The sequence below is a fragment of the Phalacrocorax aristotelis genome, chromosome 8 (genome assembly GCF_949628215.1).
Source record: "Phalacrocorax aristotelis chromosome 8, bGulAri2.1, whole genome shotgun sequence".
In the NCBI taxonomy this organism is placed as follows: Eukaryota; Metazoa; Chordata; class Aves; order Suliformes; family Phalacrocoracidae; genus Phalacrocorax; species Phalacrocorax aristotelis.
The window spans coordinates 42028268-42155756 of NC_134283.1; the positions used below are offsets into that span (position 1 = coordinate 42028268).

General features: G+C 42.1%; 1 protein-coding gene and 1 long non-coding RNA gene across 2 annotated transcripts; one reads left to right on the forward strand and one right to left on the reverse strand.

The window, feature by feature from the left end:
- Positions 1-5938: 5938 nt before the first annotated feature.
- On the forward strand, positions 5939-79506 carry TRPC7 (transient receptor potential cation channel subfamily C member 7). Its single transcript, XM_075102868.1, has 11 exons — positions 5939-6640; positions 29030-29212; positions 45520-45684; positions 51787-52003; positions 57021-57254; positions 59173-59437; positions 66094-66289; positions 69130-69378; positions 72274-72303; positions 76786-76861; positions 77722-79506. Exons 1-11 carry the CDS (start codon positions 5954-5956, stop codon positions 77862-77864), a joined length of 2445 nt encoding a protein of 814 aa, XP_074958969.1. The 5' UTR covers positions 5939-5953; the 3' UTR covers positions 77865-79506.
- A 23919-nt stretch (positions 79507-103425) lies between these two features.
- LOC142061576 (uncharacterized) lies at positions 103426-115538 on the reverse strand. The gene is made up of 3 exons (XR_012662152.1): positions 115145-115538; positions 113334-113836; positions 103426-104492 (listed from the first exon to the last, which is right to left on the reverse strand). It is a non-coding gene; the product is annotated as an uncharacterized LOC142061576 (long non-coding RNA).
- Between the last annotated feature and the right edge of the window lie 11951 nt (positions 115539-127489).

Here is a 127489-nt window from a genome sequence, read left to right on the forward strand (position 1 = left end):
TTGTAGAACCACTTTGCAAGTGGTAGAATATCTGCCTGAATAGAGCCAAAAAAAAATCTAATCATTGTTCTTGGATACGTATGCAACTTTTCATGTAGGAGAAGGACTGTGTTGCTAACACTACTGAATTAGTGTTTTGGATTAAATAAAATGGTACTTAAGCATTTCAAAGCATAGAAATCTTTGGAAGAAGCTGCCGTTAATCAAAAGCTACCACCCCAAATGATGTTGAGACTGTACACATATGTGAAAATGGATATTCAGCAGTATGTGAAAAGGATACTTAAAACTTTTGTCTTAAAGGATAACAGCTTGGCTTAAGGTAAGATTTAGGTGGCTAGTTAAGATATTGGAGAAAAAGAGGATATCAGAGAGCTCTGGTAATATACGCCTATGCAGGATTTGGAACGCCAGAGTAGCCTATTGCATATAAGATAATAGATGTGTTGTTTGTGTCCAGCCTGTGCTCCTGACCTGAAGTCTGGAGTCAGCTACAAAATATGTTGCAAATTTTTTAACTAAAAGATGCATCATCCTACTATTTTTGCTCTGAACAATTTGACTTACTCTTTTAAATGGACTAATTTCTATATAAATTTGTGTCTACTCGTAGAACTTAATTTCCTTAATTTTTATTCATGTTTATAGCATGTCTTGGATGATCATGTTTTCTTTGTGGAAGGAAGGTTTAATATAGGAAAACGGTCCATTTGATGTATAAGAGCTGTGGCAATTCCAAAGAGGCTTCAGGGAGTCCGCAGCCTCTTTGTGTCCTGATTCTTTTTAGAAATATCAGTGTAAGTAGAAAGAAAAATAAGTAAAGTGTTACACTGACAGTTTCTGAGGCTCTGCAGGAACCAAAGGTAATGCTTTCAAAATGGCTTTCAGAAACTTAAATTTCCTTTTCAACAAGACAGAGTCAATGTCTCATCAAAGCCTACTCTGATGGTTGCTTTACCCAACGTGGGGCATGGTAATGGTTACTTATCTGAAGTTTCTTCAATAGTTTCTGGACAAAGAGGGTCATTGAAAGGGCAGAGGGAGACTCCTGCCAACTTCTTTCCACTGAGTGAAAGCAAACCCAAAATGTAGTCAGAGATCATAAGTTCCTAAAGCTGCTTTGTCAATGCCCTCCTCAACTTTTGGGCTTTAAGACAAGTAACGGTTTATACTACCTGAGAATTCCAAACCTGCTGCAGTACTCAGCACCCATTGATTTCAATACCTATTCAGACTGCAGATGTTTTAGAAACTTAATGCTATTCAGTCTGTCCTACATGCTTTTAAAGTTCTGGTTCAAAGCTGTATGTAAAAACTTCAGTTTAGCCTCTTAAGGCATTTAGGCCTTTGAACATTTCCTCCAAGCCTTAGCTCTGCCCTCCATAGGCTCTTGTGTGGGACTAAAGGCAGCAGAAGGTCCTGCGTGGCATAGTCTGGAGCACTGTGGAAAGGAGGATCCAGGAGAAAGGACATCTGCTGGTGTAGGTTCAATATAAAGCAGTCCAGTTTCCTTCCTACATCTCCCTTGTCCTCCATGCCTGGCATTCAGCCCAGTTTAGAGAGTGTGGCTGCAAAAAAAGGAGTTTTTCAGCTTCAATAGTGTTTTCAGTGACACCACGTTAAGAACAAATATCATGTTATGCTATGTTCCCTTTTCAGATGTTGAGTGTCTCAGCGCCTAGTACCATCGGTGCAAGTTGCAAGGACCTACTCTAAGTCACTTTAATTCGAAGTTGAGATGCTCCCAGAGGATGATTTGTTAAGAGCTAAATCACCTTCACTCACCATAGGAGTGCAGACATCTTATGTTTCCCTCAGCTGTGTAAGGCTGGATGCACTTTGCTGCAAGCAGCACTTAGGCCCTGAAACTTTTTGTTTTCTTTTCCCAGAACATTTTCTCTCTAACAACACTGCATACCCTGGCATTCTTGCCTAGAAAAACACAATATTTAATTGCAGTGCCTGATGAGTTTGATCACTAGCTGTCTCAATAAAATATGCAAATACAGAGTCATTTCAATGCAAAGCACATTTTTTTAAAAAAATGGTAAAATAAATGCAATCAATTTACAATTACTTTTTTTTTAAAAGGGCACATTACACAAACTCAGGCAACGTGATTACTTCTAAACCTGCTTGCACATCACTGAAAAGCAGAACAGAAAAAGGTGCCAAGTACAGTCATGACATTACAGTAGAGTTCATTTTCCAAGATCTTCAGCTACTGCATATATTACTCTTTGCACGACCATTTCTCTATCACGATTCAGTGCTCGGGTCAAATATAATTGTAAGTTTCTTTTCAGAACAGGGGTTGATAGCTGAGCGTTTCTCATTAAATTATTCAAAGTTAAAAGTGTATTTTTTTTATTCATCTCTTGTTCTCTATAAGGATGATGAAGTGCAGTAGCTGAGATATTGATCTTCCCTGCTCAGGAGCCAGACTGGGGGCCATAATTCATCTGAGGTGAAGCCCTCTGAATTACGGTGCTCTTGCCCTTACCTGCAGGCAGTGGAGATCAATTCAGTGCTGCAGGGACAGCCCTGCAGAACATTTATTCTAAGATAGATGTTGTATAGTAATTATCTTTTTGGAGGCCAGGTATGCTTTCCTGTTTTCTCTTTTTCTGATGCGATTGCTGTTGCTAGAAAATGGTGTACGAAACCAGTGTTCTCTCTGAATTAAAGAAAGTGAAATGAAGGTCCTTTTTTTTGGCATGTTATTACATATACAACAAACTGGTGTGAATTAGCTCTAGGCCAAACTCTAACCTCCTTTCTCAGGCAAAAATCTTAGAACTGGGCCAATGGTAAGAGTTTACGTAGTTTTATGTTTATTTGGGGTACAATTGTAAGGTAATCTGTCCCACCTATCTGGGTTCTCATTTAGAGGTAACAACATATCAGGAGAGAAAATCTTTCTAAGAAAAAAGGACAAAGTAACATGAATTGTACTTGGACATCAGGCAGAATACCTAATAGATTCCTCGCTGCTGGAAATGCTCCATATTTCTGAGCTGCTTCCAGTACTGACCATTAAACATTACAAACATAAGGTTGCCAAGTACGTTACCCTACAACAGTCTTAGAACATAAAAATGCATGGGTTTTTGAACATCAGAAAAGCCCAGTGGTGTTCCTCCAGCTTGAGGCAGCTATTGCAATTAACTGCCCTATAATATTTAGGCATGTGCAATCCTGCCACACTCATGGGTCATCACTGAGCTGCTACCGAAGGCGGATCATTTTCCACCTGATCTCAGCAACAGCGGCTTAAGCCACCCCTAGCACATCCTTTTGAGTTGCTTAGAATTTTAAGAGGTTTAATTCAACATCCAGGAAATCCCAAGACTGCAAATGTGTGAAATGCTTTCTGGTACTCGAAGTCCCCACTTACCAAAGTCACAGTTCAGAAGTGTTTATTTGTATGTTTAGTCCTTACTTGAACTCAGTAAGACTTCAGTGCAAGCTTAAAACTTAAATGCTGTCCTGAATAGCTATGGCCATGGGCTCTGGTTTAGATAAGCACTTTTGCATATTGTTAAATATTTCAGCTGAAGCACAGGTTAGTCCTTTTGGCCTCACTGGGGATGATTCTGAGATGAAAGACAATTGCTGGGGACATCGTGTGTGCATGCATGCATATGTGTTTGCAAAATTTAGACTCCCCTGAATTCAATGGAACTTGTACTGTCAACTTCAAAGGGGCTCCAATTTTACCCCGGGCATTTTGCTGCCTTAGAGGCCTCTGTCTCCCGTCAGTGTTAGATATGCTAATGGTATTTTTTTTATTAGCTGTTATCATTTTCCCTTGTAGAAAACGATGCAATCTTAGGAATTAATTTATTTAACCATACCTCCTTCATTATTATGTCCCTTATCTCTGTGTTCTTCAACTTTCAACCACATTGTGGAAGGGATTAGATTTAAGATTCATACAGTGCTTTGTCTGTCAGTGGAGCATGGGATAATATGTTCAGTTTCTTCCAGCTCTTATTAAGTTGTTGTACTGGTTCATTAAAGCTTAGGGGGAGAGGCTCTTAATTATGAAACTCGCTTTCAACTTTGTATGGTCACAAAATTGCTTTCTTAGGATCTGTTTAAATTTTGAAGTAACCACTAAAATTGTTGTAAAATTTGTTTGAAATTCTTCAGTGCTAGTTTTCTGTTCTACACCAGTAAAAAAAGTGATGAATTCAAATTATAGATGCGTAAGTATATGTTAGCTCCATGACAACAGCTACCTTGAGAATTTCTGTGTCCTGGCACTTTAGGTATTTGGGGTGTTTCTGATACCCTCTGTTTTCCTGGGTTCTTGCTTGGTTGCCTTACCCTTTTCTTCTCCCAAGAGCACGCTGTTGAAGGCAATGGATCTACCCCACTTTGTCTCCTGGCACCTTTCCCTCTCAATGTTCACAACAGCATTTCCAGACTCCAGTAGTATTTTTTCAGAGCAACACATGAACTTTTCATTGACTGAAGGTCAAAACTGACTTGGAGAACAGATGGAGCTTGAAAAGGTGAACCTTTGCCACCCACTGACCATTAACACCTGCTTATTTGTTACATCTGTCCACTGCAGCTTAGAGGCTCCTGAAAATTCTACCCAAGTGATTTAGGACTTGCTATTGGACTGAGTACAAATGCCTTTTGTGAAAGAGGTGTTGGGTTAACTTTCTTACTCAGGCTGCATATTCCATGGGCTTGGGATGGCAATTAACTCCACGTGGTCAGACGCTAAAAGAGGGACTATGATTTTGTTGAGATGCTACTGCAATAAGATGAAAGAAGAGCAGCAACATCGAGGCGGTACTGAATGTAAAGCGTGAATGTTTCACAAAGACAGATAGACTTAAGATTTCAGTTAATTTCATACAAGAGGGTGTTTATTCCCCCTTGAGCCCAGTTGCACATCACATAGCTTTCTTTGGGAGTTCCAGAGAAGGTAGAATAAGAAGAGGTTTTCTTCATCCCGCCAATGCCAAGTGAAGGCGTTTCAGCTACATAATCAGTGGGGAAAATAATTACCCTTTCTGATCTGCCTTCTGTTTGTGGTCAGACACCTGTGTTCTTGTTTTCTGCACTAGCTGTGTGAAAGACGCTCCTGGGGAGTGATGTGACACTAAATCAGGAGTTATCCTTGTGTTTTACAAGACTAGGCCCTAGCTTTGGGTACTTGTATTTAGAGTGACTGCCAACTGTATTTCAGTGAGAAAATTAGACAGTCATTCGTTAAACTGCTCTAGATCAGGAAACAGAAAAATGGTATTATGTGGCATGAAAAAAGTAGTGAACAAATAGGTGGTTTGCTTGTACCTGCTGAATCTTAACAGAACATGCAATATATTTATCCTTGTTATTGTGTGTTTAAAATTAGAAGCATGCTTCTTAACTTTATGGAACATAGTTTATTGGCCTGATCCAAGGTCTATTGGCATGGGGAGTCCTGTTAACTTTCTTTAGCTTGCCTTGTGCCCTCAAGGCTAAAACTCAGGAAAAGTAAATAGGACAACCATTATGGTGTGGGTGTCATTCCTAAATACTGTGTAATGAAGTTATAAACAATAAAAATTGGAAAAACGTCGTCACACTTTTTTTTTTTTATTTCTCAGGTTAAGAATGTTCTGCCTATCCTTGTTGAAATCCAGAAGGGTGTACAAGTCAGAAGAGAACTTATCTGTTGTTCAGAAAACTAATCTTTATTCCACATGTATCCTAAATGATTTTAAACAACTGGCCCAAATCATAAAAAAAAAATTAGCAAGACCTGATCATAACGAGACATTTCTAGCCTTATTTCAGGTTATTTGGGGTTACGACTCTCTGAGAGTATAACCAACCTTCCTTTCTGGTTTTCTGCAGGTTGGGAAACAGCAATTATAAAAACATGCATCGAAGGCACACAACCCTTCGGGAGAAGGGCCGGAGGCAGGCCATCCGGGGCCCAGCCTACATGTTCAATGAGAAAGGCACCAGCCTGACTGCAGAAGAGGAACGCTTTCTGGATTCTGCAGAGTATGGCAACATTCCCGTTGTGCGAAAAATGCTGGAGGAATCCAAAACCTTGAACTTTAATTGCGTCGATTATATGGGACAAAATGCCCTACAGTTAGCTGTAGGGAATGAACATCTGGAAGTGACGGAGCTCCTCCTCAAAAAGGAGAATCTCGCGCGAGTGGGAGATGCACTTTTGTTGGCCATCAGTAAAGGATACGTGCGCATTGTAGAAGCAATATTGAACCATCCAGCCTTTGCACAAGGACAGCGTCTCACACTGAGCCCCCTTGAGCAGGAACTGAGAGATGATGATTTTTATGCCTATGATGAAGATGGAACTCGATTCTCCCATGACATTACCCCTATCATACTTGCTGCCCACTGCCAGGAGTATGAAATTGTTCACATCTTACTTCTAAAAGGCGCGCGGATTGAAAGGCCACATGACTATTTTTGCAAGTGCAATGAATGTATTGAGAAGCAGAGGAAAGATTCCTTTAGTCACTCTCGATCGAGAATGAATGCCTACAAAGGATTAGCCAGTGCTGCTTATTTGTCTCTTTCCAGTGAAGACCCTGTCCTTACTGCTTTAGAGCTAAGCAATGAATTGGCCAGACTAGCCAACATTGAAACTGAATTTAAGGTAATTTGCCACTGTGCCTTTTTCCTTGGGCTGAACGTGTTCAGGGTGTTGTATGTTTTACATGTTTGATCAAGTCTTGGTTTGCCATTTGAGGGGGTGGGGAGGAAACAGAAGCTACAGAAACTGCCAGGTGTGTTAACTACACACAGATGCAGATCACTGTGTATTCTCCAGTTAATAAATATTTGGAACTGAATATTGCATATTAGAGCAGAGCCATCCTTACTCAGAGTTTTTATGTTGCACGCTGTGATTGCTTAGTACCTCTAGTTTGCTGCAAGAATAAAAATCAGATTATTACAAAAATGGAGACTAATATTTTTTAAGAAAGGTAAGTCTTTCTAATTGAGCCATGTATTTTAGAGGCAGAACTCTAGAGTTTAATTTAATGGCTAAAGAATCTAGTACATCTAAGTTCTGTTACAATGATAAGAGGCATAAATTAAGCAATTTTGGTTCTCTGTAAAATAATTTAAATTGCATTGCATCTTAATGGTTTGGTAGTGCATCTGTATACGATGAATTTAATGAAAAAGGAGGCAAGAAATGCTCAAGACATTGTTATGAAGTTTATTATCATGCCAAACATAACAGTGGGACTTGCAGAACTCTCTCACAAGTTATTCAAGATTTCCATTATCGTAATGAGTATGTAAATATCCAATGTCATTTGCATTATTTCTCTAAATCATTTACATGACTTAAACAGCATTGTCTCCCTTTCTAAAATAAATTAGTCATGAAAACTGCTCATTTTCAGTGGCTCAGTCATCAACATAAGACTGTGTTCTGACTTATGACTATTGTGCGGCTATGATCGCTATCAGTGACACTGGGCTAATAAAATCTATGCTGTGAGTAAACTGGGGTAGGATGCCTGCCAGAAATCCATTATTTTTAATTTAGAAAACTATTCAAGTGTTAAAGCATCCATTTCAGGATTAGTGGCTACATGTTCTCCAAATAAAAAGTGAGAAGAAAGCACGTTCTCAGGCTATTGCCTTTGAAACGTTGTAGTGTCTCTAACAGGAAAAATATACCCAAACCACTGAGCTCTTTTGGCAATAAAACGAGGGGAAAATCTTGCAAACTCTTTTTACCCATGTGCATCAGAATTGCAAGGACAGGACACCATAACTTAAAAGGGAGTTTTTAATTGCATGGCATTCAGTCCTGGTGAAGCAACCTTATTGCGTTCGGTGAATCTGGCTGCTTGAGTGAGGGCTACTTCAGTGGGAAAGTGCTGGGGCTCACACCCACAGTTAACAGCATTTATATCTTGTTAATGTTCCAGTTTCTTTTCAGCAGAAAAAGATATGTTGTGTGGAGCATAAGCAGCCTCAGTGTTGCATGCCTGTCAGTTCTGATAAAATCTATTTCTACCAGAATCCTTCCTTTTGTTCATGGAGCTGCCAGCATGGTCTAGACTGGCACTGGCGGGTACATGAATCCTCCAGGAGCAAACAAGCAGTTAAATGTTAAATAGTCTCATGGCGGTTATGTCTCCCCAGCATCGGCAAATGGATGCGAGTAAATCAATGCCGGAAAAATCATTAGAAATCCTTTGCTAAATTATTGTATTTCCAGGAAGGCTTTCCAAGTTCATTGATGTATTGGAAGGTTCTATGCCAGACACATCTATGCATGTTGGCAAAGTACCTCAGAAGTACACATACCACTAGTTTACTTCAAAGTTGTCATGGTCCCTTGATATATTAATACTTCCAGAAATAAGAAACATCTCAAGATTATAATGTTTTCTCACTTAGGAAAAAATCAGATGTATGTATTTCTGCAGAAATATTTATTTTTATTAACACAGTCAGTGTTGTGGAATAGGTTATTAATGAAACTAGAGGTTTTTTTCACAGAACATGACATTTTGAGAATTCAGTTCTAAAAAAGAATGCAATTGCTGAAAATGTATTTAAGGAGTCCACAAATAGTGAAAATTTATGAAATTAGACAAGCCCCAGAGGACTTTTTTTTTGTGCCTTAAACTAATACTTTCCCCAACTTTTTACCTTATTGCTAAAGTTCTGTAATTACCATTGGTGCTTAACAGAGTTATAAAATTATCACCTCGGATTATTTCAGAATAGTAATTCATATGAAATCTAGGCAATACAGTTTTCAGGAGGTACAAAAAGTCCTTGAAATGGAAGGACACGAGTAAGATTTTAATAATGTAGGTGGACAAATAGTAATTAAGGGTTAGATAACCTACCTCTGCAGAAACTCCTAGCAAGAGCTAATTAAAATACAAATGCAGTGCCTCTCACCTGCTGCTTGCTGCCCTAAATCTCTTATGCAGTAGTGCTGTTCAGCACATCAGACTGAGGAGCGAGAACATGCACTACCTTGTTAGAGAACATGAAGTTTTTTAGGTGAGCTGCTTCTTTGTACAGATATGAAAGGTGAAACAAAACAATGACGTGAACAACTTTAAAGGAGAGAAGTTGCATTAGCTGTGGTTGGCCACAGCTTGAGAGAGAGTCCAATGAAGACTATTAGGTGAAAATCACTTTTCCCATTCTTTTTTTACAGCAGCAGAAGCTGATTAGATTGTTCTTACCCTAAATTGCTAAGATTCAGTCATACACTGCGGTTCTTCAGAAATGTCTTTGCATAAGCACCGCACATCACAAAGCAGTATGGGAGTGTTATTAAGGTGAAAATGGGAGTCTGGACATATGCTAGATCACACTGCTGGCCTTCAGCAGCCTTTCTGTTGACCAGTCGATAGGTCTTTAACAGCAAGAATAAGTGTTCTGGCTATCAGGCTGGAGTGGATAAATTGCCCTATTGAACTCCTTTCTTGATGCATTGGTTGTGGCTCAAAAGTAAGGTCAAGACAACCAGCTACTATGTGGCTTCCCCCATGCTGAAGAGAATAATAAGAGTGGAGGCTTGGAGCTGGAAGAAAGAGGGGACCTGTCAGAGCCGATCAATGCTGATGGTTTTATTGGAGCAGACAGTCTATTGGGGTAAATCAGTGCTTTTTCACTGAAGTTTAAATGAGGCCACAGAAGATGAGGATTTGTCTCATTATTTAGAACAAATATACAGTTTGGATCAATGTTGCTGTGCCATTATTTCAAGCAAATGTCAGCTTTTGCAGTGCTTATTGGGGGGCAGTGGGGAGGCAGTAGAATAATGTTACAATCATATAGAGATAATTTCATTTCTTTCCCTTAAATTCTCTAGAATCAGTCTTGGAAAAAAAGTTTTCTTATCAATGGAAGAAAACAAATTGCTTTGAAGGATGTAGCCCAGTAGTATAAAAATAAATGATCTAACCCCCAAAATCCCCCTTCCCCCAAATAAGATGAAAAATATTGAACTGGTTGGTTCTACTGAAAATAATGGTGAAGTGATTGCATTAAATGTGCTGGCAACGAGCCTAGAAATGGGATGGCTGGGAAACCCCTCAGAGGTGGACTCTCGAAATCTCAGAAGAGAATTACTTGTCAGACTCACTGTGCGTGGTTGTGGGTCTTTATGCAATGACAACCTTCCATAGCGGAGGAAGCCCGATTTGAAAAAACATCCTTAACTCGGTGCTTTGCCATTTTTTGTATAACCAATTTTGAAAGCTTAAAATTAAGAACCAGTTCATGACTTTCTCATTCTTTTCAGTTTTCACTGTGTTTAAAAAACCAAACCAACATCCACTGGAGCAAGAGCAGTCTGTATCAGGGGCCTGGTTTAGTCCACTGCATTAGGCCCTTGGTCTGTATTGCCCTTGGAAAGAGAGAGAAAGAGCAGGGAGCCTTCCTCCCTTAAGGGACTAGAGGGATCCTAGCTCTGTTAGGCTGAAGTTATTTGTTTTCTCCCTCAAAACAGCTTAATATTTTAATCACTGGCCTAATGGCCGTTTTCTACCCCTCACAGAAAACAAAAAAGCACATTAATTTTGTCCTATATTTCTGTTTTAATTTTAGTTTTTATTTTTAATTGAAATAAGCCCCTTAGTTTCCCACCCGGTTGTGCCTACAGTCTGCAGAAGCAAGGTCACTAATGAAATGCGATCTTGGAATTCAGGCAAATTATAGCTTAATGCCTCCCAATCAGTTTGTATATATGTCATACTGTGTTAAGATATTTTACAGCTTCTAAGTAGAGCTGAGTGTTAAACACAGCTGAATATAAAAGGAGATTTTAAGCATCTGAAGCTACTGGGCCATGCTGTGCTTTTACTCAAATTGAAAAAAATTCTGTGTGCCCTCCCATTTCTTTCAAAGTTGGTGGACACTCGCCCTGAGTTATGAAACACATAATCTTTCTCTTATCAACCAGTATATTCTGCTTGTTTTGCTCAGGCAAGTGAGCTTGACATCACTTCTAGTGTGAATGACAGCCAGGATTTGTCCACGTGAACAGGTCATCACCCATGAGCCAGGCTGATGAGAATTGCTCCTCTCTTTGGTCCAGAGAAATCGATCTTCCTCATGTCACGTTGGTGTGAAACAGTGTGCAGATGTCTTCACCGTTACCAGCTGTCCTCAGCCAGGTGACTCATTTGTAAGACTGGAATATTAAAAGCAGAGTCAACATAATCATTTTTATATGTCCATCGAACCCCTTAAGAGGTTACATTTCTAGCAAAATGCCCTTGCAACTGTCTTTAAGAGCAGCACTAGGCCTCGTATTACAGTACACATCCTGGAAACAATGAGTAAAATGCAGAGTAATAGCTCTGTTTATTCCTTTTTAAAGCTGCAACTGTGCATTCCTGTTTCTGGTGAGATCCCACTCTGCACCCGGGTCTGTTTTACAGCTTTGCATACTCTCACAATAGACTACGTGCTTGTGTATGTCAGGAATTGTCTTTGTGATGAAGACAATCAGCCAATTCATTCCGTTTAGCAATCCAGGCATATTAAATTATAGAATCGCAGAGGAGGCTATGAAAATATCTCACTAACCATAAGTGGTAAATAAGATCTCAGCTCCTGTTGATTAAAATGTTACTGAAGGCATGATCAAAGCCACCACCTGGAAGACATATGGTGCGTGGTCTTTGTTTATCAGTCTACCAACATTGTCTGTTCATTTACTACAGCGTAACATGTTTTGTTTCTAAATTGTATGCCTCTTGCTGTCACATTTCTTTTAACTGTTGTGCTTTCTCTAAAAAATACCCATTGGGATCTAAAAGCAGACCCTAGCTGTGAGCCTGCTCTTGCGTGCAGGTGAGCTTCGTGTCCAGGCTCAGCTGGCTGATGGACGGCAACTGGCTGCTATGCTATTTGTGGGAAGAGACGACTTGTGTGGCAGCAAGTCAAATGTGTCAATGCCTAGAGAGATATGCCTGCTAGGAACTGCTTGTTGTTTTGTTGGGGCTGCAGTAATGTAAAACAGCTGAGGCTCAAATCCTTAAACTCCCATGATGCTGAAATAGTGGCAAAACAGCCCTGGAGACTCAATGATTTCTATCTGTTAGGGATAATCTGGCATTCCTGCAGCACAACTCTTGCTCCAGTAAGTCAGACCCTCCTTTTTGTACCAAAATATAAGTTGTTAACTTCACAGGATGTGCTTGGCCTAAACCTCGTTAGAGAAATGGCCTTGGAAAATTTTCTCAGTATTTCTGGCTTTAGCTCTGCAAATGCAGAACTGGGAGCAGATCCTGCACTCTGAGGATGACACTGTACTGCTGTTCCAAAGCGATAAGCACTGGTACATCTGGGTATATCTTGATGAGAAGCTGCAGCTTTTTAGGGTTTGTGGCTCTGGAGCGTTGAAGGAGACCTCCCAACCTCTTTGTTTCTCAGGCCACCTGCAAATCATGGGCGTTGCTGAGGATAAATACGTCAGAGATCTTAAACTTCTTCCTTTCCCCATATAGATTGCTAAACTTGGTGACATTTGATTTAATGAAATAAGTCTAACTCTTCAAATATAAAATAAATAAGGGGATTTATTTTAAAATCTGTAAGAAAACAAGATATAAAAAGTATGTGAAGGCCTAAGAAACCTTGGGAAGAAGAGCTGACTGCAAAAGTTGAACCCTGTTGTCCCAGCTGGGAAATATTTTAGCATGAAAACTACATGCTGCATGGCATTAAAAATATCATTAGACTATTGCTCTTTGAAATGAGTGATAAAATAATAGGAAGGGGCAGAAAACATTGGGAAGCAAAGTAGTAGGAAGGGGAAATATTTTGTGAGAATAGAGGAAAGCAGTGGAAAGTTGGAAAGAGAAAAATTCTTGAAAGCCCTCAGTCTGTAAACCAGTAAGGCTGCACTGAAGAACTCTGCTTCCTACCCAGCCTGAACAAATTCTTAGCCTTGTTTGCTGTCAGGACTGACTGTTTGGAGGTAGCCTCTGAAACTCATCTCCCACTAAAAAACAAAAAAAGAAAGAGATTGTTGTGGGAACCTCCTTAATTAGCCTCATGAACACTCTGGTAAATCAATCACTTAATTTTTCTGCTGTGACCCATACTTCATTGAGTGATCCTTTTACCCCTTCATAATTTCTTGCCTCAACACACTCTCTGGGAGACACCTTGTTTCTGATATGTCTGGGAACACCTTTTACGAGTCATATTTGTATTTTAGCAAGATGCTTTTTGAGGCTTGAGGCTTTTTATCTGGCCTTACTTCAGGCTTTAAGTTAATTTTCCAGAATTTCTGGTTTTTTCTATTTTTTTCTTCCAGGCAGGGCTTGCACTTTTTAAGAAGACATCTTTTTACTTGTGCAACTTCCTTTTTCTCTGGTGTTTCACTTTGCTAAGTTTTAGGAAGAGAAGACAGAAGGGAATTTCAGAAATCTGGCCTGGTAGGCAGAATATATTCACTCCCTTTTACTACTGGTTTTATTTTCTCCTGCACAAGTATCATCAATCTTACCTAGTTCCTGGTTTGAAAATTAAGCCTCACCATTATAAATACTTTTGAGTATATGAAAGGTCACTATTCCCAAGTGATTTTCTCTCACACCAGGTCCTTGACACAGCTGTGCTATTTCTCCTCCTGTGAGTTTTCTGACAACCACTCCAAAAAGCAGCAGTTTGGGAGTGAAAACCACCTCTTGCCATTGCATCCCTTTCCTCTGCTGCCTCTTGGGACTCTCGTTGCTAAATTTCTAATTGAGAGAGGAGGTCACTGGGCTATTCGGCTTTATCCCAGATTAATGCCTGATGACACTAGGCGTTGATGTGGCTGGGCCAGAACATTCCTTTCAGACCCTTTTTGTGTTGCAATTTATGTTCTAACTAGCTTCTCTGTGTCTCCTGGTTGCTCTGTGTACCTTTGGCTTCTCCAGGGGAAATCCCTGCTCCCTTTGAAGCCATCTTGGTACTTAAAGCCAAAAGGGTGACTCACGTTTTGTGGTTTTAATCTAAATATGTATGATCTCTGAGAAAGGACAAAAATGTATACATCGCTAAATGCATTTCCTCTGCTAGTGCAAAGTCAAAAGAGTTGTACACCTCTGTAGAAATGATGAAAACTGCTATCATAAAAATAGGCTAGTAATCTATAGTATTTTTTTAAAGTTTTTTGGATATGAACTTTTCCAGGTCAGTCTTTAATGAGAACTTTTTTTTTTCTTAGAAATGGGGTCAGTGGTGTGGTTTGGTGTTTTTTTTAGGCTTAAAAAAGAAATGTTTGTTCTTTTCTTTTTAACTCTCACTTAAAAGACAATTTTCTCTACTGCCTTGAAAACATGTGTTTTTAGAAGCTACAATTCTTTTTCTCAATTTGCATTTGTACAAAATAATGCATAAGTAGGTACAACCAATTATCCAACTCATAATACAGAAAAGAATCAAGTCCAATGAAAACAGGAAAAAAAATTCCTATTATTAACATTGTAACTTATTGTTGGAACAAATTAGGTATTAAAATAAGAGAGGAAATTAAAAATGATCATGGAAATAGCTTGGGAGAAGAAGAATATATTTAAGCCTTGTAGCGAAATTTGTGTTGAGCTCACTGAGTGGGACTCACTCTGCACATAAGGAACTCATTCACCATGCTATTCTTTTTTCAGAGGCAAATCCACTAATAATAAATGCAACATTGGATTTGTCTTGAGAGCTTAATTAATTAATTGCAGATATGTTTGCATGAGTGTGTAGCAGAGACTGTGGAAAATGGTTGTAGAGGACCCTCCTGACCTTCAAAAAAAACACCCCAGTTTGTGATTCTTTTATTATTCTCTTTAAATATTTATAAATTAAGAAATATCCTCTATATTTTGAGAGCTGTTATTGCAAGTGCTCTTTCTATGTGTGTTCTGTCATTAAATCATTTTCTGCCTGGCACATTGCCCAAACAAAATGGTTTTAAAACGCTGCATAAGAAGAAAACCTCCAAAGCTTTTCAGAGTGGTTTAGAACTGATGCCAAAGCTGTGGTGCCTGGAGCTGTCTTGAAAAAAAAGTGTGTATCTGCGAATGTGGAGGTATGTTAACATCTGTCTATGTCTATTCACAGCAATGCAGCGCAGTAGATGCTGTGATTCATAGTGAAAAGTATATCTCAGCTATCTACAACTCAGGTCTGCACCTGGATAAAATAAGACCACCATTCATGAATGTTGTAACTCTAGTGACAGCACTAGCCTAGTCACATAAAATTGGCCCCTGGCCACCGCCTACAAGGTCATTTAACCTACTTTATGGATGATTGAGTGACATCGTTGTTAAAATCTCCCAGCTAACGTTGGTCAAAAAAGAAAAACAAATCCTCTTTAAAAGTTGACAAAATACGTTCTGCAGGAAAATGCTCTCTTCGCTTTCCCAGAGAACAAGCCCATGTCTCTCTCTTGAAAGAGTGGAGGGGAAAAAGGATTCTTTTGACGCATCAAATCAGAGACAATGCATCAGCGTAAGAAATCTTAATAGTTTAATTATTGTCTTAGAGGTTTTGCTGCCCTCAAAAGATTGTTTGGAGGAAATCTTGGCATTTGGAGATGGCAAGACAGAAGCGACCCTGGAAATATTTGAATCTCCCAGAGAGTACAGCTGAGATACTTTTGTTTCCCTTGATGCTACTGCAAGTGAGGCTTTTGACAATGCCAGTCTGCACACCGTCAGTGCGATGTTTGTTACCCTTTACAGCTCCTTGGGAAGTAATCTCTAGTCCCACTCGGTTAAGGACAAACAGCATTGCAACTGCAGCACTTACAGCTTACTGTTTCCACTTTGACTGGACGCAGCAGCCCTAATACTAGAGAATGATTCCAGTGTTGGTGAGCAACAGCCATGGTCATAAAAATATAAAAAAACATGGAATCCCCTTATAATCATTAATGGGAGACAACAGGTGGATTCACGAACTGGGTGGGACGAGGAGAGCAATGGAAATGGTTCACATGATGAAGCAGCACAGCAGCTGCCTCACCGCTCTCAAGCATTTCGGAAGCATTTTCACACAGATAAGTTTTAAGCCAAGCAATGTGACATTTTAGCCAGGTGGAGAGATAAGTGCAAAATCTGGAACCAGTTGGAATTGAGCATATTTCGGTTGCTTTAAGGTCATTTTACTCCTGGGACTTCAGTGTTTACAAATAAGCAGCCAATCCTTCATCACGAGTGCATTTCTGCCAAGTTGCAAAATCCCTATTAAGAGACAATTTTTTTAAGGGACCTGAAGGGCAGGAGTTGGTAAGGGTGGTGAGCAGAGTTACCTCCCTTACGCATAAATAATCCTGAGTGGAATCTGTAGCAAAAGAGGGGAAAACCCAGCAACATTAATGTGTTTGCTCCTCCCATGATAGAAACGTCTGATATTAAATTTCTGACTCTGAAGCTTCAACACTTCAGTAAATGGGTTGCACTGGGGCTGTCAGTGTGCTTTTTCTCTCTATAAATGGCTGGTGACTTCTATTCTTCTTTCTCTTGTAGCCTGCTGTAGTGATTATGTTAATTCCAGTTTTCTCATAGAATTCTTAAACCCTGGGTATGACGAGGAATTTAGAAATTAATTTTTTTTATGTAAGGTGTCTTTTATAAATCATTCTGAACTGCCAAGGCCTAGAGGCAAATAATCTTACTGGGCCATGATTTTCAGGAAATACATTGGGGTGTGTGACATCTTACATAGAGTAACTTGGAACATATTGAATATATTTAAAGAAAGGGTTTTGTTTGAGACGAAGTTGAGAGATGTCCTTTTCACCCTTCTTGAACCTGAACTTTTTTATAGTGACTACAAGGGGAGAGTAACTTACTTTTAATACAGAAAATCTCTGAATGTTTTGTGGTCAGGGTGAAGCATAATAAAGCCTGTAACATGTTAATCAGGAATGTAAAGTGTTTTGACTAAGTAGAAGGAAAAAAACCAACTGACATTTTGAGTTAATTTGTTGTATGTGGAAGGGATTTTCATGAAGGTTAAATACAGGGTTATATTAAATTAAAGTTACTGTGATAGAAAAGCAAGTGAAATAAGGTTAAACTAAATTAATATAGTGCCCATGTGTGTTGTGGAGTCATATACACCACGTGTAGCTGAGTAAAGGTCAGTAGTTAGCTGGTGTGAAGGTTTAAGTGGTATTTAATTGGGTTTTGGGAGCTCTTTTAGCAAAAGTGATGCTGTGATACCTGTTCCTCATGCTGTTTCTGCTTCTCAGAGACAAGAGGTTAAGAAAATTGTTTGGTTTTAGAGATGAATGATTTTAGGAATGAAGATGATTTGCCTGCATTGTGTTAGTCTTTTGTGTACAAGCACTACTCCTCTGCAACAGATTTTTGAGAACAGATGCTTAGAAGGATGAATCTAACAGTTATAATGGCTGTCACAAATCCTGCAGACAGGCAACAAATAGTTTAGAAATACTTTCAAAATTTATTTAACCATAAAAAATTCAGCTTACCACAATGTTGTTATTTTATTTTTATTATTTTGGTTTTTATGACAGCTTTAACATGGGACAAAAGCCCCAGTAGCTGGCAAAATCGCAGCTCATTTGACCATCATATCCTCTTGGGATTTGTTGAAACCATGATTTCGTCCTCACCCTTTGAAAGGAATTTGTTAAGTGAAGCTGGTGGACTAACCGGCAGGTCTGATCCGAGGCTGACCACTGCTCATGGTTCCTCTCCTTGTAGAGATGAGAAATAACAGATGCCATCTTGGATTAAGAGATGCATCACAGCAGTTGTGTCAGGGTTATGCTCCACCACAGCTTTTCCCAACAATCTGGGCTATCCCACTGAAATTTAGCTTTGTCTCTCCAGTCTCTGAGCAATCAAGGGGAGACGAGCTCCTCTGTGCCGCCTCTCGCTGTTCCGCTGGCATCCCAGCCCAGGTGCCAGGGGACTGTCTGTTTGTTCAGGCAGATGGAGGCTGCTGTGGCAGATCTGAATCGCCTGGGACTGCGCTCAGCCACGGCCCTCGCTGCCGCTCCGGAGAGGAGCAGCTCGTGTTTCTCTGCCAGGTTTGCTGCCAGCTGCTAGTAGCACTGTGATAAATAGGGGGAACGATTTGGCCAGTTGCCTGTGTTTAGTTAACAGTGACAGAGTGCTTTCCTTTCTTACCCACTGAGCGTGCAAGACAAAATGAGTCCTGGTATTCAGGCTGGTGCACCTTCTCGACGGCAATGCAGCGAGGGCTCCTGCCACCTGCAGCTGGCTGTTTTGAAAGGAAAGCCATGTTGGCCTTTTCCATCCTAGTCACTGGATCCTCTGCAATGAGTACAGAGCTTGTATGACTCTGAACTTGCCCTTACTGGCACGCTCACCATTCATCTTAGAGAGTTTCCTCAGAGCACTTGCTGATATGAAATTACACAGTAATAAAATTACCCTGCCTCCTCCCCTCGGCAATACGTGGTACCAAAAGGGGGTGGAGCCTAGAGAGCCAAAGACGACGACATTTTTCAGAAAGATTAATTCCAACTGCTGGTGAGGAAAACAGACAGCAAATGATGCTATCACTATTGCAGCATCAGTCCAGTATGATACTGGTAAGCTTTGTGTTTAATTAGTAACACGAAATGTCCAAGCATTCAGCTGATACCAGCATTGGGTTTTAGGGAATAGTTAGGAACCGGGCGGTTTATTATGAGCAAGATGACTGGTTTCCAAAGGCTGCTGCTCATTATTCACGTTGGGCAAGGGTACCTACTGGAACTACAAATGAGCATAATTAAGACTATTGCTCTGAATAGAATAATAATACTAGCTCAGCAGATGGGAGAATGGAGTCAGGTAAGTTTATCCAAGGCACTGTAGGGAATTAATATTGTATTAAAGAATGTAAATGAAGTAATGCATTCTGAGGATGTCAAGTCCAACATTAAAGAGGATGCAGATGGAAAGTGATTTAGTTTATCCCTCATTGTGTTGTTAATTGTTGTTATTGTAGATAATTATAATGAACTCATCCTCTCTGTGTCTAGGCAGACTATCCACTGGATTGTGGATAAACAGGAATGGTATACAAACAATTTTACATTGCCACAAAACGGTGCTAGGTACTTTAGTGTCTATGTGGGGTTTTTGCATTTACATGATCAAAAATGGCAGTTTCCTGGAATATGATTTGTTGCAGGGGACTTTACAGCAGTGCTGTGTGGAAATTTCTCATTGCCAAGTGTGTCATTTCATTGTCACTTGCCAAGCCCCAGGATTTGGACTCATTTCAGAAGAGAGAAATGTAATTATACACTTTTTATATTCATATTTCTGCTTAAGAAAGTGCTGCAGCATCACTTCTAAGCCTGCTCATCTTAGAGAGAGGATGATGTCCCTATGGTCAAGAGTGCTCTGTGCCAAATTCCTTCAAAGTGCTTGGTTGCATAGGTGCTCTGGGGGCCAGAATTTCATCCACTCTGATGCTTGTGACTAGTTTTCCAAGGAGCTGTTGTTGCTGGACATTGGAAACTGGGGTGGCTGGCTGTTTGAGACCTGGAAGGCATATGGTTATTTTAGTTATTGATATAAGTTGCATCGTGGCTCTCAGTTAAGTCAGCATTCACTTGCAGGCTGGACTGAGGAGGAGTCTTTCTCCTGATATGCAGGTGCAGTTTGTAGCCAAATTCCCATGAGAGATGGAACTCATAGAGCTGCTAAACATATAAATGTGTTCCTTAAGCAAGCTGGAAGTGCCATATTTAGCTTAGCTTAGGGGATAATCATGGCTGTGTTAAGGAAACAATTGCTTTAAATTTAAATCTATTATTTTCTCCCTGTTTTTCCCATCTGGTTTTCAGGAAACATAGGGGTTTCAAGCAGCTGAGTTGAAACGAGCCACACAGTCGAAGGAGAATATCTAACGCATTTAGCACAAGGAAGCTATCTATTCAGTCTCAAATCGTATAGGAAATGTGGATATTCCCCAGTGGAGCTTGTAACAGACAGATCAGTAATATATTAAACATGGGAAAGTGCCAGAGAGAAAAAGTATGGATGGCCTGTGAAATGAGGAGCTTGGCCCAGAGGTAACTTTTGTGCTTTGGTAATGTATCGCATCAGAGCTGCAGGTTTGCTGTCTGCGGTCTTTGTGTGTAAGTGCTCTGCTGAAAGCAGAATAGGTGACAAACAAAGCAAGTCACCCCCAACACCACACCAGACTCCTGCCCTTGTGAAATGCATCTGGGGGTGAAAGAGGAATCCTTTCTGCATGACAATAAGAGTAAAGTTGAGATAAAGGTTCCTCTAATGCAAGGGGCATTTGTGGTTTTAAAAATAAGAAAATCCATTTTTCAGTGTCATGAACAAGGCACAAGCAGATATTTGAAAATATTGGAGAGGGGTTGGGAGTCTTGCACTGCGTCATCTTGAGCTTGATTTTTGCCACGGATGTTAACAGATTCTAAACTCTTCTTCACCAAGGGAATTAGCAGAGTATTATTTTGAGATGTGTAGTTTGTGTTTAATAAAAAGAAGCTGTTGGCAGGACACAGGGAGGCAGATCCTCTCCACTGAATGTGTGCATTCCCTGCATTTTGCATGCCAAAGCCTCTGTCTTGCCTGTCCTGTTTATGTGACATCCAGGGACTCCACGGTTTATCTCCTGAAAACAGGTGTTTCAGCATAAACATTCAAATAAGCTTGGGAAAATCTGCAAGAAGGTAGAAAAGCACCTTTTATTAAGTTGAGGAATCAAAAGCTTGTGGCTTACTTGTGACGTGCGTTTGAAAACCAGCTGAGATGATATGAAAGACAAATACATCAAAATCAAATGCCATCTTATGCTGAACAGCTGCTATGCCAACCTTCAGATATTAAATACTCTAGTTTCAAAAATTTGTCAACCAACATAATTTCTGTTCTAAATGTATTTAAATATCTTCACAGACTTGGAATAGGGTGTTAGTTCTACGCTGAATAGCACTGATGTGTCTGCACACATGCATGCTACTGAGATGCTCAGTAATGGCACCTGTCAGGAAGAAGGTGACATTGTGGGAAAGGAGTGGAGGAGATGGAGGTGCTCTTATGGCAATTTCTTAGGTGCATATTAGGAAAGAAAGACTGTACTCTGTTCAGGGTGAGAACTTTAAGTCAAGTAATCCACTAATTTCAGTGTAGAGAGAGTTCACATGTACAGGAAACTTATTTTAAATTTAAAATAGAAAAAAATTCAAGATAAGTAATTTAAAAAGTTGAGAGTGGACGGATTCTGAAATTGCTTATACTAGGGAATCTAAAATTATGCTAAAGAGTTAGGAAATGTGTTTAATCTCACTAGCTTTCGCCTTAGCTTTCTCCTAGGATTACGTGAATGGATTCCTGGCTTTATTCTCCAAAATAATTCATCCATTAATTTTAGATTAAAAAAGAAAAAAAACCCATTTTGAATAATTTTGTTCTTAAAAAAAAAAGATTCAAGGGAATATCCAAGTGAAGTATTTTGCATTTTCCCATGTTTTTATTGATGGACAGAACGTAAAAAATTTATTCATTGGTTTTGGTCCCACAGAAGCTGTGTTTATCACAAAAATGAACAATTTCCCAGAAGCAATTATGGGTAAAGTTAGTCAATACACAACAGCTAGAGTGCAAAGGAGTAGAAACAAAACAGGGAGGTGCAATGTTATCCTTTCTGCTGCTTTTGACAGTTCCCACTTCAAAGCTGTTGGAATGTTATTGTTGAAGGTTACACATACACCTGGACCTGTAAAGGATGGGGTAAAAGCACAATAATGAATGTTAAGGGATTTTCTAACCGCACCACAGAAATCACTAACACGGTCTTGGCTAGCTTCTTTAAGGATTTTATTTATCTATCAGTCAATAGGTAAAAGGTGAACTCCAAAGTCATTGGTTTGATTGATTTCTTACTGCTCTATCCCATTCTTGAAGGGATACGCTGTCTCAAAGATCAACTTCCATGGTGCATATGAAGAGATGAATTGCAGCTAGAAAGCCTAATCGATTGAGAAGCAAAAAGACGCACCAAAAAATTTTTCTTGTGATTAATCGGTCAGTGCAACTGCCATTGAAATTCTTGTATAGATGCAAGGGATAGTATTTTCATGGCTCATTGGAAGCCACACAATTTTTGGTCCTCAGTCAAAGCATACTGTTGTTTTCTGTACTTCTTTGGCCAAAAATAATGTCAACACAGATAGCACCGACTGCTTTGTCCTTGGGCTGTTTCATTGGACGCATCTCTTCGTGTCTCCTGACACTCCCTCACAGGATTTAAAAAGCGCCCTTTGCCTGGCGGCACTGCCCCTCTGCTCCACCACGCTGCAGCCTGGCACTCTTCAGAGACCACACGGTTGCCGTGTTTATCCTGGCAACTGTTTAGAAAGGTCCAAATTGCTTGGAAAGCAACAGAGACACATTTTTGAAATGTCAAACTCCTGTATTTGAACAGATTGCTTATTATATTATGCTCGCTGGGGGTGAAGAAGTCAAGGTCTGGATCATTGAAATAATGAACCAGCAGCATCTGTTGCTTCCTCCAGACATACAGCAGCATGCACCTGAGCAGCGAAATGCCTTAAATGAGCACTTGGCTTTATTTTCAGAGGCATGCCCACTGCATATGACACGGTACGCCCAAAGCTCCAAAAAATCACTGGTGTGTTGCCACTTAAGAAGCAAGAGAACATAAACCAACTGGATGTTGTGATTTCTGGAAAATTAACTGTACAGCCTTGGCATAGTCTCTGCATGTAGACATTTTATCCGGAAACACTAGAAGTGCACTCAGCTGTATTCAAACGTGTCAGCAGTATGTGCACAGTCAACAGAGCCCTTAGAAGGGGTGCTCAGTGCAATTCAGATGACAACGTGGTTACATGAGCAGGATCAGTGTGAGGCCCTTTCTTAGCATCTCTTCTCATCGCTTTCCCTCCCACAGGCCTTGTGCTTTTTTTCATTCCTAAACATATGGTCAGTAACAAGCAGTGTAAATACCTAGAATGAAATTTGCCCAACAGCTTCTAACCTGGCTTGTCCATATTTCATGTGAAATCTAATTGGTAAATATTTATAAGCACTTTCAATATTTGACATGATGGTTTCTTTAAAAATCTAATTTTAAATCTAGCATGTAATATTACTGGCTTTTTTGCGCCCACCCCCACCCCGGTTTATCTCACCTTTGTTTTCTTTCTACAAGCATTTTTATTTGGGTGAGTTTTCTGTTCACTTTTACAGAATTATTTGTCTGTTTCTTTTCTTTTCTGTTACTTCTCCTCTAAAATATAATCTAAGGAATGCAGTATTTCTCTTCATGATATAGGTGTATATGTGATGGAGATTAAATGCAAAGAGCCAGGAGCTTCAAGGAAACACAAAGAGAGGCTCTGTGCAGCGTGCCTACAGCTTTCGTTCGCACAGCAATCTAATGCTACCCAGAAATGCCAGGTTTACTGCCGAGTACTGCTGCTCCTGAATTGCTCACAGGGGGAGGTGGGATTCAGCAGATTTGTGCCATGCAGCTAATCCGTGAATGCACTGAGAGCACGCAGAGGCTTTCTGGCGCTACGATAGCCCCAGCCACAGACACTGGACGTTCACGTCCATTGGGTCCGGAAGTGTTGGATTTGTGTGGAAACCCTCAAATTCCAGTGGAGCAGATATCGAAGAGAAAATATACCGTGGGCAGAGCCCTTGAGAAATGGTGGCTTTAATATATAACCGTCATCCTGTGTCTGCTCCCCTTTTCCGTCTTTTAATTGGCAAAGAAATACGTGTATTGATAAGCAACATTAGGCTCAATTTTTTTCTAGAAAAAAGACTGTAAATTAAGTCATTCTGAGACAGATATGTGGTTATATATTCAAAGGGAAACTCTTCTGTGATACTAGCTTTTCTGATCTCAAGTCTGGCCCTGAAGCTTTTGTGCAGGCTAACAGAACAATTAGTTGTATAGAGGATAGCAGCAAAAACTGTGAAACTTGGAATTATGTCTGCTTAGAATATCTACTGATGCGTTGTGTTTCCTGTCCTGCTCTTTACAGATGTTATTTGGAAGCAATTATTAGAGTGAATTTAATTAAATATCCTAAATGGTGGCATATGGAGTGATTTTCATAAATAGTGCACTTGTACAGGTTGTTCTGTATTTGAGTGTTATGCACCATCCTGTGGGTCTGTGGCCCCATTTCCAGTAACAACTGTGCACTGAATAACCTACAACAATTGCAACCAAAATAACTGCAAGCTGATTGACAACCCAACCCACTCTGAAATTTCTGAAGCCTGAAAGATCGCTTCAGTGCACTGAAACACATCCTTGCAAGTATTTCATTGGCATCAGTGGGACTTAAACATGAACCAAAGGGTGTTCCTGACCCTGGGAAGGCAGAAGGCTCAGAAGCAATTCTGAGGGAGCTGGGGGATGTTTGTAACTGCATATAAAGCGCTTTGATCCTCTTAGTTTCAGAACCATTGGCCCCACTTCAGTTTCTGGTGAAAGCTCACCTGCGCTGAGGGGTTCAGCCAGTCTCAGACCTGCTCACTGAGCGTTGCAGCATCGAGGCCAGACCTCTCCGTGTGCCATCCAAAACGCACCTGCAGGGCTGGCATTTCAGAGGTAGGCTCCCACGGATGAAGAAGTTCCTTTTCAATCCTTGAATGTGACTACTTTTGAAATAGTTTTTTTTTTTTTTTATTAACTAGCCAAGACAGGTTGCTGGTCTTCCTTTTTCTCATTTCGTTTAACTTTTTACTCAGACTATATCCCTCTGACCTGAAACAGCTCTTTTCTGAAGAAATCTGGGTGGTTTTGAACAGATGTGGAGACATGACAGAATTCATTTAGAACATAATCAACAGATAATAATAGGGTACTCAGGGAAATTGCAGTGAATGACAAGTACCATCAGCCTTTTCAAAACAGCAAAATTAGACATTTTTATCTCCACTTGCACAACAGTGTTAAAAGAAGCAGGAAATGACTAATTTTGAATACTTTTATTACATTCTAGTTTTTTAAAAATTATATTGTCATATTCTCAAGCATTATCCTGAGCCTTCTCTGCTCGCTGTCTCTGTAGGAAATAAAATACTGTTCCATGTGTTTTCTGAAGCAGCCTGGCTCTCTTGTGTACTTAGCTGTATCCTTCATCTTCCTCCCTGAGGCCTGACAGTGCTCAGCTTGTCAGGATGAGGCCCCAGCATCCCTCACGTGATTTGTGGTTTTCATTACTGTAATGGTCTATCTGCTTCATGAAACTCATACTCCTCAGACTTCTATAATGTGATAGCTAACCAGAGTACTCGGGAAGGTTTGCGTTGTTGTCACTGCCTGCCTCTGGTTTTGCAACGCTGCCAAAAGGACTGAGCTGGATTTTGTGTCTCTGCCTCGCCACGTTTGCAACCAGGGTGGTTCCCCCCAGAAACATATTTAGACCAGGAGGGCGATGAAGTGCCTGGTTTGGGGGTCAGACCCTGCTGGCAGAGGCAATGATGAAGTGGGGACTAGCCCTTTGCACCCCACGACACAGTGGCCGTCTGTGCCTCTGTCTGCCGGCAGAGTCACCAGGAGTCCTCAGGGCTCTGATCTTCAAAAGCCTTGGTGTAACAAAAAATAACTGGAAATGTTTTCTGTTTCTCCTTCATCTCTTCCTTCTGACTCTTCCACCTCTCACTAACCCTTGCCCTGAGACTGCTGCCTTCTGTCCTACACAAAAGTGAGTCCCACCACTGTCACAGCACTCCTTTGTGTGGGGTATGCAGGACCTCAGATGCTTCCAGCTGTGTGAAATACAGGCAATTTATACAGCACTGGCACATACACCATATGGCTTGCAGGCCGCTTGTAAATCTTGTTGGCTTCCCTGAGTTTTTACCGTGCGTCATGATTTGCAATTCAGTATTTTATATGCAGGTAGGACATTTCTGCATGCGTCATCAAAGCTACACCGTGCGAGCCCGGGTCAGGAAAAGCTTGGCTGTCAGTCTCCTGCTAACCTCAGTTTTTAGTAAAGATGCCTTCGATAACCTGTGTGCTTGCAAAGGGAAAGACACTGAGTGGCTGTGTTCTCACCATCAGACTGGACCGGCTTTCCTATGCTGACTGTGAGCATTAGGGAAGCCAGAACAAAGATGACAAATGCTTTAGTAAAAAGGATTGTCAGAAGACACAGCAGGTTCAGTGATCATTGAGGTTTGTCTTAACACATGAGCAATGAATCCTGAGGGCAGTAAGCTGCTCTCTTGCCTTGCTGCAAATTGGCTGGAAGGTACTATTTTATTTTATTTTATTTTATTTTATTTTATTTTATTTTATATTTTATTTTATTTTATTTTATTTTATTTTATTTTATTTTATTTTATTTTATTTTATTTTATTTTGTTTCATTTTGTTTCATTTTATTTCATTCTTTATACAGCCTCTATCTTGGGTAGATTGTGTTGCTGCTTATGTCTACTTAAAAATTGGAGTATATAATTCTGAACAGGAAAACCAGTCATAGTCTCTGCAAATGTACAGAACCAGTAAAAGCATTAGGCTTGGAGATGTGAATAAAGCTGGGTCTTGATGGTGTTTGCCAGCTGGGAGCCTGCCATTCACAGTTGCTTTACAAGCACTTTCCTCGTTGCTAACTAAACTGCTTTCCTTAAAGAAAGCAGAAGAGGAAAATTAATCTGAGCTAATACATACTAGTTGTTCAGATGATGTGGCGATGGTGATGACAATTACCTAAAATGTGCTGGCTAAGAGATAAGCTTGTGAACTCTGCAAACAGTGCATAGAGAATGGTATTAAAGCTTAGCAGAGGCCTCACCCTTGCTTTTTTTTAAACCTGCTGGGCTAATTATGTGTCTCCATTACCTGTGGCAGCTAGGTATTTCACTGCCAGCCAACATCAATTTTCAGATCTATCTATACTTGCAGTCCTTCACAATTCCTGCAGTTATTTCCAGGCTGATATTTTTGTTTGGGCATTCTCTCAATCAACAGACAAGCTTTCTGTTTATTGAAATCCATCTTGGAGTGGTGGAGATTAAAGCGTGGAATTGATTAGAGAGGAGCATTTTGAATCCTTAGAGTACAATATGTCTTTCATTTATATTTCAGACCTTCTTCACCCCATATTTGATAACATTCACTCTACAAACCCTATCTCCACAAAATACGTAGGTACCAGATTTAGATGCAAATGTACAATCATTTTCTGCCTGAACCTTGAGGACATCTTAGTGCACTAAATTGGCGAGTATGTAGAAGTCTCGGTGCCCCGGTTTCTGCAATGGGGCTTGCGCCGGCTCTGCCAGAGATAAACACTTCCTTGTTGTTATATTATATCTCCTTTTAATGAAGATTTGAAGTTCTTGGTGATCTCCATTTATGAACACCCCAATTAGAACACGTGATTACAGCACTCAAGGAGGAAAAGAGAAAAACAGATTTCAACCATTTTGATAGATAAGAGGATGTAAACATACAAGCTCCACCTTGCAGAAGGTCCACCACTAAAATACAGGCTATTCCCCAGCTCTCCTTCTCAGCCCCTTCTCCTAAACACCTATCAGAAATGGCATCTCCCCATTTCTGCAGAAACGCGCTAATCTGAGCCCTGAAGGGCTTTCTGGTTCCCTGTGACTATTGAATTTTTCTGGGCTGAGTGAAAGAGCTCATCATTGCCCTCAGCTTACAGGCATAGAAAACAAAGTTGGGACGGGGAAACACACACACACACACATCAGAAGCAACCTCAAACCTATGACAAAGTCAATAAACCAACTTATTTAAAAATTTTTCATTATCAAAAGCATCTCAGTACTGAAGGGGAAAAACTGCCCAAAGAAATTTAACCACCTCTAATAACACTGTATTTTAGACAGTGCTGTTCTACCTAATTAATGGACATTTGCACAGGGCTTTGAGATCTTTGCCTAACAAGGAAGGCTAATATTTTGTTATGTGTTACTCTTAGAATTAATAATTTAGAAAATACAAGAGTACAAAGCCAGGTTACTCTTACCATTTCACCAAAGCCAGGTTTAACTATCTCCTTTTTTTTTTTCTGCTTGCTTAATTAGATAAGTTGCTGAATATAATTAACTCATCAAATCTAATTTGAAGAGATCTTTCAAGTCAGTAAGAGCTTGTCTTATGCCTATTATTTCTATTTGTTGCATTAAGTCTTTAATATCACCATTTTGTTAAGATATTAATGGTACCCTTAATTGTGTTATAATTTACTGCATTTACTCGCATGGTGGCAGTTTCCTCATTTTTTTAAGTGTCAGCACGTGAAAATCAATCATAATTTAATTTAAGGCAGTGAAATTGCTCTTCTAACCCTCTGTCAAGTCAGCTACATGCTATCTCTTTTCCCATAAGTATAATTTGGGTTTGCAAGGTGAAATTATTTCATAGGAAATCATGTTGAGTTTCTTAAGTCCCATTTCCTGGAGAAGCGTTATGACAAAAATTATCCTCTGGATGCTCTTTTGGGTCTGTCTAACCAAATTGTTAGGTAATAAATTTGAAACTGAAGTTAGTATTACAACTATAGAATTCTATTGAACACATCTGTGTGTGGTGCTACATCTTGTCATACCAGACAGAAACTCCTTGAAAGTTCCTCAAGAAGGAATTACTAGTGAAGAATCTAAACTGTAAAATTTGCTGTAGATTCTAACCCACTAGCAGGACCTTTCTTGGGCCATCTTTTCATATTCCTAGAAGATAATGCCAGACAGAGAGGAGAGGTCAAGCAATTGCTTAAAATCAGAATTCCCCTATAAATTATTTACTCGTAAAGCATGTTCTGTTGTAATGTAAGCTATGTTGCTGATTAAACGTTGCTAATAAATTCTAGGAGTAGTGAATGTATATTTGTGAAAAGCTAGCTATACCCTGGGTGAAATCAAGTGCTTTCTTACTACTCCAGCAAGAGTTTTGCAGTAGTAACCTTGGGGTCTTTTTGCCTTGTTTTCTTGCCTTGTTTGTGTTTGTTTGAGGTGTGCTTTCAAATGCACAATTAAATAACTCTTGTTTCTCTGTTTTCCCTTAGAACGACTATAGGAAGCTATCTATGCAATGCAAGGACTTTGTCGTGGGCGTGCTGGACCTGTGCAGAGACACTGAAGAAGTAGAAGCGATTCTCAACGGTGATGTGAACATACATCTGTGTCCTGAGCACCACCGGCCAAGTCTGAGCAGGATTAAACTTGCTATTAAATATGAGGTCAAAAAGGTAAGCTGCTTCTTTGGGTCCCTGGTGGATACATCTTCACATCTAAATTAAGCTTCCTTGATGTCACCTGGAAAGTAATAAATGAAAGATAGATTTCAGCGGGACCAGGAATTGTAGCATTTTATGGCACAATTTGCATTTTGTCACATACTTTAATGTGGGGAAGGATATTTGCAAGGGACATATTACAGCGGGTATGACATCTATTTTCAGGTGATAGACATGAACGCATACAAGGCACAAGGGATTGCCCACGGTGCACAGTGTTTCTTATGCAGGTCATGACTATGAATCAGTGAAGACTTTGGCAGGGATCAAAAGTTGTTACCATACCAGACTGAGGGTCTCATTTCCTTTGCTGTGATTTACATGAAGGTGAGGGATAAACCGAGCAGATGCTATGGCATTTTTGCTCACAAATTGTAAAAGCAGAGAATTTAATGGAGCTCCTCACCATTCCCCAACCATCTGTCTTCCCTTCAGACTAGATCTTCTGCTTAAACTGAGGAAATATCTGGACTCTGCAGCATGACTGAAGCCAACAAACCAAGCCTCCAGTCTCACCTGTCTCCTCTCAAATTCTCCCTGACCACTCAGCTCTGATTTTCACCTCATTTTATTTTCCAAAGCCACTTGTAACCACCAAAAATGTTACCTTTTCTGTAATGTTACAGAAAGAACATGTACAAAAAGTAACAATTTTGCCATAGTCAAGACCCTTTACTACAGTGATGGAAAGTGGAATTTAGATTTTTGAAAAAGAAGTTTTGTAACTTCTATTCAGAATCAGATCAAAAGCTCAAAAATCAATTTTCAATTAACTTGGAAATTTGATTTTTTGGAAAGCTTGTGAAAGTAGATAAACATTGATAAAAAGGGATAGAGTCCCAGCTTCCATTCTTCCAAAGCTTCAGATCCATATTCTAAGAGTTCAGCTTTCCCCCAAATCTACAAAACAGAAAGCAAATGTATTTTTTAAGGAAAAACATGAAGACTGAGCGACTTTTAGAAGATTTTAAACGAACATTCAGCTTTACGGAAGTATGTTCTGTGAATGGAAAATTTGATTCTGGCAAATCCTAGGCCTGAGTGGTCCCAATTAATTGCTCTTACAATATGCATTGATGGAAACTGGGCTCCTGTTAGGGGACTTGGAGAGCATTCTAAATGTTGAAGCTAATATCTGCTCTCTCTTTCCACTCCCAAACCCACCACCTGCTTCAGTTTGCCTCTTGACTGTGCTGCCTTGCTGGCCAGAGAAGGTCTTTTCCTGTTATGAAAGCCGTTAATTAAAGAGAATCTTAAAACTCTTATTTGAAATGAATTGCTTTCATGCAGGAGCACATGGTATGGCACCAAATATTTCCTCCTAGGATCTTGTGTCTCTGCATCATTCCACCACCAAAACTGAGCATAACTTCTCAGTTCACTCTTAGATGACTTTCAACAAGCTTGGTCAAGTTTCTTTAGTAACAGGGGGCCAAACTTGCTCTGCTGCTCTTTCAGAAGATGAACTCATCTAAAAGACCAAGGATGGTCCCGAGTGACCTATGGTCTTAGAATTATCATGAAGTTGGTCAGAACCTCAAGCCTTTTCAATGTATGAAGGCTTCTGCAGTATTTTACTTGTTTATTCTTCTAAATGTTTGTGTCATCCTTTAGATACCAAGACCGTTAGCCAGAGCTAAACTGCTGTTAGTTATTGTGCTGTTTTGAGCACATTCATCCTAGCTTACACGGTTTCAGGAGAAGTTTTCCTCCATTTCTTACATTGTATATATATGTGCACCTTTTCATCATGCATGAACAGTGACCTAAAGTATCTGTGGTGTAGGTCATATACAGTTGGTCATTTTATATATAAATATCTACCTATGCTCAGGAAAGCTGAGCATCCTTTCTGGACCACAGCAACTTGTTCCTCACTGACAATAACTGTTAAACTAATTACAGAACATAATCACGAGAATTTGTCAACCTCACGCTGGCTCTCAGGTTAGCAATCTTCAGAATATTCTTTTCAGCAGGCAGGATTTGTCTGTGTGTAAGATGAGCATTTAACTGCTAACTCAAAAGTAAGATAGTTCCATTTGTGGAAGGCAGAGACACATTCAGATAAATGGCTTTGGTTATTGGCAGTGACTTATGATAATAGACTGATATTTATCATACTTGCTGAACAAAGAGATTGTGTTATGGTAACGCAGTAATGATTTCCTTAAGAGGCAATACGTTTCAGGTACAAGCTTTTTATCCAGCTGAGAGATATTTAGGCTTATGTATACAAAGTCTGTGCTTTGAAATCTATTTTCATTTTAAGAAAATCCTGTAATAGAGAGGGGTGAGATGGAGGGTGAATTATTATACATTTATTATACATATTTAATAAATCAATTCTTGGACAGATTCTGTAAATTTCAAGTACTTTTTTCAAAGCTAATGCAATGACTCATAGGTGTAAGCAAGATCGCATGTGGCCTTCCAAGTGCGAAAGGCAGTCCGAGGCAGGTGCAGGAAGTGGCTTCCCACCCACAGCTCCCAACCCCTAAGGCCCCATCACTTGGTCTGACAGTGCTGCCTGCCCAGGCCAAGTCCGGGTGCTGAGACGTGGGTGGCTGTAACTGACCTAGAAATGGTCCCAGGGACGTGGAGACATTTTCATTTTTTAAACTGCACTCCCAGAATGAAATGACACAGAAATAGTTCTGTTTGCCATTTTTTTTTCGCCCTGGAGGTTTAGTTGGCTGGGTAGGACTGATGAAGGGACTATGGCTGTGCCTACTACCCCTGCTCCCCGCCTCTACCATTAGCATCAACATTCAGATGGTCAGTTTTGCATTCTCCAGCTCAGCAAGCTTTAGATGAGCCAGAGAAATAAAGATGTTCTTACTTAAATGACTATAGAGCTCCTGAAGTATTTTATATTTATCCTTTCCCATGAACAGCAAGAAGAATCTTAGACAAGACAATTTGAGGAACTTCAAAATCGTCTGAGAAAATAGAATAAAAGAGGTGTTAGTTGTTATGTTGTTATGTTTTTTTTTTTCACTAAGTTAGTATGCAGACTGAATATTTGCATTCACACCTGAAATTTTAAGGAATATTTGATGCTTAAAAAGACCCTATTTCTACCTTTAGTTTCTTAATTCACATTTCTATATTAGTACTCTAAGTGCCTACAGTAGGCTTTCTTTGATGAAAATTTGCAGAGGACAATTTATATTGAAAATTATTATTTAAAATCCATGATTTTACTTTTACAGCTGCTGATGCAGTCTGCATTTTATCACACCTTTATTTCCAGAGTCTGGGAAAGATGTCAAGGGCTTCGATCTTCAGGCAGGAAAGCAATTATTGCATCTATAGAGCTTCATCATCTTCCCTGTTCTTCTAAATTTTTCTGTTACTTCATCATCATCATCATCCAGTGCAGTCACCACAGCCACAGTGTCTTAAGAATGGTGTTTTTCTTTAATAGTAGCAGCTGGTCCACCAGCTTCTCCCACCCCATGCCCAGCTCACAGTCCTTATGGAGTTGTGCTCCCCCTCAAAGGCCAATGGCCACAGAGGCCAGGAGGAGGCAAAGATAACAGAATTTTGAAACTGAGAGCCATCCCATTGTGTTTTATGGATTTAAATTGACTCTGCCGTCTTCTATCTTTTTCTTCCAATGTACTCGTCTACTTATGCATCTCCTACATATACAGTTTAAATTTTAAGTCCTAATTTTGGTTCCAAAAGAGTATCTTCTTGGTCTTGAATCAAGCAAATATGTTCCAAAATAAGTCATACTTGATTGGAGTTAGAGGCTGCACCTCCCTTGTGTGTACGTCACACCTGCACCGCAGGGAGCTCAGCCATAACCTTGTGGTAGCTTTTAGTCCAAAACTCTGTGCTGCTTCTGCCTCTGTTTTTGAAGGGCAAATCCCTGCTTGAAAATCCCCAAGCCTGGGGGCAACCTGCCCTTGAGCTGAAAGTTCACAGACCTGTTCACTGATCACGCTCTATCAGTGCAGGAAAACCTTGTATGCACATCAGGGCTAAAAAGGGCACTGAAGCCTTCTTACCTCCTCTACTCAGTAAACCTGCAGCTGGCACCTACAACAGGTTTTTGTCCAGGCCTTAAAAGATCTTCCGTTGCATTTTTTCCTTTGTGCCTCCCTTTAGAGTCCCCTGTTACCTTGTCCCTTTGCTACTCCAAAAAAGCAGTTCTCCATTCAACAGGAAGGACAGTTTTATTGATCATTCTCTTTTTTTGTCCTAATTTACAAGATTTGAGATTAATCTTGGAAAGTCATTGAAGAAGGCATCAAAAGTTCCATGCTGCACTTTTCTGTCTCTTTTTCCCTTTTTTTCCTGCAAAGTATGCTACTAGCACATATGAGATGCTGACAAGAAAGCAAGTTTAAGGCTCTACTATAATTGAAGGACTTTATATAGAAGGTCTTTGAAGAATTAATACATATTTTGCAGCAAGGAGAAAGCTAAAATTAGAGGAGTTTACAAAGTGGTCTTTAAAAATGCTGTGTTACTCTAATTCCCTACCCTTCCTGAAAGAACTAAATAGTCACTCTGTACCCCAGGATTCTTGGAAAACCACACTCAAATGTCCTCCATTCAAGTTTTCCAGAGTCATTTCTGCCTTCAAATTAGCTGCCTTTATGATTCATGATTCCTCGAAAATTATTACAATGGGAATGGTTTGTCAAGAGCAGAACAAATAATTTGCAAATGTTTGAGCATTTTCTGAGTCCTGGATCCTTTCCAAGAAATGGACTTTGTGCCCACGTTATAGGATTGTTGCAAATATACTACTGTGTTCCCTGATACTATCTGGCTGTGCTTCGCGCTTGCACGCTCCAGTCAAGAACTGATTTCGTTCTCTTCCAGCTGTGCAGGGCCTTGGGCGAAGGGCGGTGGAAGGTTGGGTGCAGGAAGAGCAACAGGGCACCCTGCTGATGCTGTAGCAAGGCCGTTTGGGTGGTTTCTTTGGATATGGTAGGCGAGGGCTGGGGAACCGTCACAGTGTGAGAGCAAACACTGTGGGGGAGTCCAGCAGCTACTCATGGAAATGGCAAAATTAAAAGCCGTGTTAAGGTGAAACAGGAATTATTTAGGTTGGATGTTTCTGGTGGATTATAGCTAAAAGTGGCTTGAGTTGCTATATTGGAGTTCTGGTCCTAAGAAAAGAAAATAAAACTGATCTTGAGCTTCTTGAGCCAAGGATACTCTCAGCTGTTCTTCATGCAGGCTTACAACATCTAAGCGAGAGCTTTATGTTCTTGACTGAAAATTTCAGAATGTTTTTTCTGTTCTTGAAATGATTAAACAATTTTATTTTCAGTCAGGTACTGGAAATATAAAGGTAGCACAGGTCTGCCCTGTGTGTGAACTCATTTCTAATAAAGCCAGGGTGTGATTTCTACCTGTGAGAGGCATAGGTACAGAGGCTGGGACAACTCTGTCCTGGATTCTTTCCTTCGACAGCCAATAGTGAGAAAATGCAGTATTTGATGTACCACGACAAAACCATTTTACTGGTGTCTGTCTGCTTTACAGAGCCCTTCATATTTTCTGCTCTCATTTTTGTCTGTACTGCTATGCTCCTTTCTTGTCATCATTTAATGTTGGCAGGGGGCTTAGATGTCAGCATTTACCTTTGGGTCTAAAGCTGTTGTTTCTCTGTAGGAGGTGACATTCATTCTTCTTTCCCAATATCAGAATTATCATTGCTGTATTCTTTTAATTGCAAATGTTGAATGCCCACCTCTGTTTTCTCAGCAGCTCAATTCAGAGCCATCACAAAGCCAGAGCACCTTTCTCTTTCACGAGTTTTAATTTAATTAACAGTAAGACACACAAACTGGGTTTGAAAAAAAAAATTAATAAGAATTAAACAGAACACCAGATGGCTGTGTAAATCCTATTTAATAGAGAGCTGGAACAGGAACTTTTCTCATAACTGTATTATTAATAATTAACATATGGAGGATGCTCCGAGCAGAATACTCATGGCTGCATTAGATTATAATATTTCACTGCATTGGTCACGCGACTCAGATACTCAAGGGCACGAGAAGTCCCAGGTGCCATCAACTGCTGCAACAACCCATGCTCCTGATTAATTTTCTCAGATGATGCCATTTTACCCTGCACAATGTCTTGGGCATGAAATGCCTTCCAGGGTCCTTCTCACCATGGAATGGGGCCCCACCTGCAGCATATCAACCCCACACGGGAGCTAAAGAAGGTTGGTCCCTGAATGGGCAAAAATCCAGCCCTGCTGCTGAGGAGGCACCTCTGCCCCTCACAGCGTGCAGTATCAGACACTGCCCCAAACACAGGCTGAGGCAGAGCTTAGATAATGCATCCTTAGGAAGGTTAACTGGAAAAGCTTGGTGTTTACAAGGGAAGCATAAGAAAATAAGCTGGAGAGCGGAGGGCAGGAGAAGCCCAGACCTCCCTTTGGAGAACAAGGAGTATATCTGTGCCATGTGCCATGGTGGGTAGCTATGGCTCTGTGAGCATTGTGTGCTCTCAATTCACAGTTATCTTGCAAATACCTGCAATGCCATGCTCCGGCGTGGGACTGCAGCAGGGGAGAGGCAGAGAGGGCACAGCGGGGCTCACCGCCCACTGCCTCACACACAGCCTGTGCATTGGCCTTAATGCAAATGGAAAACTACATTTTCGTAACCTGAACGAAATGTTTCAGCTCCACAGCTTTCAGAGGTGTGTCGGTCACAGAAAATCTCTCTTGTGGCTGTTTGTCCTTCTTTGGAAAAAAATTAACTTGAGGAATTTCCCATAGGACAAACATTGATCTTTCTGTACCCCAATGGTTGTAACATGCACAGATAGGTCTTGAAGCAGGACAGGGATATGTTTTACCATCTAAATGTGAAGCCTCAAGGAGGAGAACTCAAGAAAAAAGGCTTTCAGGATGTTGGCGTTTTGCTTTAGTTTCTCTAATCCCTGGTTAATTTTCTTCCACTCTTTAGTTTCAGGAATATTTAACTGAGGTCTTGTGGAGTCACTGATGGCTTGGACTGTGGTGGTGGGAAGCGTCTCTTGTGTCCATCACCGGAGAACCAGCCGATCCTGTACGAATATAATTTAATATCCGTGTGAACAGTAGAAACACTGTGGTCATTCTCGGCTCTTCAGCTTATCCATGTAATTTTTCTTTTTACATTTTTAATTGCGTATTACAGACGTTTTGTCAGACATTGGAAAGGGAAGGAGTTACTTTCCTTCCTCACAGAAAGTGTTTCTATTTCTCTGAGCATTTCATTAGCAAGGTTCCTTCCTCCCACTAAAGTCTGTGGTTCTGATGATTTCCTTTTGCCCAGATGTTTTAATTTCTTTTCTCTTCCAAGATGATTCTCATTTTGTTATTTCCTGCCCATACATCCATCCTCTCAAGGCTTGAATGAATCATTTCTCTATCCTGAGTGATGTTTGCAATATTCCCAATTTACTGTAATATGCAGACTTAATTATTTTCATTTGCAAAGTGCCACAGGGTCTTAGATGTCCATCAAGACAGTGACAAGAGAGCACAGGAACACATCAAACCCATCACATGGATGTCCATCACAGATGAAAAGACTTTAAATTACCTTTATTAATAATAAAATTCTCTTAGAAAAGAGCAATTAATATGGGCTGCTATAAACGTGACCTTAGTTGCCCCCAATTTTGGCTTCATCTGACTCCCCATAGGCAGTAGACTTGCTAATGTAGACTTGCTAAGTCGGGTGGGGATAAGTACAACCCCTCAAAAAAACCCAAAAGATTCAGTATTTCAATTTACTGAGTTACTGAATTTTCCTAAGTGGTGGTTAAGTCTGGCTGTCTGCATGGGTACTGACCCAGGGTGTGGCTGTCCTCTGTGAGAGTCTTGTCACACGCCTGTAGATATCTACATTTGAGTACGTTTTTGGGATGCTATACCTGACAGCGAAAGGAGTCTCATCCTATGAGTGAGTCTTTCCATCAGCTCTGCTGGGAGTCAAGCCATCTACACTGGAGACATGCAAGTTTGAGCACCAGCCCAGCCTTTCCTCACCACTTAGCCAAGGAAAAATAGTTTACTGACTCTCCTGGGGGAGGAAGAAGCTATAGCATTTTAAATTTCCCATTCTGTGCCCACTAGGGTTATTTTTTTTAGATACCAAAGGGAACTTGTTGTTTGGTAACTTTTTATTGTGGCAGGTTTTCAGGTGAATAATTAAATAACAAAGATTTCCAAGTGATTTTTGATTCTGCATAGATAGGAAAACCCTGGAATGTTAGAGGCTGGGACTTCCAATGCATTTGCTTATTTTCAGATAAATAATTCAGTGATAAGATTTATTCATATATGTAAAAAGAAAAGAAAACAGACATTAGGAATAAATCTGTTCAGAAAACATGCAGCCCGCTGGAATATGAAACTGAAGTTTTCGCAAGAGCCAACCACATTATTCACAACCTATAGAATAATGCTTAACTCAAAAAAGAGCCTTTATCCTTGTCTCAGAGAAGTGAAATCAGAAAGAAACTTTAGGCAAAACAAAGTTTAAACTGGACCAATTAAAGAATGTGCGTAAATTCTACATTTTCTAGTTATACACCTCAAATATATCAGACTTAATTTTATATCACATGACTCAAAATGTAACAGAAAGACAAAAATCCCCCTCCATTCCTTCCAATACTAAGAGGATTATTAAATTTGTGTTTTCACTCAGCACTGGAGACCATTTCTGCCAGTGGGCGAATTGCATTTGAAATGGTCCTCGCAGTTTTATTTACCCTATTATTTTTGTTTTCTATTAGACTGATTTGTTTTTATTGGGTTTTATTCTGTGCCTGTTCACCGTTCTGGTGCCTGGTCAAATCCTGTTTCCATCCACATTGCTCATTCTAATGGGACCACGCCACCTCCTTCACACAGCTGCGCCACACGGGTGCTCGGGGGCAGTTACACAACCATTGGGGTGCTGGGATGACCTTCACTGCCTCGGCTCTGTCTTCTTGTCACCTCTGCAGAGTGAGATCCCAATCCTGTTAATGTAGTCACTGATCTATCACAGAGCAGATCTATCCCAAACAACATGCTTGCTTTATAGAGCAGTCTGAGTCACAGGAAAGAGATATGGTTGTAAACTGTAGCTGTGCTAAGGTTTTAAGTGTTCAAAATCAGAATTTTGGATTAGATAATTCAGGTCAACTAGCAAGCGGATCCAGCTATTGGATTTCCATAAATCTGGGAAATATGTGAGTATCTTGGGATTTGATGCAAGCATTTCCCCACTGCCAAATGGCTCTAGTAAGAAAGATATTTTGGTTCAGAAAGGTGCATGTGAAAGGTTTTACGAAAGGTGTAATTTATTACTAAAGCCATAATAAATACTTCTGGGCTTCTGCCTTAAAAGTAACTCATAGACTGAGGTTGCCCAATTTGTTGTTGGTTTTTTTTTCCCTGATAATTCCACCTCATCTGGGCTCTGCCTACAAATATAAACTGTTTCCCTTTGATACCAGGTTTATAAATGCTGATGTTAGACTCCAGATATCAGGTCTGAATATTCACTAAGACTGTCATAAAGCTCATCTACAGGATGAGCAAGAACCTAATGAATATTTGTGTGATGCCATTAGATAGTCAAATGAACCCCAGGGACAGAGGGAAAGCTGCAGAAATCCTCAGGGCAGGGGCATTTCTTTGCTTCATGTTCTCTGTGTGTGTCTGCAGCAACTGTGATATCTCAGAGGACCTTTTCTCACGTAGTGTTTATTTTTATGCAATGGTCAGATCCCGTTGATATGAGTCCTGATCAGTTGAATTTTTTTGCATCCAAATTACACAGGGTTCCGTGAAATTCTTTTTTACATCTGGATGAAGGAATTTGGACCTGCTGATTTACCCTCCCTTGTAAGGTTATTCTGGTGCAAAATGTTTTAAAAACTGGGCCTGTGGCCATGGGTAGAATTTAACTATAATTAGAGCAGGTCTCTTTTGTGAAAAGGTCAGTCTCACAGCATGGGTATTTGGATTGGAACTTTACTTGTTATATTTAATGCCTAAATAATAGGGCAAGTAGTTTTCTATTTCTTTCTTAAACTTTTTACTTGCAGCTCTTGTCAGGCACAACAGCAAACACCGAGCCAAGTGCCAGCTATATTTACCCTGACAACCTCATTTGTCATAGTTCAATAGCACAAGCACTTGCTAAAGGCAGATATTTTTTTTTCTCCTCACTCTGGATCATGAAATAACTGTATTCTATCCCATCTGCTTCTGCTAAGGTGTCTCAGAATAGTTTTTTCAAAACAAAGGGCTCTTTGTTCACTTGGAGGTTCACAGAACGGAGTACAAGGTTAGGGTAAGAAAAGGCATATGCATATGTTGGCCTTTTCCTGTACTGTGCATTTCCTAGCAAGCTTCAGTAATTTCTACTGAGCTCTGTCATCTCCTGCTCTGCAGCGGGTGAAACGACTCTGCAAGTAGGTGGGTCTTTTACCAAATCAAAAAGCTGTCCTGACACATTTTCTATTTTTTTACTTTTTTTTTTTTTAAAAAAAGTATGTTTCAGTTTAAGAAAAGTATTTTTTCAGTATAAATCCAGACTCTTTATTTAGACTTTGAGTCTTAAAAACGCTTAAAATATCAAAGGAATCTTCAAAAGTGAAAAGTGGTTTCAAAGGAAAGAAATTATGGGGATTTTTTAATAGTTTCATTGCCCTTTTTTTCTGTCATGTGCATGTGGGAATATGTTTACCTGTTAATTCAGCTGATCCTCTTTGGTGAAATGGCAGTATATTTTCTACCCTTCAGGGGAAGGGCAGTAATACCCTGCTTTGACCTTTCCCTGAGTTTATTCCACCCCTGCCAATGTTTGCTGATACTCCCACAGCACCTTCAGCCAACCCCTGAAAAAAGATGATTTCGTATCTCCTTCGATGAAGGTTTTGCTGGGAGAACCACGACGTTGCCTACACAGAAGCAGAGATGGCCCAGCCCAGCTTGCCATCCCTCCCTGCCTCTGGTTTTGCTCAAGCACAGCACCATTGCCGAGCTAACGCTGACTCACCTTCCCGACCAGGACTGGCTTTGGTCCTGCTGGGAACACCAGCGCGGCAAGCCCAGCTCAGGCTGTGTTCCTCTGTGAGGTGTGTCATGAAGTCTTCTTAATAATACTGATGTACTTTGATCTTTTCAGAGCACACAATGTGTGTGGTTCAGATCCCACCTGGTTTTTCCAACATGTGGATCCCTGCTGGGGCGCTGCTCCCGTGCTCCCTCGTGACATCCCCAGCAAAATGGGAAAAGCTGTGTATACACAGAATCACAGAATCACAGGTTGGAAGGGACCTCAGAGATCATCTAGTCCAACAGTCCACTTGACGCTCCCCTCATTTTCCCTCGTAATTCAGAGGCTCGGGGTGACAATTGACTCAAATGAGTCATCAAAACGGTTTCAGCACTTTTGCTAGGATCTCTGGCATTTGAAGCATTACAAACCCAACCAGGGGTTCCTGTGAGCAGGTGCCGCAGCCTAAAACACGTTAATCAACATAGACTTGCAGAATCGATGAGCTACATCAAAGGACAAATGTTTAATAATGAACCCAGAAAGGTTGTTCCAAGGGCGTGAATGCAGCTACATGATGGAATGAAAAATGGCTCATCCCTGCCCCTGCCAGTGTCTCTTGACATTACCGATGTTCTCCTGAAAATCTATTTATGCAGCTCCTTTTCTAGCTCTCACCCACTGATCAAACACACCGCCGCTCACCTGACTTGCAGCTTTTGTTTGCTGAGATTTGCCAGCGTTTGTTATAAGGCTTACAGCGGAGGGGTGAGCTGCAGACGATGTGACAGGAGTATCTCTGTGAAAGCAGGACGTTAAAGTCACAAGTTTGTGTTGCTGGTTCTGACATGTAGCTTTTAAAGTGTTTCACTGCTTCGCTGATGAGTTTTTCCTTTCCACCTCAGCCCCTGGCTATTTAGCGTAGGGTGCATTAGCGAAGCAAGATGATCCTGCCTGAGTGGTTAATTCTTTCACATCGGTGGTAGATTTCTGCACTCATAAGGGGATTAGAATTATTTCAGCAATAAAAAAGGTATGGGTTTTTTTTCTGCACAGTTACTTCCAGTCATCTGAGGCTGACCTCTGCCTTTTACCTGTCACACCGTAGGTTTCCTTATTTCTGCTGACAGCATTTTTCTGACCAAGATAGATATATTTTTCTTTTTTTTTTTTTCTGTTTGATGTGTGTCCATTGTCAAGACATTCTTGTCCACTCTCAAGAATTTCCCAGGTTTCTGTCACCTGGCTCTAGCTTATCTGTTATGTGCCACAGGATAAAACAGATGCCCTTCAGGTAGGGACCACGGTGTGTTTTGGATAGGGGGTTTAACCAGTGCCTAACCACTGACAGCTGAGGCAACCACAGTGCTAATACTGAGCAGCAGCAGTGACCGGGGTCCTCATGACAGACACTTTCTCTGTCCAATATAATAGCAAATAAAAAATGAAGGTGTCTCTATTACGGCTTTTTCTGTCAGAAGTAGCTTCCTATTCAGTTATAGAGATATAAAGTACTTTATTGTCTGTGTAGTGAAACTCATGCATTTTTGAACAAGTATGCTGAGGAAAAAATCTCACTCTGTCATGAGAGCTGGGAAGTGCTTTCCCACAATGCATATACATGATAAGCTACGAGCAAGAGCTGTCATACATCAAATTAGATAGCAATGTGGAAAAGTTATCGTTCAATGCGATATCCACAGTGGTCTCGAAAACATTCTCTTTATTTCCATGTGTAAAACAGTTCCTTTGGGCCCTTTCAATTCCCACCAAAGGCTTTGAGAGATTTTTTCCATATTATAGACAAATATTCATCTCACTTATTTAATCCCTTGCAGCACAGAGCAGTGGCTTTTGGAGGTGCCAATACTTTCCTGTGTTTTTCAGTGGCTTTCAAAAATGCCACCTTGGCAGCTTCATTATTTGAGCTGGCTCTTCAGATTGGTGTGTGATTTTTTTTTTTTTTTTAGGCTTTCTTTACCTTAAAAAAAGTGTAACTGATAGGCTGGAGAGAAGCGTAATTTTCTTCCCAAATCAGAGGCAGGCATGGTATAAGGAAAAACCACCGCCATCTGCTGGGTTCCCTGTGCCATGGGAGCAGAAAAGCTGCCACTGCAGTTTCCGAATGCAGAAGCACTGGAAAACATTCTTCTTGAGCTCCCAGATCTTGACGCGTTACCTTTACCAGCTTGGAGGGGGCTCACTCTGCCCATGAGATAAAGCACTTAATGCTTTTAAATGGCTTTTTCTGGACCCACGCAATCCTGTCCACTGCCAATGCTTCCATTTCAATCAGCAATATCTTGCTCTTCTGCACAGCCCCGGCCACACCAGTCTCGTTGCAACGCTTTCCACCTTTCTCTTATTCTGGCACGCAGCACAGGAGCAGCCACAGTTTGCCCTTAAAAGCCTCCTCGTCTCATTTTGCAGTACTAAAGAAAGGGAAATGGCATTTAATGGGAACTTTTAAAAAACACTGCAGTGTTTAGGACTCTGAAATTCAATATATCACATCACCATTTTTCATTACACTTTGAAGCATTCTGCCTTGAGGCTTTTGTCTCAAAGAGTGTTCTTTTCTGTGCCTACGATGCTAAGCAAAGCATCGGTATAATCTTTAACTTAGTGTCAGAGCCCGTTCCCAGAGAAGAGAGAAAGTTAAATGGCTCTGTATCATCTTTGATGAGATCTAAGATCAATTTTTGAAATTTTGATAGAGGGAAGGTTGACATTGTCCAAGGGTCTCTGTATATTTCATTAATAGCTGGTGGAGTAAACAGTGAGAAACCGTTCTGCTTGCTGTAAGCAAATAGCATATCAAAACTCATTCATGCTCTTATCTTTCTTATCCTGATCTTATTTTTCCCTCATTTTTGTAATAATCAGAGTAAGATGAACACCATCAAGGCTCTATGGTATGCTGCCAATCTTTATTGCCTTGTACAAAATAAATTGTTCCAATGAACTGGATTTTATGGCAATTCCTTCTCAATTTTCCTGTATTTATATTTCTATTGTGGCTGTTCTCAGAGAGAGTGAAACGATGAGCAGATTAAAAAGTCTGATGAATTCTCTGAAATGTCAACCAGCAAGAGTCTTTGACTGTCTCATTGCCAAGGACAACTGCATTTCTTTGTCTGAATCAATTCTCATAATGCGGTGAACAATTACAAGAGCAGGAGGAAGCTTGGCTGTTGCTTTGGCCCTTCCCCTCAGAAGTCTGCACATCTACGAGTGTAATTTTCTTTCCACGAGTTGCTACAACTGCTATTGAATTCATCATATCTGAAAATAAATTTTACAGAGGGAATCAATTCTCTGTCTAGCTTCCTTCCACTTCATCTTTCTGCCCATTTGCCAGAACGATCAAAAGCCCTAGCAGCATTAGCCCAAACATAAACAGCGAGCATCAGGAAATGCCTCCTTGCAATACTGTTATCATCACCTTAACCTTAAACTTTAAATGCTCAGAATGACTAGGAGGGATGATTTATAGATTATCTTTTTTGAAAGCTTTCTTTTTTTTTTGAAAACAACTTAAAAGAAAACATACAAAAAGTGTTATTTCCAAGCTTAAAAGAAAGAATATTAAAATGTTAATGTTTCCAGGAAAAAAATTCTAAAGACAAAAGAGGTTAAAAGTGCCTCTAAAATGTCTTCACTCTGATTGATTTATTCAGTGGAAGGAGTAAAGTCTTATTTCCCATTTTTTCTTTTTAGGAAATGCAGGCCCCCAAGCCTAATTCATCTGAAGAAACACATTTTAAATAGCTGGTAATGTGCTGTTAAAGAAGGACATGCACTATTCCACAGCAATCCTAATTACTGTGCAACGGTATTTGATTCCGCACTAGCAATAAACTGATCATTTAAACTCACAGTAACGGTTTTGTTATTATGCAAACATCTAGAAATGAGTCCATTGAATTCCCAATTTGATCATTATTTCATAGATAGTGAAGACGAAAGCATAGTGAGAATTTTCTCTACTTTTCAGACCTAATAAAATTACAGACTCCAGCTGAAATGCCCCCAGCTGGTTGCAGCTGAAAGGGCTGAAGCGAGGCAAGGGTCCATGTCCACCCGGCCAGGCAGGGGCAACAGCGGCCGTGAAGCCCCCTCGCAGCCTCAGCGTTCTTCCTCTCTTTCTCTCTCTACCCGCTTCGTCCCCCCCCCTTACCCCCAGAAAGTTCTATATTTTGAAATAGTAGAAGGTTTTACATTTCCCTCCTAAGAACATTTATTCACCCACAAAACTCATAAATGAAGCACTCAGTTCTGCTAATGCAATAAACTACATTAGCAACATAATTATTTTTCATCTTTTCTTTCAGTTATTTTGCCTTTTAATTACCTTTCTTTGTGATTAAAGATAGTCACATTCTAAATTCAATCATCCTGAAGAACAATATGAAATAAAGAAGTTTAATCTTTATTATAAAACTCTTCCATGGGATTCAGTGGTGGTGTAATTTTACCATTAAGAAATTGCCCTTTTCAGTTGTCTGCTGCTTGCCTTTTCTTTTTCCTCCCAATAATAAACTGAAGAAGAATCTCACCTACAGGATACAAAACATGTACTTTCTGTACCAGAGCAGCACAGCTTTTCCTTCTGCTTTTAAATTTATCTTTTTGTCCGATCAGTAAAGAATGAGCTGTCATTTTTTGAAAGGTAATCTGAGATAAAGCATTTAAAGTAGCAAAATACCAAACCCTTGCAGTTTACAGGAGAACTGTGCAGAATGGTTCGCTTTGGGTCTGTATGCAGTGAATAGAACAATGTAATATCAGTGCTGTGTTGAAGTACTATTTCAATGGCCTATGTCTCTAGCAAGTTAGCAGAGGTTTACTCCAGCTTGCCATCGAAGTGCCTCACTGTGTCTTTTCCGAATCTCGATGAAGGCTGTCTCAGATGCAAATGCTGACCCCACAGAGGCACTTTGTCAGTGCTGACACTGGCGGGTGTTGGGTTTTGGCCTTGGAGGTCTCCTGTCTAACAAAACTGTTATCTAGAGAAGACAAGAAGCAGAAGTGAAGCACATCCCGCCAGTACCTGGGTGTTTGGGGTGCCTGGTTTGCAGTTCTCTGTTTGTGACACCATGAGCTATGTTGGACAACAAAGAAGTGCTCCATCTTGTTCCACTGGCAAGTTCAACAGGTTATTCACTGAAATCTTATCCTTTTTATACAATGCTACTGACACTTCTGTTTCTGTTTCTTTTACAGTTTGTTGCTCACCCCAACTGCCAGCAACAATTGCTAACCATGTGGTATGAAAACCTCTCAGGCTTACGGCAGCAATCTATAGCTGTGAAGTTCTTGGCTGTCTTTGGGGTCTCCATTGGCCTGCCCTTCCTTGCCATAGCCTACTGGATCGCTCCCTGCAGCAAGGTACAAACTCATTAAGGTGCATGGTTTTTAGGATCATTTCCATCCAGGGCCTGGAATGAAGTCACATATTTTTCTGTAACGCCATTGGGAAGTGATTAATGCTATTCTTTAAGATTGCCCAAGGGGTGAGGGAGCCTGAGGTGTTGTTTGATATACACAAATGGAGCAATTAGGTATGGGTTGAGGTTCATCTTCACAAGTAATAAAGGTGGGATGATGGGGGAAGGAAACATTGAGACAGTGGGTGACAAGAAAAGAATAGGAACAACAAAGCGACAGAAGGTAACAACATGGGAGGGGGGTGAAAAGGAATAGAAGAATGACGAAAATGGGGAATAACTAAAGGGGGAGATCTTTGTTGCTCTTTTAGATAACTCTCATGTTTAAACTCCCATTCCTTTCACGTACTTTATGTTTCAGGTTCCTCCCTTCTTCAGGGCCCCCCTTTTCTCTTTCCTTCTTTCTGATCTTGAATTTTTAGTTAGCAGAGCATTATTACAACACATGTGCCTGAAACCCTGGCAAGCCCCAGGGGACTGCTCAGTACTGCAGAGAAGACTAGATTCAATCATAAAGTCTTTATGGTTTTGAGGGGAAAGCTGCTGAAACTTGGAAAACTGCAGTGTACCTAAATGTGACTGTGCTATGTCTCACAGCATCAGATGTAGCAGGAGATTTTTGCTGAAACCTAGAGGTCAAAGGACCAGAGCCAACCATTACCTTAAGTAAAAGCTTGAGCTGTCTGTAGTATGAAATCTGTAGTGAGGTTTCCATCCTCATAGTGTCTGCTCAAGCAAGTGGAGATAGATAGGTGTGTGGCTGAGTGATATATTGCTTTTTCACTGCTCTTGCCACAGAAGAAAAGGGTGGCAGGGAAGAAGATCATTTCACATTCAGCAATAGCCAGCAACATCATCCATTATAAGGTAGGGGTCTCCAGCAAGAGGCTTATCAGAGGTACCTGAATTTGATAAAATGACCCCTGGCACTGGTAATTTATTTGGTCTTGAAAGCATCTTCTCCCATTTTCTTTAAAAGCCAGTGAGGAATGCTTTCTAAATTTGTCAGGCCCAAGAAATTATAAATCCATGGGTGGGTATTAAGGAAAGAGTATAATTTGAAAAGATTTATGTTGGTGAACTCAGACAAACCTTTTGAAAACACTGTTCCAGAACATCCGAGATAATAAAATGTGTTTAAGGCTTGGTGTCCTCCAAAATATTTCCAAGGAAAGTACTTTCTCTTGGAGTAATTGAGAATGTAACTTCATTTTCTCAAGGTTTGTATCAACACAAAACCCCACAGCTTTTATGAATACTGGCCAGGTCTCCAGAGCTTCACACAGAGGAGTGCATGTGAAAGCTGGGCTGTGTTGCAGGTGGTTTTGGTTAGGTCGTAGAGGGAATTCATGTGTGGAATTATCTCGTTGATTCCGTTATGTCAGACCTCAGTCTAGCAGGGATTTATGAAGCTGTTTAATTTCCTTCACCTCTGTTGAATGTGCTGGGAGTTGGCACACCGGCGAACAGCAACATTTGTGGTATATTCTCAGAATTACAGAGATTGCATTTGAATGTAGCAATAGGTGGGGAGAACAATTAGGCTAGAAGTAAGTGGAGAATTTAAATTAAAAGCATAAAAACTAGGAGAAAAAAACTGAGGCAAAAAAATTTAAAAGAAATCAGGTTTACAGCAGAAATAAGAAATTATTGAGGAAGATATTTGGTTTTAACTCGTTGAGGTAGGTGTGTTAAAATTAAAGAAAATGGAGGGAGGGGAACTTAACTTTCTATCAGCTGTGATTTCATTACATTAAACATTTTGTGCATTCTTAGTTTTCAATGTCCCTTTCTTTTCACCCCACTTCAGACTGTGAAAAACCATACAGAATCTTCTGTCATAATTGAAAGGTCTTTCAGGCAGGAATTGTCTTTTAATGCATGGCTTTGAATTGATCAGAACAATGTAGTCTTGATTTTTGATTGGGGCCTGTGATAGAAATAACTGAATGATGAATGCATTTTTCCTCCATGAATTGGTACCTCACCCAAAATAGTCATTATAAGGTTGAAGGGTTGAGGGTTGATGCATGAGCCTTGTATCACAGTGTTACTGCAGACAATTTTCCAGAGGCAGCATATTCACTCTAAGGATGATGATGTTAACAGAAGATTTGCATGTGATGCTCTGAGCAGCCCAATTTTGTCCTGGTCAATTTTAGAAGCGTTTTGTTTGGTTTTAAGTCATGGAAACAATCTTGATGTTACACAATTGGGTAATGACGTAATTTTTCCATAGTAACAATCAGCCAAGATATTTAACTTAAATCAAATCAGGCATGCCTTAAAAGACACATGGATACCCAGGCATGAGTCAGGGACTAATTTCTGGGATAAGACAGTGAGAAAAAGGAAGGCAATTTCTGTAACGTAGAATGCTGCTTATAGGAGCTGCCCTGACCAATACTACTGTGTATCACATTCTTAAGATGTATTGGTCAGATTCTGCAGTTTCACACAAGGTAATAGAGTAATTCATATCTCAGAATCATGCCTTCACTGATGTATCTTAGCAAGGAATATGTTTTACCTTTACCCTTTACCCCTAAAAGAAAATTTGCTTTAATAAAGCCCCATGGGGTTAGAATACCACCCTTGAAAATTTAGTAAATAGTATTAACTTGAGTTTGCAGCTAAACTCTTAAGTCTTCTTTTGCATTCAGTTGTGCAGAGCTGTCTTTATTAAAACCAGTTTTAGTGTCAGTCATTCGTTCACTTATAGATGCACAAACTGTTGACACAACCCGTGGTGTGTAAGCCTATCCTATCTGGATATATCTGTGTTGACTCAACCATCTCATGGAGTCTGTGACTCTGAAATGAGCTGTTGCTTTATATGTTGGTGTCCAAAACCTGTTTCACTGCTGATCAAAGGAGAAGAAAAGTGAGAGAATGGAAAAATTGCACAGTCTGCTGCTCAAAAACGTAATAACAGGAGTAAGCAGGACTGTTCGGACTGTCTGCAGAAGAATTTCAAGAACTATTTTCTCTCCTGTCTGGTCAGTTGAAGTGCACATTCAAATATTACAACACTAACAGGTCATTTATACATGTCTCTCATTGCCTGGGTGGTTCTCTGGCTTTCATTTAGCCATGCTGGGGATTTATGGACCATAGATCCCACTGGGACAGACTCAGCACCATTAAGCACTGGAACTTTAATGGAACACTCCACCTAAAGCTGTACCTGTACCATTTTACGCTGGGTATTTTCCTCCCCAGATAAGCTACATACAATTTCTACAACAATATTCTTCATGCTCCTGCTAAAAGCATAGTAGTAAAAATAGTAATGGCTTTTTTCTTTCCTGTCTCTTGGAGTAGAGATTAATTTGCATTTGGAAAACTTTGTTTCACTATCACATTTTATATTTTTTCTTTTTGACTTGTCTGAATGCTTCATTATTTTCTCGTAATATGGTTTGGATACTAAGACATGAAATGGGCTGTTCTTAAAAATGAACCTTTGTGTTCACACACCGTCAGTGTCTCTGTCTTTACAGTGACAGCCAGGCACTTCCCTGCAATCCTGATTTGATGAAAGATGATATTTTTATTTTAAAAAGTAATTGAGAAATTGATATATCAAGTAGTTAAACACCTTGAGCTTAACTGTATCATGTTGCTTGAAAAATATATCTTATTGTCATAAAGCATTAGGCTGACTGGAGGAATTGATGTTTCATTAATTTTTTTTATGGAATATTCTAGTCAACAGTTTCACCTCCTTTATCTCTTAGCTAAAAATCAGATTTCTGAGAAGATATGAAAAGCATCAGCTCAAGAAAAAACCTGTAAACTTTCCACAGTAATAAATGGGATAAAATGCTGATGTAACACTGACTAAATGCAGACTTTTGTTAAATCAGAAGAGAGCTAAGTGAAATTACCCACAGAATTCATTTGGTTCTGTAATACACAGGATTATTTCTCTGATAACCAAGGCTGTGTTACTTTAATTTCATCCACCGGTACCCCCAGGTCCTTCTCCGCAGGGCTGCTCTCAATCCCTCCAGCCCCCCCGGCCTGTGTTGATACCGGGGGTTGCCCCAGTCCAGGCGCAGGACCTTGCACTTGGCCTTGTTAAACCTCATGAGGTTCACGTGGACCCACTTCTCAGGTCCTTCTCTCTCAGGCGTGTCAACTGCACCACTCAGCTCGGTGTCATCAGCAAACTTGCTGAGGGTGCGCTCGATACCACTGTCTATGTCACTGATTAAGGTATTAAACAGTACAGGTCCCAACATGCTCTTTCTCTTTTCGTGAATTCAGGGTAGAAATGAGTCTTATACAGACTGCAAATACACTTTCTTAAAACTTTGTTGGTAAGGCCCCATATGCCCATAGTTGTTGTTATACTTTGCTCTTGCTCTTTGAGATCTCTCAGACAGGTCATATGAGGAAACCAGCTCAGATTATTGCTGTTAGGGGCATTGTACAAACGTATTCTATCAACCTGGCAGCTCTGTACTGGAAATATAAACTCTGCTACAAAATGGAAATCTACCCAACACCAGCCATCAAAAAGTGTTGAGAACTAACACTACACCAAGTTTTACAGCAGAGGAGTGAAGCAGCATCACAAGTGTTAGGACTGGTTTTAACACACTTTGTTTACTCCTGCATCTGGCATAATATTCCTAGATAAGATTAAAGAAACTTGGGGTTTGATTCAGTGCAATATCGACCCGCTTAAACACATCCTTATTGACTTCAGAAAGAAACAAGCATGTCAATATGGGCTTGGGGACAGAGCAGATTTTTTTAAGATTTTCTTTATTGGAAAGTCTTTCTGGTATTTAGGAACATGTAAATTTTGCAGTAAGATTTACTATTCTGGCAACTTCATAAAAGATTTATTTGACATTTTAACAATTCAGAGAAGAAAAAGAAATAAGAACCAGAATCATAAGGCTTCCTTTAAATTTCCACTAGACCTAAAGAGCCCTGCTTTTAAAATATTTCCTGTCCTGCAATAACAAGATACCTGGGCTCTTTTGCACAAAGCTGCTATTAGAGATAAGTAAGAAAACAGATAATTTCCCTTTTCAGTCCTTTTTCATAATTCTTATGAAGTTTTATGATCAAGTCAGTAGATATGATGAAAATTTTGAGGATACCTTGTCATCCAGGGAAGTTAACCAGTGAGTAATATACTTTTTAAAAAATCCCATTTGCTTTTACGTGGGTTTGGAAAGGGCACATATGGGATGGCACTTGCATTGCTGTCTATTGTGTCCCACACCACAGGATCGGTCCTTGCGCTGCTAAAAATGCTTCTACTCTAACATTTTTCTGGAGTAATGTTTTCTTAGATCATAGAAAATGTTAAGATGAAAAAAGTATTATTCAAAGTAAATAACAAAAAAAAAACCTTTTCAAGAAGAATGGAACAAATATTGGCTGTAGTGAAGAGATCTGCTCTTCTGATTCTTGGCTTAATTTATTGGAATAAATCTTTGTGTTCTGGGGAGTGAATTTCCAGCTTTTGTAGTAATTATGAGAGAAGACTATCATACCAAAGCATATTAAAAACATTACTAAAGAATCTTTAAACAGAAGGCTATTTCCTACTCATCTTTAATGAACCAAGAATTCACCATTAATAAAAGATTCTAATATATAATAATGACGTAAGGATGAGAAGCGGGCCCATCATTACAATTTATATTGACACACATGAGTACATTCATATAACATATACATACAAACATGTCTCTCATATAAATGTCCTGTCTCGTAATTTTCCACTTACCATATGGCCAGGACAATTAGATATTATATGTGGGTATAAAGGAGTAATATAAGATACTGCCAAGCATAGAAAATTATCCAAAGGGCATAATTTGAACTGCAATGCATAATATCTAGTAATAGCAAAGAACAACTTGAACAAATCTAAACCCTCTTTAGTTCATGACCTAGAATTAATTTCAGAATCCTTTTCACCTTGGGCAAATCGTTCAAACTTCTATAAGAAAATATCTTCCAGGAGGAGGATAAGGGAAAGAAAATCTTGTGTCTTGTGTATGTTTCATTGCAGCTGGGACGGACCCTCCGAAGTCCTTTCATGAAGTTTGTGGCACATGCAGTTTCTTTCACAATCTTCCTTGGACTGTTAGTAGTGAACGCTTCAGATCGGTTTGAAGGAGTAAAAAATCTCCCCAACGAGACCATCACGGATCATCCAAAACAAATATTTAGAGTTAAAACAACTCAGTTCTCATGGACAGAATTGCTGATCATGAAGTGGGTATTGGGTAAGCAAAACCAAAATGTTTACGAGTTCTCCGGGGAAATTGGACACGACTAGGAACAACATGATAGTGACAAGACAAAGGAAAAAAAAAAAAAAAAAAACAAACAAAATGGGTATATTGTTATTTACTTTTTTGTAATGTCTGAGATCTAGTGATGAAAACTGTTAGGTAAATAAGTGTTGTATTTTTATGATATTTGTAGTATGAATTTTTTACTGGTGAGAGGACAGGACAGCACTCAAATCTTTTAAAATAAATTGTTATCCAATGATTATAAAGTAGGGATTCATGTGGATGAAACTTTCAGGGAGTTTTAGGCAAATTCACATGTATTATTTTTCCTATAAGCACAGTTTATTCCTGGCAGGTCACCTACCTTGAGCCACTAATCTAAAAAAGCTTGGAATGATTTATTGGGAAATTGAGCTTATCAACTCTGCAGAACCTTTGCCTGCCTCCTCTGTATCTATTTTTACTCACCACCATGATTTTGATTCTTTTCTTGCAGCAAATAATTCCACTGTTCCATAAGTACTGACGACATCAAACCCCCACTGAAAAATAGGATAGGGCTGCTCCATCTGATGACTTCCTGGCCACCATTTCTTTGTTCCCTGTCCCCACAATAATCAGAACCCCATACAGGATATTAGGCTAGAAAATACTGAATAGATGCCAGACTGGATAGACTAAGTCTGTAAGATATATTTTTAAAATGGTATTAAAGCAGTTGGACAAGATGATTAGATTTTAGACTAGGTATTCTTTTCTTATAGGCAGTAGGTATCTGTCTGCCTGGGTGAGCTCCTCAGAGAAGAAGAAAACATTTCATTTAAAGTGAAGGTTTTCACTTTTCTGGGAGAAGAAAGGTGATTCATTGTACAGACTTCTGAATATAATGAGATTTTCTAATGACTGCCTACATCAGCACTGACAGTTTTCTCTGGCCATTTTACCTGTCTGCCTACATAAAGCTTCAAATAATGTTTCGGCAGTACTAAGGTGAAAGTTTGGTACCTGGGGTGTGCAGAGAGCTGGCATGGAGGTTTGGGCACTTGCTGAGCCCCATATGTGACCCTGAACTTTAAGGACTGTAAAAGCACAATGGGTGGCGGACTGCCCAGATTTTTGACTCAAAAAATCTTACTGGTATTATAAATGTGTATATGTAAGAAGAAATATAATTAAATAAAAGGAAATGCTATAGATAATTATCACAGGTAAAGTTGCCAAGACATGCTTTTCCAAAGAGGCGACTGTAAGTAGAGTAGGTATATGCTGAAGTATAAGAAGTCTTACTCTTGTGTACTAAATATAAATAACTATATTTAATCCTGCTCGGCAACACCTGCAGTTTCTGTCTTCAGACTCAACAGTGTAGGTGTACTACCTACATTACGATTCGTGGTACAATCAAAAAGTGGAATTTTATTTATTCACAGCTTGCAAATCCTTTTCTTCTGTTTCCGTTCTTTCTCTTTCCTCCTTTGTATTGTGGCAGCAATGATGAATGCTGATGACACATTACTTGTTCCAACGATAGCAGACCATTTTTGAGAAATTAGTTTACAGGTCCCTGATCCTGGTTCTTTTTTTGGGGAGAAAATTGGCTGTCTGAGTTATCTGGCTGTCAACCATAAAATTATGACGCATGTTCAGAATAACATTATTTGAGGATAATGTGCTACATTAGCATAGCATAGTGTGGCCGTGAGTGATCACAACCTGTAATAGCACTCCCTGCAATTAATCTTGCTAGAGATATGAAAAGTGACCCACGTGTATATATTTTAAGAGAAAATTACCAGCAGGAGAATTTCAGACTGGAGTTATGCAAAAAAATACCAGTGCCATCTCCTGCTCCCATCTACTTGTAATGCAGGCGAGTAATGGAGTAAACCAAGCAGAGGCTATGAATTTCAGCCAGGCAAGCACTTCATCCTGCTCCAAAAATCTATATCAGAGGCTTTACTTTCCATTAGCCTCCAGCTCTGAAAAGGCTGTAGAGGATGGCTGGATCAGCCTGGTAGCGTTGGTAGCCCATTTAACATCCCCATGAACAGCCAGATAAACAATAGCATTTTAGGTGAGAAAACACCTTTTTGGACTCACTCCTCTTTGTTATGAATGAGCATCCAAGGGCTGCAGATGATAAACCTGTGAGGATGGAGAAATACCGCAATGCTCTGAAAGGAGAACTTGCCCCTTTGTACACGGGGCATGGCACTTTCAGCTCTTGCATCTGTGGCTCATTGTATGCCTTGGCTACCTCTCCCCCTGCGGCTGGGTCTTCCCATCTCTCGCCTTCAAGTGAGGAAGGCTGGGATTTTCCTCGTGAGCAATGTAGACAAAAGCGTGCGCTGGAAGCAGGGAGGTTTCATAGGGACTCAAAATCCCCACTGCAAAAGCAGCCAAGGTAGCAGTTAAGCTCTAGGTAGACACAATCTGAACACAACTCTCTCTCTTAATCCAACACCCTTTGGAGGATCCAGGAAGGCTCAAAGGTGGCTCTCCAACATCAGCTGCTCGTGATTTACATACCAGGCCAGTTGATATAAAAATCTGACAAACCGTTCCTTTTCGTGCACGGGTGGCGAGCAGCGCTTCTGCACACTTCCATTTTTCTTCCAGATGGGCTGTGCCTGTAGCTTGACTTTCCTTCCCCTGCTGAAACCAGAAATGCCTGTCAAGGTAACATTTCAGATTATCCCTGCTGTGGGAGGACAGGCACAAAAGACCTGCAGAGGCTGCTCATATCCCACCTCTCTGTGCATCAAACTCAGGGAAACAACCTCTCCCAGAGCCATTGGGGGCCTCAGAAACACCATCTTGAAATGCAGTCACATCCTGGCAAATTTTTGTCTAGTTGCCTTCCCTTATTTCTGTTCTTACATCCCATCTTACATCCCATTCCCTGAATTATAGCTGTTTTTTCCTCTTCTCAGTATTTTTATTGAAGGAGAAGCTTTGAGTTACTCCCTCACAATGTATATACAATTACCCAGCAGTACTGACCAAATAATTACTGTAACTTTTCTACATGTCCTGAATAGACATTTAACCATATGTATGGATAAAAAATGATTGCCACACCGTTGGCAAAAAGAATGATGTAAATTATAGGCCAATAGTGTGATACTTTCACAGAGTGATTCTAATTTTAGTCAGCCTACTCAGTTTTAGACATTCCTTACTTCATTAATCTGCAATTTAGGTATATTAAGTGACCAAGATTAGAAATAAATTTGGATGGGAGAGTTAATATTTAAACCAGAAAAGACATTTCTGGGTGTCAGTGAACAAGTACTCCAGTCGGCGATGTTACCATGCATGTGATATTTCCTGAAGCGCTTTGGTAGCTTTATATGACAAGCACGTGTAAGGTGTAGAGCTAATGTCTCCTATCTATCACTTCTGGGATACCTTTTTTTTTAAGCTAGAAATGTTTCTTTAATATTTCATCCTCGCTCCAGGACAGTTCCTGAGAAATCAATTCTTCCACCTTCTCCCTTAGACTATTTGTTATTAAAACTTACTCATGGTGAATGACTGCTTGGGATGAAATTCCTGCTTTTACTCTGCCAAGCACCCGCGGACTTGAGGAGAAGAGCTGGGAGGCTCCTCTCCTGCCCTCCTCTGGCTCTGCTCAGCACTCAGCAGACCTCAGACTCTCTCCCAAGACAGATCTATATGGGGCATAACCTGTATAAGGGAACAGCTCCAAGGACCTGCCTGGAGATTCCAGGTCTATGGAGGTCACCGGCTAGCTGTGCCTTGGCCGCCAGCAGTATTGGTAGCTTAGATTTCTTTTTCTCTCAAATCCTTCCCTGTGCATAAGGACTGACAGCGGCAGTTCTTCATTCCTCCAGCCTCCGGCTAGATTCACACTGACTTCTTTCCTCCCCTATAACCCAGCTTTCAACTGCGCCTCTTGGGACACCATGTGCTTCCAGGAGTCTCTGAAGTAGCTGAGCAAATGCATTGACATGCCACACCACGAGAGCTTCCAGCAAAGAGGATGAAGAAGAGTTCACAAAAAGGACAGGGTTGCAGGAGGCCACATGGAAATTGGCAGGCACTGTTCCTGCTTGATTAAACGTGAATTTTGCTGCTGCTATGGAAACAGGATTGGGTAGAGTGTGGGAAATACTTATCAGCAGGTTAAATGTTCCAATATTTTACCTATTCAGAAGCAAGATTTTGGCCCCGGGGCCCTGTTTTGAATGAAAGTTGGGCAAGTTGGTGAATGTGACCTGAGACCTTGGGTCCAATGTGCCCACTGAATTTACCTGTCCTCCCTAGCACTCCCCAGTAGAACAGGGATGTCAAAACTTTTGAATTTTCTGGGTTTGGTGGTCAGATTATTCTGTAAGTCTATTGCCAGAAAGGTCCTAAATTCAGACTAGACTCAGGGTTTTCAAAGTGGTAGATCAGGCTTTAATGTATGGAAATCTTATGTATGATTTTAAAAAAAATATAAAAAGGCAGAACTTCTGTCTTACCTTTTTTCTGATCATACTGTATTTACCCCTGGATCAGATTTTCTCTCCCAAAGGTCTGTCTCTATTCTCAAAATGGACCCACCCACCGTTTTAGGGAAGGAGGAAACATCAGCAGAGCAAATGATACCATTTTCAGTGGCACAGTCTAGCAAGGAGATTTTGGGGACAAGAGAGGAAATCTACATTTTTTCCAAATAGACCAGCAATAGGATTTTCTAATGCCTTCAGTATTTCTTAACCATGCTTTCTCTGACGTCATCAGAAATCTACTTTACCATTGACTCATATAGTGAAATTTTGAAATTTCTACCTCATATGCACAAAAGGATATATAAGCTTAAATTTTTTAGTGTTTTATAAGAAAAGATGACCTGAACCATTCTCAAGAAATTCGATTTAATTGAAGAGTTATTTGTTTTGATCTTAGAAGCTACTGCTAGCCAGGAAACGGGTCTGTCTGAATGCAGAAAGCACTTCTTTGTTTGCTGGTTAAATGTGCTCTGGCCTTTCCGCAGGCATGATATGGTCAGAGTGCAAGGAGATCTGGGAAGAGGGTCCACGTGAATACGTGGTGCACCTCTGGAACCTGCTGGACTTCGGGATGCTGTCCATCTTTGTGGCATCATTCACGGCCAGGTTCATGGCTTTTCTCAAAGCGACGGAAGCACAACAGTACGTAGATCAGTACGTTCAAGATGATGACCTCAATAATGTCACCCTTCCCCCTGAAGTTGCTTACTTTACTTATGGTAAGATGCTTTTTGCTATCTAATGCTTCCTGTTCTTTTAGGCTAATGTGTGGCAGTGCTGAAAGCAGCTTTCTTTTTGTTACATTTATGTAGGTTTTTTTCTAATTGAACTAAATTATTCTTCTCAGATTTACCCATTCCAGCCATCTTCCTAAACAGGCAGAAAGGAATTGAGATCTGAACCTCATTCGGTCTCTGATCTTGTGCTAAGGCTACATTCAGGTCAATCATATCCTGACAAAATAGCTTGAGCAACAAAAAATCAGGAACTGGGAGTGAGCAGAATGTAATTTAAACTACAGATGAATGAACCTGCTTGGTTTTCCAAATGTGAGAGGCGGGACAAGTGTGAACACTCGTAGGATCTGGAGCTGCATTTCTAACCGGTGGTGTGCTCCGCAATTCTGTTATATCCAACGCCTGTATAATGGAAATACACGTACAAATGAGACCCATAAGCTTCTGATGCTCCTCCAAGAGGAAAACCTTTATTTTGGAGAGCCTATATTATGTATAAGTGTTAACATTTGGAAATGCAAGCAGTGGCATAGTCTTGACTATGTTATTTTTTGATGGCTGAAATGGTTTTTCTTTGACAGTCACAAATGAATAGAGCTTTGCACCCCAGTGTGGGGACTGGATTCACTGCACACCTCTGCAAGCTTTAGATGTAACCCTGAGCAAAATCCATGGGGATTTTTGCTCACAGAGGTTCTGCAGGAGCTAGAGAGGTGGGCACAAAGGCACGCCGATTGCTCCCGAGGGTTGTAAGGTAGTTATTCTAGCAGTGTGCGTGGGCTGGAGAGGAAGATCTGGGGCAGCAGACTTCATCCACTGTAGACATGCACCATGTGGTACCAGAAATGCATGCCCTGACCCCGCACCAGTGTCCATGGCCACAGGCTCGCTGATGGGCCCGTGAGCTGGTCACACTGGCTCAGCCTCTTGCTTGGTGTGTCCTCTCTGAAGGTAAGCTTCCCTCTCCCTGCCCAGGCAAGCAAGAGGCCACTGAGATGATGTGGTTTACCTCTCTGGTTTGCTGCTGACCCATTTAAAGTGAATTCATGATACAAAGGTTCAAAGGGTCCAGAACAGAATATCACAACCAGATCCTGTGAATTCCTCCATCTGCTGCTTTTCCTTTGGTTCAGATTACTGAAAATAATGCCTAAGTTTACTGCTGTGTCTTTAAAGATGTCACAGGTTTTAGCCCTGAGTCACAATCTTTTCATCAAGAAGCTCAGTTGATGCAAGGACACTTATAAGCTATATTAATACAAATGTTCAAATATTCAGTAGATTAAATGAATGATGCATATCTGGTATCAACAAGAAGCTTTCTAAAGGAAAAATATTAGAGTGACTAGACTGCAAGAATTGGTTTTAATTTAAAGGTAACATGAAGATGATACACTTGATGGTTATATCAGCTTTATCCAAACAAATGCTAACTTTCTTATCTAATGGTAGGGGGAGAGATCTTAGTCTCCCTCATGCTTCCTTTCCAAATATTGACACAGCGCCATGTATCCAAATCAATAGCCGAACTCCACTGCGTTGTGGTTTTGGGTCTCCAGCTCAAGGGCTTCAGATGGAAAAGGCACAGCGCAGTTGATGTTTGACCAGGAAACAAAATAACTCATTCGTTTAAAGCCATGCTATATATTTGCTATGTGTCTTTGGTAAATCCCAGTGACTTGCTCATTTCTCATCTTTACCATGTGAAAAATACAACTAATTCTTCTCACCCATATTTGTACAGTACGCTGAGGACTTCAGTAACCAGTCATTCCAAACCTTTTATTTCTTTAACTCCTGGCCAAAACCAAGATTCAGTCTTGAAAAGGGGTGATTTATCATCATAACTTTCATCTAACACTTTTTGTTACTAATACCTAGTGTACATGTATTGTTTTAGCCAGGAACAAGTGGCTTCCCTCGGATCCTCAGATCATTTCAGAAGGACTGTATGCCATAGCTGTGGTACTCAGCTTCTCCCGCATTGCTTACATTCTTCCAGCCAACGAAAGCTTCGGTCCCCTGCAGATCTCTTTGGGGAGGACTGTGAAGGATATCTTCAAGTTCATGGTCATCTTCATCATGGTGTTCCTGGCCTTCATGATTGGAATGTTCAACCTTTACTCTTACTACCTTGGTGCAAAATACAACCCTGCGTTTACAACGTGAGTACCTATGGAAAAGTGGCTGCTCTTGCAGGGCTCAATCCATTCGGTCCATTGCTGCTGCAGGATCTGCTCAGATAGTTTCTACTCCAGCCATGTGGGGAAGTCACATCCAGACTTTGCCTGGGAAACTTGTACCACAGCCTCTAGCCCTAGTAGCCAGCTCAAGGCCTAAATGTAGGGAGACGTGTAGTTCAGAAATGGTGATTTCTGGAAATCAGAATAACAGATCAGGAAAATATTTTGTGAGATGTTCAGTTTAATGAGTCCAGAGAAACAGTGGAGAAGAGGTTAAACCTAAGATTATTGTTCTTAAAACTGCAAGCCAAAATTTATGTAAAATAAGGAAGAATTTTGCTTATGTGTGGTTTGTTTTAGGAAACCACCTGATTATTATGTGCACATCTGCTGAGCCAGCTGCTAGTCATGATGCTCAAAGTAGCAAAACAAACCAGGATGCCTAGGCTGTGTTTCTTAAATCCTGGCTGGGTACTTTTCAGCAGAGGTGATGTGAAAGCTGCACGGAGCATCATGCCAGGTTACTGGCACACAGGGCAGTGGGTCTGCCTGGGTCACGATCCCCTGCCAGTGCTCGTTGCGTGGCCGCACAGCCCTGCGAGGTGGGTCTGCCAGAGACCCTGTCTCCACCTTGTCAGGGATGTCAGGAAGGGAAAGAAGCTGGGCAAATGCTTCTAGAATGAGGTTCAGCCTGCAGCTGTAGGGAAAGCCTACAACCCTTCGTAGGTAGCACAAAATGCAACCTTGATTCTCTGGGACGCCAGGAACCCTAGCCCCAACCCTGGGGAGGGAAGACGAGGTCTTGAAGGAGCTTTCAGAGGAGGGGACATCCTGGCGCCCTGCTGTGTCAGAGGGACATGTCCCATGCATCCGCAGGAAAGCCTCCTCCCTTGCACTGCGATGTGGCACCAGCATAGCACTGTGGCAGTCAGCTTTGTGTCTCACAAAACCACTATGACTTGTCTTAGGAACGCGGTGGGAGCTTTCCTTCCCACACACCCGTCTGTGAGGGAAGAGGAAAGCTTGGCATAATGTTTTCCCTTTGCTATGATCTGACTTCCAGGCCATGCTTGTAATGCGTGAGCCCACGGCACGTACCAGATGCAGAGCAGAGAGCAGCTGGCATTTGATGTGTCATTTCTCTAACACGTCACACGGTGAGCTGGGGGCTTAGCTTGTAGCTCCTCTAGGAGAAGTGACCTTTTCAGCATCATTTCTGTCCTGCGAGTGGCTGTTTCCTTCCAAATGCACAGGAGCCGGTTTTACCACACCACCCTCTTGTGTAACATGATGTTTACTTTATCTAATTGAGCCAAATGTGCCTTATAGACCTCTCCTCTAACCCCAGGATACATTTTAATGGAAGGATTTATGAGGCCAGGTGCAATTACATTTATCTGTGCTAGGTGTTAAGGTAGAAGAAAATTGAACATGTGGGATGTGACTTGCTTCTTATTTGAAGAGGAGGAGATGCCCTTGAAGCACAAGACTTAATGAGAAGCTGAGTCGATACCATCCTTGATTGCCTGGTGGCACAGCAACCCTCAGTTACGGTATCCCCCAGGCACATCTCTAGAGCATGTCACTTACAAATTCCAGTCTCTGATGCAACGCCATGCAGTAACTCTTTCATTAACACTCATTACCTAAGTGGATCTTCCAGCAGTTACTATCTTTTGATGGAAATAATAAGCAAACATTGACTAATATGCTGACTGCTCACTGGAGTAAAGGTTGCTTAAATGCCTGAGGGACGTTTGGATTGGGAAGAGTCTTATCAAACAGCAGTGTTCTTCCTCCTTAACTTCAGCCTGGTGACTACTTATCCTGGAGGGACTTCATGTTGTTATGAAGCAAATTTTCTATGGGCATAACTTTTCCTTCGAAGAATTTGGAAGAGATTTAAAATAGACTTACTTTCTTCTGATCATTCAAACACACGGGAGTGTCAAATGAAGATCAGTGGAAATAAGCCCTTTCATCATATGAAACAAAGAGAATAGATTAACATTCTATCCTGAAAATCCTTCTCAGATATCTCACTCAACAAGCTAGAAACCCTGAGGTATACAGTCTCAAACAATTTTAATAAACTAATGGCAAGTTTATACTGGCAGATGGGCAGCTACCAGCTCTAGCAACGTTTCCTTCTCTATTTTTCATGAGCTGCCTGTGGGCCTTGCTGAAGGAGGTGGGCTTCTGCTGCCATTAACTTATTAATGAAAAGAAGGGAGATTTCAGCATTAGAACTGAGTAAGGAACTCAGCTGTTCATTCACTGAGAATTCACTGGTGCAAAGAAGAATAACGCGTACTTTGGTGTCCTCATAACCCTTCTGTGACTTCAGAGACATCGCTGAATGCATTTCCTGGCAGCATGTTTGCAAATTCTAATGAGGATGAGTGAAATTTTACAGAAAGCAAGTTTTATACTCAGAAATGTGACTATTCAACTGTGTGACCTGATTCTCAGAGATCACTTGGCTAGTCATGACAGAAGACCCGTTGGATTTGTGCACTAATTGATTGTAGCCAGTTTCAAAGGGCATTGAATTGACAGCTCGTTGGATAGCCTCAGTGAGAAACCTTAGACGAACAGCTACTCACTGAAATAACCCCAAATTACACATTTAAGAAAACCACAGCTTCCCAGCACAGTACGTAGGCAGAAGAGAGCGTACGTTTGTCCAGATAACACTCAGAGGGAATTGCTTGCTTAGTTCTAATGATAATAATCAGTGAATGTTTGGTTTAACTCAGCTTTCATCCTCTCTTGCTATTGCACTTTTGAAATTGTGTGCTCTGTTTTGCTTGTGTTGCCATCTCCAGAGCAAGCACGTAGCACCCCGGTGGCCTCTGAACCGAATTATCATGCAAAGTTTCTGTCATTTCTTCCATTTTAATGTTCTGGATGCAAAGGAAATAAAGATGCAGTGGACTTTACTTCACACAGATTATTTAACTAACCATGGTATACTTTTAAAATTTATTTTGAGTTCTTCAATGCTGAAAAGTAGACCATTTCCACCACAGTTGCAACCAACCCCAGTTATGTTTATCTGTTTATTGTGTGCTGTGTACAGAACACAGCTCTTGAAACAGCCTGTAATTAAGAACATGCTATGCAAACAAGATCGAAATGGAGGCAAGACTGATTGCATTCATCTTGCTTTCTGCATCACAAATCAGCTGCAGGCTACAATGCAAGGTTTTCTGCTCACCCTCCCCAAAGGGAAATGTGACTCACCGTTCAGTGCCAGTGTTACTTCAAGATTTGAAGGCTTTTTTCTTCTCATTTTTGCTTTGTCAAAATGTGATATTTTTGCAGATTATATTGACTGCATTGCTTTTCTGGCAGTGTTACGTCTCAATCAATCAATTTAAGGAAATAAGTCTGAAAGGATCCCTTAAGCTTTCTTAAAGAGGAGGACACAAGATTGACATGAAATCATAGCCTTGCCATGATCTTTTTTGATTAACAGTACACTGCTGTTTACAAAAGCGAAGAAAATCTGCAGTTAGATGATTGTCTATTGGTCTGTTTTCTTCCTTGATACACAATCTTTGTTTAACTTTTACAGGAGTATGTGTACTGAAACAAAAGAAATCTCTCTGCTCTCTTCTCACTGCAACAGTTGGCTCTACCACAGTAGAGAGAGAGATGGCAGTGTACCCACCTCCGCAAGGAGCATCAGTCAATCTGCCACTGCCAGATCTTCCTGCTGCCAGGAGCTGTCAGTCTGGGCAGGACTCCTGACTTCCTCCATTCCTTCATTTGTCTGCCTTTGAGAAGGATAAAACACCCGCTGACCTTGCAGGAAGGGGGTAAATTGCTTAGCGGGCAAGGATGAGACACATCAGCATCTTGGAATCTTTAAGAACTTGGCTCCAAACATCCTCATCTCATGTTTTAACAAGATGTTCTCAAAAAAACCCCAAAAACCCACAACCAAATCCAACTGATGTTCCCCGTGACCTGTGCCAAATCTCATGCAATTTGGCAGTAATCTAAAAGGGAGGAGGAAAGAGCCATCCAGCCTTTTTGGAGGGTAGGGATGGACTAGTACAAGGTCTCTTTTGAAAGGTTTCCTCTACATGAGGGAGAGCTGCACCTGCCTGGGGCATTGCTAAACAGTTTTGGGGTGTTAAAGGTCAGGTCCACCTCCCACACCACCTTCCCAGTCTCACCACTATGGGCACTGGTCCCTTACGTGACACTAGGAATAAGGACTATGGACATTTGCACTGGACCCCAGCGCCCTGGACCCTGCCTCCCTCATCTGCAGCACTCAGGGTGGTTAAGGCCACTCCCAGTCCTTAATTAACTTTTCAAGGAGAATCTGGCACCTCTCCAGAGCAAAGGTTAGTGCTTCAGCTGCAGAAAAGGAGCAGAGATGACACGTCGTATTAAAATCTGCTGGCAGGGTGCAAAACTAAGAGAACCTTTGCAAATTAAAAAAGGAAGGTTAATAGCAGGGTGCAGCTGGGATCAAGGCTGGGGGTTATGGGTTTTATTAGTTTGATAAGTGGCTTAGGTGGTGGATTTTGAAGCCAGAGATTTTTGGTGTTATATATGTCCTTCAACTGGAAAGTACAACATTTACAGAATAAGCACCAGCCAGGGGCTACCATAACCGCGAAGGGTATCTGACACCTCAATGCCGGTTACCCTGCTGCCAATAAGGGCAGGAGACAAGAGCAGCGTGTTACAAGAGAGGAAATGTCCAGCAAGTGGAAAAGTGGTGGCACTTGTTTGCAGCACAGTCATAGCTCATCCCACAAGTGTATTGTTGCATGGTGTCCCAGCCTCATGCAAAGCAGCGAGGGGGAGTGAACACGGTACCAGCGACTCTGAGTATCATGGAGAGTGAAAACAAAGACACATTTTAAATGAAGTTGTGCAACATGTATTTGAAATACCACTCAAGATTACTCCCCCCAGGTTAATGCAGTTTTACTAGCTGAGAATGATATTAAATATTTACTGCAGTCTTACTGCTACTTGTAAATGGAATATGGAATACCATATGATGGGAGATAAATACCAGTTTGCTTTGGCAGAAAGGAACTGTCCAATGCTCTGCACTAGCTTTTCAAAGGCTTGAAATTAATTCCTCTTGCTTTTATGCATGGTGTAATTGATACTAGAGTTGGTGTACAGCTTATTGTTCCCTTAGGACATGTCGTATCTTGTGTCTATAATCTGTTTTTATAAACAGATTTAGCAGGATTAGGCTGCCACCCTAGTAAAGAACATTTCATAAAAATAATTTGTCAATGGCATTGTTTTCTTAGAAGGTATTTACCTGCTGGTGCGGATGGAGGGGAGAGAAAGAGGAGGTACTTAACTGTTAATGTGCTAAGGACTGTTCTGTGAAGGCAAAATTGCTTCTAAATTGAAAATTAAGCTAACTGCTTCCAAAATGTATCGGCATCCCTCCCTCCCTCCCTCCCTCCCTCCCTCCCTCCCTCCCTCCCTTCCTCCCTCCCTTCCTTCCTTCCTTCCTTCCTTCCTTCCTTCCTTCCTTCCTTCCTTCCTTCCTTCCTTCCTTCCTTCCTTCCTTCCTTCCTTCCTTCCTTCCTTCCTTCCTCCCTTCCTCCCTTCCCCCCTTCCCTCCCTTCCCTCCCTTCCCTCCCTTCCTTCCCTTCCTTCCCTCCCTTCCCTCCCTTCCCTCCCTTCCCTCCCTTCCTTCCCTTCCTTCCCTTCCCTTCCCTTCCTTCCCTTCCCTTCCCTTCCTTCCTTCCCTTCCTTCCTTCCCTTCCTTCCTTTCCTTCCTTTCTTTTTCTCAACTGTGGCTGCTCCCCTTATGCCTGTTATGGCTTTGACTCCTCTGAATCATGCTCCTCTTTTGACCTGTCAGTCCAGCTGCATCTTTTCCAGCCCCACTTCTCTTTGTTGTTGGCTTATTCCCCTCTTTTTTCCTATCTTTCAACCTTTTAATTTTCCTCTGGTTCCTTTCTACTTTCAAGGAAGGGTAATAATTAAATCAAAACGCCTCTCTGTAACACCTTCTACCACTCCTTAATTTCTAATTCTTGCTACAAATGTTTGGGCATTTGGCTTGTTTGCAGTCCCAAAGCAGGATGGGAAGAAAATCAGACTATGGCCTGACTACATTTGCACTGTGTGCTTGTTACAGTAATGCCACTAATCAGAACTTTTCAGTCACTCCTCCTGGGTAAAAAGTAATGCTCCTCTTCTGCCCTGGAAACTGCTTACAAGGAGGTCAAACTAGGTTCCTTCTTCCCTTTCCCAGATAATCTCTGCCTGTCTTTTCTGGACAAGAAAAGGGTGAGTAAGTAGAATTTAAAAACCCTACACAAAATGTTTCAAACTACAAGTTGCCTGTGAAGAAATCCTTAATAGGGACACAAAATCCAAGTACAAAATAATACACCTGAGAAGAACAGAGAGAGCAAAGAAGGGGACGCTGTAACCTTATAGTATCAATCAGAAATCATATTTCTTTATCAAATCAGGAAATGTGTCTTGGCGCATCCCTGGGTAATAGATAATGGCTTACACTGACTGTGCCAAAGCATCATATTCATACTGGTGTATTGCCACTTTTATTATTAGCATTTGGCCTGGCTAACCTGGTGTCAACTCTATGAAGTGATTGTTTGCTTTATTTTTAGGGTAGAAGAAAGTTTTAAAACCTTATTCTGGTCAATATTTGGCTTATCTGAAGTGATATCTGTGGTGCTGAAGTACGATCATAAATTCATTGAGAATATTGGATACGTACTCTATGGAGTATATAATGTGACTATGGTGGTGGTGCTGCTTAATATGCTAATAGCCATGATCAACAACTCCTATCAGGAAATTGAGGTAAGATAAGAAATTAGATTACAAACTCAATGTCCTTAATTATGACTCATAGTGAAAATTTAAAAAAAACAAGGAAGCTGTAAATTATTCCCTATGAATATTAGAGTGAGGCTGAAACACAAATCTTGTGGTCTGTAAGAGTTAAGGCTGGGTCTGTCCTCCTCAAATCAGGACTGAATGAAAAATTAACAATGAATCATTTCTAGAACAAATTCAACTTCCTTGTCCTTAATGACCATCTGTGAGTAAACTCAATTTCCTTTATATGTATTTAATGAAAGCAGTTTGTGATATTTTTTACTATGCTCATTATGATAATTTATCTACATGTGTGTTATCTTAGCTGCATTGTTTACTTATGATAGAGCAAGTAATATTTCACCTGGTTTTTTGCACTGTTCTCTACTGCTTAAAAACCCAAGACCATGTAGGTCTGAAACTCATGTCTGCATATTTAAAAATTTCACATCTTCCAAAATCCAGCTATACAAGCTTAATATAGATTTTTTTGAGGAATGTCTAGGTCTGCAAAATGTAACTGCATGAAAATTCAGAAAAAGCAACTTTCAAAGGATATGAACACACCCTCAAGGAATATGAATAGGTTTCTGTAGAAAGCTGTTTGCAGGGTTTACCCCAACTTGTTCAGTAGTATTGGCATTAGCAGACTGGATTTGCTAAGTGCTTTGGATATAAACAACTCCCAGCTAATGTAAATAAAGGCAGAAAAAAACATGATTTGTATAACGTTAATGCTGAGTCACCACTTTCTTCTGCTTTGTTAAATGCCAAGTTTCCATAGCTGGGTTTGTATTAATTATTTGTTCTAATCTCCCCTCAGAGCCTGACGCTGCAAAAGGCCAGAGCTGAAAATACTTTCTCACTGAAGCGTCTGATTCACCCATGTACTGTCATGCAAATATAACTCTATCTTATGCCTGCTTTAACTAAGTCTAAATGTCAGAGAGACCTTATGTACGTTCTTTGCCCCAGAAGCCTTCCTGCATTCAGAAGGCAGAGTCATTTCCCCAAAGGCTTCTAATCACTTAAGATCAAGCATCTCTGAATCCTCTTCTACGGACACAAGATTTACTTCTGAAAGGGTCTCAGCCTCTTACTGCTTTTTCTAGTTTATTGTAATAGGTAGACATGCTCTTGAAAGTTTCCAAAGAAAAAATCTCTAAAAATACCTGAATAGCTGACCTATATTGACTTTCTAGTCTAAACTTTGTGATGACCATTTTCCTGGAAAAATGCTTTATCATCATTCTTGATTGTGTGGAAATTTTCAAAACTTTGTTAAAGACTCCTTGTAACTATCAGCAAGCAAAACGAGTGTGAGCTGTTTGGCCCAGATCTTCATACTTGAGGACTGGGAAGAACTAGTAAATCTCATCCTAGTTCCTTTCAGTCCTCAGTAGCAGAAAGATTAAAGACAGCGTCATCCTACTGACTGCAGAGGAAGTGCTTTTTGCCTATGTGTTTATCTGATGATAGCACTGTCACTAATGACAAAGGATGGTCATTACTTAGGAATTAAATCCCTTTATGGTCAGTGGGGACATGTTTTACTCTTAGCTGGAGTGACAAGACCACATTCTCATGGTTTCCATTGAACATCTCTCTTCAGCTACTTCTGGTTTTATTCTGCTAATACTTCAAGTATTAGTGCTTCCTGCCAACTTGGCATTTATGGAAAGAAGAAAAGTCCTTTTGCCAACCAGAAACCAGAACTACGTCCATCAGTAGACCTTTAGCTGCTTGTGACCATAAACAGTTCACAAATGATTTCCACTGTAATTCATCTTGAGGCTTCTGTGGGGGGCAACCCCAAGCAATGAGAAGGTCAAGCAGAAGTGAATGCTGCTCCACTGGCGAAGACATATTGCTGTAACTGTGACAGAATTAATGTCAGCTGTGCTATGCCAGTTTTTGACTGGGTTTCAGGGCTACGGGGTAGTCAGCAGAACACAGATGTGCATGAATATGGGGTATTGGCAGACCCACTCTCCTATTGATGCTGCTGGCCTTGACATAAACCACAATGAAAGCAGCTGTATCACATCCTTTCTTTTGCCTGATAAATGGTCCTGATACATTGCCCTGACCATCCTCCTATACAAACGCCAAGCAGACCCATAAAGTATGTGCTAAACCTGGCCCCTGTACTTGGAAGTGATCATGGCCCACCTTGATAGTTCATAAAGAAAATTACAGGCACTGAGTGATGGACTTCTTCTCCACCTTCATCAGTGACAGGAGGTGAACAGTAAGAGAATTAAGGTGTACTGATATAGGGGTACATGATGGTGAATGCAAACAGGATCAATGAGGAAATCAGCTAATAATAGAAGAAATCTGTGACCTAGCCTCTTCTGTGGGGGTTGCGTGGCAAATGCAGTGATAACAGTTAGCTGGCAGTTAGATAACATTGCAGTTGATCAGAGACAGTCTTTGTTCTTGTTGTGCACATAAAAGTTCCTTCTGCTTTCCGTGACTCTGTATATGTTCTGACACAGTCATTTATCGGCATAGCACAAGCACCAAATTGTTACTGAAAGACAGCCCTTTTGATGTACAAGAAAATAAGAAATAGCCTAGTATTGGGAGGACAGATACTCTTTGGTTATCCATTGCTTTGTTCAAATTTTCCTTATTTTGAGATGACCACAGAGAAACCTACAGAGACATGTTGTGTGCAGGGATCTTGGTTTGCAAATGGAAATCTGATTCTAGTTAAACCCTAGCTGTGTGTTTGTCTCTGTCATAGCTAAACTCCTTCCCGTTTGCTAATTATTCATTTGGGTGTTGGGCTTTTCTTTTTCTCTTCCCTTCCCAAGGAGGATGCAGATGTGGAGTGGAAGTTTGCACGTGCCAAGCTCTGGCTATCCTACTTTGACGAAGGAAGGACTTTACCTGCTCCTTTTAACCTAGTGCCAAGCCCTAAATCATTTTATTATCTCATACTGAGAATAAAAATGTGCCTCATAAAACTCTGCAAATCTAAGGCCAAAAACTGTGAAAATGACCTTGAGATGGGGATGCTGAATTCCAAACAACGGGTATGTTGTATCTTCACTTTTCACCTTGTTTGCAGAAAAGATTCATGCCAGGGACCTTCCAGAGGGGGCTGCACGGTACACAGGCAGATCAGGGACAGCACAGCCTCTTACTCAGCCTCTTCACTGCATATTAGTTGTACTACATTGCACCTAGAGGGCCCTCCCAGACTTGTGGCCTCATTTTACTGGACACTGACAGGACACTGGGAAAAGAGCAACTTTTATAAAAACAGGTTCTTTTATGAGGGAGTTTCCCAAGGCCAAATAAGCAAGGGAAAAGACCAAGGGGAGAAGCAGAGGCACAAATAGGATCCCAGTTTGTCTGGCCCCTCATCTACCCAGCAGGCCTTTACGCCTCTTCAAAACATCCACCTTCCTTTAACTGATTTCCAAATTAATTTTACTGATATTACGACATTTTCTGCTGTTCCAGGTCTGGGAACAAGTTTCCAAGCAGGGCTTAATAACAACTCCTAAATACCTAAAGCTATAATTAACAACCTCTCTACTTAATCTGCCTAGTGACGTGTAGCCACTAATGGGTAGATCCTGCCTCAGTCACCGCCCCTTTGGTCATTTGAAATAGAAATTTGCTTTGGAAATCCTGGCTCCACAGCAGCACGCTTTCCTCAGCACTAATGAGAGTCCTCATGACAAAACAAGAGAGATGCAAGAATATGGTCAACATCCAGACCCTTCCCAACAGAATTAGCTTTGCTTCCCCATGGAAAAATGCCAGCAAAATTAGGGAAAATTATGTTGCTCGTGGAAATTATTATCTGCAACACTGTGCAGAGATGAAGCGTTCCCAGCACATAAGAAACACCATCCCGCTCACGGGGCAAGACCACCTGCTTTACATTGGAGAAGAAAACACCCAAAACATCCACAGGAACTCAGCCACAGCTGCTCAGCTGCTTTCATTAAATTCAGTGGATTCAAAGATGCGAGGAGGCAGCTTTGCTTAAAAGTGTCCTGGCCTTTATTTAATTTTCTCATCTTAAGCTGGGTCTGAAACAAGAGAACAACACTGGGATCCCGTTCCTGGGGGAAAAGAAAAGCCCTCTAAAATGTGTTGGCTGTTATTTCTTATAGTCACTGCACGTGAGAGGCTGATGTGGCTCCCCGGCAGGTTTGGCCAGCCATTCTAGGGAGATGAGATGTGGGCAGCCTACCCCCAGTTTTAAAGTGGGAGAAGGGAAGAGGTGTACTAAGAGACACTGAGGAGAAGGAAAAGAAAGTTGTGGGAAGCTTTGCAAAGTTTGTGTTTGTAACATGCAGCCTGCTTTTGGGCTTTGCCTGGCTCTCTTGGCTCTCCTTGACGGAGCAAAGAGCTGAGCAATACAACAACTCAAGGTGAGCTGTCCGGCTCCAGGCAAAGCCCACGGCCTTGGAGGAGATCACGCTCCCATGAGTTTAAGAGAGCTGCTTATGTCTGATGTCCATTCAGTCTCTGCCAGAGCCTAAATTGGAGGGAGAAGTGTATCCATGGAGTCTCCTCCGTGTTAACAATCTACCCAACACGGTGAGCACTGCTGAGATAGACAAGCACTTGGGGGCATTTTACTCTATAAGTTAATTTAACACTACTATTGATTACTGAAAGACTCACTAGAACAGTCAAGTCTTGAAATGGAAGAAACGCTTGTCCTTTAACTCTCTCGACTAATGATTAAAAAAGATAATATTTTTGAAATGCTATTTGAATCTAACCACATAAAGCTCGCTTTGTTTGAAATTTAATTTCTGCTTCAAATTATAAACCAAAGTAACAAAATTTTCTCTAAGCCTCTCCTTCCCTAAGCCACATGAGTGAAAGTGTCTGGCTTGCCCTTTTTCATGGAACTTATGCAAAATTATTAGTTTCCATGGCTTTGACATAAATAATTAAGACTATCAGTCATTTCTTGCTTGCCTGTTGATTTTATTTACAGATCATCTTCAAAACAGTCTCTGTAAGACCATGGCACACCTGATGAGTGAGAAATAAAAAAAAATAAAATTACGTGATTACTTCAGGCTTTTACTCTGATCATTATGAGCATCATGATTAAAAAAAAAAAAAAAAGGAAAAAAAATTACCTATTTCTCAAGACCTCTGGTCCAGTCAGGGGAAAAAAACATTACCCAGTGCCTTCCTTGTACATACACTTACATATAGGTGCAGAGGTCTATGATATGTATTGGCTTCTCTAGGTCTATGACATGAATTAATTCCTTTGAACAAGTGATTTATTTTTCATTAACACTTGGACTAAAAAGTTCAGAGATGGAAAACAGAGACAAAGAAATAGCTTACAAATATTGTGTGTAGTCTTCAAAAAAGTCTCCTTCAAAGCTTCTAGAGGACAAAATTAGTAGCTGTGTTGTCCGCTGATGAAAAATACTGCTCTATCTGAAAAAAAAGTATATATTTGTTGAGATAAAAAAGTAGAAAATGGTACTATTGTTTCAAAAGGACTGATGAAAATCAATTCTGTTTCAGAATTTGTTTTTATAACACATTCATTTGTTCTCTTTAAACACAAGTATTTATTTTTCTTCTTTTCTTAACTTGTATTCTGTATTGGTAATCACCATTCTATTTAACATCTTCTGTGCCTTTTTACACCTTCTTGTCTAAAACTTGTGTGAGAATACCATTTTTGCATAGACAATTTAGAATCCAACTTTTTTTCAGTAATTTGTGGTTTATGACCCTTTTCTGTCTTTCACAAGTTTACTTTTTTAGACCTGAATGTGCTGGCTTTTATTCTACTCATACATTGAACCATTTCCTACTGTTTTTATAAAGCTCTGTCTAGTCTGGGTCTATCTGGGTATGAGAAGCTGTCATTGATTTAATTATATCATGATGTTTTATAATTTCAGAAAGTTCGTTTTCACTCTAGCACTCGAAATACAGAATTTTTTTCTGGGAAGAACGCTTATAACAAGCCCACAAGATACCAGGTAATCACAGCATGAGAGCAGGAGCCAGGGAAAAGATCTGTCAGTGAACAGCTCTTACCTGCAAGGGTCATGTTTTCTAGTCGATGCCATCCTGTGATGTGCCAGGCTGTGGCTTAGCACGGGCACAGGACTGGGCTGGGGCACTTCAGAGACAAACACAGCCTATCACCCATGGAAATACGCTTAAGTGTTAGTGTTTGTCATGCTAATTAATTCCACTCAAGGGTGTTTAATTTAATACAAGAAATATCATTCAAGCTTTAATCCTCCAGTCTTGCACTGACAGCATTTCACCTGTCATGACACAGCATCATCTCTCCAGCCTTTGCATTAACATTTGCATGTGCTTTCTCTGGCAGTGACTTGTCCTACCAAGCTAAACCTGCAATGTGGTACGGTTCAAACATACTGGTGGCTGCAGCGGTGGTACGGGGTACCCCAGCCATCGCAGGATCTAATGCAGCTGCCAGTCTCAGCTGGAGTGTTTGTGCCAGCAGATGTATTATTTCTTGTGCAAACATGTAGTAGGGCAACTTAGTACACAAAATTTGGCCCAGGGGATTTTCTCCTTATTTTTTTAACGTAAAGTGAAAAGGAATCTGACGGCCAATGATACATCTGAAGGAACCGACATTAAAGTAAGTTGAGGAAAACAATAGTTAAATTGGTTAAAATGTGCAGCGGCAATTCTAGAGTTGGTTTGTCTTGTGTTGGTACAGCATCTGGCACGACGGGCACCTAGGCTTTACAGCAGACCACTCAATAAACCAGTAATAAATTTTTACTGGTTTTAAAAGTTTTCCAGGCTTTTGTGCCAGGATAGGAGGCATGTCTAAAAATCTAAGTTAGACACGGAATACATTCACTCTGGCATCTGGAGTTAGTTGGCTTGATACTATCAAAGCCAAAAGGAAGAGATGATTGTATCCCGCTCAAAATAGCCTTTCAGCATTTCTGGCATTTTCCTGTCTATTCAAACCCACGGGTCAGCCCCTGCTGGACTTGTTCTCTTCCTGTAGCTATTACTTCTACATGAGACCACCTAACATTTGTGGTAAAGCACATCCTTATCTCCAAGGCTGAAAAAGCCAAAGACAGCTGTGAAAAATAGGTAGAAAAGGATAACTACCTGCTATTTTGCTTTAATAATGCTCCTACTAGGCTTGCCTTCAAAAGATCTCAGAAAGTTGCAGGAAGAAATTGCCCAAATAATATACGGAGATTGTAATAGTCTTGATTATCTAAATATAAAGAAGAACAACCAGTTTGATAATCTGGCCAGCAAGTTTTCTTCTACAACAGTGAAAACCTTTGATGCAGTAGCTTCTTGCTGAACTGTTTTCCTCAGTGGTACTTTTCAAGTGATGTATCTGCAGTCAGTGTACTTGGACTACATAGACAGTGCTCTTGAGGGATAACAAATATATACAGAATCTAAACATGCAATAATTTGAGAAGTAGGAAGAACAAGTCAACACACAGCTGCCGTGATCTGGAAATAAACTAGACCAGGCAAAATGATACCTTTATCAAACCCTCTTGAGGTCAGACTTTAAGATGGAGCATTGCTAAAATGCTGTGCCAAGCTCACACATTTTTCCCACTTTCAGCACTGCAGTCTGTCATGTTATCAACCACATCACCTGCAAAACTCAGGAGAGGATTTGTCAGGAAAAAAATAGAAGGAATACGCTGTCCCTTTAAAAGCTCAGAGGTCTATTTCTTTGCTGTTTGGAGAGACAAAATAGCAAAGAGATAAGAAATGAGCAAATTCCTTTGCTTGTTTCACTCTTGAGCTCTTTTGCTGCCTAACTGACAACGTGTGCATTTGAGATCAGCAGGTTTGAGATCTGATGCCCCAGTGAGTAGTTGTCCCCTCTGATCACTGCTGACATGCACCTGATTTTGACCAGGGACATGAAGATGCAAAGCATTTCCTCCCATTAGTGCTGCCCTGGGACCTCCCACACTCATGCCAAATGACATCTACAGTGACCACAAACACAACAGCAAGAAGAAACCTGTGAATTAAATAGCAGTATTAAGGTCTGTAACAATGTGATCTTCAATGGTACATATAAGTGAAGTCCAGAATAAAACACTATAAATAGTGAAGTGAGAAGACGTCATGTCCTCCACATTAAAGACAAGGAACAGAGGAGTGAGTGGGACTTACCACACCCAAAAAGCCTATGGTTGAACCAGAAATTGAGCCACAAATCTCATGAGTCCAATTTCATCACCTTGACCACAAATCTGTCCTTTTCTTCGCACTTCCCTCTGTGCTAGATGGTCTAGAAAGTGTTCAGATAGCTGATGGTAAATGCAAAGCTAGAAAGTTGTGCCAATAAATACATAAAAAAGGTTAAATTCAGTGCAGAGTTATGCCTGACCTGTTCCTATTCTTTTAAGACCCTTTTAAGACCAACACCCAGTAGTTAACTGTTGCATAGTATAAAAGATCCGTAAGACCTCAAGAATTTCAATTCTTCAGAATTTCAGAGAATGGGGGAACAGTACTTTATAGAAATCAGATGTCTTTGAATTGTTTCAAGTTTAGCATTCATTATCAAGAGGCTGTCTGTCAGTTTTGTTCAGCATTTCCCTGCAGTATCCAGGATTATTTTGCAAAGGCTATTTCACTCATTGAGGCTAAACAGAGCAGAACTGGGGAGAAGGGGAGAAGCGAGGCTTAGAAGCCACAGTGCAATATTGAGGCAAAAATTAATTACTTTCCTAAAGCTATTGGCAGAAATATTTACTAAGTGGCTGAGTAGACTCTTGATAAAAAGTGGTCACATTTTTAACATTTAGTTTCTGCAGCTGTATCTGACTACAACATGTATTTGATAGACTAGGCAGCCGTAGGTTTGTGACTTTTATCACACATAGTGGATAATATAAGACAACGTTTGAGTAGTGTCCATCAAAAATATAAGCTTTATGGAAACTGGAGAAGATAGATGTTATGTTATCATATTTTTCCAGGTAATAAGAGCATTCGCTGTGTGCTGATTCCTTGTTTTACTCTAAATTTCCTCTGTCGTCTGTTCTGAAAAAAAGAATAATTTATTTTTGGATCCAGGTTTTCCCTACTTTCCCCAAACATTACTTCATTTATGTTTTCTCAGGTGACAACCCTACCTCCCTCTGGATTCTACTACCTTGGCCATCTTCAACACACCGTACGTGCGCTATGCCTCATCTCTGTTGCCTTAATGACTCACACGGTTAGCCAGGTGCCTCTTTGATGCAAGGACAGTCTTAGACATCCCATATTCCATGACTGCATGACACATACAAATGACCGGATCCTTCTCTGATGTTCACATGCCTTTTGCACTGCTATAATCCATATTTGACTACTAAGAAAAAAGAGCAGATGTACTGATTTCTTAATTCATATTTCACACTCTTTGCAGCCTTTTTCAGTGATGTTCAAGGCAGAGATGTGATTGCTCCATGAATAAGTGAGCCCATGCTGGGAGAGGCTTTTCCCTTAACAGTGGCCATCTGGTCAATGAAAGACACTTGTGTATCTGTTCTTGGATGCTCACTGAGCTCTTCTCTGTTTGCAGAGGATGCACCTAAATCATTGTCTCTGATAGATCAATCCTTTTTATGTTTATCATTGTTGAGATCCTTTTTCCCTATTGATGAGCGTCTTCTCTGTAGTGAAGAGCTGGCAAAGATGCAGGCCTTCAGCTGTAACCCAGTGTGTAGCCCAAGACTGCCAAAGTTACTTTCCTTCTAGATAAACATGACATGCATTTTTTGGAACAATATCACATTGCAAGTTCATAACCATAGCCATCTTCTACTATTTCCATATATACTGTTCCTTACTAAAAATCATCTCCCATTTTATAAGTCTACATGGCTCTCTGTTTTCCCCTGTGCACGTCCCTTAAAATCTGCCATTTCCCTAAGAAACTTCTCTCACTTAAGCCAAGTTCTCCGCTTCTGTTCAAACTCTCTTCTCACTGTCATTCACTAAATATATTTTCTCTCCTAAAACCCCAATTGCAAAGCAAACAGAGTCCTTCTGTTAAGCTCAGGTCAGATGTTTAGTTCGTTATCAGGAGTGAATTTGCTAACATCATTAATTAACCACTTATTTCTTCCTGTGAAGTATTTTTTATTAATACTTTAAACAGCAACATGCTAAAGGAAGGCTCTGGATACCATTTCTTAGCTTGCTATTGGATCATCTGTGTTTTCTTTATTCATGTGCATCCCACAGAATACCCCAAAGTGCCTCATATGTGGGCTTATTATGGAATGGCTGTCAATCAACTATTGTAATGCAAAGTTCATAATATAAAGTATAAAATAAATGGGAAATCAATAAAAAATTCTCTTTGCATCCTCTGAAGCCAGGTTTTATCCATAGTGAAATCAAACGTTTGAATTGCTCATAATGAGTCTAGAATTGAGGCAACGTGGATAAGCACATGTTAAGTGTTTCTGTTCTCTTTTCAGAAAATAATGAAACGTCTGATTAAGCGGTATGTACTGAAGGCTCAGGTTGACCGAGAAAATGATGAGGTCAATGAAGGCAAGTGGATTTTTATAATTGACAGAGATTAGAGCATGTAATATTATTGCTGTTGATATGGCCAGTAAGAGGGTTGCGCTTAGTTAACATCCTCTGTAGAGAGAGGGCTTGCTCACGCTCACACTAAGGGGAGCACATTCTCGTGCACCTGGCAGAGCATGGGAAGCTGCAAAGTCCTTGATTTAGTACAAGCACTACTTAGCAACAACTAAACCATCAGTGTGTTATCAACATTATTCTCATCCTAAATCTAAAACACAGCACTGTACCAGCTACTAGGAAGGAAATTAACTCTACCTTAGCCAAAACCAGGACAATATCATAGGGTCTGTCTTTACATAATCCTGCTCTGCCCCATAGTTCCACCTCTCCCTGCTTTACACCACCCGCAATATTGCCAACACCTAACCTTGCCCTGGGGTCTAAGTAAAGCAGTTTCTGACTGTACTGCCCATGTCTGTCCCGAGGACTTCTTCTGAACTGGATAAGGATTTGTATGGCCATGGTGTCATGTAGGATTTATATGCAGATGGAAAAGAACCTCATTCTAACTCCTCTTAGCTGCTACCCTCCTGCAAATGCCCTGTGTAGGTGGAGCTCAATATGTGAGGAGAAAACAGACTTGAGAAAAAAGATGACCTTTCCATACATACTTGCTATCGCTGTCAGAACCACTACTGCAAGTACAGGTTATTTCTTATGTGTCAAATATTAAGCGCATTAAATGCAGGGATACCATATGTAACTGCACACACATTCATGACCAAAGACACTGAAATTTATGCTTTCTCAGGTCTTAAAACCATAGAGATTAATTTTTTGGATCAATATTGCTAACAACAATATTTTCCTCCTTTTAGGAGAACTTAAAGAGATTAAGCAAGATATTTCTAGTCTCCGCTATGAACTCCTAGAGGAAAAGTCACAAGCTACTGGCGAGCTGGCAAGACTAATACAGCAGCTGAGCGACAAATTTGGGAAGAACTTAAATAAGGACATTTGATGGTGAACACAGAAAAAAAGCAACTGGCTTTCTAAACATTATTCAGTCTCAACCAGCATCTTAGGAGGGCAAAAACCACGCAAAAGATGGGTACTGCACACTCAGCTTTTGCTAACTAGCAAGTATTGGTAGGAGCACTTTGCATAACTCCTGTGCTTAGTGAGTTACCAGTTAAAACTTATACGACACAAAAGTGACTTACTGGTAAAAAAATAAGCCCCTTAACATCAGAAATAGATGCATCATGGGGAAGGCACCTCTAGTTAAAGGCAAAAAAGCCAGATCTTCACCCATCTGACTCTAGTGAAGACAGTGCAACTGTGCTCATTCATACCAACTGAGACTGTACGGAACAGAACTGGGTGAAGTCTGAAGAAAAAATATGCCAAGCATACTCCTTGAAAAATTTTAGAAATTCCTATCGTTGGGTGTGTTCTCTCCTTTTATGTTTACACGGGCATCCATGAAGATAACTTTGAACAGCACTGTGGTTAATGAAAAGCAAATGAGAAAACACCTGCTGAAATCACTAAGGTAAAGAAAGTAGGGCAGGTAGAGGTCATCTGCTTTTTAGACTGATGACGGCGTTGGAAAAATGGGCCAAGATTGTTGGGTAAAACGTCCTTTCACCCCTCTGCTACAACCTGATAAAGGGACTCCCAGCCAAAAACTCCGCTCCGCCTTTTCCAGCTGTATTAGCTAGTCCACCAACGGATATGATCTCTTTGTACACACCTAGCCTCTCTCTTATCCTTAGATGATCCCAGCTTGAACAACAGTGTACTGAAATATTCATTATGGTGTGAAACTCCCTTCCCAGGCATACCCAGAAATAACATATATTGTGCTAATGTGTTCAGTTCAAGGAACAACATTAATCCAGTGACAGTGATGCAACTGAGCTCAGCTTTTGGATTCCAGAGGTCAAACAGCAAGCCATAGGTTGGGATAAATCACAAAGAATGTAGCCCAGTAGTTTCAAACCTTTAAATCACTATGAAAAGGCTTCAAATCCACTGAGAACATTCTGACAAGAAAAAAAAAAAAAAAAAAAAAGAAGGAAAAATCATTGCAGAAATTATTGTTTTCTGTGTTTGGCTCTTTCAGAGGACCAGGAAGGAATTAAAACTGTTTTAAAGGCTGCAGTAATTCAAGTACTCAGATTGCACTTTTACAACTGGAAAGCGATGAATCTGTGCAACACAACTGCAAACTTGGATCGCTTGGGTTTTTATGTTTAGCTACATGATTTCGACTACTTAAAGCACACCTAACTACTTGGGAACCACTGAACCGTACCGTTTGTTTACAAGAGACACCTATAAGATGAACATTACATTTAGTATCAGCTAAGAAAAACAAGCAGAACCAGAAGGTGACCTGTGATCAGTTCTTAAGTGCCAGATGAGAACACAGATAGCCTGATAGAATAATAGTTATATTTGTACAAAAAAAAAAAAAGAAAAGAAAACTAAATAAAAAAGTGTACTGTAGGTAGATCCATTTAGAGAAAAAGCAAAATACTGTATTTTTACCTTTAATAAGATTATCTTGTATACTGTAATATTTTTACCTAAAAATGGGAAAAAAATAAAATTACCTCATACTATTTTGTTGTACATTGAGTGAAATATTTGCCTGATCTTTTGACTACCCAATACATGGTGTTTTTTTGCTTTTCTGCAATGTGTGAACAATGAAATCATTATATGAAGCAATTTTGCCATAGGAATTCTGAAGCCCAAAAGAGTCAAAAAGCAAAACGTAAACTAAAATACATTTAAAAGGAATAAAACTAAGAAATTAAAGGTTCTGTGACGGATTATAGTCTGCAAAAATGACTCCTAATTTGGCGTGCTTAATTTGCAATTACTGTATCCTTATTAACGTGTTTGCAAAAGTCATGTTCTAAGAACAGAAATTCATCTCAGGTGGCTTCAGACAAGCAGAGTGCTGCTACTGAGCGTGCAAGCAAAAGTTAAATGAGTAAGATTGGAGTTTACAGGCTTCAGCTGGTGAGACAAGTGAAATGGCATTTGCCCCAGATTACCCCGTCTGGGTAAGCGGTATTTCATAGTGCTCCAGCACTGGGTAGCGGTTCCCTGCTGTTCGCAAATGTTGCTTTTGCATGATAGCTCTTGCAACGTAGTGTTGTGATGAAACACTTCAATGTCAACCTTCAGCCGAGTGCCAAATGCTGGTGTAAGGCAGGCACTGAGGTAATAATACTTGCAAGAATAACTCATCGGTTTGGGCTGTCTTCCGCTACTTAAAACAGAAAATGTTGCTGATTTCGAATGTTCAGTTTTCCCCATAAGGAGCAGCAATATGGTAATACCGCTTCTTTCCCACTCCCCTTTCCAGCCACTGTGTAAAACAGTTTTTCAGTTTTGGAAAACCGGCTCTATTGCCACAGCACCGTCTTAAAAATTTATTTCATTACAGCTCTACGTTTAACTCTTGATCAAAGCATTGCTTTACCCTTCCCTTTCAGTGTTTCAGCATCCCCTAGGAATTCAAGCAGAATTATTCTATGTAAACTTATAATAACCACTACAATTTCCATTTCTTATGGTATTGTATGTCAAGTCACACGGGAAAGTTAAGTGGCAACTCTATGAGACACTTTCATTTTGTATATTGAGATGCAACTCAACCAAAAGCCTGTCCTAAAGTCTAGCAATGCCAACAGCAGTGTTCTCCTACAGCTGAATATTGCAGTCCATGCATGTTCAGGTCAGCATAAATAACACGGTACTGGGAGTAGCTTGTTGAATTCTGTGGGCCCAGGAGGAGGCATAGCTGTGCCCCGTCAGCCACTGCCTGCTGCCCTTATGGCCTCTGTATAAGTGAAGAAGTGCAGTCGTGCCACAGCTATTACCATGCTGCTCTGCAGTCAGGTATTTGCTATGAAAGAGCGTAATATTTTCTAGGACTTCGAAAGGAGACCAAAAGATGTAAAAAAAAAAAAAATACTGTTTAAAAAAGCTGCTTCCTCCCCTTTTGCATTTACATTCCAGGAACTGTCAAGGCACTGAGACTTCTTATATAAATATTCATGACAAGCAAAATCCCACTTCATCAGAGCGCTTTTCTCATCTGGTCCCAGGAACATACACAAGGAAGCTGCACACTACATATTAATGTGCTATCAGCAGAAAATATGTTAAATTCATGATTTATTCTCCAAGCTCTGTTTATAAGAAATTAAAATTAAGAAGCCTTCCTAAAAGATCACTGAGACGACTTAGAGAGCTTGAAGAGGAAAAATCAAAATAGCTGGGACCCAGGTCAGGTTAGACCTGAGACATTCAGGTCCCCGTCCCATCTCCCATCACCAGTGGGACCTCATGGCAGACCAGCGTCACATCAACCCACCTCCAGGGTTAGATTTGATCCAGTCTGCAACAGTTCTTACTTTTGGCTTTGAAATATAGGATTTAATATTCCTTGGACTAATTCAACCTCCAAAGGAACTGAACTTTTCCCAAACTCTTTATAGATACATAATTATGACTTTTTATGGGAGATATGTTACAAAGGGGTCAGGGAGAGATGAAACTAACCTGAAGTCATCTACACAAGGGTGAATATTCTCCAAGAGATCGTCCTAATTCTGCTAATCCCGCAGGTCAATCAAACTAGAGTTTAAGGAGACACCCTGAGGAAAATCAGAACAAAGCCATTAACTAGCCAATATTGATTTATTGACTGCCCGAGCCTTCAGACAATTGTTTCACACATTGCAAAGACCAAACCAGTCAGCTGCTGCTAACAGAAAGGGAGCAAACAGCAGCAAGCATTGAAATTACTTGATATGGGTGAACTGCCAGGTTTTAAACCAAGAACCCCTGCTGACCGGAGGTGCAAATCCTGAAACAAAGGAGCTGCCTGAGGGCATCATGCCACTGCTTTCGGCAGCATGAGATGGGCTTTGCAGCCCACAGGGTGGAGGTGGTCTTTCATACACAGCTTCGCCCTCAGAGCTGGACTAATTCTGCCCCTAGCCTTACTGTCTACTGACTACTGTCCCCAGTTCCCACAAAACACGGTTTAAAAGTAAATAAGAAGCAAGAACGGCGTCATGAATAACAGCTTAGAAGACTGTCTGCTTCCTGACCAGAGCTCACAGTGCATTAAATTGTCAGAGCTAAGCTTTATTTTTAATTAATCTACATGAGAAAAGCATTTCCAGCAGGCCAAAAGAAATTGTCCTAATTAAAAGCTGTAAGAGATTAAGGATCACTCAGCAAGGACAACCTGGGACACAGTCCATCACCGCGAATGCAGGAAACTCAGGCAGCGCGGACAGGGTTTCAAACACATCACCAGCTGCCGGCGGATCTCTGCCTGCCCCAGGGGCCGGGTCTGTGCTGCAGCCCTGGGCTGCGGGTGGGGACGGAGGAGGCAGCATAGCATCAGTCCTGCATCGCGGGCAGCTGTGGTGCCGCAGAACACCTCTGCCTCTTCTCATGTCCCAAGCAGGACCCTGGCAAACAGGTTTTTCATTCCTAATTTGGCTTGCATTTGCCTCCCTCACTAACCAACAGGTAGGGAAATGGAAGCCATGACTTCATAGCAAAGGCTACCAGGACTGTCCTGCAAGATGGCTTTCAGATGGGGAGGAGACGTGTTTCCTCTATCCAGATGTTATAAGTACTCTCTGCATGACCCAGCCTGACCCCTAAAAGCAGCTTTGCCCTTGCTTTGGCCACAAAACTCTCACCACTACAGAGTTAGAGACTCTCATACCAGCAGGTCCCATTGCTCCTTCTTCACCCACGTGGTTCATGCTCATCTTTTTACCTCGCCAGTGACTGGGCTGTAAACCCAGCAGGTGGGAGACCTGATGCTGGACACTAGCCCCTGTGAGCTACTGCCATAAAGAACTTACATTTTTTAGTGAAAAAGGGTAGAGAGGGCACAGGAGAAATAGCCCTTGCTTCTGGTGGGGGAGGGAAGGCACAGAGAAATTCAGGGATTTGCCTTAATAAGCAGGAAGTCAGGGGCCAAAAATGGACCTGTGAGTCTCTGAATCTTACTTAGGGCTATATATACCCATTAGCTTTGCCCTCTCTTGGTCCCTGTCCTGCATCTTTGTAGGACACAGCCTCTGGTGCGAGGGATAAGATCTGCCAATGCCCAGCGCGAGCAGCACAAGACCAACAATATGAAAAAAGAATCATTGCCTCAGTTTTCATATATCATTTTGCAAAGTGATTCCCTCAATCTCTGGGTAGTTTTAATGGCTCCATATCAATAATGAGATAAGCCTTCATTATAGCTGAATTTAAATCAAGCCAAATAGAAAGAGAGATAATTACCAAAGGGGTGAAATAACTAAACTCGTTCTGGAATTTGTAATACCTTTAATAGCAAGGAAAAGGACACTCACTTAAGGTCATTTAAGACAGATATTTAACACAAACCTGCAGTCTGATAAAGGGGCATTGGAAGGGCTTAAAAGGTTAATGAATAGTAATGAGCTTGTTAATGTACAACCAATGTTTACTATAATACAGACTAATATTTAATTCCCTCACTAATGATTAATTATTCTGCTGCAAGGGTTTAATTAGGGCTTACACAGCAGGAGTGCAGGGGGATCTGGTGTTGAGAGGAATTTCCATGCCACAGTCACTGGAGCCCTCAGCACAGGAGGGACATGGACCTGTTGGAGCGGGGCCAGAGGAGGGCACAGAAATGCTCCGAGGGCTGGAGTCCCTCTGCTGCGAGGCCGGGCTGGGAGAGTTGGGGTTTTTCAGCCTGGGGAAGAGAAGGCTGCGGGGAGACCTTATTGCACCTTCCAGTACTTAAAGGGGGCTTGTAAGAAAGATGGGGACAAACATTTTAGCAGGGCCTCTTGCAAAAGGACAAGGAGTAATGGGTTTAAACTAAAAGAGGGTAGATTTAGAGTGGATGTAAGGAAGACATTTTTTACTATAAGGGTGGTAAAACACTGGCGCAGGTTGCCCAGAGAGGTGGTCAATGCCCCATCCCTGGGAACATCCCAGGTCAGGCTGGACGGGGCTCTGAGCAACCTGATCTGGTTGAAGATATCCCTGCTCACTGCAGGGAGTTGGACTAGATGGCCTCTAAAGGTCCTTTCCAACCCAAAGTATTCTATGATGACTCTATGAGTCTATAATTCTGGGCCCTCCTCCAGCAGCTGCCCCTGTGGTGGGCACAGCTTTGGGTGTCACAGCATGCCCCTGTGTCGAGGAAGCAGGAGACTGACAGCTGAGATCTTTCTTAGGATGAAGATTTAAGGATCAAAATTCTCCTGTACATCCAAATGCGTGGTGCACAGACTCCATAGCAAGTTGCTTTTGCAAACAATCAAACAAAACCCCAAAGGAAACCTGTCCCTGTACCCAGGAACTGACAGCATCATGCACTGCAGCCATGCTCTCTCCTTGGAGCAGGTCTCCGAGTCTTGTTATACTGGTACCCAGCATCACTTCTGATTGCAAAGATCGTGGAACAGGGATTGTGGCAACTCACTCCAAGGTTTTCATTTGAAGATGAAAGATGAAAGCTTCCATCAAATTAAAAAGCTGGTTTTATGCAAAAACATTTTCTGCACAATAACATGTTTCAGGCCAAACCTGCACCATGATTCCCAAACACAAATAACAAAAGCGAATTAATCCTATAAAGATGGTCATTGGGCACATGCATTTTGAAACAGCACTGACTGATCTTATCATTCCTGCAGCCAGCCAGGTCAGCTTCAGCAAGCTACTCAGAAGACCACACTTATCTGCCCAGCTCTGCAATTGCAGCCAGCCAAGTGACAGCTTAGTGACTTTGAGTTTTTTGGTCTTTCTTCCCCCAAAGTCCACAGTGACACCATATCCATGCCACAGCTCTCAGGGCCATCAAACCTCAAGCCCGTATAAGTAACACTTAGGCAAGCCTTTGTTCGGGGGGCTTGCACATGCAAGCACACTAAGCACATCCAAGAGCAGTACTCCAGCTTATGGCTTTCTGGTAGTACCTGATTTCTGCAAAGCAATGTTATTGAGATTAAAGTGTAACAGTGAGCAAATAACAGCTACCTCATCAGAAGCAATATTCACTGCAGAGTAAAAAGACACAACTTGAGAGAGACTTTTGTACTTATTAAACACTCACAGCCATGTGTTGTGGACGTAATAACACCTAAGTCAGTCCCTGCTACCGTCCAGCCATTACACCAGGACACATTTTTCATGATACTCCACAGTCACCGTTTCTGCTGCGATGAGCATCACCATGGGAAATCCGGCGCAGGCGTGTGACAGCAGAGGTAACCCATCACAGGCACATGAGCTGCAGAGAGGAATGGAGTCCTGGAGAAAACCAGCTACTGATTCCCTAAAGGGGGGGGGATGGCGGAGATGATTTTACAGACCTGAACCCCAAACCTCCAGCAGGTTTTGCTTTCAGAGCAGAACAGGTGGGAGCAGGCGTCTGCAGGCAGGAGAGCCAGGGGACCGACAGCAGGAGATTTGCACCCACGGCAGCTGAGCTGTAGCGTGGAGCCTGAGGCGTACCTCACCTGGCTGTGCCTGATCACCCTTCTGCATCAATTACAGCCCGTGCACTCTGGGTTTTACTTCTTTTTTTTTTTTTAAACCTTTAGGAAAAGATTTGTGGAGTTCATGTTCTACAGCTTTCCTAAAGTAATAATGATGAGGAGGGAAAGGTGTAAGTAAAAGCGTAATGAAATGAGAGGAAAAAATGTTACAGATGGGTGTCAGCAGGCGTAAATTAAAATAATAGCCCTTTCTTGACTGGACCTACAGCCACACAGCATGACCTGCAGTCTGTGAACACCTTTCCCCCGAGCCATGCAGACATGCTAGCTAGCTCAGAGCTGACTCTGAGGTTAAACATGGCATAGTCATACCTACAGAGTCTGCTAAAGCCAGTCCTGAACCTAAATGCTGGGTACAGCCCAGAGAAAGCATCATAAGGTAAAAGGACTCATTGTGCCTGGTATTATCAATTGATGCCACAGCCTGCAATAGCCCCACAACCCCTAATAGCCCCAAGTAGCCTGGCAGTCTGAGAGGAACTATTTTCCATTCTTTCAGAAGGTTTTTTCCTGGGTTTTATCCGTAAAAGTTCAAACCCCTTGTCCCTTCAGAGAGCTGCAAGTTGTTTCCCTGTATATTCTTGATGCTATGGAGTAAAGGTCATGGGTATCTCATCAGGATTTCACCGGCTGTGTCCATTCCCAAGGGGAAAACCAAGGGGAAAGCATTCCCAAGCTCAAACACAAACTCGTGTGGGTGACAGAGGAGGGAGGAGGACTTGTGCCCATCGCTGCTGGTTGCGGTTGGAGCCGGCAGGCTGTGCTCATGAACAAGTAATCCGCAGCTCTGCCTCTGTGATGCTCTAAAGTAAAACCAAAGCTACAGGAGAAAAGAAAAAACATCCTCTTTCCCCTACAGGAGAAAAGAAAAACGAACAGTTTTTTCTTCAGCTCATTATAGTAACCTGCCTACATGCTTTAACAATGCATAAAGCCACAAGAATCTGGCTCTTATTAAACTGTATTATTAAATGAAAGAAATGTTGAATTGCTGCTTTCTTGTTAGAAGGAAAGACAATATTTCTCCAGCTGACTGATGTACTCGGACGGGTTTTCTCCTTAGTGCTGTCGTACCTTTTTTTGGGTAAGTATCTGCCTTGCTCCCAGGGGACCATGTCTTTCAGTATCTCACTCTCACTCACACCTGCACAAAATACAGATAAAAAGCTCCATAAGCAAAATTTTCCGTTCAGCTGAATTTTGTGTTTAGGACCTACTGTGGCCAAATCACCACCTGCTGCTTCCCCAAATTGGAGATTCAGCTATTTATGCTTATTTAAAAAATATGAAGATTAGGTTCTCCTCCAATCCATACCCACCTAAGCCCAAACCAAACTGCTTTAAACTTGAAAACAAAACCCTGTTGCTGCTATCATCTCACATAATAAGCAGGGTTTTCTTCATCCATCCTTCAAATTTTAGTAGCGTTACTAACAAAATGTGGAAAATTCCTAGATCTGAGGTACCAAGACGCTTGTGACAGCAGAGTGACAGCTCTTTTCAAATTCTGATAGAGAATCCCTCCAGCGTGTGTCCTTCTTGGAGCTGCAGTTTAGCCTTTACTCTTTCTAGGCACAAAGTCTGTCCTTGATGAGAGATAGCACTTCAGTCATAACCTAAAATTCCAGAAGCACAGTAGTTTATTTCTTGCTATTCTTGCAGTGTGTGTCAGAAATCTTTGCATGGTGACAGCTTAAACCAATGAACCTGATGCTCCCAAAGGCAATTAAGAGACAGGCAAAAGCTCAAGAGTCAAGTGCACCTCTCCTGTACCAAGGCCAGTGTAACCTCATTCCTGACATTTAGGTCTCCAGTGGTACCAAGATGCACTGTCAGTAATAAGGGACCCCTCTGAGGGCTGGGTGAAAGACAGGAGCGGTACAGAATTATTGGGATGACTCATCCACCATACTCTTCAGTTTTAATTGGGGTTTCACAGTAAAAGAGCTGAGTTGTCCCAGACAAGGAAGGTCAACTGTTTCTTTAAAAAAAGAATAAAGCAAAGACACATGAAAAGCATGCCGTAACTGAATTAGTGAATATCAGAAAAATCAAAACTAGTCTATAAGAAGCTCTGTGTGTCAGTCCCACTGCTTCACATGCTCCCCACAGCCCTTCTGCTCTCCAGCGCTAGAGTTACAGGGACCTGGAGCCACCCCCACGCCACGGGCACAACCCCATACCAGTGACGTACACAGCATAAACCACAGCCTCATCTTGTTCAGGCAGAGGACTGTGGTTCAGAAACATATTGTTATCATCTAAGTCAACCCTCTAAGCCAACCAATTTCAGCAACTCGCTTTGAAAATACCACCCACGTTCTATAAAAATTCAGATTTGAGATGCAGCCCACAGAGATTAATGAAGGTTTGAATTTATTCCTCAAGAGCTTCTAATGGTTTTATTTTTCACCTATGCCACTATAACCTTCCTATACATAAAGGTTGCTCACATACTTCCAGCTAGGGAAAGGGCTTGATTTCACAGCTAATAAAAATTGCATTCAGGAAAAGTAATAAATAAAGCAATTGTTATTACTCAGGCTGTACCTTAGCATGAAGTTTAGTTATATAAATTGGCACGTAGTGGACAAATTGAATTTCAGGTGATATTTTTCTCAGCTGAAGCTTCTGTGAAGTGCAGGTGGGCCCCGTGCAAGGCACGCAGCAGGGCAGTGCGGATGCACAGCCCTCCTGTCTGTGCTGGAGCTGGGGGGACACGTTGCAGCAGCCTCCATAACCCTGTGCACTACGGGGGGCGTTCCCTGCGGAAAGCTTTTTGCTCGAGGTTTGGGGAGTGAGACAGGAAACATGAAGCACTGGCGGTAGCCAGTAAGACCCTTCCAGCATTCCTCGGCTGGACAGACCTTGTGAGGATGCCTCTCCATGCAGGCAGTGAGTGCTGCCGAAAGTCATCCCACCGAGCGTGCCCATTAAAAGCAATCAAACTCACCTCCCGTGTTTATGAGGCACTTTACTAGAGGCACTGAACAAACATGTTAGTTTGGGCAGAGTGGGCTGGAAAACACCTCTGTGAATTTGTATTTTACTACACTACACTGTGGGCACAGGCAGCCCTGGCAGAGCACCTGGGGTTTGCCTCCCTCCGGTAGTGTTGCTTTTCAGATTTCATTTTTTTCCAAGTTTGAATGGGACATCCAGGGGGAGAGGAGGGGGAAAAAAAAAACAGTATTGCCTGAAAAGCCAAATAACCTCGTTCTTGCAGACTGTAAGATAATCAATCTGCCCTCTCCATCTCCTCTCAAAAAGAAAAGAGAACATTTATCTTCACTTAGCACTGAGTATCTCCTGTTATATTTTTTGATGGATTCCAGTACCTATAAAGCTGCAGAAGAGAAATGACATTCTTCCTCTTTACACATTACATGTTAGACACCCTTAAATAGCTCTCAGGACTGTCCCGTAGATCAGGACCAGAACGTCAGTGTGAACCACTGCTGTCTGACACTTGTGATATTCCTGCTTCTGAGTGTGCATTTGTTTGAGTTGCATTGTGCATAATTCAGCACAACTGAACACATTTCTTGGTTAATGTACTCAAAATAAGCATTACTCAGCTTGATGACTAGGTCTGTGCTTACAGCCATCTGCATGATTTATTTTAGAAAGTGATTTGGAAGAAAAGTGCTTTATTCATAATTATTACGAGGGCTCCACTAGAACATGAGGGCTGCAGGGATCCAGCTCCTGGACGTGCCTTGCCTTTCTCTCACTAGCCTCCAGCTTCAGGTTTCCCACAGCACTTCCCACATTTTTTGAAGAAGGAAGATAACATTTATCATTCACCACAGCATGCTTTCATCACCAGACTTTGAACAGCAACACCATAAAGGCCACCTGGGTCCAGAGATGACTCACCATAAACCCACCAACTGAGAGCCGCGGCTTACCAGCAGCACATGTCAACCTGCGCTGGGCTGCAGCCAGATAACAGAACGACGCTTAACATTAATGCCAAAATATTCAAACGGCTCACCCAGACTGTTTCTGGAAGTGTCACCTTTTGGTTTACCCTTGCTGTGGCTGGAGGCGTGCCTGGCAATGGCAGGAGAAGAAAGGGGAGGGTGCTTATTAGCACTCGAGGGCAGTCTCTGAGACCCTGCACTAGCAGCTCAGGACCTGAGGTGGCTGGAAGACATCACTTGACGTTGAAAATGTTGCTGCTGATGGATGCAATTGAGATATTTCAGCAAAAGCTGGCCCTGATTCAGCTGAGCTCAAAGCCTGTTAGGTGGAGCACTGAGAAGGGTTGTGCTGGTCTGTGTGCTGCCTTACCCCAGCCAGGAAAGGTGATCAGAGAGGGGGCAGGCTCAGGATGCCACCCACATAGGTTTGAGAGGCTCCAGGCTTCCCGCAATGCAAAAAGAGAGGCACTGCAAAATTAGGAGGGATTCTTAAGTATCTCAGCCAAGCCTCACAGCACCTAAATGATTTACTGTACATTTGCTGCATTATTTATTGGGTCCCTTTTGCCTACACATGCAAGGAACATGAGCTAGTGGCTCTGCCACAGATTTCATACATCGTCCTAGATCCAACGCTTTCTTCTAATTTTCCTCCAAAACACAAATTACCATGCTATTTTCAAGGTAAGCATGTTGCCTCTCGTGTGAAGAGATCCCCTTGGGTGAGAAGGTCCCAGTGAACCCCTGCAGAGGCAGGAACATGCCCAGCAGCCACGGCAGAATGAGCTGAAATGACTACAGAAGGTCACTGAAAGTTTTAATTATAAACATGGTTCTGCTCACTGTGAACAAGCAGCTGCCTTGCTAACCACAGGGTATTTACGTGCCCCGGAGGGTGTTGCTGGACCCTCTGCAATGACTTTCTCCTTGGAAGGGCATCGTGACTGTGGAGTCTTTCCTGAACCACTGAAGGCTTCGGGGACCGGCTTTGCTTTCCTGCACTGGCTCCTGCCTTGTGGGGCAAAGCCTCCGTGCTGCTCGTTTCCCCCAAGCCAAGGCTGCCTGTTTAGAAAAAGTTTCCATCTGTAATTACTGCACAATGGGACAGAGCGAGGGTGCTTTGATGAGGTATTCATTATATCTCCCCTGCTTTGAAGATAACTTTGCAGAGTGACAGCATCTGTTTTAATCCCCAGGTGGTGCCAATAAATACAGGAACTGGTAGTTTAATACAATGCTATCTGTGGTCTCATATTCCTTCCATACCTAATAATAGAACAAAACTACAAAATATAGCAATGATCCCACAGCTGCAAACTACCCATTAAACCAACACAAGACATGTAAAGGATGGCTGTTAGCACCCTCAAAGCCAGTGAATCATCTAATGCCCTCCCATCTGCACAAAGGATTGCAGATTTCTTTTAGTCCTCCAATACCTGCCAGAGCAGGAAAAAAAAAAAAGGTGCATTTTAAAAGGGTATCAAAAATCACCACTGTCAGGACCAGGATGGAACCTCTTAAATTGTCACATTTCACAGCAGAGGCTGCATGACACTTCTGCAGGTCTTCCATAACCCTGCCACGTCAGGAAGTTATAGGGCTGCTTGCAATTTGATCTGTAAAGAAATCGCTAGTTGGGAAAAATAAGCAAGGCCACCCATTGTATTTCACAAGCAACAAATCAAAACAAAAATATAACAAGATAGAGGATAGATTTGGCTTGCTGAAGCAGATGGATATTCCCTCAACTGCATTGCAAGCATCAGGAAGACGCACCAATTTCTTTCCCACTGTGGATTTTTAATAAAAGAAACAGAAGCAGGGCTGGTACCATGGGTCTGTAATCTCAAGTGAGGCAATTTTGCCTATAGTGCTCACTGTGCGGTCTCCAGGGTTGTATTCTTAGCTGGCATTCATTGGCATGAAAAATCAACGCAGCCATGTGCATAAGCCGAGGTTGTTGCCTAGGTCTTTCTTTTCTTTCCCCTTCCCTCGCATAGAGGTGTTGTATACTGACAAATTACTTCTTGGGACGATATGTGCTAACTCCACAGTCCCTCCACTAAACTCGTTTTTCTTTAATCCCCTCTGGTGCCGAGGCCTATGAAGGCAGTTGTGATTCCTGGATCTCTGCCTTTGGCTACAACTGTGATTAATACCATTCCCTGAGTCTTGCAGACTTAGGATTTTAAGAATATGGTGGGAGAACACTTGAATTTGTCAGGCCCCAGGAGTCTGCATTATTTTCAGTGCCACATCTTTCCTGTGTGGCATTAGATTATCCTCATTGGTACATTATTTTATCCAGACTTTGCATTTCAAATAACAAGCCTTTAGGGGTTCCTTGTATTCATTTTTTGCTAAACATGGAAAAACACACTCATGCTTTTTCCCTACTCCTTCCCTTGACACTCCATCCCTTTTTGTCTGTACCCTCCTGCTTATTTGTCTATTGTTTAAACCTGACAAGTTTACTTTTCTTTTTTATTTCTACACTTACTTCTTTCTGGTGTTTGCATGCCAGAGAGGGACTTGCATCTGGTGCTGGTGTGAGCATTCCAGAGAGGGCAGGATGGAAGTCACGCACTCCCAGCAGAGCTGTCCCCTCTTGGAGGACCTGCGGGATCGAGTACCATTCCTTGCTCTTTACTGGACGTCACCCTCAAACCTGCAAATATATTCAGAAAACAGCTGGAGGAGTGAGGCTGGTAGGAGATGTGGGCAGAGGAACGCCAAGTCAGCAGGTCCCAGTGGAGCTCAGCCAAGGGCCAGATACCCATCAGCTCACCCTGTCCCAGCCACATGCTCTGCAGCGGGTGTTACACCATCCTCTGGAAACGAGAGGACTGCAGCGAGCACAGGGTTAGAACACTCCTTGCAGAAATTATTTTGCTATCTATATTCTGCAGGACTTTATGTGCTGAGAACTCAGAAGAAAGACAACTTCCAAGAACAAAAAGACATTCAGCAGCAGACATTGGATAAATCTCCTAGAAGGCACTTCACATGGATCCCAGCAAATCTGCAGCATAAATCAGAATTGTGACCACCCTGTATGTGGTTAAGAGGGAGCTACGCCCACCTCTGTCTCCCCTCCCAGTTGCTTCTTCTCCAGTCCCAGCATCAGAGGGATTTGCTTGACCGTAGCAGAAGCAGATAGGAACCTACAGTTCAGACAAACAATACAAACAGGGAAACAATACAATTATTACATGGATTGCACTTACACGGAATGAGAGCAGTAATGGTGGTGTAGCCAGGATGGTGTAACTCCAGAAGCAAGAGTTTGTAAGTGTCCTGAGGAAGGGACTTTCTACACAAAACCTTGTTTTCCCAGAATCATCATCTGGTCTAGTGCAAGGCTCTGCCATTCCCTATGGATTTGGTGTCAGTCGTAGATGACAGTTGATGCCATCTTAAGTGAGTGTCAGTCCTCAATGCTCGCTGTGTGAAGAGGTGTCCTTGTTGGACGCTGCTGCAGGCATGGGGCGGAGGAGGAACACGTCCAGCCGTGGCTCTCTGACATTGCAAAACAAAGGACAAAGCAAATCTGACTTAATGACACTATCCAAAAAGAAAGTGCTCATATCTCTGAGGACTTAAATTATTCTATCAGACATTGCTCCTGGCATGAACTGTTGGCATGGAGACTGATGTGAAATGTAATACAACATAAATAAAATATTAATGGCATAGGAGAAACCAGTAGTGATTTAATGATGTACTGAGCTGCCAACGAAGCTACAGTTTGGAGTTCATCATGCAAACAACAGGGAAAACCATGATTAAAGCTTTAAAGGGCAATGGGGAATGATCCCATTCTGTCAAAGTTTTCTGGCCATCAGAAACACTCAGAAAGGTCTGGTTTGGCAGAGGAATGAGGTGAAGAGCTTCCTAACATCGTTTTCCCTTTTTCCTGAACAGAAATGAAAAGGCGGCTCCTGCATCACGAGCAGCAGGACCAGGCCAGCAGGCTGTGGGACATGGCTTAGAAGTGCACCAGACACATCACAGCACACTCCGAGACCAGAAAAATGCTGTCACAGCTCCTGCCTCACAGCTTTTACATGAAAACCAATACCCAGAGGGGAGGAGACAAGACATTGCTGAGGTGGGGTGCCCACAGCTGGGAAGCATTGCTGATTTTAATAGCATGGGCATAGACTGAGGTTGCAGGATCCGATAAGAAAATTGTTCTAAAAAGTTTAGCTGAGTGAGAAACTAAGCCCAGAATAGCACAGCAATGTTACCGTGTTCACTGGAGGGAGGAAAAGACAGTGTGAAAAATGTGTCCTGGTCTCCCACACCCTGAGCAATCACCTTTCCCAGTAGAAATGTTGCTCCTACAGGTGCACTCCCAGCTTGAGAAAATGCCACTTTTCTTCTGCAAAGCTATTCTGTTAAAAAATACCCAACAATCCCTATTTCTGAATTCTCACACTAAATTTTTTTGGAAGTGAGCGACTTCAAATGCTTGCAGAGATAATGGGCATTTAGTATAACCTAAAGCATGATGGAAAATACTAGGTGAAATCTGATTCTTATATACTGAAACATGAGGTTTTTGCAGGCTCAGATAATTGCAAAGCTGTCAATAAACTATTGGAGAGAGAGTCAGCAGAGGGGCAGGAATTATCAGAACAGTTCCTAAGCTGATGCCAGACCAACCTTATCAAAATACTTGGACTCAGCCAATTTACATCATTGGATGTGGAGGCAGAATTTCGTCCTAAACCAGCACATTTCTTATTTATCAACCTCTAAAAGAACAGGACTTAGGTCTTCTCTACTCACATCCCTTTTCACACCCCTTTCCTCACATCACTGCTCCAGGTCCTGTTACTGGTTCCTCAGTGTATGTAAACAATATTTAAAAATAAATAAATTTTCTGAAGCCTGATAATTTGCCATTTATTTAAAAAATCATAAAAACCTCTCTTGCATGAATTGGAAGAGAAAGACCAAGTAGTTTGGGAATAATATAAGTCTATCTGGACTAAATATCTGAGAGAAAGCTGGAGATGAAAGATTCCCAGACACAATGCAAAGTATTAGTCATAATTTAAAATCCTGTCTCCAGGAGATAAAATTGTCCCAAGTAACTACTATAAATGCTGCATTTCTGATACAGAACTTACAGCACTTCTTATTGAACGTCCCGCGCATCACAGAGCAACATCACAAAGTGCTACTGGAGAAGGACATTATGTTGGGTGACAATGGAAACCGAAGCGTAATCACTGGCAATTTGAGTCCCGTCATTAACTTGCTATTCAAAATGAACGGGAGACAACTGAGAAATACATGTCCTCCAGAGCCACAGGGCAACAAATGCAAGGGCCTTTTCCTGTTTGCAGGTGCAGATAAATCAACTGTGTATTTGTGCTTGTGCAAAATTTGTCACGGTGCCTTTTGCACAATCTTGTATAACTATCTAAAATATTTTAAGAATAATATCTTTGTAGGAAGCTTACAGAGGCAAAGACATTACTAGGATTATTATACTGAGGCAATATTCATGGAACAAAATAAGTTCACATTTCCATCAGTCATTCAGTGAATGAGAGCTAATGTTTGGGCTAGTCCACAGCTGTATCAGTTTATTACTCACTATCTAGAAAGCTGCATGAGGTGCTTATTGACTCAGGGGGATGTGGGGAAATACAGGAGAATGGTGTGGAAGTGCTCATTAAAGTGTTTAGCACATGCACCTATTGTGCTTGTTTTCCTTCTATTGTCTCTTGGGCAAGCCAGGAGGCTGGGCCGTTCTTGGGGAGAGGATGTCGAAAATCAACATCAAAAATATTTTCCTGGGAAGTGGATGCTGTGTTTATAAACAAAAGCACTCTCAGCCAGAGGCCAAGTGTCCTCCTTGCCTGATTAACGTCACCTCCGCACCTTCCACCGTCCCTCTGAATTCATCGTGCAGAGAATAAGACTGCTGCGGGTGGGCATCTGCAAGGGGCTTGGCTTTGCAATAGTGATGCTGAATACCTATTCCTCTATACCTTTGCCATATAACTCCCCTCTATGGACTTTACATTCTAGATTGAAATTGTCTTTATTCAGAAATAACTACTCTGCAATTCTCACGTCATCGTAGAAGAATAAAACAAAGAAAACCAGGATGTCTTATTCAGATCACTGTCACTGTAAGAAAAAAAAAAAAGGATACAGACAACTGGTCCAATGAAAACAAATACTCATTCATGGTTTCTTTCCGACAGTGCCCATGACCCCTAGCCTTATCATCCTTCTAAAAAAGGCATCCTTATCTCCTGGTGCCCTGCATTCTCCTCTTTCTACAGCGTCCCTACAATCTTCCTTCTCCCTGTGCCCCGTGCCTGCTCACACTCCCTAGAGCAGTTCCCTCCACTGTAAGCTCCTGTCTGTCCTAACTACCCACCGGTGGCTGGGATCTCGAGAGGATAATCCCACTCAGGTCAGTCTTTTTGGTGTTGTCATCATGCTATCATGTCGCATTATATTTTCATTAATATAGCTTCAGATGTTACTTTAGTCCCCTTAAGCACTAGCAAAATCATTTGTGAAGGCACTTGCAATTAGGTAAATAATAATAAACACTTTTATAATAATTCAGAATAATGCACAGTATTAGGCTGCTCAGGAAAAGCTCGTTTCCAGGCAGGCAGGTTTCAACAACAACGCCTTCTCACTGCAAAAGGTGAGGGTGATTAGAGATGGATACCTGGGAGGAATGATCCCAGCTGTACTTTCAGTCTGACCCATTTTCTTCCAACACCATTGAACGCTGAAGAGAGCCAGCAGCCCCTCCACTGCTGACCTGGGGGAACTCATACAGCCCCTCGATGTATTTTTTCTGGAGCAGGGCCCCACAGGAGTGTATTTGCCTAGCTACCATCTGCTGTGTTGGGCAGAGCCTCAACAGCATCCATTGGAGGGGTTGTTGATAAAAATCATGTACACGGCAGCACTAAGGCATAATGTTAGCACTAGAAGAGGCAAAACAGCAAATATTCAGTTTTGAACAGCAACAGCAAAGCAAAAGTGTGTGCGAAGTGCAATGAGCAGTCTCAGCGGCATTTCCTATTTTTCTCAACTGCTTTGTAACATCATGCAAAAGTAAGGTCTTTCAGCATCCCTACCAGAAACTATTCCCTAGGCTGCCTGCAGAGCAAACATGAGACACCCACCAGCACCAGGAAACCCACAGGAGTCAGCTGCAGTCTACTTCCCAACCAGCATCACGTACCGCTCTCTCCAGACATTGCAGTAGTGTGCCATTTTTAAACAATGGCTCAAACACCTTTAAAAGCACCCATGTTCCATCAGACTTCCCCACAGGAGACTTGCCTGGAGGAATTTAAGAAGTTATTTGCATCCCCTCCTTCCAGCCCAGCCCTTGGGCTCTTTGCTGTCACCTGGAGATGCAGATGCCACCAGCACGCCTCCCCCACCCTCGGCACTAGCTCAGCTCATGGGGTATCAGTCACTGATTGTACAAATGAAGGTTGTTGAAGTAAGCCAGCTGATTTTGTGCAGAAATAGTAGCCCTTATGTAGTTTTGACAGCTTTGGCTATGACAGCAGTTATTGCCAGCTGCGGAGCTGTAGCAAGCATCAAGTGGAGATGGCTTCTGCAGCTGTTTCAGCAAGATCACAGGAGACCGCCTCGCTACGCCCTTCAGATGCTTCTCCCATTGAACGCTCAGAAGCTGAAGAGCTCAGACACATCCTTTGCCCCTTGTTTCATCACAGCTGCCCCAAAAACATAGATTTGCCTTTGGAATGCCAGATTTTGCAACCATGGCAATATGCAAATGAGTTTCCTTTCCCCCTTCTCAGGGCAACAGACCAAAAAAACAAAACTACGAGAAGAAAAGAGAAGTTTGCATGCTCAGTGAATGGTGGTGAGCAAGCAATATCAGCTGGGAAGGACTTGCCAGAAGTGTCCAAAAGTGCCTAATAAAAATTCTCTGCAAGGGATTGACAGCTTTGAAGATTCATACATGTTAATCTCCTCAGATGAATTGCTATAAGCTTGGATTAGTTTTTAAGACTTGCTACAAGAAACCCTGCCTGATTAGTTTTAGTCATTCCAGCACAACTTTTGGAGTCAGAAGAATTTAGCTTTTCTACTGCAGAAAATGATAGTTCTGCTTTGTAGGAGTAATGCTTGCATGGAAGGAAAAGTCAGAACCTGAGATGAACCTCAGAGTATTTTTACCTCATGCACCCTCTGAGCTACATAGGTTTGTTTTCTTTAATGAGAAAACACTGATACTTTATAGAACAAGCTTTTTCACAGCAGAACAATATGTTCATATCTTTAATTAAATGTGTTTATATAACCTGTGGTTCATTTCAGATGTTCACCTCACGGGGGATTCCCACCTTAGCCTTTTCACATACCATTTTCCTGGGTGATTGCAGCCTATTTTCCAAAGGAAATATAAAAGTCTCCTTGAGACAGGCAGCAAAATTCCTTCAGGTAAATAGGAAAAATCTTTCACAACCGCTTTGTGGCTGCCCTCCAGTGACAGCTGTGCCTTTTCCTTTTGCTGGTCTGTTCGCATTGTGGACAAAAGCACAGAGCAGCTCTTCACTGCAACTGCTCTTGCTTTGCAGCGTTTCACCCTCCCACATCCAGCCTCTCCTAAGCGCGTATTTCCCTGCTATGGATGCAAGGCAGCGGACGTGCAGATACCCGGGAGGGCAGAGCAGCTGCTGCCCTTCATCCCCCAGCCCACTGGAGTGAATGAGCCGCTTGGCTTCAGTCCCACTCCAAGTCGCCCGCAGACTCTGAACCCGACACTTTTGACAGTGAAAGGTAAAGACCACAGCTCTTCATGCGCTGCCTTAGTCATACAGAAGAAATCATTTCCGTCCTCATGTACCTACCGGGAATAGCTACAGGAACATACTGGCAGCATCCTGTTGTTTGTGAAAGAGAACTGCCCCGCAAGAGCATTCCCATATTACCTCACTCCTTTGCTATCCAAAGCGTCTGTCTGTCCATGCTGGCAGGGAGAAGCTTTCTGAACATACAGAAGGGCTCTGGGCTTTCCTGGCGGCAGCAGGACACAGTGCTTAACCACACTTACCTCTGCTCCTCGCAGATCGCCAGGCACATGTCTGGCTTTCAAACCACCTCGTTTTATAGGCGGTGTGTGTGCTTGTTCGAAGAGGGTGCCCAGCTCTTACCTGGGTGAACGTAGGAATTGTGCTCTCCCCTCTCCTGCCTCCCCCACCATCTGTCCCAGTGATAGTAACGTGCTCTCCTGCGGCAACTCCCTTCTCGCTGTGCAACCCCTGAGCTTGCAAAAGCCCACAGACAAATGCAATTCAATGATGAGAAGCTTAAATGCCCTAACACACATATTTACATGCAGAAGCTGCTGTTGCTAATACAAACAGCTTCTCCATTTCTGTAGAAGCAGTTTCCTCGGTAACTGATGCCAACACAAGGCCTCATCCTGCATGGTGCTGACTGCTCTTTGGGAGCAGAGAACTATGTAGGTGGTGCTGAGCATCTTTCCATAAACATTCTATTAAAAATAAGCCGTGTCTGTGATTGTTTCAAAAGCGGATTTTGATTTCCCTATAATGTGAAAGTTATAGGAGGGAGGAAAACATTCCTCAACAACAGGACATTTGAGCAAACGCTCTAATATGAGAACGGTCACTAGTTTGCAGCACACAAGTAATGTCACACCTTTAATCTCACATTTGAATATATCGTGGTGACTCTTTGTTACCGTTGGCCATTAGCTTCAACGTCAAAGAGTAGAAACCCAATGGCAGTTAAACAATATTAAGGAATTTGTCCAAGCATTTATCAAACAGCATGTGGGCCACACAGCTCAGGCTCTCTCTGTGTCCATATTGACCTGGGAATCCCAAAGGATCTCTGAGGGCTATTCTGCAGCAGCAGAAAATTATGGAAACTCATTCAGTTGTGATATGGATGCATTCACAACACAGGATTCCCTGCGTGCAAAGGTCCCAGGGGTTACAGGAACAAGAATGAGCAGATGGAAGTTGGAAGGCGTGAAATATCCTGCCATTTTGGGCGGGCTGTAGGTCCCAAACTCCGATCTGTACCCAGTTATCTCCAGGCACCCAACCACCCGAGCATGCTGAGCTTCACGCTCTCCCAGCACATTTTCTGCCCACCTCCAGGGAGGAGGCAGCTGCCCACACTGCCTCAGCAGGGCAGCCACCACCTGCACCCACCAGGTCTCACCATGCACAGCCCCATGCCTGTCCGATGAACTGGAATATCCTGCTCTGCGTTAGCCCACCTGCCCGGTGGCAGGTGAGGTTCGGGGGGAATCAAGGCTCATGCCCCATCCCTTGAGTGGCCCTCCCAGCCAGCAGCAGGCGCAAAGGTTGCAGCTGTCTGAGACATATCGAGAAGAACACACAAGACATGGAGCATTTGAAGAAGAGAGGGTTCTATTTATTTTTGAAGGCTGATGTTCCTATTCACAAGCACTTGGATGCTGAAAAGCTACTCAAATTTTCCAGTAATAACAGATCTTCTGAAAAAAAGATTTTATCTCTGCCTACAGACCTAGCACTGCCTGACTATGGTATAGTCTTGATGACACTGGACAATATAAAGTCCAAAATTATGATATCAGCACTTAATATGGTTTGAATGGTAGATTGTCCTTTGATTTCTACAGGTGTAGTATCAAGCAATAGGAAAAACTGTGATTTTATTGAGCTGTGCTTTTTTTCTCTCTTTAGAGATAGTGTGAAGAGCTGTTACATTTTCCTCCCTCTGCCCTCAGATCTGCCTGACGCCTCCTATAAAAATGCAGCCACTCTTTATCTTGCTGGGAACTAAACAGAGAGCAGAAACTATGGCTAAATGCAGGCTCATCTCTCCTGCAGCCATGGGAGAAGACACAAGGTCCCTGCAGGACAAACAGCCGCCCTGAAAGCTCATCTGCTTGGCAAGGGAAGCCCCCAAGGGCTGTGGTTCTGGGGTCAGAGCGCTCCCCTGACATTCCCTGCACACAGATGTTTTATGGACAGCTGTTTTACTCTTAACTGTATTCACCGTGGAGGTACTGAGGAGTTTCTCCCAGTTCCCAGAGGACAGATGTGTTTACCTGGTATCTGCTGCCAGACAACTACAGTGGGACAAAAGCAGCACATGCTGCTGCTGGCCCTGGGCCCTGCATGTGTGCTCAGCACGTATGTGCTGTTGGCCAGTTTGCTGGCCAGGCAGAAGTCTCCAAGCCTGTACCTCCGCTGGCTACCTCCTGTGTTGACTTGCAAGAGATCCGGAACGAGATCTTACCTGTAAAGTCTCTACCTTAACGGAGCTAAATCCAGTTGGTGGCCAGTCACGAGCAGGTTCCCCAGGGCTCAGTGTTGGGGTCGGTCTTGTTTAATATCTTCATCAATGATCTGGACGAGGGGATCGAATGTCCCCTCAGTAAGTTTGCAGATGACACCAAGTTGGGCAGGAATGTTGATCTGCTGGAGGGCAGGAAGGCTCTGCAGAGGGACCTGGACAGGCTGGATCGATGGGCCAAGGCCAGCTGTGTGAGGTTTAACAAGGCCCAGTGCCGGGTCCTGCCCCTGGGTCACACCAACCCCAGGCAACGCCCCAGGCCTGGGGCAGAGGGGCTGGGAAGTGCCCGGTGGAGAAGGCCCTGGGGGTGCTGGCTGACAGCCGGCTGGGCATGAGCCAGCAGTGCCCGGGTGGCCAAGGAGGCCTCCAGCCCCCGGGCTTGTGTCAGACTGGTGTGGCCAGCAGGAGCCGGGCAGGGATGGGGCCCCTGTGCTCGGCCCTGGGGAGGCCCCACCTCGAATGCTGGGCTCAGGTTTGGGCCCCTCGGGACAAGAAGGGCCTTGAGGGGCTGGAGCGTGTCCAGAGAAGGGCAATGACTCTATGATTCTACCTGCCGTCCTTCTGGGGTGAAGGCAGAAAGTGGGGACCATGGGACACCTGACCACAGCCAGGGCTGCAGGGTACCTCCAGGGGTCATCTCCCCCATCCCCACCCCAAAAGGCAACGACCACACCAATGTCACTTCTGGCAAATGCTTCTCCAGCCTGCCCTTCGAGATCCCAGTGACAATGTCTCCAGACCCACTTCCTCAGGTTCATATCTATGCTGTTACCCTCACCAGTCACTCAGATGTCTGTTGCCACCCTCCCTCCCAATCAATCATGTTTTGTCTTTGTCATTTTTGTTCAGCTTCTTTTTCTGTTCTATCCCTGCTTGTTCTTTCTCTAATTCCTGACATTGATTTATTTCTCTTCCAGCTTTGAAACTCACCTGAGCTATTCAACACCTTTTGTTTCTCCCCACCCTTCTCTTCCTTTCCCCCTCCCAGATCCTCCTCATGTCAGTCTCAAGCACAGACCAGGCAGTGGAAGGCAATTCGCTCTGAAACCCTTTCTGAACTGTATTTTCTTTCTTGGAAAGAATCCCAAGAACAAATAACAAATGTTTATTTTAATTAGCGAAAGACCACTGGCCTAGTACTAAAATCGCAGGATGCACTTAGCCGACTGCTGATTTGCTCAGTCAACAGGGCTGCTGGATTCTTTCATTAATTCCAGCTGAGAAAAAAAGTCATACAACAGACTTGGCTCTGCACATAAACAGCACCCATAATTATGGCAGCAGATCTGTAGGTAAGGTTAAGCCAGTCTGCTGCTGCTACAACCCATGATTTTCCAGGCGTCTAACCTGGCAAGGGTGGGACCTCCTGAACCAAAACTTCTGCACTTGCTCCTCGGCGAGTATCTCTCATCTGCAACAGCACTCCAGAGAGGCAGGAATGCACTTTTAAGCCAAATGAACTAGTAATTAAGGCAACTTCCCACCCATCGTGTTAGTTTTCCCACCAAAAAACTGCAGCGAAGCAGAGAGCTTGACCCCCCCCAGCCCTGTGTGCAGGCGCATCGTCGGGACTTAGGGAAGCCCTTCCCCAGTCTCCATGGCAGGGTCTGTCTCAGACATCCTCAATGGACAAAAATCAAATATGACCCAGCCTGAACTTTCTCTGACTCCCAGGGGCAGAACTCACTTGTTTCACCTTTGCAAGCATCTTCTCTTAGTACCAGTAATTCCTTGGTTTCCCTGTGAAGGTTTTCAGACTGTTTGGGAGGGGATTTTTACCTTCCCCACGCAGCACACCCATTATTGACCTTCACCATGTCATCTTACCTGTGCCTTTGTGTCCTCCTAGCAGTGGGCAGGCTTCCAGGAGAGGCACTGAGCAAATTCCTGGTGTTCATCAAGTGATATCAATGTCTCTGTCTCTGAGGGGATGGGGGAAACAGTAGTCATTGGCTGCATCTGATCCAAGAGGAGAAACAGCCCTGAGCTTGGGAAAGCAGATAGACTTGCTTTGCTGCAAGGCACCATGTGCTGCAGCTGCCAAAATCCCCCAGGGGAGATGACCCCCAGAGACTTACCTTCAAGCCTGGCATAGCCCAGACCTGGGGAGGTGCTGGGGTGAGCGCTGGTAACAAGGCCACCCCACCCCGGGCAGCAGGGGCTTCTCTGTTCCTTGCAGCCACCTCTGGGATGAACCCAGCAAACGAGCTGGGTTGCTTTGTGATTCGTCACTAAACCTGCACTGTGTTACCCCAGGTAAGTCATCCTGGGCAAAACACCTCCAGATGATACCCCTCAGGACAGTTTTTGCAGACAGTGTTTGCGATACGCCCACTCATAAAGCAGGTGATGCTGGTTTTGGCAGAACTGCTGCAAGCTCTCATTGTGCTCCAGCAAATCCGCTCAAAGGTAGAAAAGTTTCTAACCTCTCTATTAATTTGTTGAAGGTAGACTTAAACAAATGCCTCTTTTTTTCACTCTAAGTTTCTTTTAAATGACAAACTCCTTGTCTTCTCATTCAAGGTTAATATTTCTCCTTGTTTAAGAGAAGCAGCTTGGATCTGAGACATCAGTCAGCCTTTTGCTGGCTGACACATCTCTATGGAGTGAGACAGGCTCACTTGCTAAATTCCTACTGCCACGCAATAGCAGACATTGTTTTGCTTGTGGTTCATTAATTACATCTGTGTAATGAGGCTACAGAAGGAAAGCAAGGGTCTTTAGTAGAATAATTATTTTAAAATATATGCAGGTCTGTCACAATGGGCTGTTCTTAACATCAATATGATGGCACGAAGTGGCAAAATTCTATTAAAAATTAAACCTTTAAAACAAACTGCAATAACGTCCCATCCATTTGCTGGGGAAACCTAACAGCCAGCCAGTGCATCAATAATTGCACATTCAAAAGAAACAGCCACCATTTGTCACTCTCAAGCGTCAAGAGAGAAAAGTTTGTAGCCACTCTGCTACATGTCCCCAGAATAAGAAGGAGGATTTCCGAGGGCTGCGTTTGCAGCTTGCCTTTCTCCCAGCCAGTCACCAGGTAATGTTTTGGAGCCAGCAACCATCAAGCTGAAACCTCTGCTTCTGACAAGCCGCTCGGTGCAGGTCAGCCACTTAGTAATGAAGCCATATACAGCAACGGCACAAAGAGAATACAGATGACAGGCAGTTCTGGGAAACAGCAGTCCCTGTGCTCCACATGCCACAGCATCTGTCAGCAATGGCCCCTATTTTTAATATGCCCCATGTCCCCAGTGAGAAGAATCAGAATAAATCAGGGGGTCAGGATGGGAAGTTGTCTGTCCACGTTTCTTCTGCTCAATACCAGACCCAAACCATATTTGAGGCATTCTGGGAAGAGGTTCAGACTGGAATTCACTCACTTTGTGTGCCAGGGCGAATACCGAGCACGCAGCCTCGTGCGCTGCTAGCGCCACGCTGAGCTGCCACCTTGCCCTGGAAACAGGGACACACAGCCAGGGCTGTCCCCTTCCCTCTCCACGCTGCTGTCTGATTCAGTCAGTTTTTGTCCTTCATTTATCAGGATGAGGGCATCCCTTCCTTTCTTATGAGCCAGAGGAAATCATCTTAGGAGCAAATGCCGTGGTCACAGGTTCCCGAAGGTGCCACACGCTATCCCACAGGGCTGGTGCTGCATGTCACCTTGCAGTGGGTACAGCTGTGGTGGCTGGCCGTGGCTCTGATGGACCCGCGAAGACCTTAGCCGGGTCAGGCATCACTCCACGAATTATCTTTCTCCTGATAAACATATACTCACACACACATATTCACACATATACATACCCACAGTATACAAAAATACAGAAATATTGTATGAAACAAATGACAGTATTGGACCTGAGGATGTGTTACTGATTACCTGGGATAATGAAAGAAGGCAGCAATTTATTTTTTTTCTACAGGAGAAGGGTATTTAACAAAATTACAATTTAAACATTATTTATAGGGTAACCTTGTCTCCAAAACCTCTTACAGTGGAAATAAATTAAGGGTCATCCATCACGAGCAAATGCTGCTGTTCCAGTCTCTTCTGGTGCAGCTTCATACCAGACTAGGCAATTTCCCAGGATTTCACCAAGCACCTGGAGCGGATCCGATCTCGGCTGCCTTCAGCCACGCTCGGCTGCGTGGTTAATGCACCCTGCCTGCACGAGCGGGCCAGATGAAGTCAGCACAACATTAAGGTAATCTGGAGCTGCCTGATTCAGATAATCAAAGTCAGGTCCCCAGGGCTTGTCTCCACTGAGAAATCAACGCAAAACATCCAGGACGTGAATTGTCAGTGCCACAAGCATTCGCATAAAGTCCTCCTGCTCCCCACTGAAATGAATTTCTCCCTGTTCAGCCTAACCCAGTTCCCCAAGAGAACTGAGCTTAGCGACAACGGAGGTAATTTCGGAAAGGAGTGAAGGTGTCATGGTGGAAATTAGTGCAAAAAGCTGCAACTCAGCAGTATCGTCTCTGCCTGCTCTTTCAGACATTCCAGATGGGTCTTTGGACATATTTCCATTTGAAGGTAGGAGAGTCATCTTCCCTCACTTCCTACCCACTGTCTTATTTTAAGTAATGAATCACATGTTTTACTTTTTCCTCTTTTCCCTTTATGAAGCTAAAAATGCAGATCAACCTTTTCTAGTCCTTTGAAGCTTCAGCCTTCGGCAACACCAGCAGCAAATAACCTCTGCTGCTATTAAATGTTATTTTATCATTGCTAAGTGACAATTTTCATAGAAGAATGACACTTTTCTGATTTCTTAAAATATTCCCCATGGTGATAGACCTTGTTTATTCCCTAATTAGCAAACTCGTTTCTGATATTCAGAAATAAGGGAAATATTCCACTCTGAAACTTTAGGATTAACGGGAGGTCACATCTAAGATGTCTGTGAACCTCCTGAATCATGGAGGAGGTGAGAAGAACATGCATTGTGTTGGGCCTCTTTTTTTCTTTTTTTTTTTTTTGTCAGAGAAAGATGATTTTATATACTTTTATAACAGAACTTGAGACCTTGGAAATTACTTCTGTGTGAAAAAATGACAGGCAAAAGCAAAGCAGCAAACAAAACTGCCCCAGAGCTGACGGCATGTCACCAGTGCAGCAGGCACCGTGTCCTTCAGCTGACAGCAGTTTCATCAGCAGCCGGGCATGTTACATTTGCCCCCAGGCACCTAAAACACACCAGACTGACAGCTCTTCGGTGGCTTTATTGGGCCTGTTGGAGATAGTAGCAGGGAATCAATTAGCAGTCAGAATATTTAAGTTGTATGTGACTGGGTGGACAAACACCCCAAAGCGACTCACCCACTGCAGAGGCTTGACCAGCATTTCGTCACCCCGAGGCTGCAGGCATTTTGAGCGAGGAGTCAGAGACAATGATAAACAAGGACAATTTGGGCAAATTGTGTGAGAAGTTGCTCCATCATGCGGATGGAGCCATTAAATTGGGTCTATCCCACAGAGGAGGGATTTGCTGTGGGGCAGCTCGATCCTCACCCAGCTGCCAGGAGCCACGTTACCCTCCAAGTCTCATGGGTTTTTTAAAGTTCTTTCCTGGTATGAAAAACCTTTCTGGACTTGGGGGGAGAGAGTTTTCTGGGTTAATCCTGTCAGTCAAGTGCCTTTTACAGGCAGAAAATTAATTTCCAACATAAAAGCAGAAAAATATGAAAACTCAAGAGGAAACAGAAGGTAGGAAATCTAGAAAAATAATTGTCCACTTGGCCAAAGTGAAAGCAGCAGATTGCTTTGCGGGCTTATTCAGACCTTATGCAAGTATCCAAGACTATTCGCTTGTAACTGGTGAAATAATCAATACCCACCCACTTGTGAAGTTCAGAGAAAATAATGAACTGGCGAATATTTATAGCAAAAGCCATGGCACATTAGGTATTCCAAAGGACTTATGTAAGCACCACTTTCTTTAACACAGCTTTAGAGGGAACACTTTAAGAAGCTTTATCAGCATAAAACACATTTTGAAATTCATGAAAATTAATAATTGGCACAGCAAAGTCAAAGCCATCTAAGTGGAATGACTTAACCCTGCTGGACAGTATTTTTCACTAACAATAATGGTTAATCTGCCAGTTGAGAGAGGAAAACTCTCTTCTATTGTCAAATGCAGTGAAACAAAGGAAGAAACTTCTCCAGCTGATGGGGACTTTTTGGAAATAAATGAAACATGGCAAGTTCTATAGAATAAGGCCCATTGTTCAAAATAAAACAAATTAATCCTAAGTTGAGGAAACTGAGTCAGAGCAATTTCCTTGTGACTCAACTAAGCGCTGCGTTTTAGTCTGGCGTCAGCCTCTATCCCCTGAGTGAGTATTTTCTTTGGACCAGGCCCTGTCGCACTGGCATGGATTTCACATCCAAGTCCTTCACTCTGAAACATTTGCACTGTTTTCACACCCATTCAAGTGCTTGACTCCAACATATATTTTAGCATAAAAATGGCAGAGCCTAAGGCTTGGATTTTCCTCCCGGAGGCTGTAGCAGGGAGTCCCTGCAGGGGCCAGGGCAGCCTAGTCCGGCACTGCTAAGCATTCCCAAATTTGCTCAATTAAATGTATGAATTAAACATACATTTATGTATGGAGAAGTGTGACAAGGCTTTGTGCAGTTTAATTTATACCCTGAAATTTGTTGAGTTTCGTGTCTTACCCTGTCATTCTTGCTAAGGGTGGTCAAACCCCACTTACCACAGTAGATTAATTTAGAAGCAACTTCCTCTCTCTTGGGTCTCAGGATAATTTTGTGCTTCACAGAGTTTTTGGGGATAGTTAAGGGCATGTCAGGCTTGGGATGCATCCTTCTGTAGCTACAAGCCAGCTCCTGGTAGCAATCAATTCTTCATGGAGAATTCACTTCCCTGCTTTCATCAAATACACCCTTCTTAACTAGCAAATGACGCTCCCTGCCAGCCAAACCAAACAATTTTTGCTTAAGGCCAACTACATGTCTTCAAGCTTCCTCCTACCAAGGGCTGCAAACAAATGTCTGAGGCTGACCGCAGCCTCCTCCCTGCCATCGCTTCTTGCTGACTTCTGCTCCTCCCTTAATCTCCGGCTGCTTTGTGTTATACAGACTTCCCAGAGCTGTTCCAAAAGAGATCATTTTGGATCAGAAGACTTAACCTGAATCCTTCTCTCTTCTGGCATTTATCACCTGCTGATTTTTTGTGTTCTGCATCAGAAGAGGCCACCACGTCAAAGCAAAAGCAGTTGAAAAGGCTTGTCAATTTTCAAATGAAAGCCACAAATACCAGCAAACCACGTAGGATTTGGCTCTTTTGAGTTTGAACGGGTGAAGATTTGTAGTCTACTAAAATCTAAGATTAAATGAAATCTTCAGCCTCTCTATACAACTAAAATGAATCATTCTCCCTCAACAGATTGAAACCATTATGCCTCCCAAGGTTGTCTTTGTAACCTGCTCAGCCAACAGTCATTTATACTTTATATATATAATTTTCTTTTGTTACAAAACTGAGAAACACGCTGTCCACCTGTCACTGTCTTCCACAGCCTCCAACACAGAACTTATGATGCCATTTTTCATAGAAATACTCCTTACTCTCCATCATTAATTCCTTGGGGCAAGGAATGATTTTTTTTTTCTCTTTTTGTGTGCTGTGCCTGACACAGCAGGGGCCAGATTTGCATTAAGCAGCATATAACAGGATCTAGAGCATTATGCAGTATAATGAGTGATAGCAAGCAGAGTGGTAAATGGTGTCATTTAGTGCATACTATCCCTGTGGCTCCCTATCATCAGCTTTTTATTGAATGAGCTTATCCTCACAGTTTCTTACTGATCTAAAAGTTTGTCTCTGTCATTATGCCAGTCTGGGTGTCTATTTAATGCTTTTCTGCTGCAGCTCCTCTTTTCCTGCCCCTCTTTCCCAGCCTGCTCTGGGGAGTTGGGGGCTACATTCCTTTTTTCTTTTTCTCTTTTTTTTATATATATATTCCTTTACTGCTTTGCTTCCCAACTTTGCAACAACGTGGACAGTCAAGTGCTCCTGAAGGCCAACACATGATATACAACCGTGGAGAGGCAGATTGGCCCCAGAACCAAAGATGATCCTCACAGCACCCCTTCTGCTTCCTCCTCTAGTTAAGAAATTAAACCCAAACACTTTTCAGAGCACATCATGGCCAACTCTTCCTCAACTCTTCTGAGCATCTACTCAGACTCCATTTGCAATTCTCCTTCCAGACCGAAACACACAGGAGAAGGCGGCTTTGCTCTGACCTGCACCCTCCAGCTAATGCCTTTGACACAGACCTGCCTCCCACCAGACTTGACACCAAAGGGACTGAGGACTTTCACATCCCGAGATTGTCATCTCAGGTTTTAGCTCGCATCACTCTCTGTCCTCTTCCCATCTGTGCCACCTCCTGCTACTCCCATCTCCAGTCCGCACATTGCAAACCAGGCAGCAGGAGCTAATACAAGGCTGCTGGATATGTTTCTATTAATCATCTTCCCTTCATCCCATCTGCTACCTCTCTTCTTGAGTCTGGCCCACCCAGCTCCCAAATTTATAGCACTCACAATGCAAAAGAGTTAATCGAATCCAATCTTTCAGCAAAATCTCTAGCATCTGCTGTTCCATATTTGGTTCCCAGCAAGGGCTGCTCAGTCCCAGCCTCATCTCCTTTGTTTATACCACAGTTCCCATTAGACCAAATGAAGAGCGTAATTAATTAATTGGTACCCGAACTTGAGAGTTCCACATGCATCATTGGAAACAATAAAAATAGCTATGCTCTATGTGTAAACGTCTTTTGACTATGTCTTCTCATTTACTGTTTGCACGGTAGCCGTAAGCAGAAGCCCCAGCTCGCCCTGGGATCTCGTCACTAAGGTCAGAAGCAGGTGAGAGCTGCAGACAAATAAATGGAGGGAAGGGAGAGCAAAACAGGGAAAGATAGGCAAAACTTCTCCAGGGCCTATACCATGTGTTCACTTGAATAGCGCTCGTGAGAGTGTGGGTTTCTAACAGAAGCTATTAAAAAAAAATAAAATCAGAAGCAGTATGTTCACCTCTACCAGGCTTACCTATTTAGTAGATTTCAAAGAAGAGGTTTTAAAAATCATAACCACGGTGTTTGATTTATCACAGGACTGGGGCCAGGGTGTTTCCTGGCACAATAACAACCAGTGCTGGAGGCCAGGGTAGGTGAAGGCAGCTCTGAGCACTGTCAGACACAGCGGGTAAAGTCCCAACAGCCCCAAACTGGCCTTTTATACCAGAACCCGTTGTGTTTCCTGAGTTTATTCCGCACGTGCCCCCTTGGGGAACACTTTGTCCTGTGTGGCATCTGTTTGCATCCACTATCCCTGGATTTCACCAGGCAGCGGTGCGCGGCACATCTCTCAAGGAGACCCGTTAGGCTTTTTTGTACCAACGTCGTTGGTCTGGCACCACCAGCTCAGTGAAACAGTGGGCCTGGGGACTCTAATGGAAACCTATTATCCAGCAGCCCAATCCCACTTCTGCTTTCGTTTGCGGGATGGTATCTCAGGCATTCATTTATTTGACATCCATTATTTTTTCTGGAGCCCAGCTGCTTTAGCTCTACCCCTCATTTCTTTTCTTCGCAGTGCAAATCATTTAGATGCGTGCATAGCTCTGAAACAAAGCAGCCATTTCTTCCTGCACAGCTAAGCCCGGTGCCTTCTGCTGGAGATAACTCATGCGCCTGTGGTTCTCAGCAGCGGGGATGAAAAGGGAGGGAGTTGGGGTACGTTTAATAAAATTATATCTTACACTGTTTACTGACCGAAGAGTTGTTTGACAGACGCTCCATCCTTAGCTATGTTTAAATTATTCCCTTAGCAAAGAATACAAACTGCACACTTCATCTTGCCCAATACAAAAATAAACAGAACATGCAAAATATATGGTCCTGGTATATGGTCCCATACAAAGTACTCTGATTTCTCCTTCGCTTAAATATTTTCCGCACAATGTTTGCTCGGTAATTTATTCTTCCACTGGCTACAACGCATTAAATGTCAAAATCTGTTTATCTTATGAATTTTCAAGACTAATAGTGAGTCTCCTATTTCAGCTTAAATAATGTTGTTGGTCAGATACCTTTTGATGGATTGTATAAATAAAGCCAGATACAGAGATGTTTAAAAAAAATCTGAGGTTTTTTTTCCCATTTTTCTTAGTTTCCCAAAGAAGCATGTGAATATTGTGATCGACCCTATTTTCCCTAAGACTTCCGAGGTGTTTGGGTCCTTTATAGAGGGAAAAAAAACCACCACCTGAAAGGGATTACAGAAGAGCCGATTTGCTGTTTTCAGGTCCTTCCTACCTCATCCCCTCTGCATCCCGCCTGGGACACGGCCAAGAGGCAGGAGGGGCTCGAGTGAGGCTGGGAGAGGGGGGATCCCAGGCACCAGGTGCCTGCCGCCCCCCGGCAGCCCAAGCACGACCTGAGCTCCCACGGCTCCAGATGAGTTGTGTGCAAGTGGCCCCGTGAATCCAGACACAGGGGCCATCCAGACAGGCTGGATGGAGCCAATGAAGCCAGCCCAAACCGCAAAGCCCCCCCAGTGCAGCAGGGCCACCCCTCGACCGACTCCGATCATCCTTGGACAAGCCAAAACATGCAATTTGGCCGCTGGCCCAGCCTTACAGGCCATTCCTGTAGAGCAGTGCAGATGCTGCCATAAAGACTGATAAAAATCACTTTTCACCTTGACCTTTGAAATCCAGAGCTATGTCAGACATACCAGACACCAGATTAGGGAGCAGGAGCCAGTGTGTCCGAGGAGGGATCTGACCCATCGCTCACCATAGCCCTTCGTCCCATATCAGCCCTAGCTGGGCTCTACAAGGCTGCCACAGAGCCTGGAATAAGGTCGCAGCTAACAGTCTTCACATGCGCTTAGTATAAATGTTTCCCACTAATTAAATTATTTGCTCACAAGTTGTAAATCAACTAAGCCTGGCAAAGGCCTTTCATATCTCTATAGCCACCTTATGTTAATTCACAAACAAATTATACCGATTTATTTCTCACGAGACTTAGAAGGCAGAGGGAGGAAGAGCCAATTTAGAAACAGCCAGGCACCACTGCCAAGAGCTTCCTATCATTTTCACTGCAAAAGCAGAAGTCGGGCTGTTCTCTTGCTTTCTTGAAGCTCAAAGGCAAAGCAACATGCAACGTAGCTCCCCAAAGCCACCATCCCCCCGATGCCAGCAGTTCCTGCTGATTGCCATGTGCTCGGAGCCCACCTAGGACAAAACCATGGATTTTTGTATTGAGACTTTTGTGACAGGGGCGGAGGCAAGTTCCTGCCTTGCTTTCACTCCTGGCAGACTTAAAATTGTCGGTAGCAAGGAGAGGAGGGGCAGGTGGGAGCCTGTTCCCTAGTGTGTCTGTAATTCATGTGCAGCACTAGGGCGTTAGCTGGGGAAGTTTCGATATTGACTTTTCGGATCTGTCTCACCATGTCACTTCCCACCAAATATATTTAAAGAGAAGTCGAACAAAAGAATAAAAAACATCAGGGAGCTAATGGGTCTGATTCATGGTGGTATTTCTCCAGGTTCAGGCAATTCCTCTCAAAACCCTGCTTCAGAAATGCAGGAAAGCTGAATGCAGAGACCAGCAGTAGGAGCAGAGCAATCTCTGTGACTGGTAATGCAGGGACGGTGACGCAGCCCTCGAGGGAAAGGAAGGATGCAGGCAAAAAGGGAAGAAAGGAGATGGCCTCAATTTATCTGTTACTAATTCAATGAACAGATTAGCAAAATGAGGAGGGCCCAGGGGTAAATAAAAAATGCTTTGGTTGCTGCTTAGCTCTGCTGTTCCTGCTACCGGAGCCAAGCTGCAGGCGCTGCAGGGCTTTCAGCAAGGGGCACAGGTGGGTATGTGGGATGAGATGGCTGAAGAGGAGAAGAGATGCCCTCAAGGAGAGATCAAGAGTGCAGCTATTCAGATAACTGGGATGTTTCTCTGGCTCTTGGTGTATACAAACCACTGTGGTGAGAGTGGACCAGTGATAGAGACTGCAGTATATGGACCTTTATGTTTAACAAGCTTTCTACCTGAACCTAAAAATGCACCTTTGAACAGTAAAGGGGCAGGAGGGACATGACTGACACCTTCCCGAGGAAGAAAAGCACAATACAAAGCAACTTCCTTACCGTATCAAGAGAGGCAGAGAATTATCATGCTTAAGGATCCTACCATACCTGTGGCTATTTCCAAAGGAGCTGAAGAAATATGGCCTAATTTCTCTCTGTAGCTGGGAGATTACTTGTCCTGACTTTGCAACAGGGACGAAACAGCTGCGCACAGAGGTATTTTTTTCTTTTTGTCCAAGCATCCTTGATAAATCACCTCGCTGCCGTCCGTGGCATGCTGCATACCGACGCCTCCAAGTACAACCTGCCCAAGCGGCCACTCTCCCAATGAACCGTACGTCGGGAGGGCGTTGGAGACGGTAACAAAGCTGGCAGGAGCCAGGCTAGCATCTCACGAGCCTTATGCTAAATGTTTCTAAAAAGGGTTAGATGGAGGCTGTGTTCAACACTGTACATAATTTACCTGAAGCAGGAGCTGGGAGGGGACAGGAGCGATGGGAGATCCTGGAGGGTCCATGTTTGACACTGGTGAGGGAGAGCTCACATGGACTCTTGTGCCAGCAGACATGTGGGGGAAAATATTTGGCTGTAAAAACACCAAACCAAGACAAAAAAATTGAGACTGTGTTACCCGAACTTTGGTAAGAGCTTTGCAGTAAGAAAAACCCTCAGTTTCTTAAGAAAGGAAGATAAGGCATTTAGCAATAATATATGGTAACTAGAAGACACTAAACTGCTTGGAGATAAGTACATTAACCACAATCCAAATAACAACACTGAAATTAAGGCAAGAAAAGCACAACAGCTCCCACAAGACCTCTGGGGACTGCATGCATAAAATGGTTCCTTCATTTAACTAACAATTTTACCAAAGTTTATTTCTTATTCAGCAGCAACGCTAAGAGGGAGGGAGCGTCTCTTGCAGCTTCTTCTCACAAAGAAAACTCCAGACTCAAGAGAAAATACCTGTAACAGAGTAAGAGGATTTACTTTGGTTTTCTTTGCCCCCATATATGTTACTAAGTCTCATCCCAGTGAATTACGACAGCTCATTCAGTCTGGGACCTCTTTGCAGTCTTCTGGAATTAGCTCCATTAACAAATCATGGAAATATTCCATTCAGGCGAAGGATTAGGAAAAGATACACACTCCTGGCATGAAAATTAGCAGCACATCCGAATGAATTTATGAGCTCCCCTCCCTCTGCCCTGAGACCAGAGGCTGCAGCCAGCAGCGGGCTCAGCCGGGCTGGCCCAGCTGGACTAAGGGCTAGGCCATGTTTTATGAGTGCTGACGGAGACACCCACTCTGCCTGTCGTCTGCTGGGAGCCAGACCAGCTGCAGGGGAGAGCTGAAGGCGCACCTAGGAGCTGGGATACTGCCCGGGAGGCAGGTACAGCCCTCGGGAAGGAGCTGGGCAGACCTGGGTCCAGCCTCCCCCATCGGAGCGGCCAGTTCTGCCTGGGCTGCCCTGACACCACGCACAGCCAAGGATCTAAGAAAATAAAGTGTGCCTCCAGTAGTGGCCTGTTAAACCTCTCAGCTGCTGCAAGGGGAAACTCGAATACAAATATTGGTCACTCAACACACTTTACTGTTCCTGTGAATTGGTCACATCACAAGGAATTGGTGTAAATCTCTTTCCACTGATCTACAGCAGCTACAAAATTTCAACTGCCAAACACTGCTTCGGAGTTAGGAGAGTTTATTGTCAAGAGAACATGATCCCTGAGGTCTCTTCCAACCTGGTATTCTGTGATTGATTCTATGAAACAAGCATATATAGGGCTGGTTCAGTGGGACTCGTGAGCTGGAAAATGCTTTCAAAATGCTTTGAATAGAAATATGGATCAGGAGAAGAAATCATCATAAAATGCCTCTTTGAACACTGCTGTCAATGAACCCAGTAGTATAAATGTTTTTATGGTATGTTTGCTTGTGAAAGAGACTGTGAAAGTCATTATTCTGTGAATATTGGTGTATCTTCTGCAAGATGGTACTGCACAGAGGGATCAATAAAGGCCCCAAAGTAGGTGCAACCCAGATTATCTGGAATATCAAAATGTACAATCATGCATTGCCTGCAAAGGAAATAAGGATAACTTGGTATTGCATAACTATAGCCTCATTATCATCATGACTCACTTATTATTTTTACTGCATAGCTTTTTCCAGTGTCAGACCCACAGTTATCTCTAAATAAGAGGTTTATATTCCCCTTCTTGTAAATCAAACTCAGAACAAAGAAAATTTTGCAGAATACATTTTGCTGACCTTTTGCTTGTTGCCTTCGTGTTAGTCCGTCCCAGCCAAATCCCTGCGTGTCCTCTTGGACAAACAGTTAAACTCCTTCCACCAAAATTACACACTGATGTTTCAGACCCCTTGTTTTTCACTGTTCCATTTGAGAGTAGAAATAACAGCATAAAGCTAATCTAAACAGTGACCCCAAAACATGAGAAACTTGCAACCTCTGCACAGATAGTCTGTGAACTGAAAAAGGGCTCAGTTACTTGGCTAACAGAAATATTTACCCAGCTCTAGGGAAAATACTCAGCCACAGATTTTTATCTAACAGCTTCTCTGGTGACAGTTTAATATGGAATTTGGACTCAAAAGGGTAATTGAACTTCAACAAGCTTTTCCTACAAAGAACAGTGAAAATTGCTCTTTCTTCTGGCCAATGAATACTTTCATTGTTTATGGTATAATATTCTCTTAGCATATAGGAGATTACTCGTATTTTACGCATTTACAGACACAGATACAAACACATACACAGGTATTGTGTGTAGCGCTGAGATGTTGCAAAGAAAAAAATGCTGAGATTTTTGCACCTTGAGAGAGGTTTTAACCAGCTCCCAAATGTCACATGGCAGTTAAAATGGAACTATACTCATGTTTTTATTCAAATAACTACTCTAAAATTACAAAAGATAAGTACCACCTTTCAGCATGAATAAACTTGAATACATACTAAAAATAATTCTGCATTAACTCCTGAAGTTACTGCCTTCTGGAAAGTGTAAATGGATAGAGTTTGCTATTAGATGCTTTACATAACCATATGTCAAAAAATTCAATAGAATGAAAATTGCATATCCGAAAAGTGAAGCATTTTAAGAGGTAGTTTTACAATTTATATTTTTTAAAAAAATAACACAAGTCTTTTAGCTAAGCCCAAGATCTTTGACACAATTCACTTTTTCACTCTGAGTAGTTGGCATAAAATTTTAAGGGCTGGGCAAAGAAGTCTGAAACATGGTTTAGGGATTAGGGTACCATTCTCTCACCCTTACTTACAACAGCTGGTACTTAAGAGTGTGAGTAGCCCTGGTGAAATCAATGAACTGCAGAGTAAGGAACAACTCGATATCAGAAAGGCAAGCAGTGTCTTGATTGATAAACTCCAGTGGTACATCAGGTTTGAGCTATAACCCAGTGCCCCCCCCCCGCCCCTTTTTTTCTATTTTTCATATCACACCAGAATTTTTAACCCAGCCACTTAAGTGTTGGGTGAACTATTTTCTTCAGCATCTCTGGGTCGAGATGGCCCTGGATGGTGCTAGGAAGAAGCTCCTCATCTACCCCACACCCTTCTCCTCTTGCACCCTCTCTCACCCCTTACAGCTGACCCTGGGAAGCCCAGAGCGATGGGCCCAAGAGGATCTGGTTATCGTCCCTCCATCGCAGTGCCACCGAGTTACCTCCTGATCGAGGAGCTCCGTATCATTCTTGGTGGGAGCAGCACAGGACATCACCATTTGGCTCTGCTGCCATGGAAGATGCTGAGGCTCCTGCAAGCTCAGAGGGGAGTTATTTGTTACATGTTACTTATTTCTTAGAAATAAAGTTCCCTCAGTACAATGTGTGGCAATGGGTAGAAGTACACCGCAGTGAGAGGAAAAACCCATCAGCGCTTCGGCAATTGTTTGGGCGTTTCTTGAGGAAGGGCGGTGCAGGGATGTGTTTCTTTCTCATAACTTGGAGGACAATTTTTATCCTTGAATCAGGCATTACTTTCAGGAAGTACAGCTGCTGAGATTCACCAGGACAATATTTGAAATTGTGAATAATAAAATATTTATTAATCCAAGTACAGCAGATTAAAGACTTTTATTCCTAGAAGATACAGTGCAGACAGCTTCTTTCTTTATGCAAGGATGAGTTCTCTAAACCCAAGTAAAGCAATATTATAAGCAGGCAAAGCATAATACAAAATGAATTCATAAGTACTAAGCAAAGAGTTTGAGAATTATTGTAAAGGGTGACTTCAGATCATTTAAAACATGGAAGTCTATACTTTACTGTAACAGGATACTCCAGGACTGATCATTTGGGCTGTATTGTTAAACACGTGCTCTATAAATACCTTCACCTTCACTCTGCCACTTCTGTACACATCTTGGTTACCTACAAAGACACACATTTTTAAAACTAATGGTATATATTATTATACAATAGTTGTTCTTCCCAACAATATTGTGGTATCCAAATTTCAAGCTGAGAAATGTGCAATAAGACTCGTTAATGTAACTCAAAGTTCCAATTTCACAGAGGAAATTACACACTGGATCATCAACCAGAGGGAGTTTGTAAATTATTCTGAGGTCCTTAAATCACTAAGCATGCAAACAGGTTTTCCAATGCATTACTACGTTCAACAACATGAAGTAATTTGAGGGAAAAACAATTCCGTGTAGAAATCACAGGAGTGGTTAGTCTTTCCACCAACTTCAAGCCTTTTTCCCTAGCAAAGGCAGGTGCCAAGACTGGGGAAGGGGTTCCTCACAGCCCTGCTGAGCTCTCCTCTTGAGGAGCCCGATTTCCTTGTGGACAACAGTGCTGTGATCGTCACCTTTGGCTGTGAGTTGCGAATGCACAACCTGACGGACAAACTCAAGTCTTTACAGGTAAGTGCTGCGAGGCTTAACTAAGACAAGAATTTGAAGATGTGTTTGAGGGCTGCAGAGCAGATTTTCAAGACAGGTCAGCAACCGTCAGGTTCCTTAAAAAGAAAGTCTGACCAAAATTGTGACAGTGTAAACAGCTGCATGTTGGGTCTTCGGCAGACTTGTCCCATCCCGTTCACTGTATTGTAGTGTTGACTCAGCATCCATTGCTGGTAGAACAGAATGTCCTAATTTTTTGTTACTAAGAGATCTATTCTGCATGTAACTTTACGGATCTCCTCGCTGTAAGTTTGCCCTACTCTGATGACTTCACCCCTCTGGAAGTATAAGTTCCTGCCTCATTTGGACATAAAATACCACACATTGAGAGTGGGAGGATTTTTGAAGGTCCACAGCTTACCCTTCTGGCTTCCGACACGCATCAGAAATTTTCCCCTGACTCCAATGGGAGCCGAGGCTTCCTTTTACAGTCAGTCCCTGCAGTCACACATTTGCAAATTATTCTTGGCTGTGGATATTTATGCTGCAAACATCTCTCCTTTTATCAATAAACACCTTTCAAAGCCAAACCTTTGCTATGTAACAAACTTGAATTCACCAAGCAGATTTTAGGCATTTGTTGAAGAGTCAAAAAAAATGAATGCACAGTTAAGGACATTTATGTTTGGGAGCAGTCATTTACCATCATTTTCCTTCTCTCTACTTACATGTTTTAGCACAACTGGTTTTTAAGACATGATTTTATGTCATACATAATATAGACTGGATAATTACCAAGTGTCCCATATGTTGTAGGTCATTCCCACGGCTGTTGATGCTTGATCTCTTGTCTCCTGTTTCTCCATGAGCAGGCACCCTACCAAGTTTTCAGACACATAATTTATTGGGCAGAGGAAAAGGATTCCTTTCCAATAATAAAAAAAAGGAAAAGGGGGAAGTGAGAGAAAGGTTTTGAACTAACAGAGCAAAACATTTTAATTGAGCTGATAAAAAAATCAGTCCAAAAAAGTATCAAAATCTTTCACAAGATGGCAAAATTTATCCAGCTCTGAATTTGAGGGGTAGATGCTGAGGACAGGCTGAAATCTGGAGCAGAGACAAGAAATTATACAAAGAGCAGCTGTAGGAGAAGAGGGGGTATTTACGTGAGACGCGATAAGCAGCACAGTGCCTGACAGAGTGATTCACATGGAAACCGTTGCAGGACCGTTCGTTAGTGATTGACACTTTGGATCCCGAGGTGAAGAATTCCTGAGGCTCCGACAGTCTCCTGTTTGGGAGAAGGTAATGAGAGCATTTTGTGAGCAAAGTAGGTCACGGCTCAGCAGGAGCGGCACGTTGTCACATTAGACTATGAAGATGCATAGCTTCCAAGAGGGTTTCTTTTTTCCTGCAGTTATTTCGTTTAGCCAAGTATAATCTGTATTTTAAGGAAAACAAGATGGTCATAATTTATGGGTCAGCCCATTGTTCTTGCAAAGGCTTTGTGAAAGAGAAAAGTGATTGCACTGTCCCGCTACAAAAGATGGTGATTTGGGTAAGTAAGCACAATTGTCTGAACAATATTCTGCAAATGAGCGTAAAAAATTATATCAGAGACCAAAGCATGAGTCACACAGAATTACTCAATAAGAAACAGCAAGTCAACTTTCATAGGATTTGGGTAATGTGGATATCTCCTGAAGTTATGCTTTTCTGTAGCAGCAGTTATGATGGAGACAAGACACACAGAAAAATAAAAATGCCCAGTCATTTCAAGAGTAAAAAGCAGAAAATTTCAGGTGACAAAAACCAAACCAAAACTCAGTCACTTTGTATTTCTGATAGCTTGTGTGAACTGAGCAAAGCGAGCCCAGAAATTATCCAAAGAGGTCTGAGGAATGTGATGCTTTGCTCGCTATCCCGTCAGGAACAAAAGCCTAATGACAGGAATGATTGAGGCTAGATTTTGACACTTGAGAGTACATAGAGTAGGTGTAGAAAAGATTACAGTTATGCACACAGATGGAAGAAGTAGATCACTGGAGAACAGAAGTGTGACAGTATTAAGACAGATAAAGTAATTTATTTTATAGGAAACTATTATACGGTTGAGAATCATGGGGCTTTCTTTTTCCATCAGAGTGAAAAGGAAAGAATATCTGATTTTCTTCCACATGATCCACAAAATGCGTCATGTGCTTCTGATGGTGTCAGAGAGAAAGAAAACGGTTTAGAGAGTGGGCGAACATTTGGATTTCTACCTGATTGACAATGTGCAAGTCAGGGAATTGGCCCAGCATCAATGAGTATCTAATTAATTTTGGCAGTAAATACCGCCAACACTGCAGGAAAATGGTCATCTAACAGGTTCAGAATCAATACATTCTCCTCTATTTCAAGAACCACCACTGAAATGAATAATAATTTTACTAATTCCCTGTCCCAGGCGTCCCCCTGTAGAAGCTGGAACAACTCCTACGTTTAACGGTGGCTTTTCTCCAGTGTTTCTCAGAGTTCATTTAATCTAGTGACCAAACATAAAAAAGCCCCAGATGCTGGCAGTCACTCACTGAGAGTTATCCAGATGCCTTCTGGGAGAACTTCCTCCCAAATCTGGCAAAATATGGTCTTTAGCTCTGAATTATAGGGTTTTGTATTGCTTTCCAGCAGTGACACCACGCACAGATGTTCTGCACCGGGGCACTAACGCTTCTGTCTTCTGCGCCAAGTAAAGGCATGCATAAAGCAGGCTTGAATTCAGTTTTCTAACATCAAAATGTTTTGTATTCCAGCATGCTGAGGTCAAACCCTCTCTTATAGCCAACCCAGGATTTTCATGTAAATTAAAAGACCAAATCCGAAATTCTATCAGAAAAGGATGGAAGGAAAAATTCTTTAAGGAGGAGAAGCCGCTTGAGGTAGCTCAAAATTATTTCAGAAATTAATTGGCTTAGAAGTAATTGGCAATGCTACCTAGGCACCAGGTAAGCAATTACTTACTTTATAAAGCAAGAGCTTTAATGTATGTTAGAAATGGAGGGCAGAATGCTTGTACAAAATATATGCGTTTTTTCCTGCTAATCTTCCATAATGTTATCTGTAAGACACATCCAGACAGTTCAAAGGTACCAGAGCCTTTCAAAGTCTGTATATTCTTCCTCCGCACATTAGAGATAGAGGCATTAAGAGTTGAATATATATGTGCCTAAATTCCCTTCATTTCAGTAGTCTACATATTTTCTGAGGATCTAAGTCCAGAGACACCAGATGGTCGTTTTTCTCAGATATTTATGCACCTACACATGCAAATAGGTGCCCAGCGGTATTTCAAGCATGTCCAAAAACTTAGCTCTCTAAATAACCATTAAAAATATTGATGCAGCGTTTTCATCCTACGAGATTTTTCTGAAGTATCAAAGGGAAAAGTACTTCTATGCAAATTTGTCAATAATTGAAAAGATGTGTACCTCCAGGCCACAGAGTGGGTACCACGTAGATCTGTGATATGGCAGCCGAATGCGATACTAGACAGGGCAAAGCAATGACAGCGGCTCTAGGAATAACCTGGCACTGGAAGAGTTAAAAACTCCACTTAAAGCTCGATTAAAACGACAGCCACATTTTTTTGTATCACAACCAGAGCAGTTATTACTGGCCTTGCACACAAGGCATCTGCGCTCCCGAGGTTCAACAGCCAAACGTCTCCAGCCCTCCCTACGCTCCGGGATACCCCCAGAATGGATGGGAACACAAAGATACTCTTGTGGAGGCTGATTTTAAGAAATTCAGATGAAATTTACCCTATAAACATTCAGCAGAGAGTCTCAAACGACAAAAAGAAAAGACTGAGGCAGCTCAGGGTGGAGACGACTAGAAATATAAATGCTAAACAAAAATACTAAGATTTATCTCCCTCCTTCTATGAATGTGGATTTTGTGTACTCCAACGCCAGCAGAGCTCTCTGTTAAACCAAACAGCCTGTGCTGGGGTTTATTAAGGAATAGGGTGTTACTTCAGTTCTTAAGAAGAATATATTATAGGTTTCTGTCCTAGAGGTTTGGGTTTTTTTGTTTAGGTTCCTGACACTTCAGCAAATTGGTTTACAGCAAAATGCAAAGGAAGACTGTCCTGGGGAAGAATTAGAGGGTTTTAAAATGCAATAAAAACTCACAGGGAAAAATTTCTTAGCTATAATTCATAGTTTTGTCTCAAAGGGCATTAACAGAATTTTATTACTTTGATCTTCTGAAGAATGCGTTTCTTAACCTCATTAGTCATTTTGCTTAATTTTAAATACAGATGCCATGAGCGATAAAGCCCCAGCATTTTAAAAGGGACAGTCCTTCCTATATTAGTCAAAATCGCCCTACTGAAGTTCAGTTCAAAAGTTCAGTTAAAGCAGACTTTATGGCAGACAATCTGTTACAATAAATGAGCATTCATAATTAACAGCTGGCCTGATGTAGCCTTTGAGAAGGATCACAACCTTCCTCTTTAAGATCTCAACATAATAATTTCTGTTTGTGACCACAACCTATCTCTCTACTTAAAAGTTTAGCAAGGGGTTAAATGATAGCAAGGGTTAGATAATTCCACTATTGACCAAAGTTAAAAGCTTGCAGTTCTCAGAGACCATACTAACTGCTCTGATTATAAAGTATGAATTTTAATAACAATACCGTACTCTATTTCTCACCAGCATAGGTTTAGAACTGATTAAAATACAACAGGAATGTATTTGTCTCTATCTAGGCAAGGAACATTACTAAGTAACATCCTCCTGCATTGTCTCAAAGGGAACAGCACTTGATAACACCGCTTTCCTCTGCAAAGTTGAGAGTCAGGTGAAGTTTACTTCACTAAGCAGGGACGTTAGTTCCAAATATTTCAAGGGCTGAGATTTGAGGTATTCCTATTTGCTTTATATTTCATGCAGTTTTCCTTCTACGAGCACTGCTATCGATGTGAAAAAGATAACGTTGTCATAACGGATATTGGGGTTTGAGTTTTTCAAATTTACTTCAATGAAGTTATGTCAATGAAATTAAAACCAATTTGTTTGCTCCATGAAACAGCAGATCTTCTAGAAGCAGTAAGATTTTAGATTATTGAAATAACCCTTGTCACATACTGATAGATTTTCTTTCTAAGGTTATTCAATAAGCATAAGTTTCAGATCATCTTTGCTGAGGGCATTTTACAGCTTCCCTGGGTGGTGGCCAGTGAACACCAGGATGCTGCGTACTCACAGCTGAGCCACCGCCCTACGATGGAGCACCTCTCCAAGGCTTCCCAAAGCAAGGCCTGCTCCAGCGCGGTTGCGGTCCCATCCCATTTTGCAACTGTGGGCAACTGCCTTGTCTTGACTAATAATAATCACAGTCTTAGCCAATGAGAGCCAAAGACACTGAGCCATCAGAGTTAGTGAAGAGGGTGAAGAGGACTTACAAGGTTAAGCCATGCTACCAGGAGAACCAAGAAGATGAGTAAGAGTGGTTTCCCCTCCAGCAGACACTGCCGGCTGAGCTTGCCGCTCACAGATCTCTTTTCCCATCTCTGCCTGGCAGCTGGGCTTTCCTCTATTGTCTGGCTTATACAAACACACAAATAACCTAAAGCAAACACTGCTTTCCATAAAGGCCTGACCAGTAACCTCCTATAAAAACAAAGAGAAGGTGCTCCTAGGTTTATGGGGAGCCTTAGAAGTCTGGAACATCAGAAAAATTGACTCATTTCATCTGATTCAAGGCTGGGCCTGCTCCAGGCAGGGACATTGTGTCGTCACTTATGTAATTAAATGGAGCCTAAATATAGAGTGCTGATAGTATATATCAAGTCCTTATCCAGGATTCAGACTCTGCCACAGAAGGAAGAACAAACAGACACAGAAACCTGACGTACAGGTCTATGAGCCTTATTCCCCTCTTTTGGAGTGAACGTGTTTGGCGAACAATGCACACCTTTCAGATCAGCTCTGCCGTAGGAATTGAAACGACAACTTTACCCTTCCCTTGTACATCAGCGGGTGGTTTTGGAGAGCAGAAAAAAGGGAAGAGGCTGTTTTTCTTAATGAAGGATTTAAGCCAAAAATATTTAAACAAATCTTTTTGTTCTGCCATCCTACAGGTGGAACCCTCTCAGTTTGGGAGACAGGAGTTCAGCTGAGGGAAACCTTGGCTCTGCTGAGGGCTGCCAGTGGTCAAGGCAGCCCACCTCCTTCCAGAGATGCTCCGTGGGTTTTATAGAAGGTTTGTATCTTAACACCAAAAAGACCTTTGAGTTAAAAACAACGAGCAATGTGATTTGTTGAGTCAGAGCACTATGAATGACAAATTAGAAATTATAAAACTGGGTTTCTTTGTGAAGCAGCACACAAACAATTAATCTCCCCAATTCCCTGGCCTGCTGAGGAACACTGTGTTCAATTTTCCTTTAATTTTTTCAGTCATAGATGGAAATATGCCTTAAAGTGTTAGCCAGCCATGCTGAGAGTCTGCTAATTCCCCAAATAAAGTTCATCTAAAACTCTGAAATTTATGCCCAGCCTGAGAAGGGTGATGTGCTGCTTTCTAATTTGATCTGCTGTTCTTATCACCAAGGGGCACCCACAGACCTGCAAGTCAGTCCCGTTTATATGATCGTTCTTTCCCAAACTAATGCTGTAAGCAGGCTGAGCTCACACTGAGACCAATGATAAATAACCAACCTTGAGCAACACATTTGCTTTATTAACTCACGTAAGCAGGGAAGCACGCGCACATAAAACCCTAATGCTGCTTGGAGGTGATGATTGCCTAGCTGGGGCAGGGGTGCTGTGTTAGAGCAATGGGACGAAGGTTTAACTTCCCAGAAAGTGTCAACACCTATTAAGATTTCAGCTCCATCGTTCCCAGGGTTCAGCTCCCTCTTCCACCCTGGTTCTTTAGTCTTTTTTACCATGTCGGAGCACCTTGCCACCTCCAGGAATTAATCCTCCAGACCCCTGCAGGGTAAGGAAGGATTATCAAGTCCATTTTTCAAAGCAGGAAGGGGATTGCAAAGTAGAGAGTTTGTTGCACAGAACCTGATCAGAGATATAGCCAGGCCTGGCAAGCATGCAATGAGACGGGGTACCCCTGGTCTGTACAAGAAACTTCCATATGTATGTCTAGGGGATCACATAGATTTAATAACTCACTTTTATTAGTTGGTGTTGACTCCCCTCAAACTTTACAATCAATATGGGCCTTAAGAAAACAAAGCAAAAATCAATAACCAGAGAAGAAAGAGGCATCCTCTCTACCCAACCTGTCATCTGCCATCTGATAGACACAGACGCAGCTTCCCATCGCTGACAGACCATGCCCAGACACCTGCAAGAGAGGAGGAAAAATTTCTGACACCAGACAGGTGAGCTGTACAAGCAAGAAGCCATGCATAAAGACAGGCTCCACTAACAAAAGAACCCTGTGATGATCTGTGAAGCTTCCCAAACAATCCTTATCTCATCCCAAACACCCAATGCCGGCAGAATTAAGGTAGGGAGAAGCGACGCCAGAGGAAGAGGATTTCTAGATGAGAGTCTGAGTCTTTCTCAAAGGATGATGGGGACACCCCAGCCCCTCCTGACCTGAATTCCCTTCAATGAGGCTAATACTGTGGTTAAACATGAAGTTTTACAGCATACCAGTGGAACAGGCAGGAGGAGGTTTATATATACAGGTGGGATGTGCTTTGTGCAGAAGCCTGGAGAAAGACTAATTTTATTCCCTTTGAGAAGAGACATGAATAGGAGAGAGATGAAAAGCACTGTTCCCCACAGCCTCCCCAAACCCACTTCTGATCCCCAGAGAATGTACTCAGGATGGGACAGACATTGCTTTTATTCATATTGCAGGTTGGTAAGGGATTCCTAGCACCAAAAGCAAAACATATTCAAAACAAAAGCCTGCAGTGAGTTGTAACACTTCATCCCTTCTTTTCCTAACTACAATTCAACCCCAATAAATGGGGTTAAACACTGGGAAAACAGACATGGACTACAGGAGTAGCCTGGTTAATGCACATACCTGGTCTTGGACATATCTCCCTGGGTAGCGACAGGCTGGCACAGGAACCAGCCCTGGGGTTGTGCTGCAGAGACAGGACTAACACGGTCACAAGCTAACACAGCCAGGCAGCTCACAGAGCAGCAGCCCATGACTGTCTGAGGACTGAGCTGACACCCACCTGATGACCTGGGCAAAGCCTTTCTCCTGCCCAGAGCGGGGCTGCCGCAGAGCCCAGCGCAGCACCTGCGTCCCCTTTGGCACCCAGCTCAGCTCACAAACCAGTGCCTCATGAACAGAAATCAGTTTAAGTGTAATGGCGGTACCAAAAACAATCTTTCTCTACAATTACACCTTTTACTTTTACTTCCAAAACACCCTCCTGCTCACGTTCTACTTACGTGGATGTACTGGTGCTGCATCCCCTGCAGCATCACTGGACACCCACACACACACTCCTGGCTGCGTGAAACTACTGAGTTGTGCTTTCCCTTCTGTATGCAACCAAGAAAGATATTGCAAGGAGAAAATGAGAGGTTTTTTCAGGACACAGGGAATCCACCTACCCACCACACAAGGAAACAAAACCTTTCGCTACAGGTGAAGCTCCCAGCACTGCAAAGCCCCTTTGAAGCTCTGTCGAGGCGCTGCAGTACGCTGGACCGGTGATGGGAGGGCAATAGATGCTGGGATACTGCCACCATTCACCGAACAGCCAGAGTTGTTTCCCTACATCCATCGAGTGGTGGCAAAGCTTACCTACATGGCTGGAGGTGCAGGATGCTTATTCCCCATCTTCCGATGGAGCATGCCTTGGTGAATCACGACACTCCTCACATCCCAGCGAAGAACAAAAGGATTCGGACCTACAGCCCTGATAAAACACACACAAGCTCCCTTTTTCAGAGACTTCTCTGGAAACTTTTTCTGCTTCAGCTGGTGCAAACATGCCCTGAGAAACCTAATGTTAGAAGTTAGTTTTAAAATTGCATGCAGTAGCTCTTTTGAAACAAAATATTTTCAAGACATCTCTGCACTTAGGCCAGTTTCTTTGGGCATCCAGCCCCACATTTAAGCACCAAATGCAAAAACCCCCAGATTAGGTGTCTAGTGCTTAGTTTTACGCCCCTGCATTTGAAAATATGGTCCTTAATATCGGATTCTCAGGCACCTGGAAGTATGTGCTTTCCTTTGGAGTGATTAAAAAAAGGAAATCATCTCTATATATCATTCTTATTTTCTTTCCTTTATATTGTTTTAAGGCTGCTTTTATGCGGCACTGGAAAGTTACAGCCCGTGATTTGTTGCGTTCTGGTCTGCTAATAGAAACATCCCCCACGACTGCCGCTCACTCCTAAGAGCAGAAGGATCGTAACACAGATTGTAAATGGTTGCATTACTGAGAAAGATAATGTTTCTTTCCATTTTCCTTTCCCTCGGTTGATATTTATCGTGGCAGGGTTGCGTAAGCATGTAAGAGAGAGATCATGCATTATTTACCAGTGTGGAAAGGGGGAAAGGCTCCAGCCTTTCACAGCGTGGCTGAACCCTGAGCAGTTCCCACCCACTAAGGTTTGCATCGTGCTCGGCAGTAGCTTGGCTGAAGGGTTGTTAAAGCAAGTATGATTGCCCTGACAGCCCAGAAAGCAGCAGCTGAATGGTCCCGAGGGGTGCAGGCTCTGCTTTCCCTTCTTTC

Excerpts from the sequence above, each read along its gene's own strand:
- TRPC7 (XM_075102868.1), top strand. The coding sequence starts at position 5,954 with ATGTTCAATGAGAAAGGCACCAGCCTGACTGCAGAAGAGGAACGCTTT. Across the intron at positions 29,213-45,519 it reads TTAAATATGAGGTCAAAAAG|TTTGTTGCTCACCCCAACTG; the intron begins GTAAGCTGCTTC and ends TTTCTTTTACAG. Across the intron at positions 52,004-57,020 it reads GATCATGAAGTGGGTATTGG|GCATGATATGGTCAGAGTGC; the intron begins GTAAGCAAAACC and ends GCCTTTCCGCAG.